This window comes from Arachis stenosperma, chromosome 6, assembly GCF_014773155.1.
Source record: "Arachis stenosperma cultivar V10309 chromosome 6, arast.V10309.gnm1.PFL2, whole genome shotgun sequence".
Taxonomy (NCBI): Eukaryota; Viridiplantae; Streptophyta; class Magnoliopsida; order Fabales; family Fabaceae; genus Arachis; species Arachis stenosperma.
Genome location: NC_080382.1, coordinates 145,654,122 through 145,797,719, shown reverse-complemented (window position 1 = coordinate 145,797,719; position 143,598 = coordinate 145,654,122). Strand labels below are relative to the sequence as shown.

General features: G+C 33.4%; 10 protein-coding genes, 2 long non-coding RNA genes and 1 pseudogene across 21 annotated transcripts in view; 7 read left to right on the top strand and 6 right to left on the bottom strand.

Annotated features, from left to right (window-relative positions):
• The window catches only part of LOC130935008 (protein DA1-like), a 6,793-nt gene extending 1,098 nt beyond the window's left edge, over window positions 1-5,695 (bottom strand). Inside the window, exons 1-10 of one of the 2 annotated variants that reach the window (XM_057864540.1) lie at window positions 4,979-5,695; window positions 4,233-4,394; window positions 4,014-4,104; window positions 3,339-3,495; window positions 2,608-2,743; window positions 2,405-2,488; window positions 688-807; window positions 393-605; window positions 221-283; window positions 9-127 (exon numbers count right to left, since the gene is read on the bottom strand). In XM_057864540.1, the coding sequence (XP_057720523.1) occupies window positions 9-127; window positions 221-283; window positions 393-605; window positions 688-807; window positions 2,405-2,488; window positions 2,608-2,743; window positions 3,339-3,495; window positions 4,014-4,104; window positions 4,233-4,352 (1,103 nt within the window). In that variant the 5' untranslated portion in view covers window positions 4,353-4,394; window positions 4,979-5,695. The remainder of the gene's footprint in view (window positions 1-8; window positions 128-220; window positions 284-392; window positions 606-687; window positions 808-2,404; window positions 2,489-2,607; window positions 2,744-3,338; window positions 3,496-4,013; window positions 4,105-4,232; window positions 4,395-4,978) is intronic. The other variant, XM_057864541.1, reaches the window with a different exon arrangement.
• A 17,232-nt stretch (window positions 5,696-22,927) lies between these two features.
• On the bottom strand, window positions 22,928-27,502 carry LOC130933227 (type IV inositol polyphosphate 5-phosphatase 11). 3 transcript variants are annotated; one of them, XM_057862776.1, is made up of 8 exons: window positions 27,310-27,502; window positions 27,030-27,195; window positions 26,668-26,801; window positions 25,466-25,545; window positions 25,161-25,286; window positions 24,438-24,511; window positions 24,091-24,228; window positions 22,928-23,292 (listed from the first exon to the last, which is right to left on the bottom strand). In XM_057862776.1, exons 1-8 carry the CDS (start codon window positions 27,330-27,332, stop codon window positions 23,050-23,052), a joined length of 984 nt encoding a protein of 327 aa, XP_057718759.1. In that variant the 5' UTR covers window positions 27,333-27,502; the 3' UTR covers window positions 22,928-23,049. The 3 variants fall into 3 exon arrangements, with proteins under 3 accessions (XP_057718759.1, XP_057718758.1, XP_057718760.1); XM_057862775.1 differs by having other exon boundaries at window positions 22,931-23,292; window positions 24,438-24,625; XM_057862777.1 differs by having other exon boundaries at window positions 22,931-23,292; window positions 24,438-24,625; window positions 27,002-27,195; window positions 27,310-27,328.
• Window positions 27,503-29,058: 1,556 nt separating this feature from the next.
• On the bottom strand, window positions 29,059-30,064 carry LOC130936844 (zinc finger BED domain-containing protein DAYSLEEPER-like). The gene is made up of 3 exons (XM_057867006.1): window positions 29,762-30,064; window positions 29,364-29,664; window positions 29,059-29,294 (listed from the first exon to the last, which is right to left on the bottom strand). Exons 1-3 carry the CDS (start codon window positions 30,062-30,064, stop codon window positions 29,218-29,220), a joined length of 681 nt encoding a protein of 226 aa, XP_057722989.1. The 3' UTR covers window positions 29,059-29,217.
• A 10,516-nt stretch (window positions 30,065-40,580) lies between these two features.
• LOC130934945 (uncharacterized) lies at window positions 40,581-41,963 on the top strand (annotated as a pseudogene).
• A 794-nt stretch (window positions 41,964-42,757) lies between these two features.
• Window positions 42,758-45,833, bottom strand: LOC130936311 (zinc finger BED domain-containing protein RICESLEEPER 2-like). Of its 2 annotated transcripts, none has more exons than XM_057866361.1 (4): window positions 45,650-45,833; window positions 43,531-45,209; window positions 43,118-43,433; window positions 42,758-43,048 (listed from the first exon to the last, which is right to left on the bottom strand). In XM_057866361.1, the coding sequence occupies exons 2-4, from the start codon at window positions 45,169-45,171 to the stop codon at window positions 42,924-42,926; spliced, it is 2,082 nt and encodes a 693-aa protein (XP_057722344.1). In that variant the 5' UTR covers window positions 45,172-45,209; window positions 45,650-45,833; the 3' UTR covers window positions 42,758-42,923. The 2 variants fall into 2 exon arrangements, with proteins under 2 accessions (XP_057722344.1, XP_057722345.1); XM_057866362.1 differs by having other exon boundaries at window positions 42,758-43,015.
• A 1,465-nt stretch (window positions 45,834-47,298) lies between these two features.
• Window positions 47,299-50,052, top strand: LOC130933033 (F-box/FBD/LRR-repeat protein At1g13570-like). 2 transcript variants are annotated; one of them, XM_057862531.1, is made up of 5 exons: window positions 47,299-47,413; window positions 47,558-47,612; window positions 48,089-48,931; window positions 49,142-49,297; window positions 49,570-50,052. In XM_057862531.1, the coding sequence occupies exons 2-5, from the start codon at window positions 47,610-47,612 to the stop codon at window positions 49,846-49,848; spliced, it is 1,281 nt and encodes a 426-aa protein (XP_057718514.1). In that variant the 5' UTR covers window positions 47,299-47,413; window positions 47,558-47,609; the 3' UTR covers window positions 49,849-50,052. The 2 variants fall into 2 exon arrangements, with proteins under 2 accessions (XP_057718514.1, XP_057718512.1); XM_057862529.1 differs by having other exon boundaries at window positions 47,299-47,452.
• Window positions 50,053-51,163: 1,111 nt separating this feature from the next.
• On the top strand, window positions 51,164-57,252 carry LOC130934944 (protein DETOXIFICATION 33). Its single transcript, XM_057864462.1, has 9 exons — window positions 51,164-51,367; window positions 52,289-52,484; window positions 53,346-53,691; window positions 54,454-54,540; window positions 54,677-54,733; window positions 55,231-55,469; window positions 56,236-56,354; window positions 56,661-56,747; window positions 57,193-57,252. Exons 1-9 carry the CDS (start codon window positions 51,365-51,367, stop codon window positions 57,250-57,252), a joined length of 1,194 nt encoding a protein of 397 aa, XP_057720445.1. The 5' UTR covers window positions 51,164-51,364.
• Window positions 57,253-61,674: 4,422 nt separating this feature from the next.
• On the bottom strand, window positions 61,675-65,715 carry LOC130936703 (60S ribosomal protein L7-2-like). 2 transcript variants are annotated; one of them, XM_057866837.1, is made up of 7 exons: window positions 65,387-65,715; window positions 63,444-63,622; window positions 63,233-63,330; window positions 63,062-63,119; window positions 62,454-62,533; window positions 62,260-62,362; window positions 61,675-62,059 (listed from the first exon to the last, which is right to left on the bottom strand). In XM_057866837.1, the coding sequence occupies exons 2-7, from the start codon at window positions 63,618-63,620 to the stop codon at window positions 61,844-61,846; spliced, it is 732 nt and encodes a 243-aa protein (XP_057722820.1). In that variant the 5' UTR covers window positions 63,621-63,622; window positions 65,387-65,715; the 3' UTR covers window positions 61,675-61,843. The 2 variants fall into 2 exon arrangements, with proteins under 2 accessions (XP_057722820.1, XP_057722819.1); XM_057866836.1 differs by lacking the exon at window positions 65,387-65,715 and having other exon boundaries at window positions 63,444-63,629.
• A 2,348-nt stretch (window positions 65,716-68,063) lies between these two features.
• LOC130936704 (uncharacterized) lies at window positions 68,064-87,071 on the bottom strand. 2 transcript variants are annotated; one of them, XR_009068155.1, is made up of 6 exons: window positions 86,809-87,071; window positions 86,652-86,741; window positions 86,112-86,267; window positions 84,734-84,889; window positions 69,166-71,536; window positions 68,064-68,594 (listed from the first exon to the last, which is right to left on the bottom strand). It is a non-coding gene; the product is annotated as an uncharacterized LOC130936704 (long non-coding RNA). The 2 variants fall into 2 exon arrangements; XR_009068156.1 differs by lacking the exon at window positions 68,064-68,594 and adding an exon at window positions 68,630-68,978.
• A 2,772-nt stretch (window positions 87,072-89,843) lies between these two features.
• LOC130933167 (30S ribosomal protein S9, chloroplastic) lies at window positions 89,844-91,646 on the top strand. Its single transcript, XM_057862714.1, has 2 exons — window positions 89,844-90,282; window positions 91,110-91,646. Exons 1-2 carry the CDS (start codon window positions 89,947-89,949, stop codon window positions 91,395-91,397), a joined length of 624 nt encoding a protein of 207 aa, XP_057718697.1. The 5' UTR covers window positions 89,844-89,946; the 3' UTR covers window positions 91,398-91,646.
• A 1,407-nt stretch (window positions 91,647-93,053) lies between these two features.
• Window positions 93,054-99,937, top strand: LOC130936438 (probable hexosyltransferase MUCI70). 3 transcript variants are annotated; one of them, XR_009068108.1, is made up of 8 exons: window positions 93,054-93,548; window positions 94,540-94,760; window positions 94,848-95,024; window positions 95,110-95,265; window positions 95,734-96,010; window positions 96,256-96,505; window positions 98,746-99,488; window positions 99,574-99,937. XR_009068108.1 is itself a non-coding variant. In XM_057866506.1 (6 exons), the coding sequence occupies exons 1-6, from the start codon at window positions 93,161-93,163 to the stop codon at window positions 96,486-96,488; spliced, it is 1,452 nt and encodes a 483-aa protein (XP_057722489.1). In that variant the 5' UTR covers window positions 93,054-93,160; the 3' UTR covers window positions 96,489-96,881. The 3 variants fall into 3 exon arrangements, 1 of the variants encoding a protein (XP_057722489.1); XR_009068107.1 differs by lacking the exons at window positions 98,746-99,488; window positions 99,574-99,937 and adding an exon at window positions 96,748-96,881 and having other exon boundaries at window positions 96,256-96,652; XM_057866506.1 differs by lacking the exons at window positions 98,746-99,488; window positions 99,574-99,937 and having other exon boundaries at window positions 96,256-96,881.
• Window positions 99,938-103,046: 3,109 nt separating this feature from the next.
• Window positions 103,047-119,391, top strand: LOC130935073 (uncharacterized). The gene is made up of 2 exons (XR_009067788.1): window positions 103,047-116,128; window positions 116,307-119,391. It is a non-coding gene; the product is annotated as an uncharacterized LOC130935073 (long non-coding RNA).
• Window positions 119,392-124,455: 5,064 nt separating this feature from the next.
• LOC130935430 (exocyst complex component SEC3A) lies at window positions 124,456-134,741 on the top strand. Its single transcript, XM_057865176.1, has 25 exons — window positions 124,456-124,733; window positions 125,398-125,468; window positions 126,242-126,322; window positions 126,441-126,508; window positions 126,614-126,716; window positions 126,902-127,050; window positions 127,231-127,348; window positions 127,776-127,880; window positions 128,339-128,440; window positions 128,520-128,657; window positions 129,240-129,368; window positions 129,456-129,536; window positions 129,633-129,707; window positions 130,208-130,381; window positions 130,465-130,606; window positions 130,728-130,792; window positions 130,987-131,157; window positions 131,257-131,336; window positions 132,156-132,237; window positions 132,725-132,822; window positions 132,955-133,063; window positions 133,163-133,231; window positions 133,817-133,882; window positions 133,966-134,055; window positions 134,439-134,741. The coding sequence occupies exons 1-25, from the start codon at window positions 124,559-124,561 to the stop codon at window positions 134,547-134,549; spliced, it is 2,652 nt and encodes an 883-aa protein (XP_057721159.1). The 5' UTR covers window positions 124,456-124,558; the 3' UTR covers window positions 134,550-134,741.
• Window positions 134,742-143,598: the final 8,857 nt, after the last annotated feature.

Genomic DNA, 143,598 nt, shown 5'->3' with positions numbered 1-143,598 from the left:
CTTATTACCTTGGAAGTCCAAATAAAATGAGAATTGCCGTCACATCGCAACGTCTGGTCAATTTGTATGATTGTGTTCTCATGTCGACCGCTCTATTTCCTGCCCCAAGTCTCGGTCGTCTCGAGATCTGATTAAAGTTCAAATGCAATGTATCATTTAATAGCACGGACAAGAGAGAAGGAAACGTCACTAAAGCCGAAAATATAAAAAGAAATCTTACGCTGCTGATCGTCTGCTCTTCCGAAAGGCAGAGTCCCCGAGTTTCCGGCATGTGATAGTGACCCTGGCCAAGATAACGAATAAGCAGGATGAAAACTAAAACATTTAAGATCAAATTTATCAGATATTATAATATAATTACTATGAATAGGTGAAAATGCATTTTCACTTACATGCTTCTCCCCCTCTCTTGCTTCATTCAAGGCTTGTCTTTCAACCAAGAGAAGTGGAATTTGCTGCTCCAATTTCATGTCTAAGCTTTCATAAAATCTTTGTATATCAGCATAAAGCGGTTGGCATTCGCTTGTATCCATGATAGCAGAGTCGAGGCACTCTAAGCAAAGCTTCCGGCCATCATTAAGACCGATATATCCAGTCTCTCGTGGCTGCGTACGAAGATAGAAAATTTTAATGACACTGTTCAAAATAAAAGTTCATTCATGATAAAAAAATTTCATTCATACTAACCTCCATTCGCTCACAGCTGCAACATCTTGGAGTGTTATCGTGTTCATGAGAAGGGCAATATTTTTGGACCCAGAATGGATGTGCCCTATATTCAATAAGACCAGCAGGGTTTGTTGGAATCTGTCAAAAGATATATATTACCGAAATTAACAGCTACCGCAATGAGGTATAAGGTGTAAATTACTAAATTCGGGTGAAAATTGAGTAACATATACTTAATTAATGCCAACACTTGAGAAGCTATAAAAACATCATGATCTCACAAACGACATCGGCTTTAGTCCTATACCATCAAGAACACGATGCACAAACTTTGATAACAAAACATCTTTCCACTCTTCTCATCCATTTTTTACATATTACATGGTAAATGGAAAAGAAACTTTATACTTTTTGGCCTTTTGGGTGTCAATTACAATGAAGGGGAGCTTTGGAGCAACGGTCAAGTTGTCTCCGTGTGACCTCAAGGTCACGGGTTCAAGCCGTGGGGTGAAGACAGAATCTTGTGGAAACATTTGAAGGAGGGAAATCTTGACATAGTGAGTACCTACAAGCTCTTATCTAATGAAAATTTAAATGAAGACCAAACTTGGAACATCATTTGGAAATGGAAGGGTCCTCAAGGAATCAAAGTGCTTCATGTGGATTATGGTGCATAAAAGGCTTGTGACTGCGTGTAGAAGAGCTAGATTTTTTGGAGCTAGCTCGGACTGCCACCGCTGTCTTGGACAGCAGGAAACGCTGCTACATGTGATGAGAGACTGCCAGGTAGCAGCCAGGATTTGGTCAAGCCTTATCCTCCCTCAACATCTAAACAATTTCTTTAGAGCTCCCTTTGATCTTTGGGTAAGATTGAACCTCATCACACATTGGTAGAAACAAAGAGGATTGAATTTCTTGTTCTCCCCACCTTATAAGATGCAAAGGATTTCATAATCCCCTACGTTCAAAATATCAAAGAGGCCTTCAAGAAGGAATCTCTCATTAGACACCCCCCAGATAGAATTGAGGCTCACATAAAATGGAAGCCTCCTTCCCCGGGGTGGGTTAAAGACGACTCGGATGGAGCTTCGGCGGGCAATCTTGGGTGCGGCGGGTTGCAGAGGGATGCTTAGAGATGAGCATGGAAGATGGATTGCTGGGTATGCGATGGGGAGTCACAACCGCTTATCAAGCGGAATTATGGGGCATTTTGAAAGGTCTTGAGGTGACTTGGGACTTGGGCTTTAGAAAGGCAATTATAGAAACAGATTTTAGAGCAGCCCTAGCGATTTTACAGAAGCCAGAGAAATGCTCACAACACCCTGATCCTATTATTAGATTACACCGGATGAGGAGTAGGGATTGGAGAATGAAATTTACTCTCCTTCAGGGAAGGAAACAGAGGAGCAGACCTCCTAGCAAGAAAGAGCTTAAGCTTGAGGTTGGGATTCAGTTTTTTGGATCAACCATGTGTTGAATTGAGGAATGTTCTGTCTGATGATGTTAGAAGGGTTCAGTTACCCCGCTTTATCTCTGTAGTGTAGTCTTTGGGCAAAAGACCCGTTCATTCACCAAAAAAAATATATATATCAGATTAAGCTGAGTACATTACATCCTTTGGATGCTGTCCTTACCCGGACCCTGCATTAACGTGGGATGCTTGTACACCAGGCTGTCCTTTTTTGGGTATCAATTACAAATTTACAATAAACAAGAACATAAAATTTGTACTCACGAAATGCTTGCAGACGTCACATTTTGGATGGTAGCTTTCCTTATAGCATGATTTATGGTAAGGGTAATTTCCCGACGTGGAGAACTACAAAAGCAAGAATGCATGTGTAAAAACAACAAATCCGTAGCCATGCAAGAAAAACCCATTAATGGAAAAATGAAATAAAGAACAGCATTTTGGGAGGTAAATGTAAATTCAGGCACCTCATAATCAGAGATCGGTAGGTTGCAAGCATGACAGCGGAAGCATTCAGGATGCCAGAAAGCATTCAAACAATTTAGATATCGTCCATAACCAATCTCAGTATGGCAGCCGGCACAAATCCTATTATGCAAAAAACTAAAAAACATTCAAATATTTCTGCATGATGCGAAGTTTTCAAACCAACAAATTATGATATATTTTGCAGGCGAAAAATTTAAGTCATTGGGATCTGTGTTATTTGTTTGCTAATTGAACTATACGTGCGGTTATCAATCAATTACAGTAACTTTATGGTATATATGGTACAATATATTTGAAGAGGATACTAAAGATGAAGATCACTATGCATATATATATAGATTATTTGATAAATGAGAATACCAATGTATTATGCTACATCCTAGTTCAGTTACATCCTCCTGTTCCTCCCAACAATATCCATAACGAGGAATATGAGTGCCAGTTAATAAGTAGTCTAATAAGGACCAACAAGAATAGATGGGGGAAAATATGTTAATGAATACAAAGGAGTAAAACATACGTCAAAATAGAGAATTCGAAATCATCAAGCATGACAGAATGGTAAATGGTAAATGGTAAATGGTGAACAGATAATTTTAGATGATAAATTGATAATCTTAGCATGCACATTTAAGTAGCCAAACAAAAAGTGTTGAAATGGTGATACCAAATTCGTACAATATTGTGTGACCTGTCCTCTAACTCATACCTTGATCCCATTGGGAAATACACTGGTACCGGAATTGGAACCGCCGGATGGGGTTGATACATGTTTTCGTTTCCATATTTGGGAGGAGACTCTAGATTTAGGCTTTCTTCTATAGCTCTGGCAAGTTGTTCATCTTCTTCTAATTGAGATCTGTAGTCTACATAATAGACAGAAAAACTCATGACGTAAATTCAATTGTAGTTGGTTTTTAAAAAAAAAAAACACAATTTACAAGGTTAAGGTAACATATATCATCTATAAAGGACAGAGCGCCGGATCCAAAAATATGTAAAAGTAACAGTTAATGTTCAACACAAGCAGAAATTTTCCAATGTAAACAAACTGCAAAAGCAAAACAATAGTAAATAGCTACGACTAAATAAGTTCTATTCAATTCTATAGCAACTGAATTTACCATTGTAATTGACAAAGACTACACTCAATAGACTATCACAGATTTGATATCAAATTTCTCATAATTACAAAATGAAAAATAGGGCAATTGAAATACAGGAACAATAACTAGAACAACAGCGATAGACATTATGTTAATTTAGAGCATTCCAATTTGCATTATTCTGTCTCTGAACAAAACAACTAAAAGGAACGCAATGGTGTAAATGCGTTATTTTTCTTTTAAAATATACAATAACAGTTTGGGGTTATATCACTCACCATTTACATGGTTTCCTCTATGATTTTGCTCTGCCAGAGATAATGCAATGGCACGATCTATATCTTCGTTCTCATTCTCAGGCCAAACATCCTGCATCCAAATTCCCATCAACATATGTTTGAAAAGTTGGATAAACAGTAAATAGAAACAATGGCATATTTCAACACTTTGCAAAAATTTTCCAATGCATTCAAAAGCAATTGTTAAGGAGTTCTCACATTTGTTACACCAGAAGTCGATGGCAAGTAAGAATCCGCATCCCCGTTATAATACGAATGGTAATGCCCTTCCGAAATCTTTTGGTCGGAGCCTTTAAAAAATTTGCTAAGCCAACCCATAATTCAAGTTGCTATATGTTCATAATAGGTACAAATTCCTTCCTGAAAATCAAACAGCCAACAATAGTTCAATTAACTCGAAAACTCCAATACTATTGGAATTTGGGAACACCACTACTATTGGAGACATGGGTTAAGTGAAATTCAAAGAAACTATTTCCATCTCATAATATGTATGCATTTCAATTTGCATACTCCAAAAAATAGTTTAAAGGGCACAAACTGACAAACTCGATTTCGATTCATTTCGACATCTTCAGCAAAAACAAATTGACTTTTTAGCCTCAAACAATGACTTGGGCAGAAATTGCAATGGATCAAAATCATAGTTTGCAAAACTATAAACAAACCAAACACACTTTCAACAAGTGAAGCTGCAGCTAAAGAGAAAAAAGGTACATCTAGAAAAAAACAGTTCAAAAGGAATCACTACCAAACATATTTGAGAACTGAGACTCAAATTGCAACTCTAAGTAAATAACTCCAAAATTAAAGAACCCAGAAGAACAAAATGTTTTTTTTTTTCCAAGCTCCATAGACCAATTAAATTGATTACATAAAATTAAAAATCCAAATCCTGGGGCAATAATTCAATAATAAAAAGAAAAAACAATAAATAAACTCACCTCTTTCTTCAGAAAAAGCAGAGAGAACAAGATCAAAGTAAGATTCTAGAGCATGTAAATTTGCTTCTCCTTTTCTCTCTTCAGCAACTGCAAACTTGATGATGATGATCTAAGAAACTTCAACTCAAGTTTTGGTATGTGTTAAGGGAAAGCAAATAGAAGGAACAAGGAAGGAGAAGGAACAAAGCAAAAAATATATGTTTTATTTTTTTTTTTCCCTTTAATTTCAGAAACGCGAAACAGGAACACGTATACTCCACAATATCATTGACAAAGAGGAAAAAAAAAATCAAATTTTTAAATTAAAAAAATAATCTTTTTACAATTGGAAACAGGGGAAAGTATAATAAATGCACGGGATTTTTCAGAAAAGGTCAAAAATTGATGAGATTGATGATAACACCAAAGGGGGGAAGGAAGAAGGTTTGACAAAAAAAGGGTTTTGGAAATTGATTAATTAATTAATTTATTAATAATAATAATAATTTATGGTGTTATGTTGTATGGGAAACAGTGGTTGTGACAAATTCAACTATTTGGGACAAAAGACTATGAAGAAATTCAACAAGAAACAAGGTTTATGTTGTTTAAGTGTGTTGTGTTGTGTGGGGTCCTCTTGGTTCTTTGTTCTTTCTCTTTCTTCAAAGGAATGAGATTGAAGAGAAAGAGAAGAATGAGAAGAGAAGACCCAAAAAACACAAAAGCAGAAAAAGAAAATAATCCCAAACCCAAACGCGGTAATCCCAGAAAGTTTCTTTTATGAAAGGAGGAACAAAGAAACAACAAAAAGAGGTTTTATTGAATTTTCTCTTTTTCTTTTTATTTGTTTTGGTCAATTAAAGGTTTTAATTAAAGTGAAAATTCAGGTATAGTTAGTTAAAAATTTTTAAATGAATTGATAAATTTGACTAAATTGTCATTTAACGTTATCACTTATTAATTTCATATAAAATTAATTGCACTTGAATTTTTATCGTTAACTAATTATATTTTGGATAAGAATCTATCATAATTTCAATTAAAAAATAATATATTATTAATATTTTTATAATTATTTTATTTAAATTAATATTAGTAATTTTTTAACTTAATTCATCTTAATTCATTGAATAAAATTCAATTATGTTATTGTTAGGTATAGGTGTATATTAAAAAATAAATATTAAATTAGTTATTTGTATGTTAAAATATAAATATATTATAATTATTTTTTGTGTATATGTAATCTTTTTTAATAAAATTTGAATAGATAATATGATAGCAAAAAAATTACATGATATTTTTTTTCTGAAAATTTTTTAAACAAAAGATAACTACCCCCACTCTTTTAGTTAAATCTGTTGTTGAGTTGTGTTGAGATGGTGATGGTGATGGTCATTGTGCAGATGAGTTATTGAGGATAAAATTAGTAAAATAAATTTGACAAATGCTGGTTGTCAAAAAAACAATATTAAAAGGTTAAATTAAAATTCATTTGAAATGTTATTATGTTAAGATTCAACAATAAAATAAAAGAGTCACAAAAAAAAACAATAAAATAAAAGGCATAGTCTTCCATTTTTTGTAAAAAAAAAAAAAAAAGTTTATAGATTCAAATCTCTTATCTTTGATAAAAATAAATAAAATTAAATAAACAAATTTAAAATTAAAATTTTAGAAAAAATTTCAAAAATTTCAAGATTAAAACATATATTTTGTCTACTTATTAATATCTCCTCTAGCTAGCTGATTTATTAATGGTACTATTATAAAGAGAATTTTTTTTTTAATTATTTTCTAGTCAACAAGAAGAGGTTTTAACTAATTACACGTTAGGTATGGGCTTATTCGGAATCATTCTGAATTGACTTATTTTAAAAATATCGCTTAATAATTTTATTAAGGAAAAATATATGAAACCAAAAAGTTATCAGCCAAAAACTAAACAAAATCACATTAATTTATATTAATAATTAATTTTAAATTTTTAAATTCAAAATTTAAAAAATTTAAAATTAATTAAGTAAACATAATTAAAACCTATAAAAGCCTTTCTCTTCTCTCTCACATTAACCTACCCACCCCCAACAATCACACACACCTCTCTCTCTCCAATGCTGCTGGAAGCGCGGGTGACTTCCATGCTCTCCGCGACGCCTTCAACAACTGCATCCAAGACAACTGCTTCAACACGAAGTCCACCTTCGATTCCAGGAGGAGAGATAGATGACGAGGTCAACGCTGGCAAGTTTAGCGGCGGCGAAGAGGTCAGTGAAGACGTCCTAAGTGTGTGGCGATTCTTAAAGTAGAAGAGGTGAAGAAGAAGGAGGAGAATAAATGTTGTGCCGTTTTGTGTCTCCCATCGCCTTCGCCGTCCTCGTGCACCAACTATTCGGGCAATTACAAATGTGTGGTTGTATGCTCATCAAAATGCGAGGGCAAATGTGACAGGTACGAGAAATGCGAAAGCCCTAAATGCAAATGCAGGTGTATGTTAGTATGTTCAAAGTGTCAAAGTACAAAGTGTGATGGGAATAGGTGCCTTGTTATATGCTTCAAGTGCAAAAGCCCTACGTGTGATGGCCAATGTTGTAAGCCTCTACCACAACAACCATGCTGTTAGGGGAAGAAGAGGGACATGTGGCTCAACTGCCATTGGATCTGGAAGGCGTTTGGGAGGGACAAAATGGGAAGTGGTGGAGCCACTGAATAACAACAACAACATAGGAGTAATAGTCTATCTTCAAAAAACATTCATTTAATATGAAAAAAACATCCTAATACTTAACGAAAGAAACATCCAATTATATTTTAGTAAAAATAATTAAATATTTATAAAATTTTAAAAAAATATGAAATTTTTAAAGAAATAGAGACATTCATATTTGCAATACAAAAAAATTCGAAAAATATATAAAAGAACATCCATTTAGTATGAAAAAGAAACATTCTAATACTTAGCAGAACAAACATCCATATATATTAACTTGTAGAAATTTTAGATTCACCCAAAAGTATTTGGCTGGTTTTTTGCTAATACCCTTTTGATTCCCTAGCATTGCTCTTTTATTAATCATAGATCGTTATATTACAATCAGCACATGCATGTTCTCTACGAAATAATATACAAAAATATATAGAATTTTTTAAAAATAAATAAAAATATGCATGATAATTTTTGTTATAAAATTTTGTAAAATTATTATTCTAAAGTAATTTATAATATTTTTTATATTTTAAAATAAATAATATAAATTTTACTAAGAGAAGATAGAATATAATTTATATTTATTTTTATTCATAAATACTATTGTATAACTACTCATGATCTTTAAAAAAGAGATAATTTCAAATGATGAAAAAAAAAACACAAAACAACTTTTATCGATGTTATTTTATTATATAATTTTTTAAATTAAAAATAAAATTTAACATCTAAAAAATATAAATTAAACATTAAGAAGATTCAATATGTGAATAGTTATAATAAATTAATTTATATGGAATAAAAAAAGAATAAAATTTATAATAAAATTTTATTAAAACTTAAATAAATAGAAATAAAAGACAAAAAATAGAAGAGATAAAGTATAATAACAAATAATAATATTTTATAATTTATAAAAAATAGAAATAATACATTATAGAAGAAAAACAAAAATTGTCAAATAAAAAAACAATTGGTAAAAAAAATAAAATTCTTTTATAATATATATTATTTTTTATAACAGATAAGTTATGAAATACAGAAATAAATAAAATAAAAAAAATAAAATTGTGTCTTTTTAATTAATTATTGATAAAATGTTCACAATTATATACTTGATAATGAATATATAATTATTAGACAATAAATTATAATAAAATAATTTAATATTTATCTTAATTAAATTAAATAAATAAATAATTTAAAAATATTTTAATAATATATAATAGATTGATTAGTTATAGATTATTAATTATTGGTGTACTTAAATTACAAGCGGATATTTATAAATCTTGTAGTTATTTATATAAAGGAGTATTAGAAATTTAATAGATTTTATAATTTGTAGTTATTAATTAATTATTATATTAATATTTTTAATGGTGTAAAGTTATTTATTTATTTTTATTGATTAAATACTAGTTAAATTTTAATAAAAATATGGACTTTTTAGATTTTTATATATATATAGAGAGAGATAAGATATATATGGACAACGGACACATGTCTTAGAAGGGAAAGAGGTCAATGCTTGTAAGATAAAAATAAAAAAAAAACTTTTAATTACTTAATATTTTCTCTATGGATATTAGGTTATATTTGATATGAATGCTAATGTGCTTTCAGAGAAAAATAAGGATTGCAGCACTTTTTGATTTTTTGATTTTTAATTTTTGAATTTTAAATATTAAATTCTAAATTTTAAGTTTTAAATTTGAATCATTAATATAAAATATAATAAATTAAAAGATAGAATTTATTTAACTGATAAAAACTATAGTCACAACAAAAAAACTGATAAAAAATACAACACGTTTATTTAGTAAAGAACGTTTAAAAATAATCCTAAATTTGGTTATAAAATTTTTAACTTGGAATCCTCCCCCGTTTTCTAACTTTCCATATCTTCCATTCGCAAATCATGTAGTTCATGCATGCATTTTTGGCACAATTTTTTTTAATCTTTGTTACTTATTCTTTTAAATCAGAAACAAACAGAGTATAGAAAGAAAAATATTGCAGACTTGAGAAATATATGGTGGAAACTCAAGTGCAGTCGACTTCACGTGAAATTAATAATTGAAAGCTGTTAGATGATTTGACTGATTTAACTAAATTTTTATCTAACGGCTCTCAACTATCAACTTTACGTGAAGTTGACTGATATATATATATATATATATTAAGAAGTGGAATTGACAAGATCCTATGTGTTAGCTTAGCCCATACATTATGTAAATTTATTATTATGTTTGTAATATCTTACAAGTCAAGTCATCCATGCAATGCTAAATTTATCAATAGAGATGCTTGTGCTAATAATTAATATCACCAAGGAAATTATATTAAATATGAAATAAGTAACTTGTAACAATTTGGGTCAATATAAAACATACATGACTTGTACAAAAAAAATTAATAAATAAAAAGACTTTTGAGTGGAAAAAAATCTATGCATTTGAGAAGATATGAAAGTTGGAGAGCTTTTGCTTTCGGGGTAACTGGAATGTTGAAATGCCACTCATCAATAGAACAAACCTTTGAAGCAATTGATTCTATATCAATCAATTTTATTTATGGAGAAATATTAAAGGCAGAGATTTATGTGTAGTTATCTTTAGATGAAATTGGTAATTAATAATCGTTACATAATTTTAATATGTTTGATTAAATTGTTGTCTAATAATTTTTAACTATTAAATGCATAACTCAACAGTATAATGAACTAATTAAATAATTTAATTTTGATAGTTTTATATGTGTATTTAATTATATACATAAAAAAATAAGTAAATATATAATTATTTTTTATTTTGATTATATAAATAATTATCTAAAAAAAGACTATAATTAAATGATTGTATAAAATATTTTACAACGTGAATGTATTAAAATTAAACTACTAATTAAATAGGACAGTGTTGGACTTGAAATATTGATTAACACTATGTTTGTTTGAAGAGAAAATGGAAGGAAAAAATAGGGAAGAAAGAAAAGAGAAAGTAAAATTATTATTTTTCATTGTTTGGTTATGAAGAGAAAATGGAGAGAAAAGAAAATAGGTGGAAAAAAAATTGGTGGGACCCACCAAATTTTTTTTTTCCAATGTTGGAAAGAAAAGGGAGGAAAAACTTATTTTCTCTTGCCACTTCTAATATTACCCCTTTACTTTTTTCAATATATTTTATAATACAAAGATAAAATTGTCTTTTTATAACATTTCTTTTCTTCTTATTTTTCTTTCATCCAAACACATCTAAGAAAAATAAAAATCTATTCAATTTCTTTCTTTTCTTTTCTTTCCTTTCAATTTCTTTTTTTTTTATTTCTTTCTTTCCAATCAAACATAGAAGAGTGCTCGTGGTGAAGACTAATGTGTAATATAATAAATGGACAAGTTGATATGTTTTATTTTACTTTTCAAAGTTATTATTAATGTATACTATCTGTCATTTTATTTTATTTATTTATTTATTTATATGTTATTCTCTAACATCTTATAGAGGTCTTGCAAAATTCTTACTTATACCCTATGCGTAATTCCAAGTATAGTAGTTGTTCATACCCTGACCCAATGCTAAGGGCCCAGGTCCAATCGAAAGGCCTGATCCAATAGATTAAACCTAGCAAAGCACCCACCTCCACTCAAGAGGTCGGTGTCAACTCCGACTTGGTACAAAGAAGTCGGTTGCGAGATTAGCTGGCAGATAAATACTCATTCAAATGAGTAACCGCCCCTAAAATCTCTCTAACCACTTCATAAAGCCGTATCTTAACCTCCCTAAGATAATGGGACGGTTACCATCCTAAAGATACGGCACTACTCCAACGGTGGTTATTGGCTCACCACTATAAATACACTGACACCCCTCAGGTATCACTAAGTCCTATACTCTATAAGACCTGCTTACACCCTTGCTAACTTAGGCATCGGAGTGTCTTTGCAGGTACCACCCCCCATTCACACGCGAGCACAAGTCGGACGGAGCCTCCCGAGTTGCGAACCTACCTGGAGTCCTCCTCCATCACTCACTTGGGCCGCCAAACGCCATCCATTGGACTAATCTCCGGTTACCTACCGTAACATTGGCGCCGTTGCCGGGGACCCGAGAGATCATCCCTCGATGGCAGAAAGATCTCATGAAGAAGGCCATGTCGAAACAGATTCTGAGCAAGAGAATCTAGACATGGGCAATGACAATGAAGACACAGCCCAACATCAAGACAATGATCAACACAGAGAGGGTACCTCCGGAGTAAAGAATCCGAAGGTAAATTCCTCAGATGGGCGTGAATCAGAAAAAGGCGGACCAGCTCACGTAGCTGAACTAATAGGATTAGTTCATAGCCGCCTGGAGCAATTGGAACAAGAGCGGGAGAGGCAAAAGGAAACCGAAAGGTACCTTAAGGAAGAGATGGAACGGCGAAAAGAGTTAGAAAGAAAACTCTTGCAGCTAGAATCCTCTCTCAAGAACTCCCGCAACGAAGGAGAAGATCAACCCCCAGGCGGAGAAGATCCTTTCAGCGAGGACATAATGAGGGCAAAAGTTCCAACGAACTTCAAAAGCCCTGATATGGACCTCTATGATGGAACTACGGATCCAAAGCATCATCTTAGCAACTTCAAAAGTCGGATGTATCTAGCTGACGCCTCCGACGCTACGAGATGCAAGGCTTTCCCGACCACTTTGTCGAAAGCAGCGATGAAGTGGTTCGATAGCCTTCCCCCAAGATCCATCACCAGTTTTGAAGACCTCTCAAGAAAATTCTTGATGAGGTTCTCAATCCAAAAAGATAAGGTAAAACATGCACCGAGCCTCCTGGGGATAAAACAGGAGGTCGGAGAATCTCTACGAGCCTATATGGAAAGGTTCAATAAAGCATGTTTAGAAATCCAAGACCTGCCCACGGAGGCAGTAATAATGGGGTTAGTCAATGGACTTAGAGAAGGTCCCTTCTCACAGTCCATATCTAAAAGACACCCCGTTTCTCTAAGTGATGTACAAGAAAGGGCCGAGAAGTACATCAACATGGAAGAGAATGCCAAATTAAGAGACCTAAGTTCACGTCCTGGACCTACTTCCTCCTCTAGGGAGAGGGAAAGGGAAGTCAGGAAGAAGGAAGAACCCGGTCTCGAAAGGCCCAGAAAGTATCACTCTTATACTCCTCTAAAGACTTCTATAGTGGATGTATACAGAGAGATCTGCAACACTGAAAGGCTGCCACCCCCAAGACCTATTAAAAACAAAAAAGGGGGAAGTCGCAGCGAGTATTGTGAGTACCATAAAATATATGGTCACTCCACCAACGACTGTTACGACCTCAAAAATGTGATAGAAAAGCTGGCTAGAGAAGGCCGGCTTGACAGATATCTCATGGAGAGGTCGGACATCCACGGAAAGAGAAAGCGGGATGACATGGACAGGAGAGATCCGCCACCACAAACCCCAGAGAGACATATCCACATGATCTCAGGAGGATTTGCGGGAGGAGGAATCACCAAATCTTCTCGCAAAAGACATCTCAAAAGAGTCTACCAAGTCGAGGAAGAAACCCCCGACTTCCCCACTATCTCATTTACAAAAGAAGATGGGCAAGGGATAATCCCCGGGCATGATGATCCCGTGGTGATAACTATGATCCTAGCTAACGCCCATCTCCACAGAACCCTAGTAGATCAAGGAAGCTCGGCGGACATCCTTTTCAAGCCCGCCTTCGACAAGCTAGGGTTAGATGAAAAAGAATTGAGAGCTTACCCCGACACTCTATACGGGTTAGGGGATACGCCAATAAAGCCACTGGGATTTTTACCCCTTCACACCACCTTTGGAAAAGGGGAAAAATCAAGGACTCTAAACATAGACTTTATAGTCATCGATGAAGGGTCAGCCTACAATGCCTTAATCGGCAGGACTACCCTTAATCGCCTTGGAGCAGTGGTATCAACTCCTCACCTCTGCATGAAATTCCCAACTCCAGGAGGAATAGCGACGGTGAGGGGAGATCAGAAATTGGCGAGGAAGTGCTATAACGAAAGCCTAAACCTGAGAGGAAAAGGCAAAGAAGTCCACACCATAGAGTTGGGTGGAGCAAGAACCAGAGAAGAACTACGACCCCAGCCGGGAGGAAAAACCGAGGAGATACAAGTCGGGGAGGAGGAAGGAAAAACGACTTACATAGGAGCCAACCTAGGGGAAACCCTGAAACAAAGGTTGGGTGAACTCCTAAGAGCTAATTCCGACCTCTTCGCCTGGAAGGCTTCCGACATGCCCGGGATTGATCCCGAGCTCATGTCCCACAGGCTCTCGGTTTACCCAGGGTCCCGACCTGTACAGCAAAGAAGACGCAAGCTCGGCCCAGAGAGGGCCTCCATAGTAGAAGAGCAAGTACAGGCGCTCCTGGAAGCCGGCTTTATCAGAGAGGTCAAATACCCAACATGGCTAGCCAATGTAGTGCTAGTCAAAAAACAAAACGGTAAATGGAGGATGTGCGTCGACTATACCGACCTAAATAAAGCCTGTCCCAAGGACCCTTATCCCCTACCAAGCATTGATACCCTGGTAGACTCCAGCTCAGGGTACCAATACCTATCATTCATGGACGCCTACTCGGGATATAACCAAATCCCGATGCATGAACCCGACTAAGAGAAAACATCGTTCATCACACCAAAAGCCAACTACTGCTACGTGGTCATGCCATTCGGATTAAAGAACGCAGGAGCTACGTACCAAAGGCTGATGAACAAAGTGTTTTCCCCCCATCTAGGGAGCCTAATGGAGGTATACGTCGACGACATGCTAGTAAAAACCAAGCAAGAAGTCGACCTCTTAACCGACCTCTCACAAGTCTTCGACACTATAAGGTTGCATGGGATGAGATTAAATCCCGCAAAATGCGCCTTCGCAGTAGAAGCAGGGAAATTTCTAGGCTTCATGCTAACACAAAGAGGGATTGAGGCCAATCCCGACAAGTGCAGAGCCATCTTAGAAATGAAGAGCCCGACTTGTTTAAGAGAGGTTCAACAGCTCAATGGCCGACTTGCAGCCCTCTCCAGATTTATGGCAGGATCGGCACTAAAATCCCTTCCGTTATTCTCCCTGTTAAGGAAGGGATGCCAGTTTGAATGGACTCCGGAATGTGAGGAGGCGTTCCAAGAGTTCAAAAATTTCTTAAGCCAACCTCCTATCTTGACCCGACCAATACCGGGAAAAGACCTCGTCCTATACCTATCCGTCGCAAACAGGGCTGTCTCATCAGCCCTGATCACAGAAGACGAGGTCGGTCAACACCCGGTCTACTTTACCAGTAAGGTTCTACAAGGCCCTGAGCTAAGGTACCACAAACTAGAGAAGTTTGCTTACTCCTTAGTGATAGCCTCACGAAGGCTACGACCTTACTTTCAGGCTCATACAATAAGAGTCCGTACAAACCAACCCATGAAGCAAATCCTCCAAAAGACGGATGTTGCAGGGAGAATGGTACAATGGGCGATAGAACTCTCCGAGTTCGATTTGAGATACGAAACTCGGACTGCAATTAAAGCCCAATGCCTCGCCGACTTCATCGCGGAATACGCAGGTGAACAAGAGGAAAAACCGACGACATGGGAACTCTATGTAGACGGATCCTCCAACAAGACAGGGAGCGGCGCAGGCATAATATTGGTAGATGGAAAAGGGACCCAGATAGAGGTCTCCTTAAAATTTGAATTTCCGGCTTCAAACAATCAGGCAGAATATGAAGCCTTAATTGCCGGATTAAAGTTAGCAGAAGAAGTTGGCGCTACAAAGGTGATGATCTACAGCGACTCACAAGTGGTGACTTCCCAAATAAGTGGAGAGTATCAGGCAAAAGACCCCAATATGAAGAAATACTTGGAGAAAACCTTGGAACACCTCGGGCGTTTTGCGAAAACCGAGGTTAAGCACATAACTCGGGATCTAAATAGCAGAGCTGACGCCCTATCCAAGTTAGCAAGTACCAAACCCGGAGGGAACAATAGAAGCCTGATCCAGGAAACCCTCCAAGAGCCCTCGGTATCAAAAACAGAGGATCAACAAAAGGTACTTGAGGTAGTCGGCCTAAATCTCGGATGGATGAATCCCCTAGTCGAATACCTAAAATTCGACATCCTCCCCAAAGAGGAGAAAGAGGCTAAAAAGATCCGAAGGGAAGCACAACATTATACTTTGGTGAGAAATGTCCTTTACAGAAGAGGGATATCAACGCCATTACTAAAGTGCGTACCGACCTCAAGAATCACCGAGGTGTTGGAGGAAATACATAGTGGGATCTGCGGAAACCATCTCGGAGCGAGGTCGCTGGCCAGAAAAGTGATCCGAGCAGGATTCTATTGGCCGACCTTGCAGAAAGATGCAACGGACTTTGTGAAAAAATGCCAGCCATGTCAGATGCATGCAAACTTCCACGTGGCTCCACCAGAAGAGCTCATCAGTATAACTTCCCCCTGGCCTTTCGCAAAATGGGGAATGGATTTGTTAGGTCCTTTTCCCCAAGCACCAGGGCAAGTCAAATACTTGATCGTGGGAATAGATTACTTCACAAAGTGGATAGAAGCAGAACCACTAGCTACTATCACCGCTCAAAGAAGTCGCAGGTTCCTCTACAAAAACATTATCACAAGGTATGGAATACCTTATTCCATCACCACAGATAATGGGACTCAGTTCACCGACGCCTCCTTCAGAAGTTTTGTAGCCAGTATGAAAATCAAACATCAATTCACCTCGGTAGAACACCCACAAGTCAATGGGCAAGCCGAGGCAGCTAACAAAGTCATACTGGCAGGACTGAAGAAGAGATTACAGGAAGCAAAGGGAGCTTGGGCGGAAGAGCTCCCCCAAGTGCTATGGGCTTATAGGACGACCCCCCAATCCGCCACAGGAGAAACACCCTTCCGGCTAGTCTACGGCGTAGAAGCCATGATTCCTATAGAAATCAGTGAGCAAAGCCCAAGGGTAATTCTCCATGATGAGGTCGGAAATGTACAGGGGCACAAAGAGGAGCTCGACTTGCTCCCCGAAGTCCGAGAGAACGCCCAGATAAGAGAAGCGGCATTAAAGCAAAGGATGACTACCAGATACAACAAGAAAGTCATTCGAAGAACATTCGCCGTAGATGACCTGGTCCTAATTAGAAACGACATTGGGGTCAACAAATCAGGAGATGGAAAGCTCGCCGCAAATTGGAAAGGGCCATACAAAATCAAGGAAGTATTAGGGAAAGGTTATTATAAAGTAACCGACCTGGATGGCACTGAGTTACCAAGGTCGTGGCATGCTTGTAATATGAAAAGGTACTACAGTTAGAAGCGAACCCTACTCCCTGATGTACTCTTTTCCCAGCTTCATGATTTTTTCCCAAAAAAGGTTTTTTCTGGAGAGGGGTTTTTAACGAGGCATCATAGTAGAGGCTAAGGGAAAATATACTGTCAAGACCCTTAGTAGCAAAAAGGTACCTTCCCGATTAATAAAGATCTTTTTTTCATTCATAATATCTCTTATAATATCCTCCTTTATTTTTCTAAGTCTTTCTACGAAACGCGCCGACTTAAGCTCGACAAAGCGTGAAAATCCCATGAACCGACCTAGATGGTCGTCAGGATAAAACGACGAGGTACAAGTCGGTGTAAAGAGGTTATACAAGTCGGTCGTAAAAGCTCGGAAACCAACCCGACTCATAAGTCGGAAAGAGATCCCGAGTAGGAAAACTTGGAAAACTTTGATCCACAGATCGGAGTATAACACCGAGTAGAAGAAAAACGCATCGCAAAAATAACCTAAGTCATAAAAACTCACTAAAGCAAAGTCGAGTATAAAGGATAACAAAAGAGATATGACAACCTGAAAAGTTTAAAGCTTGCATACAAGCCTTTCCACGAAAAAGGCTCGAAAAAATAATGCAAGCTAGCAGAAGGTTTTTCGAAAAGATCAAACATATTTCAAAATAGAAAAGCATGTGCACGCGCAAAGTAACTTAAACCCTTATCCAAAAAAGGGCACCTACTTCGATTGGAAAACCCTTATCCAAAGAGGGCATTTATTTTGTTTAAAACCCTTATCCAAAAAAGGGCAACAAACAGAATATTTTGTTTACGGCCTTGAAAGGCCAGAAGCAAATTGTTCACAACCACCAGCAAATAAATAGAAGTTTAAAAAAGAGGGGACCCACAGGCCGGGCCCCCATATAGCCACAAAAATAAAAAAGTCATTTCTTGGACGGAGTAGAGGAATCACCACCACCAGGAGGAACACCACCAGGACCGGGAGGAGGAGCCAAAGAGGAAGTCGGAGCCAGGGTTGAAGAACTCGGTGGATCTGCAGAATGAGGAGGAGACTCTATAATCCTCTGCCCCCGAGTCTTTAGGTCTGACTCGGAAAGGACCTCGGGAGCAGGAGGATCAACGATGGCGCCATCAATCACCACTTTGTCAGGATGCAATGGAGAAAGATCCAAGTCGGGGGCTATAACCCTGACCTGCTCCAGGAAAATTCTCCAAGACTCCTCGGCGGCATCGGCGATAGAGTCCTCCAAGTCAGCATAGGCATTCCGAGAGTTCAACAAATCCTTCTTCACCTCCACCATATCTTTAAATAGGCTTTGGTAACTCTCCTGGGCTGCCTTCCTTAGGTTTACCTCCATAGTGCATTGGGCTCGCAGCTGGCTCTCCTTCCCCCGGAGGTCATCTCTCTCCTTCCTCAACTTATCCATCTCCTCCTTCAACTCCTTTTGATGTTTTTCAAATAAAAGAAGCCTCTCCTCTAGCTCCTCAACCTTTGAGGAAGTCCCCAAGGAGCTGAGAGGAGTCTTCTCAAACATGTCCAAAAGTTTGCCACAAACTCCCGCCGTCCTAAAACTTTCTTCGGCCAGAGTGGCAAGGTGTTTCCGAACAGAAACATCATCCATGTTTATGAGAGGATAGATGTTCTTTCGGACGAATGCAAAAGCATCCGCCTTAACCCCACCTTCCCAAGAAGGGCCAGACTCTGAAGTCTTGCGCTTCTTCTTCTCTGGCTCGGAAAGTAGTGGGGCAGAAGGGAGTGGTCGAGTCAAACTTGAGGAGGAAGAGATGATAAGAGGTTGAGGGGGAGTACCCACATTTCTAGGAGGAGGAGGAGGAGGAGAGACGACCGCCTTGGAACTCCCGGACCTGGCCCGGGACTTTGCCTTGGCTTCCTGCACCCGCTGGTAGGACTCTTGAGCATTTTTCTTTGCCATATCTACAAAAGAAAACAAAGGTTACAAGTCGGTAAAATATAAGTCGGCGAAAACTACTCGGAAATAAAGAATGCATGCACTACCTATTTGAGATTGAACGAAAGTCGGAGTTCCCTGAAGAATTTTTCTGGTATCCAAATATGGAGACTTCCCCCACGCTTCTCGGAAAAACCCTACAATGGCCGCCTCCACCTCGTCTAGGTCATCTAGACCAATCTTTTCACAAGGGGTGGCCGGCAGCCAATAAAGGGGAAAGCGAGGGGAGGAATGCTCATCCAGAAAAAAGGGGTGGTGACCCTCTACGGCCTGAACCTTGAAGAAGAAATTTTTGAAGTCGTGGAAAGATTCGTCAAAAAGGGTGAAAATCCTCCGACCTTGAATGGCTCGGAAGGATACCCATTGTTGTTTGTTGTTTAGCCCACTAAAGGGCTTAGTCATATGGAAAAGATAAAAGAAGATTCTCAAGGAAGTCGGAAAGTCCAGAGCGTGGCTTATAAACTGGTAAATCTTCAAAAAACCCCATGAATTGGGGTGGAGTTGAGTAGGGGCAACCTTACAGTGGTGCAAAACGGATATCTCGAAATCAGAGAAAGGAAGAAAAACACCCAAACGGGTGATCATGCATTCATACATGAAGAAAAAATGAGGGGCCGCCTCATTAGCTCTCCCAAAACAGACCCGGTCTTCAGGACCCGGGATTATCAGTTCATATTGGGCTCGTCCTCGTCCGAAGTACAGAGCCTATGATGAGTACGAAGGTGGGTGATGAACTCAGCGTCAACCAACGGTTCCTCCCCAAGGACCGTATCGTCAACCCACTGAGAAAGAATGTCTACAGAAGCCATTTTTTATAAAGAAGAAGGTGGCAGAAAACCTACAAAAAGGAAAAAAGAAAAAAGAAAATCAAAAAATACGGCCACTAAAAAGGAGAGATTCGAAACTAGAATCTACAGGTCAACCTATCTACTCGCAAAACAAAACATGCAAACATAAAGCATGGCATGAAAAAAGCAAAACTAACCTTTATCCGAAAATGGAGGTTGGAGAAGAACAGAAATCTTTGAACGCAAGGATGCAACACGAACAGGATAAGAAGAAGTTTGAAAGATTGCAGAAACGGAAAATGGAAAGAGAGGGAAAGTATTTATAAAAAAGGCTAAGGGGCATAATGGTAAAAGCGAGGCAGCCATTAATGCGACTGCACCGTTACCAAAGCCCTCAATCCCTAAATGATCCCTCAACGGACACGACGCTTGAATTGACGTAACTGTCAGAAATCAAAGGTCGCGAAAATCACGTCGGTTTCCAAGATCCGTGTTCTCTCAAATAAGTCGACTACGAACCCGAGTTGAATACTTGAACCCAAACTTTAAAGAAAATTTGGGGTCAAGTAGGGGCACTGTTCATACCCTGGCCCAATGCTAAGGGCTCAGGTCCAATCGAAAGGCCTGATCCAATAGATTAAACCTAGCAAAGCACCCACCTCCACTCAAGAGGTCGGTGTCAACTCCGACTTGGTACAAAGAAGTCGGTTGCGAGATTAGCTGGCAGATAAATACTCATTCAAATGAGTAACCGCCCCTAAAATCTCTCTAACCACTTCATAAAGCCGTATCTTAACCTCCCTAAGATAATGGGACGGTTACCATCCTAAAGATACGGCACTATTCCAACGGTGGTTATTGGCTCACCACTATAAATACACTGACACCCCTCAGGTATCACTAAGTCCAATACTCTATAAGACCTGCTTACACCCTTGCTAACTTAGGCATCGGAGTGTCTTTGCAGGTACCACCCCCCATTCACACGCGAGCACAAGTCGGACGGAGCCTCCCGAGTTGCGAACCTACCTGGAGTCCTCCTCCATCACTCACTTGGGCCGCCAAACGCCATCCATTTGACTAATCTCCGGTTACCTACCGTAACAGTAGTCAATAAAAATATTAACACAATAAATTGATTTAAGTAATAATGTTTTGTACAAAACTGTGAAAAATGATGAAGATTCCTCACATCAGAATTGAAGATTCCTCACAAATATAATGTGCTTTCCCAAGAGTTGTGGCATCGAATCTGTGCTTTGCATCTTAACGGTTAAAGAATATGATGGACCAACAACAAATTAAAGGTGTGAAAAGCAAAAAAAAAAAAAAAAAAAAAAAAGATGGATTCATTTCATTTGTCAAAGATCAGAAGAAAAAAAAAAGAGTAAAGGTTCAAAAGCATGAAGAGCCAAAAGCTTAATCCAGTACAAGTGTGTGTTTGAGGCTTTATATGTAATTTTTTTAATATAAAAATAATTAAAAAGATTAATATTCATTCTGTGTGATTATTAGAGTGCTAGAATTTACATTTTAAATAATTAAGTATTTATAATTATCGTATATTGATTATATAAGTAAATATGATTAATAAGTCTAAACTTCCCAATAATTTGTTGTAACATATATAATGCATGGTGTATAAAGAAAGTATAAAAAGAAATTTTAATCATATAATCACATATATAAAGAAATAAATAAAAGTAACGTTTAATTAAAGGACAATGTATAATTAACATATTAAAGTTAAAAAAGAAGGGAGATTCTTTAGTTGGACGGCTAAGGCAAATGAAGATTCCATAATAATAATTTCAAATTAATTTTAAAACCAATCGATAAAAATAATCGCGCACGCATTATTGAAAATTAGTTTAGATTAGATTAGAGTTAAAGTATTATTTTACGATATATTAATATAATATAATTGTTAAAATGCTTTTCAACTTTTATTATATATATTATTATTTTGCATAGAATGTGTCATTAAAACAATGTGAAAGAAATGCATCTCATCAATTAAAATAATGGTATTGGGCTCTCTTAATTAATACTGCTGGCCAGGAATTTCTAACTTTTTGTTTAAAAAATTGAAAACGCGTAAAAAAAAAAAATCAAAATTTTGCTAATGAATATTGTAAAATATCTGCTATAGTTTTTTTTATCATGAAATATATTATAAATTTTTTGAAAAAAATAATGTTAAACCTTTAATATACTTGTCAATCATTGCATTAATACTCTTTCCAATAATTTTTAATAAAATATTTTATTTCATTAATACTCTTAAAATATATTTTCAAAAATAATATCATCGTTACTTTTTAAAATTAATGTCTTAATAAGATATATATACGAGAAAGAGTGAATTAATGAATCATCAATTGGTATTTGAAAAATCCAAAAGAAATGACAAAAACAAATAAATTCAAATAGTCGGCAAATAATTAAGTCAACTTCAACAATGGTGGCTTAAGTTGGAACAAATCCAAAGGGCAATAACCAACCAATCATAAAATCCCCAAAGACAAAAAACAAAGTCAATAGTTAATAAACCGACCAAATTAAATGACTTTATTAGCTTCCATGGTACTTGCCTAGGAATCTACTATACTACCAATAATAACTAACAAAAATTCACATTTCACAATTTTTGTCCTTTATTTAAAAAAAAATAGGTGACTATCTAATATATTTTTTTTATTTATTTTACATTTGAGTAAATAATAATTAACTCTTGATTTTGGTTAAAAAATTTAGATATAAAAGTAAATTATATGATATATTTTAGCATTATAATTTTGGGTGTTTTTTAAAACTGTGGGATGTACTATATTTAAAAAATTTAAAAAATTTAGAGTATGATTTGTGTACCAAAAAATCAGACGGTCCAATTTTTATACCTCTCACAAATCGAACGAACGGTCCAATATTAACTTCAATCATTTTTCTTTGTTAATTGCTCTCTTCCCAGGTGTATATTCATAAAATTTTAATCCCTTAATTTTTACCAATTACTACTTTATTTGTTAGTTAATTTTTACTCTTAACATTTAAGGGATTAAATTATTATTATTATTATTATTATTATTATTATTATTATTATTATTATTATTATAAAATAAATATTGATGAACAAAAATATCAACTGATTATTGATGAAAAAATTAATTTCCAAATGTTTCTATCTCTAGTACATTAATTAATTAATACAAAATTATTGACAAATGAGAGATTATATAAAAGAATCTGAAATAGTAATGAAGAAAGGAAAAATTACGACATTACATTATTAGAATACGACGTTTCAAGCGAAGCACTTGCTAACTAGAAAGTTGATTAATATTATTATTATTATTATTACTATTGATAATAGAATTAGAGTTTTCAATTATTGGTGGAAGACGACGTTGACGAATTAATCTTAAGCAGAGATGTGCCTTTACAGGTTTATGATCAGAACCATTAATTTCATCCATGGATTCATAAGAATGTAAAGTTGCTTCAATGTCACTTTCATCTTCTATTTTGAATAATATGCGATCGGTCCATGCTGGCACTCGAACCTGCTTTAATCACATTAATTATCTCATAATTAATTACGATGAATGTCAATAATAATAAGCTAAAACCACACACTAACACAAAGCTTTAATTAAGTAATTAAATACACACGTTGTTTGACTATAATGTAATAAATAAACCGGTTGTTCGTTCTTAATAACCAATAATAAGAATAAATGATAAATAAGTTCTTAATTTTTTATCTTACAAAAAAAAGTTTTTGATTAATTAATATAAAAATATTCATTATTTTTTAAAATGTGAAATTAACATTTAAATTTTTCAGAGAGATCTTATTTTTATATATTTTAGACGAAAGAAATTAAATATCTTTTATTTTAAAATAACATAACGCTTTTATATTTTTAATAAAGAATAAATTATTATTTGTACCCATAAAAAATACAGAAGCTGACAAATGTACCCATATAAGAATAAAACGATAATTGTAACCACAGAAAATGGCTTATGTGTGTCAAAAGTACCTAACAGACTAATTGTGTAACCAATGTCCGGTACTTTTGGCACACGAAAGCCATCTTCCGTGGTTACAATTGTCGTTTTATTTGTCGGCGTCTATATCTTTTATAAATACAAATGATAATTTATTCTTTCAATAAATTAAAAATTTATATATTTTTAAATTAAAAAATTAAAGGTTTATTTATATTTTTTTAATAAGAATAATAAACATATGATCATAAAAAAATCTAGCTAGCTAATTAACTCTATTAGTAGATGTCATAATAATGTTGTGATGGAATTTAATTATACTAGAATAAGATTAATAATGAGATGACCTTGTAACTTGTATCATAGTTGCTACTTCCTTTGTTGTATTTATAAGTAGGCTTAAATGTCAATGTTCCCTCACAAAAGCCATTGAATATTTGTCCACGCCCAGCCTCTTGTAAAAGCTGATCTTTTCCATGCAGCCTCTGAAATAAAAAATAATTAAAAGGGACTAATTATTTTATTTTATTTTATTTTAATTCATGGTAGCAATTTTGTTGTGTATTATATGGTGCATATCTATGTATGCATTATTTAGTTCTGCAAAAAAATGTATTAATTACAAGTTCTATATTTTTAAGGATATAGTCTATATTTTAAAAAAATTAAATGAGGATTATATATAATTCAATACCTGATGAAGGTCATTGTTGATAAGATTTCTGGCTGGATAAGTATCAATGCCTTGAAGCCTGTAGTTTAAATCTCCTAACCAAATAGTAATATGTGATGGTCTTGAATATGGATTCCAATTCTTAGAGAATAGAGAGTGTGATATGTGCCTGCATTCACAATTTCTTTCCTCTACCTTGCTTGCATGAGCTTATGCAAATTTAAATTAATTAACACATTAGTATGTAATAATCCAATATCTTTGAAGATATTTTTAAGAAAAGTTTATAATTAGAAATTAATATATGATGTATTGATGTTGTCTAAAATCACAACTTAAAAGCTTAATTATATCATTATTTAAGTTTTGTATACTCATTCTTTTTTATATTGTATCAAATTCATACATTATCTCTTTTTATAGTATAAATTTTACTATTTAATATTTTTTATATGATACCGTTTTTTTAAAGTTTAAGTAAATAAAAAAATACATGAATAATATTTTTAACATGCTCGCTTGAGCAAAAGTTTTTTTTGGATTTATTTATATATTTTTATATGTTTTTTTTTTTAATTTGTCTTATGTTAAATTCTTTTTGAGGTCAACAAAGATCGAATTCTAAAATTTTATATCAAAAAAGTTCTGATACTATATTCTAAATTACTTTTTTTTAAATTTAAATAAAACAAAATACATATCGATTTTAATTACGAATTACATATCTCTTAAATATATATTTACCGGAGAGATGGCAAGAGATGAAAACAATTCTAATGCCTTTGTAGTTAATTCGGATTGCAACAGCTCCTTTTTTTCTTCCAATTATTCCTCCAAATCCCCCAATTGACTGTTTGTCCATCTTCAATTCTGCATATAGTAAAAACTATTACATTTATTAGTAGTATGATTTTGAAAAAAAAAACACTAATAAAAAATGCTAAAAAAATATTTTTATTATCCTACTAATTAATTTCTTAAAAAAAAGTCACCCTTTAGTATATTTATTTTCTTTTCCTTATTATTGCATAAGGGTCAGAATATTGTACCTGTAATGGAAGATTTTTTTGCATTTGATGGCCCAAATAGGTAGAGCTGCAAAGATCCCATTATTACTTTACCTATCATGCTTCATTTAAAGAAAAAAAAAATATAATGATGGAAAAGAGAAGAACATTAATTATTAGTTAGTACACAAACAAAGAAAATCAAAGATGGTCCTAATTTTGATGATGACAGAATAATGCTGCCAATAACAATTGTTGTGCTTGTAAATTCATGTAATGAGGTGCAAGATATAATTAATTATACAAGATTTTATATACTTTTCTTTTTAAGTGAATTTCCAACAGTTGCATTTTGTGACATGACACTTATTAAGAGATAGATATAGATATAGATATAGATTCTTCTATACTATATATAAAACATAAATTAAAGCAATTAGTAGCAAGAGCCATGGCATAAGGTATGAACATATATAAGGTGCATCATCACTCATCAGAAGTTGACAACACATTACAATTGGATAAACTTTCACAACTTATTGCGCCACACTTCTAAGTTCTATTTCCCTCAATCTTAAAGCCGAACCAAAAGTTAAGGCTTTTGTACTTTAAACAAAAAAATCTACCAAATAATAATAATAGGTGGTCAATAATTTTTAGTTAAATACATAGTAAATAATTTCATATTAATTCTCAAAACTTCACAAAATAGAAAAAGAAAACATAATTTTCTTTTAGAAAGATTGTTACAACTAGGCCTACATAATTTTTTGGGGGGGGGGGGGGGGGGGGGGGGGGAATAGTACCTTATTGAGTTCTTGTTTTCAGTTGGTGAAACTTAATATCATAATTTCTTTGACTTTGTCATTAGGATAATTAATTGGTTTTATTGTTTTTCATTTTTATATTAATAACTCAATCTTGGCTAAGAAAATAATGTTGATGATGTAACATAATAAGTCTAAAAATAATCAGATAACTATTGAAATTAAGATGTCTTATATAAAAAAATTATATATAATTGACCATATTAAATAATTTGATTTATTTTGCCTAAATTGTTATATATAGTATGTGCCAATATTTTAATTATTATTTTAGGTATCTTAAATTATCATCTAAAAATAATAATTTATGTGTGTGACTAAAAAACTATAACTTAAATGATATAGTCTCTTATTTCTTATCTAGAGATCTCGAATTTGAGTCTCACTCCTAATTTTATAAAAAAAAAAATGACTTACGTGTGAGTTTCATGTAGAGCTTCTTTGAGGAGTGTTGCAACTTTTCTTTCTTTTGGAGCTTCTTGCAATCCAACTGCTAAAAGTTCAAATTCTCGGTTGCTACCAACCATATCTGCCAGCTCTTCAAACGAAACCTAATAATATTCACAATTTAATTAAATTAAAACATACATGAAAAAATCAACAAACGAAGTTCATAACATATATATTTGGTTTCTCGTTTGAAAATTTTCTAAAACCGATCATATAATAATACAATCCTTATTATATTCAAATTAAACTACTAGCAACAATATAATAAAAGTTTTTTTTTTTTTCAAACGAAAAACCTTACTTGTTTAAATTAGAATTGTGATCTGCACCTGGCCATTCATATTCCAAGTTGCTATGGAGATACATAGATCCGAATGAGTTGAAAAGTTGCAAACATTTTCAGCTTCCACCGTTCTTATTCCTATGTGAGTTGGAGAAGCTTGGTTATGAATGAAACTCATCATTGGCCTCCTCTTCCACCTTGAATAATTCTTCCTGAAAAATATTCAATAATAATTCAATAATGTCACAAAATATTAAGAAAATATATGTATGTGTGGTAATAATAATAAAAAATGTTGATCATAATTATTCCATAATTTCACTTACCCTTTGCAAAAGAGGTTCCCCATTGTGGTGTTAATTTCCCAAAAAGAAGAAGATTATTTTGAGTGAAAAGTCACTATTTTTATGAAGGATAATATAATAAAAAGAGAGATGAAATGAAGGGTTTTTAAATTCATTGACTTGGACCATACTTATATAGAGATCATGCACATGACAATTATTTATGTGATGCTTCTCTACCATTCTAGAGATCTTGAATATAATTGAATCAATTTAAAATTGAAACATTTGAATATGATATATTGTTTGTTTTTTTCTAACGAGTTAGGTTGAGTCTAGTTGACAATGAAGAGAAGTTAAAAACAAAGTTGAAAAGGACCATTGAGTTAAGATTATACCACACACCATGCAATTTACGTCAAGCAAACATACACTATCTTAAATCTAAATTATAAAAGTCTAATAAATGATACGTCTAAGATTATTGTCAATGGAAGGAGTAATTAGAGGCTGCTACAGCTATATATTTGGATCTATATAGCTCCAAATCTTTACTTTTTTCAGAGTCTATCTGAAAAGTTTCATTAATAATAATAACGAGTAATAAAAGAACTAAATTATTATAATAGCTTGTTTAATGCCAACATGAGTTTTTTTTTCCTTTAAAATTATTATTAGGTATATAAAATCCATTTGCAATTTGAGATTTATCTTTTTTTTTTGTAGATTTAATTGGTATTATGGTGTATATATTATGTATAAAATTTACATATGTGCACGTATTATTTGGTACAAAATTTACTTAAAAATCGTTTATAACTCATCATTCATGTGTTCTATATTAAAAATATAGAAATGATCGTAAGATCGATAGTTTTAGGGTCTTTATGTTTATCCTGCATAGCATAGTAGTATTTGAACTCTATTTTTACCTATTAATTCTTTTTAACTAACAATTCTTTCATGAAAGTTTGAATAAGAAAAATATAACTACCAAACGATTTAAATTATTTTCCCCATGTAATTAAGAGTCTTGTGAAATTTGTAAATATGTTATTACTAACTATATTTAAGGGTTAGTACATTTATAAAATGAAATACTACTACAAATGTATCGAAGAAAGATGACAAATCCCACTAAAGTGAGTAATAAAGCTTTGATTCATGACCATCTAGCATGCATAAATATTTAAACAAAAATTTGTATTTTTTTTCCTTGCATTAAAACAAATATTAACTCACTTTATTCTTTTTCACTAAAATTATTATCCCTTAACATTTCCTAATTGTATAACACATACTAAGGTTTATTAATTGGCGGCTAGATTAATCCAAATTGGGAAAGGTATAATTCAACCCAACACGTGGATATTAGTGTGCTATTGCTGAAGTAGTTTGGCTACCTATAAAACATTTCCACATGTTCATACGAATAGACTCAATAGAAAAATGCTAAAAGTATACGAAATCCTTTTGGCGCTGACCATATTAAAAACCGCTATTATTATCTCTATTATGCAAGCTATTGAGTTGAAAAGCTAATATTCTAAAAAAGTGTAAACTAAGAATAAAAAATACAAATTAAGATACTAAAAAAAAATTTACTCGCTAAACCTACTTCAAATAGATAGTTTGTTGGTAATTTTGCTAAATATTTTAAATAATTTTATTAGACTAATTCAATAGATATTGAAGTATTGAACTATTTTACATCTTTCATAATTAAAATAAACAAAATATTGTTAGAAAATAAAAATGATAATTTAATCTTCAGATATAACTATAATTGATTGTTACTAGGAAAAAAAAGAAAAATACTAATATTTCTTCTCAAAAATACTCTTCTAAAACAAAAAGTATCTTCATAATCAAAATTAAATTTGACTACCTGAAATTAAGTAGAAAGCATGACTCTAATAAATTGCAAGTGTAAATGGATGATCCAACTCTTCAACCATTAAGACCATCATCATCATCCCCATCTTCATTTTCATCTTCACCACAATTACAGTGATCTTCATCTTCATCTATTACCAAAATAGAAAATAAATAAAAACAAATGGATATATGATAACAGAATATCAGAAGGAAATTACCTTTACAGTAAAAACCACGCAACCAAGTTCGACCACACATGAAAGCTTCATCATCCTCTGAGTACCTTCTAAGAACTCGACCACCAATACTAAATTCAGACTTAGACGCCACATTCGTAATGGGAATACTCAGCAAGTCACATGCCATCTTTGATAATTCTGGAAAGCGTTTCTGAGTATACTTCCACCATTCCAATACATCCAAATCCTCATAATAATCAAAGTTCAAATTTGGTTCATCCAGATAGACATCAAGTTGACTCTTTCCAACTCTTAGTGCAAGTTCATGATGTTTCAACGCCTTCCATACATAACAGTCACCAAGTAAACAACATGAGTCAATTTATAAGAGAAAAAATAAGGTTAAATCATATATAAAATTGAACAAATTTACTTACACCAAACATTCTCTGCTTCATTTCGTTTAATCCAGCTGAACTTGATGGTGCAGGGTGGGAGCGAGTTGGAGTAGCACTCTGCACATTGGAAGTAGTAGAAGGAATGTTGTTGTTGCTTGTATATCCCTCAAAAAGCTTATACAACTTTCTTTTCACATGCTCTGTCTTCTCATGACTTGTAGAAGCATCAATTTTTGAAAAGAGAAACTCCAAAGAAGAAAGCTTAATCCGGGGATCAAGAACTGCTGCAAGTCCAAGCACAACACTATACTCCTCCCAATATGTCTTAAATTCTATTAGCATTTTTTCTCCCACACTCCTTATCACCTCATCTTCACTATTTAAACTTTCTTGCAGGGCCAGTTGAATTTGGTGAATTTGTAAAAAGTATAAGTTGGAAGTGGGATATGATGTGTCGGAAAACAATTTCGTAATGTCAAAGACGGGAAGTAAGAATTTATACATCCTTTCGGCTCTTTTCCATTCTTCAACAGAAGGACAGCACTTAAAATCATGATCTTTCGCTTGAAAGTTAACAAATGCACTCTGTTTTTTGAGAGCACATTCAAGCATCAAATAAGTTAAACTCGATCTAGCAGGATTATCTAGACGTAATTCAAGCTTGGTGCCTTTACCACCAAGCGTTGCAATGCAACAAAATGTGCACTCACAAATATATAATCCTCAAAAGTAACTGTTGACCATAAATAGGAAGTTAGACAAATCCTACTAGGAATACTTGCTAGTGTTTGTTTGAGCTTCTCCTTCTCTTTCGTATGAATCTTCGACACAGCGTCTCTAATAGCGTCACTAGAGATGGGTACTATCGTATGAATCTTCACAGCATCTCTAATAGTGTCACTAGAGATGGGCACTGTAATTGGATTCATAGTATCCAACAAATCTACAAAGTCCTCTTCATCGAACACATTTATTGGCATATCATGCAGAAGTACAGCGGCAACAGCCTTCTTAAGTAACACCAATAGGTATATCCCAGGATACTTTGATTGCCCTTGCATATCCTTAACCAGTTGACGAGCATCTTCAATCTCAATTTCATCACATTGTTCAATATGGTGGATTAATAATGATGTCCCATCTAAACAATCCTCAACTTTTAATTCCTTTCCACAAGCATTACACCTAGCCCTTTCTTTTCCATCCTCTCCATCAATTTTGGTAAAAAAATTCCAACAATCAGAGATTGTTGAGTTACACTTTTTACAGGTAGGTTCTTCAAATTCAGGTTCATGTGTGAAATCTTCCATTTCCAGACTTGGCTGACTAACAGATTGGTCAGACAGTTCCATTTTAATTGTCAAACAACAAAAATGGACTATTCAAGTTACTGCAGAAAACAACATAGCACAACACAACAATTATTTGAGTTCTGAAACATGTATCAGTATTTTTTTTTTTTTCATGAATGAGTTTGATCAAATTAAATTTAAAAAAAAAATACTGACAAGTAAGTAAGTCGCAACTTAAAATAAGCACAACTGAATCTTACAAAGTTAAAAGACAAAGGAGAGAGAAAAGAAAGGTGATATTGCATAACACAGGAAGCAGAGGACAAGGGTTCTTCCTGAATATTACTACACTACGAAAATCCGAAAATAATAAATATCCTAAACAATGTATAAAAGTTAACCATGATTAGAAAAAAAAAAGCATATGAGTGACACGTATTTCTTTCATCTATACGTACCACAAGAAGGTAAGATGCGATCGCCGTAGACGAAGAGCGGAAGAAGAAGCAGCTCGCCGCCGGGAGAGAGAGTAACCTTCGCCGGTGATGGAAGAGAAGAAACGGAGAAAAGAAGCAGAAGAGTGATCGAGTGAGAAATGGAAAGTTTCAGAAACCTAAAGTCATGATTGAGTGAGTAGTGACTGAGTGAGACTGAGAGTGGAATGTGGATAGTTTCTGATTTTCTGTGTATTCGCGCGCCAAATGTGTGTGAGAGAGAGAGAGAGAGAGAGAGAGAGAGAGAGAGAAAGAGAGAGACAGAGCTCTACCTGTATTGGGCTAAATGGGCCTACATTATTTTGTCCATGGCCCAACTTTTTAGATGTTAGAGTGACGGTACATTAACATATTCACAGGCTTATACCCAAAAAAAAAAATATACACAGACCTTACACTAGCTCGACCCATAGTTTGTGCTTTCTATTCATATCCTTTTTTTTTCTATTGATGATATCTCTAAAACTATTTTTAAGATATTTATTAACAAGACTTTAAAAGTTAATAAATTATATATATATTATAAAATCCACATCCATTGATAACAAAAAAAATGATAAGATATAATTAAAAAAAAAGTTACTATAATGAATATAAAGTATGAATTTTATACTTGATAGATAATGTTAAAATTAGTAAAAATGTTCGCAAATTATTAGATTTTATTAGTTATTAATTTTTTATTATTAAATTTATTTTTATTTTAATAGTATTTTCTTAGTTTATCAAACTAAAAATTGTGAATCTGAATTTTATTTAAAATTTATTAATCAATAAATTATTATATATATAAAATAAAATTTAATACTTCCGACATTAATTAAAATATAGGTGAGTTGACTATTAAAGTAAGTGTTTGATTAGATTAATTTTTTTGATGAAAAAAATATTATTTTAAAAAAATATTTTTATTAAATTTTAATTATATTTAAATATATCTTTTAAAAAAATTTATTAAAAAATAAATTATTTATTTTTTGTAAAATCTAATAATACCTTACTTTTAAAAAGAAAAAACAAAAGTTTTTAATTATTTTTTGTTTACCAAAAACATCATTTACCACATACCTATAAAACCTTTCCACTTGTTCACACATAGTGTGACAACTAAAAGTATACGAAATCCTTTTGGTGCTGACCACGTTAAAGACTGCTATTATGCAAACTATAAAGTTAAAAAATAATATTCTAAAATAGTGATTTAAACATGAATAATTAACATATAAATTAATTTGATATTCTTCAAAACATTGAAAAATAGATAAGTCGTCAACTAGTTTTACTTTTACCAAATGTTTTGAGTAATTTTGTCGAATAAACCCAATCTTTAATGAAGATCAAGTTATTTTACATCTTGTAAGAAATTAAGAATTTTCAAAGCTCAATTAAAAATGATAATTTAATATCCAAGATATATAACTGATAACTGTTTGTCAACTAAAAAAGAAAAAAAAACTAATAGCTCTTCTGAAAGATACTTCTGCTAAAATGAAAAGTAACTTCATAATCAAAATTAAAATAGACTACCTGAACCTAAAACCAAACAACCTCTTCACTTGTTCATACGGTACTCCTGAACAAAATTAGTTGAGTTTCTGAGAAATCATAACCAAAAACCAAAAACCAAAAATTAGGGACAAAATAACTAACTAGAAAGCATGATTGTAATAAATTGCAAGTGTAAACGGATGATCCAACTCTTCAACCATTTAGAGCATCATCATCATCATCTTCTTCTTCATCTTCATCTTCATCTTCATCTTCATCTTCATCACAATCACATAAATCTTCATCTGGGTAGTAGTAGAGGGAATGTTGTTGTTGCTTGTATATCCCTCAAAAAGCTTATACAACTTTCTTTTCACATGCTCTGTCTTCTCATGACTTGTAGAAGGATCAATTTTTGAAAAGAGAAACTCCAAAGAAGAAAGCTTAATCCGGGGATCAAAAACTGCTGAAAGTCCAAGCACAACACTATACTCCTCCCAACACTATACAACTTTCTTTTCCCCCTACTGCTTACGAAATTGTCAATAGGGGGACAATAATTCTCATGGATACTCCAAAAGAGATCGACACCAAAAAACTGATTTCACTATCATTTCCTTTCCATTTTCATATGGCATTTGGAGCATATGTATCTGCTAGAGGTTTGTTTTGTCCACCTTGAATTATATAAATCAAATCTTTATGAAAGAATACTTTAACGTACCTAACGCCCACTCTACTAATCTTGATATGTGCCATCAGATCAAACTTAATGAAACCAAAACAATTGGAGCTGAGAAAGCTGAATGCTATGTAGTTCAGACGTTAGCTACTTCAGTACTTTCCAATAAAACAACTCTTTCAGCAATTCAGCTCCTCATGCAACTAATCAACAATTTTAGGGACATATCCTTCCCTTTTGAGCTCCTTATATTATGCCATATATATCCGTAGCACTTACGTGCAGACCATCACCAGCATGAAACTCGTGCAATTGATTCTCAATTTCAATCCAGCTACAACCAGGATTTTTACTGACACCCTTTTGTCTCATCAACAATCTCATCCTTGCTGAATCTTCCAACATTTTCGAATTTGCATATATTTTTGATGAGATGATATAGTTCCCAGAATTTGAAGGATCCAACCCGTTCACCTATATCTACATTTTTCAGCCTTTGACACGCACCATGTAAAGCTCCTAATGTGACCTTATCTGGCTTTTCAGGCATTTTCTCAATGAGATCCCAAGCTTCATACAGATGACCAGCGCGCGCCAAAAGATCAACCATGCAAGAGTAGTGCTCAATTTTCGGCACTAATCCGAACAATGTGCTCATCATATCAAACAATCTATAGCCTTCATCAACCAGGCCTGCATGCACACAAGCAGAGAAATAGTGACAGCAGGGGCGGAGCTAGGCTAACTATTTAGGGGGGGCGATATTTAATAATTTACTACAAATATTTTATATTACTATTTCTATTGATAAAATTAAAAAAAAATAAATATATAATCTCAATCAAAATAAAACAATAGTATATAAAAATTACCACTTACAGTTTTGTATCATGAAAAAGTTATTCGACGTTTTTTTCTATTTTCAAAATCATCTATAATTGAATTTGTGTCGAAATAAGAGTCAAAGAAGTAAAAAATAAGAAGATTAAAGAGATAAAAAAGAAGAAGAATAGAAAAAGTTGTTACCTGAAATTTTGGAAAGTGAAGGAGGGAAAGAGAAGAGAGAGAAACTGGCGCTGGGAATTAGAATTTAGAAAATAAAAAAAGAGAATGACCCGATGAGAAGAAAATTGGTTATATACTGAAAAATTAAAAAAGGGGATGGAAAATGAGTTATTGGGCTATTTGTAGAAATTAAAATGGGCCAAGGGAATTGGGAAAATTATGAAATAAAAAGGGAGGGGAGGGCTGGGAAATAAAGAAAACGGGGAGTAGAGTTTTTTTTTTTTAAATAAAACTAAAATTTTGGGGGGGCCATTGCCCCCTCTTTGTATATGTACCTGCGCCCCTGAGTGACAGTGCTTCCTTTGCTTTGCCATGAGAAGCAAGCCCAGCGATCATTGCATTCCAAGAAACTTCATTTTTCGGTGGCATGTCATTGAAAACTCTCTGTGCACTGTCTAAATTCCCACTTTTAGCATACATGTCAACCAATGCAGTAGCCACAAAGATATCATGTTGAAATCCTCTTTGTGATGCATACTCTTCGTACTCTTTGTGATGCATACCTATCTTCCCAAACTATCTCTCTCTCTATATATATATATAACACAAATTTAGTGTGAATGAATTTATTAGCATGTTAATTGTGATTTATACATAAAGTGGAGTTGGGGCCCTTATAGAAGTTCTTGGCGGGCTAAAAAATTTTGATATGGTAGTAAAATGAGTGTTATACTTTAACGTGGTGATTTTTGGTATTTTTCAAAATTATGGGGTACACAAAATTTTAAAAATTTGGAGTACACAGATTGGACCTACCGTTTTGTGTTGAAAAAATTAAAAAAATTTGGAGTACACAAATCGGATGTACAAGATCAATAAGGAAAAGTTAAAATCTTCCCAAACTATATATCTCTCTCTCACTCTATATATATATATATATATATATATATATATACAGTTTCAGGAAATAGCAATCAAAGATTAATGTATTGAAGTTTTTAGTTTGCAATATGATTGATCACCTTGCTCCTCCTTTCCCTTCGTTCTCTTGGAGGAGGAGGAAGAGGAGAAGGTGGCGGTGGCGGGGTTGGAGTCCTTGTAGAAGTTTCTGGCGGGTTAAAAAATTTTGATATGGTAGTAAAATGAATGTTATACTTTAACGTGGTGATTTTTGGTATTTTTCAAAATTACGGGAGTACACAAATTGGACCCACCTTAAAAAAATTTAAAAAATTTGGAGTACACAAATCGGACCTACCGATTTGTGTTAAAAAATTTAGAGTACACAAATCGGATGTACTCCAAAAATTTTTTATTTTTTCAACACAAATCGGACGGTCCGAGTACAGAAATCGAACGATCTGATTTGTGTACCTAAAAATCGGAGGGTTCGATTTCTGTACCTCTTAAAAATCGGACAGTCCGATTTGTACTCCATACATTAAATCATCGCACATTTTAGAAAAATACCACAGTAGATCACAATTTAAAAAAATACCATTGTTAATCCAATATTAAAAATAAAAAAATAGTTCATCCAATATTAAAAATAAAAAATTAGTTCTTGGCGAAACCGCATCCTCATCAATATGATTCATCGTTGGAGATCTCGCAGTTTGTTTTGCAAGTTGTTGTATGAATGAAGAGCACCTGTCACTGGATGCTTATTCCATTGTAAGGCATTCCATTTGAGAGCCTTAACTGTGTATTTGAGTAATCTTCATGATCTAAGTCCCTTTCCAGAAAATTCAACACACCCGTCGGTGTAAACACCGAACTAAGCAGATCGTACGTGGCTTCTGAATTGGTGACTCTGGTCTAAAATGTCGGCGGTACTTGCATTCTCCTTCCCTGCATACCTTCCTATTTTTTCTACAATGTGCGCACTTCGGCATTTTGAGAAAGAATCGAAGCCGGTCAGAGAAACAAGAAAAACGGGAGAAAACAATGGACAGTGGCTCTAAGTCTAAGAATAAAACAAGAAAGAAGCAACCTCACAAAACCGGCTTGACTAAGAAGTTAGTTATTTATACTCGAAGAGTTAGTTAGCATTTTGCATTTTTGTTACTTTGCTCCTATAGAACCAAAAAAATAATAATTAATTTAAATTTTTGTTGATAAAATTCTAAATGTCGATTGTTCCGTCCATTAGCTATAATTCGGTAAAACTATAAATCGGAATATAATTAAAACTAAATATACACGTGATATTTTAGGAGTACGTGGAGAGTACGTACTTTGATTTCCTAACAGACTTATCCTATTAAATCAAACAACTACGTGCCAACTCAAATGGGCACAGGAATCTCTCCGCAAATCTCTCTGAAGAAGAGCACTAAAGAGCAGTTATCACCCACTCAATAACAGCTCCACAATATCAGACTCACTAAGTAATTCTATAAATACATCCACTCCCAATCTTAGGTACACAACACTATTCATTCTGAGTCATTTGATATTCATCTTATACTCTTACTAACTTGAGCGTTGGAGTCCCTTTTCAGGTACCCAAGAAGACGACGTTCCTCTCCCTCCACTCCAAGAAAAGCTAGTCTGTGTGTTGCCAGAACGCGCTATACCTCGGAGTCAACTCTCACGCAGGAACACCGATAATATCGTATTTTCATTTACTTAAAAAATATTTAATTCGGATATAGTTATAACTTAAATTAATTTGTAGATAATTGGTATATACTAATCAAGTAACTATGCATTACCCAAATGATAAACAAATTAAAAGTGTATAATTCAAAATAATTCTAATATTTCATGATCATTCTTATTATCTAAGTTATATATATATTATTTGTCATTGAATTACCAATTATACTATTAATCAATAAATTCATATCAACAAACAATATTTAATAAAATTTTCCGTTTAAATTTTATAAAATGTTTACTTAACAAATAAGATAAAAATAAAAATAAAAAATCTAATAAAGTTTTTAAAATAAAAATAAATATAATTTAGTTGAAAAGTACATTTACTTAGATAAAACACACTAATAAATTAGTTCAACCTCAAAATTACGTCAATATCTTATTTTAATTTTCGTTACAAGTATATTCTAAATGATTCTATGCATTTCGAATCAATTGGATCCGATTTAGCATGTATATGTTGTAATAGTAATAAATCTAATTGATTCGATTTATATATTAAAATAAAATATTGACGTAATTGAGGCTAAAATGATTTATTAGTGTGTTTTACTCTTGAATATACTCTTAAACACATGTAAATATTAATTTTGTTATTTATTTACAAAATACTTCATTCGTACATAGTTGTGACTTAAATAAATTAGAAGATAAATAGTACTTATAATGTATTACACAAATAATAAAAATATTAAAATAGTTTATAATTCAAAATAATTCTAAAATAAATATCATTGTAAAATAAATGAAACTATTTTTTATTTTATAATATGTAAAATTTATAATTATATAACATATAATATTAATAATATAAATATTTTGTTTTATAATAATAATATTTGAGTAAAATACTCTACATAGATTAAGACACCAATTTGTACTCAGTGACATAAAATTAAGATAAAATAATGTCTATTTTATTGTAATATAAATAATTAAGGAAGATATAATAAATATAAAATAAGAATATGTAAATAAAAAACTATAGTATTATTATTCACTATAATTACTATCACAATATAATTAATATATTAATATTGTAGTATAAGAAAGAGAGAATAGTATAAGAGAGAGAAGAGATTGTTGTTATTAATTTTGTGTGTAGTGTATAATCAACTGAGATTTAACCTCCTATTTATAGATGAACAGGGTCCACATTTTTAACCTTCATTAAATGGAAGTTCTCTTGGTAATATGAGTATTCTACCATGAAAATATTGAGCCATCCATGTTATTAATGGTCATCCACATCATTCATACTTATCACAACACTTCCCCTTGGATGACTATTTAGGATTATTGACTCATTAAAATCTTACTAAAGAAAACCAAATGGAAAAAACTTTAGTGAATGAAAAAGAGTACAATATCCTTTGTGATGGGGATTGTCTCATTAAAAACTTTGTCAAAAAAAACTCAATAGAAAAAACTTGACCAAGGAAAAAAGAGTACAGTCTCCCCATCTTGTCGACATCATTTAATGTTTCGAAATCGGCGCATCCCAATCTGATGTACCAATCTTTCAAAAGAAAATTTTGGGAGTGACTTTGTAAATAAATCTGTCAGATTGTCACTTGAGCGGATCTGTTGGACATCAATTGTCCATTGATTTTGAAGATCATGAGTGAAGAAGAATTTGGAAGAAATATGCTTTGTTCTATCACCTTTGATGTATCCACCCTTAAGTTGAATAATGCATGCTGTATTATCTTCAAATAGGACAGTTGGAGCTATCTTATGATCAATCAGTTCACATGTCAGGACAGTTGGAGCTATCTTATGATCAATCAGTTCACATGATGACAGAATATATTGGATCAAACTCCTTAGCCAAAAACACTCGCGACTAACTTCATGTATCACTAGTATTTCGGCATGATTAAAGGATGTTGTTTTGTGGACCTCCATGATATAGCTGTACCACCATATGTGAACAAGTATCCTGTTTGAGATCTCCCTTTGTGTGGATCAAACAAGTATCCAGCATCTGCATAGCCAACTAGTTGTGACTTGGATCCATAGGGATAAAACAATCCTATATCAACCGTTCCATGAAGATATCAAAAAGATTTGCTTGATTCCATTCCAATGTCTTCTGGTTGGAGAGGAATTATACCTTACTAGTAAATTCACTGCTAATGATATGTCAGGTCGCGTATTATTAGCAAGATACATTAGCGCTCCAATGACACTAAGATATGGTACTTCAGGACCAAGGATATCTTCATTCTCTTCTTTAGGACGGAATTGATCATTCTCCACATCCAAAGATCTTACGATCATTGGGGTACTCAAGGGATATGACTTATCCATATAAAATCTTTTCAAGATCTTTTCTGTGTATGTCGCTTGATGAATAAAAATCCTATTTTTTGTATGCTCGATCTGCAGGCCGAGACAAAATTTAGTATTTTCAAGATCTTTCATCTCAAACTCTTCTTTTAGAGTTTTTATAATTGTTGGAATCTCTTCAGGAGTTCCAATGATATTTAAATCATCAACGTACACAGCAACTATAATGAATCTAGATGCAGTTTTCTTTATGAAAACACATGGACAGATATCATCATTATTGAATTTATTTTTGGCCAAATACTCAGTAAGACGATTATACCACATTCGTCCAGATTGCTTTAGACCATATAAAGATCTTTGCAATTTGATTGAGTATAACCCTTGCGAATATTCATTGGATGATTTAGATATCTTTAGTCCTTCAGGGATTTTCATATAGATATTCCGGTCTAATGAGCCGTATAAATAAACTGTTACCACATCCATTAAATGCAATGCAATTTATGGTATGCAGATAAACTGACCAAATAACGCAATGTTATCGCATACTGATTGATTTATTAGAGGGAAATTATTCAATAGTTTCATGTTTCAGTTGATACCGGAGTTTTAGATGGGTGATGGATTAATAAATGTTGAGGGTTTATGATAGGACACAACAACTTCATCTGAAAGATATATTCAGCTCTACATCTCAAGAAAAGGCTTCATTTATTTGTATGTGAATCTTTTTATCCAACTACTGTGTATAAAATATCAGTCACACTGCCAAAAATTTTTTGTTAGAAAGTTTCCTCCTTTGTTGCTTCTGAAAGTGTTGGGGATATTTATCTTGAGAATGGAAAATTGAGCTCCCTTCTTATATGAGCAATAAGTCATTCTTTTTTCTGACACAAATTTTTATTTGGTTATGTAAATGCTAAATTGGTAGTATTTGAATGATATTTTATTGCAAAATTATCTTTAACATAAACTCATCCAATACAAAAGCAGTAGAAAACTGGCGCAAGGAAAGGTTGAATGAGATTAAGTTGGCCCTTGTTAGAGGGACTTCAAGCTCAAGCATCAATTTTAAAGAGGTAGGTATGGCCGTATGGGCAATTGATTTTCTGTGACATTTCCTACATTTATGAGACACGTTCTTGTCTTATGCACATTGGTAATGAATGCTCACACAAATCTTTGACACTTTAGTACTTTACAAAATATCTATTTGAACTTCGTAGGAATACTAGCAAGAGCTTTGGATTCTGGTTGGGATACGCTTTCTGAAGAAATTGGCCTTTGGATACCTGTTCAAGTCGCAAATGAGGAACATGATGACAAACCAAATGGTGCTGAGGAGTTTGGTAATATCATGTTCTTTAGACTATTTTTCTGAGTCAACCTCCAATATATTCTCTAACAAAACAATGAATAAAGTTGTTCCTTTGTTTTCTTAATAATGAACCTGTTTGGTAATGGAATGATGAGGGACAAATTTGCCATTTGTGGTTTACTCGATGTCATTTAAGTTGTCATTTGATTTCTCTGGGATCAATTAACAAATTAACATGCAAGGCGTCACAGAATCTTGAAATATGCATGTATCTTTTCTTTCTATGCTAAAACAAATTTTTGCATGTGACAATCCACAGATGAGGAAGTTCTTCCGGGTAGGCCCCTTCCACCCGTGTGCAATGCGGAACTTCACACAGATTATGGTGGCGATGCAGTTCGATGGGGTCTTACTCACCCCAAGATAGTGTAGCCGATTGCTGTCAAGCTTGCTTGGATCAGGCTAAAAACGCCAAAGAAGGCGAAAAGAAATGCAACATTTGGGTTTATTGTCCATCAGAGTTTGGGTGTCATTCTCCGGATATTTATCAGCACAAACATCAGGAGTGCTGGCTGAAATTTGTAAGTTAGCCTTTGATACTTACATTTTCTGGATTTGACAAATTGCTCTTGAACATGGTAATCAAACTCAGAGTTTGCCTAAATTTGTGGAGCTTAAGGGAAATTAAAACTTGTAAACTTGTTAACTTTATCTGAGGACCTAAACTTGTACCCAGAAAAGTTTGCTAGTTAACTTGAGAATTTGATAACCCTGCTGTTGAACTTTGAACCAATGTCTGTTCTGGTCTTAGAAGTTCTCATCTATTGCTGTAGTTTTTCTTCTCTGCTGACTAATTTATACCTTCATGGTATTCTAAATCCAGGCTGAGAAACTGAAGCTGAACTTTAAAGATAGGTATCCGGAATGGTATCGAAATTCGCATCCGTCTGCACCTGTGATTGTTCCGTGGGCCTCTGGAGTTGTTAGCGCATGCGTCAAATAGCTGACATTAGTTAAAATTAATAAATTATTACATATACAAAATATATTTAATACTCCCGACATTAGTTAAAATATAGGTGAGCTGACTACTAAAGTAAGTGTTTGATTAGATTAATTTTTTTGTTGAAAAAAATATTATTTTAAAAAAATAAAATATTTTTATTAAATTTTAAATATATTTAGATATATCTTTTAAAAAATATTTTTATTAGAAAAAAATTATTTTTTTGTAAAATCTAATAATACCTTATTCTTAAAAAAAAATAAAAGTTTTTAATTATTTTTTGTTTACCAAAAACATCATTTGCCACATACCTATAAAACGTTTCGACTTGTTCACACAAATGGTGACAAATAAAAGTATACGAAATCCTTTTGGTGCTGACCACGTTAAAGACTGCTATTATGCAAACTACAAAGTTAAAAAATCAATATTCAAAAATAGTGTAACTTACTATTTTTTATAGTGATTTAAACATTAATAATTAACATATAAATTAATTTGATATTCTTTAAAACATTGAAAAATAGATAAGTCGTCAACTAGTTTTACTTTTACCAAATGTTGAGTAATCTTGTCGAATAAACCCAATCTTTAATGAAGATCAAGTTATTTTACATCTTGTAAGAATTATCAAAGCTCAATTAAAAATGTTAATTTAATATCCAAGATATATAACTGATAACTGTTTGTCAACTAAAAAAGAAAAAACAACTAATATTTCTTCTGAAAGATACTTCTGCTAAAATGAAAAGTAACTTCATAATCAAAATTAAAATAGACTACCTGAAACTAAAACCAAACAACCTCTTCACTTGTTCATACGGTACTCCTGAACAAAATTAGTTGAGTTTCTGAGAAATCATAACCAAAAACCAAAACCCAAAAGTTAGGGACAAAATAACTATCTAGAAAGCATGATTGTAATAAATTGCAAATGTAAACGGATGATCCAACTCTTCAACCATTTAGAGCACCATCATCATCATCATCATCTTCATCTTCATCTTCCTCTTCATCTTCATCTTCATCACAATCCCATTCACATTGATCTTCATCACAATCACATAAATCTTCATCTTCATCTATTACAAAAATAGAAAATAAATAAAAACAAATTGATATATTATAACAGAATATCAGAAGGAAATTACCTTTACAGTAAAAACCACACAACCAAGTTCGACTACAAATGAAAGCTTGATGATTCTTTGACAGTGTTGAGCTTCTGTACTTTCTAAGAACTCGAGCACCAATACTAAAATCAAACTTAGACGCCACACTGGTAATGGGAATACTCAACAAGTCACAAGCCATCTTTGATAATTCTGGAAAGCGTTTCTGAGTATACTTCCACCATTCCAGTACATCCAAATCCTCATAATAATCAAAGTTTAAATTTGGTTCATCCAGATAGACATCAAGTTGACTCTTTCCAACTCTTAGTGCAAGTTCATGATGTTTCAATGCCTTCCATAGATGACAATTAGCAAGTAAACAACATGAGTCAATTTATAAGAGAAAAAAGAAGGTTAAATCATGTATAAAATTGAATAAATATACTTACACCAAACATTCTCTGCTTCATTTCATTTAATCCAGCTGAACTTGATGGTGCAGGATGGGAACGAGTTGGAGTAGCACTCTGCACATTGGAAGTAGTAGAGGGAATGTTGTTGTTGCTTGTGTATCCCTCAAAAAGCTTATACAACTTTCTTTTCACATGCTCTGTCTTCTCATGACTTGTAGAAGGATCAATTTTTGAAAAGAGAAACTCCAAAGAAGAAAGCTTAATCCGGGGATCAAGAACTGCTGCAAGTCCAAGCACAACACTATACTCCTCCCAATATGTCTTAAATTCTATCAGCATTTTTTCTCCCACACTCCTTATCGTCTCATCTTCACTATTTAAACTTTCTTGCAGGGTCAGTTGAATTTGGTGAATTTGTAAAAAGTATAAGTTGGAAGTGGGATATGATGTGTCGGAAAACAATTTCATAATGTCATAGACAGGAAGTAAGAATTTATACATCTTTTCGGCTCTTTTCCACTCTTCCACAGAAGGACAGCACTTAAAACCATGATCGTTCACTTGAAAGTTGACAAATGCACTCTGTTTTTTGACAGCACATTCAAGCATCAAATAGGTTGAATTCAATCTAGTAGGACTATCTCGACGTAATTCAAGCCTGGTGGCTTTACCACCGAGTGTTCCAGCACATTTTTTAAACTCTATCCTCCTACTCTTTGATGCCGTCACATATGCAACACTTTCCCTAATCTTGTCCAATACATCATTGCATGCTTCCAATCCTTCTTGCACAATAAGATCCAAAATATGGGCACAACATCTCACATTAAAAAACTCTCCATCACATAACAACCAGTTTTCCACAGACAAATTAGTTTTCAGATTTTCTTGCATGCCATCATTGTCTGGATCATTGTCATAAGTGAGAGAAAAAATCCTTTTCTCTATTCCCCACTCCCTCAAACATTCTTGAATTTCTGAAGGTATTTCAAATCCACTGTAAGGACAAGATATGTAGCAAAAATCAAGAATTTTGCTATTCAACTTCCAGTTTGAATCAACAAAATGTGCACTCAAACATATATAAAGCTCAGTAGTACAAGTTGTCCATAGATAGGAAGTTAGACAAATCCTATTAGGAATACTTGCTAGTGTTTGTTTAAGCTTCTCCTTCTCTCTCATATGAATCTTCAACACATCAGCTCTAATAGTATCACTAGAGATGGGCATTACATTTGGATTCAAATATTGAACCCACCTTAGAAAGGGCCCTCGATAAAATGCCCCTATTGGAAAATCACTCTCAAGTACCATGGCAACAGCCATCTTACGTAATACCAATTGGAATATCTCAGGATACTTTGATTGCCCTTCCGTATCATTAACTAGTTGACGAGCATCTTCAACTTCAATTTCATCACATTGTTCGATATGGTGGATTAATAACGCGGTCCCATCTAAACGATCCTCAACTTTAAATTCCTTTCGACAAGCATTACACCTAGCCCTTTCACTTCCATCCTTTCCAACACCAATTTTGGTGAAAAAATTCCAACAATCAGAGATTGTTAGTTTACACCTTTTACAGGTAGGTTCTTCGGATTCAGCTACATGTGTGAAATCTTCAGATTCCCTTTTTGCACTTGGTTGACTAACAGATTGGTCACACAATTCCATTTTAATTGTCAAACAACAAAAATGGACTATTCTAGTTACTGCAGAAAACAACATAGCACAACATAACACAATTATTTGAGTTCTGGCTTCTAAACTTAATAAACACTCACAAACAGAAAATGAAAAATAATAGGCAACTCAACCAATACAGAACACAGTCACAGTATCAATATCTAGCAGTATGTTCTTTTCATGAATGAGTTTGATCAATAATAATAATAATAATAAAAAGCACTGATCAAGTAAGTATCCCGCAACTTAAAAATGAGCTTATAAAGTAAAAAAAAAAAATGAAACAAGGATAGGAAAAAGAAAAGTGACATTGCAGAACACAAGAAGCGGAGGACAAGGGTTCGTAAACAATGTTACTACACTCTAAAAATTCTGAAAACAATAAATATCGTGAAGACGTGAACAATGTTTAAAAATTAATGATGATTAGAAAAAAACAAAACAAAAGCACATCCGTGACACGTACCGCAAAGAAGACGAGATGCGATCCCCGGAGACGAAGAGCGGAAGAAGAAGCAGGTCGCCGCCGGGAGAAAGAGTAACCTCCGCCAGAGATTGGAAGAGAAGAAACGAAGAAAAAGAAGCAGAAGAATGATCCAGTAAGAAATCGGAAGTTTCGAGAAACTAAGTCATGATTCAGTGACTGACTGAGTGAGAGTGTATAGTCAGCTTAACTTCTGTATTCGCGCGCCAAATGAGAGAGAGGGAGAGAGAGAGCCCGCGCGCAGCGCTGTGCGTATTGGGCTAACTTAGCTAACAAAAAAATATATACAGACCTATCTAATTTAGCCCGACAAAAAAAACATATACTCTAAATATAAAAGAGTTTAATTACTTTTTTCTTTGTTTTTCTTTCCTAAAAATTAAATACAATATATAAAAAACAACATAACATATTAAATACATAAAATTCGATGATACAAAATGAAAGTATGAAACATGTATTATTTGAATTTAAGGCATAAATTATATGTAAAATACATAATATTATTTAGTCTATCATACTCTAATTTATTTTTTTCTTTTATATGAATCTAATAAAAAATATGATGACCGAAGAGCGAAAGAAAACAAGTTGAACAACGGTAGAAGCATGACAAAATAGCGATAAAATTAGGACAAAACAAAGGTGAAATAACATAACCAAAAAATAACCAAGACAAAAAAAAAAAAGTTAAATATAATCAATTTGTGATTTGGTAGGCAATCATTAATCCACTTAAATAAGTATGAAAGTTTTACATTTTACTTTGTGCTTAGTCATTGGATTGCCAAGTAATCAACTTAGGTTGATTTAGTAGTTAGTTCACTAGTCTATTTAAGTAAGTATTAAAATTTGAATTCCGACTTGTATATGCAACAATTTTTTGACCAATGACAAATCTTTAAATAAAGAACTCATCTGCCGATGAATTAGACCTTTAAAAAAATATTGTAAACAAAAACAAATTAAAGAATTTGATATATACATCAAATTAATTAAATTTTAAATATATCACTTAAAATTAATCTAAATATATAAATTTAATTAGATATTATATAAAAAATTATTGTCAGTATATTAAAATTAAAATTTTTATTTATAATATTTTTAAAATAATTTATTAAACTACTTGTTTGTGAAAATTTAAAAAATATTTTTGATAAATTATTATATATGCAAAATAATATTTAAATTCTAATATTTATTTAAACAAATTAATGCATTAATTACTAAATTATTTTAAAAAAAAATTATATACATTATAGAATCTGCGTCAATTGATAACCACAACAAATTAAATAAGAGTGAGAAAATATAATAAAAATTACGAATATATTATATGTATATTAAAATTAGTCATTAATATAAAATATATATTAAAATATAAATATATATTAGTGGCTGATTTTAGTGTACGAATAATATTTTTGTAAAAAATAACTATAATAAAATGTGAATAAAAAAATAACTATAATAAAATGTGAAGTAAAAATTTTTATTCAGGAAAAATATCCACATGTAAGCAACTATTGTATTTTCTTAATTAGTAATTATTAATAAGCAAATTCATTAGGGGTTCTTAAGTTTTGAAACTCCACTTATTTTGTCATTTATACCCTTGTTCTCCAGCATATACAACACGAAACAAGCTCTATGCTCTTCCACATATCAGTTTATAACCACTACACTGCCACTACTCTCTGCTGTGTTTCTGATCTAAAACCCCTCTTTGATCCGATTCCTCTGGTATTCAGACAAGCTTGCTTCTTGGATTCTTCAATTTCGGTCCTTTCTCCATTACTCTCGTCATTCTCTTCATAATTGTTATATATTTTGTTAGTCTGATTGTTCAATACGTGTTTTCATTTTGGGGCTTTTTCTCTGTTGTAGGTACCTTTGAAGATTACGTGCGGTGCCTGGAAAATTTACTTGCTAGCTTAACATGGTAATTTCCCACGATTCTTCTGCATAATTAAATAATTAATAGTTATAATATGAAATTTGATGGATTTATTCATTAATTTTATTTATATATTTTGTTTGGGGAAATTTAGGGTTAAAAAATGATGAATTTAATCTTTCTATGGCACGTTGGTAAACCTCCTAACATGTATTTTGAGTTTATGATTGAAGAAAGTTTGGTTCTAGCTTTTGTTCTTGTGGATAAGCCAAATTGCTACAAGCAACAGCTTTGATGTGTTACTTTGTGGTTTTTGGTAAGGAAAAAAAAAAACAAAATTTGCTAGCTGGAAATTTAGACACCACTAAAATAATTTTTTAATTATGCCAAATTGTCAAACTATTTTGCTGTCCGAATTTCGGCATATATTTTTCGATTTTCTAAAGACCAAAGGCCACCATTTATCTAGTAACATAGTGTTTTTTTAACTGATTCTTTCATCCTTTGTTTGATATGTGAAGCGACGAGAACAAGTCCAGCCCGCTTGCCATTCAGATTTTGAGCCAGATAGATTGAGTTGCTTACCTGGTCATGTTATAGACCAAATTCTTTCGCATTTGCCCCTTCGGGAAGCAGTGAGAACAAGTGTGTTATCAAGCAAATGGAGGTACAAATGGGCAACGCTACCAAATCTTGTGTTTGATAACCAATGTCACTCGGTAGCTTCCCAAGATCATTCAGATATCAAGAACAAGCTTTTGAGAATCATCGATCACGTACTTTTACTTCATGCTGGGGCAATCAACAAGTTCAAGCTCTCCCATCGCGATCTCATTGGTGTGACTGATATTGATCGTTGGTCACTTCATCTAACCAGAAGGTCTGTCAAGGAGTTTGTGCTGGAAATCTGGAAAGGGCAGCGCTATAAGATACCATCGTGCTTATTTACTTGTCAAAGTTTAGTTCATTTAGAATTGTTTAATTGTTGGCTTAAGCCTCCATCGACATTTCAAGGCTTTAAGAACTTGAAGAGTCTTGATCTGCAGCATGTTACCTTGGCTCAAGATGTGTTTGAAAACTTAATATCTAGCTGCCCCATGCTGGAACGATTAACGTTGATGAACTTTGATGGTTTCGCTAATCTCAACATTGATGCACCTAATCTTCAATTTTTCGACATTGGAGGCAAATTTGAAGATATCAGCTTCGAGAACACTTTCCAGTTATCTGTAGTATCCATTGGTTTGTATTTAAACTTTGAAACCAATCAAAATAGATTGCGTGGCAGTTCAAGCAATTTGCTCAAGTTTTTTGTTCATCTCCCTCATGTTCGAAGGCTAGAGGTTCAAAGCTATTTCTTAAAGGTATTTTTTCATATCATAATTTAATTTCTTGATCATTTGAATATTGAATTAAGGTATTACCCTATTAGAACATTTGAATGGTGCAATGCTAGTTTTTGCTGACAAAATATAGTGTATTGATGCCTTGGTAACTTGGTTTTGGACCTTAAGATCAACCTTGAGCTGTAATATTCTGATTTAGAGCTAATATGTTTCTTCTTTCTGCCCCAGTATTTGGCAATAGGGGCTGTGCCGCTAAAGCTTCCAAGACCATGCATTGATCTTAGTTACCTCTCCATTCGTATGAACTTCAATGATTCAAAGGAAATTTCAACTGCTTTATGCCTGCTAAGAAGCTCTCCTAATCTGCAAGAACTAGAAGTATTGGTGAGTACTCACTTTAACTCGAGTGTTACTTGATTTTGGATAATAATTTTCGGTTGCACATTCATATTTAGTCATTTATTTTAAGTTATTATTCTCTAATTTTAGGAACTTTGGCATTATTTGATCCATGTTATTGACTCCATCTAGTGGTACAAGGCTTAGTAGTAGTTGTTGAATGCTCTCCAATTTTAAGATTAGTTTAGCTTTGCGCATTTGTCCTGTCCCTGGAAATTCCCTATATTTTAACACGTGCAAGTGATGATTGCGTGTAGGCTCGCCCTGACGAGCAGAATGTCCTGATACACCCTTATTGTGGGGAAGATGAATATTGTAGTTGTCCTATCATGCAATTGCGACATGTGAGGATAGATGGTGTCTCTGGTACCAAACCCGAATTAGATTTTATCAGTTTTCTGCTTCTGTATTCGCCGGTGCTAGAAAGGATGACTGTGAAGCCGGTTTCAAGTGGAGTGACCGAGTTGATGAAAGAGTTATTAAGGTTCAGGAGAGCTTCAGGGCGAGCTGAAATCATTTACCAAGAATCTCCTTGATGCTATCATTATATTCTTAAATGTAATTATCAATTTTTTATTTTACTTTGTGTTTCTTTTTGGTGTTGAATGTATGGCTTTTCATGTTTCTACACTTAGCAACTTGTAACTAATAAGCCATGGTGTGAACCTACCTATGCTTAAAATCCAAGACATCTATGCATTCTATGACTGGAAGAAGTTGCAATCATTACAATTGAAAATTTAAGTCATTTTATTATTTAAGAATTAAGATCTTAGTAACGAGTGTCTCAGTGATAATAATCTATATATTAGATTTATATACTTCAAACTTTAAATCAAATTTTGGGTTGGTTTATCTAGTCAGCTTTTTGACTCATGATTTCAGTTTAATTTTTGGATTTTTCTTATTAGTGGATTATTGATAAATACTTCAGTTTTTAGTAAGTTTTTGTTATGCTTGAAAGAATCAAAGATAAATTGAGCAAGTCCTCATCTTTTTTGTTTTATAATGTGAATTGTTGTTTGACAGAAGTTTAATGCAGAAATTATGGATCATACTATATGTTTATGTGGTGACAATAACAGAGAGAAATATGCAGGGGGAAATGAGCACGTGCTTTAATGCTTAGAAGCATTTGGGGCAATCAATTTTGGCCAATATTTTTTGGTGGGGCTAATTAACTTCAAACTTTATAGCTATCCTTCAAGTCAAAATATTCAGGTTGAAAGTTTGGGTAGCTGAAACACCCACTTGTATATAATTATTTTCTTATTTCCTTTTTTTCCTTTTGAAATGTGGAAATGAATTGAAAACTTTAGAGGGAAGCATCAATTTGACATAAGAAAAAATAAAAATACCAATAAATTATTCCGTAAAAAATATTTTATTGGTTTTTGATACATACTACAAGGATGAATTATGTTATTAATAATAAAATTTTACTGGTTTTAATCAAAGATACTTTTTTATATTAGTTTATTAGTAAAATGATTTTTGTGGAGTTTTTTTTTATTTTTAAAATAAGCGTGAATAACCCATTTTTGTGTCCCAACTTGATACAAAATTTGAATTACAAGTAGAAGCAGCTTATAAACTATTATTATTATTATTAAGGTAAAACGGTAAAAGACAGAGCCAAACCAATAGCAAGTAGCTACCATTCAAATACATAGCTACCTAAGATTTCCTCATCTCCAATATAAGTTATTGCAGTTACTCTCCAATATTCAATGACCCTTTGAAATAAATTTTTTGAAATTACCTAACTTAGTAACCATGCCTATGAACACCACCCCATTACTTGATAACAATAATGGAAACCATGGTATCATTAATGCTGAGAATGATGATGAAAGGCCATTTAATTTGGTTAAGAAATTTGGTTTTGAATCAAAGAAGTTATGGAAGTTAGCGGGGCCAGCAATAATCACAGCCTTGGCTCAGTTTTCACTTGGTGCACTCACTCAAACATTTGCTGGTTTGACCAGTGAGCTTGATCTTGCTGCTGTTTCTGTTGAAAACTCTGTTATTGCTGGTTTGGCTTTTGGAGTCATGGTAATAAGTAATAACTTTACTTTTTTAATTTAATTTCTTTTCTTGCTACTTGACTTCTTTTACATAATTTGATTCTCTGCACATTTATTTATGAGTTAGGAGACATAGACACATCAATAAGTATAATTAATTTTTCATTCAATCTTAGGCCTTTTCATTCAATGAAGTCAATATAGTATAAAACCTCAGGTGCAGTCGACTTCACATGAAGTGAATAACTGAGAGCCGTTAGATGGTTTGACTGATTTGACTAAATTTTCATCCAACAATTCTTAACTATCAACTTCACATAAAGTCGACTGCACCTGAGTTTTCACATATTTTATATAGATTCCGCTTTGCTGCTATTCACAAGTAGTAAAAATTTGCACCCTAATCCTATCTTGCGAATACTTGTTCTGCCCCTATTCGCTTTTATAACTTTTTAAATTAAATTTCTAGTGTAACTTATATGTATAAAATATACACATTAGATTGAAAGTTTGGGTAGCTGAAACACCCACTTATATGTATATATTGCCATCCCTACTTAATTACATAGAGGTATATACTATTTAAGGTGTGTTTGGAAACCCGTTTGAAAGGAAGAATCACGTTTACATTTTTTGAAAGCTTCTTAGTCTTTTTGTTAACAAGTTCCTTACATTTGCAGTTTTGGTGTTGCCATTTTCTATTTTTGTGAGCATTAAGGATTTGTATTTATTTTATCATTAACCAAAGTATGAAGTTTAATTTGCATGTGCTAGATTTACACCCAATTTGGCAATGTTAGTGATGAATGGGCAAATCTTAAAATAGTTTTTTTTTTGTGTCAATGTCATATTGCATTTTTTGTTTTTGTATATTTGTGTCTTTGTACATGTCTCCAAATACAATAATGTTATTTTACAAAAAAAAAAAAATTTGAATACAAATTAACAGTTGGGAATGGGGAGTGCATTGGAGACACTATGTGGGCAAGCATATGGTGCTGGTCAGATTAGAATGTTAGGAGTTTACATGCAAAGATCATGGATCATCTTGTTGACCACTGCCCTTATTTTGGTACCTATTTATGTTTGGTCTTCTCCCATCTTAAAGCTCATTGGAGAGACTGATGAAATCTCAGATGCTGCTGGTTAGTTCTCATTCAACTCTTCCAGCTTCATTGTAAAAATTATGTTATTGCATAATAATAATAATGCCTTACATCATTAAAAATAAAAAAAGATTAATTATAACGACAGCTATTTGCAATTTAAGTGTCCTTAAATAATTATGTAATTCAATAGTAGTATAAAAATATTCTAGTTGATTATTAGGAAAAAATTGGCTTATATTATATATACACACTTTCTCAATATTTTATATAATTAAAAATAATTATGCTAAGAACTAACTAGGAGTGAAGTCAACTCTAGCCAATTAGTTGAAAAACAGGTTCGTTACAAAAAATTAATTACCATAATTTTTTAAATTTCAAAATCAAAAATAAAAAAAAGGCGGACTTAGTTGGTTTATATTATAGTTGATCTCCTAAACTTTTTCAATTAAAAAATACTAAAAACACTTAAAAGTATTGGTTTGTATTTTAATATTAATAAAATATTAAAATATTATTACAATTTATCTAAAAAATAATATATATATATATATATATATATATATATATATATATATATATATATATATATATATATATATATCGTTTTCGTGTCTTACAAAAAATTAAAACTAAATGTTCGTATATTTGGTGTCATATCATGTCTAGTATTAGTACATGGTTCCTAGATTATTAGAAAGATATATATATACACACTAATTTTTTTTTCTTTAAATTTCTCACTTTTTTGTAGTTACAAACTGTTTTAAGTCAACTAAAATTATAATTTTGTTTTATAAATTACTAATTAAAATTGTCTATTATTATTATAGATAACTTTTAATTCCAATATATCATTTTCTGATGTTATATTACTTTTATTTTCTAATTGGGTAGGAAAATTTGCTTTGTGGATGTTACCTCAATTGTTTGCTTATGCATTGAACTTCCCAATCCAAAAGTTCTTACAATCACAGAGGAAAGTTGCAGTGATGTTATGGATATCAATAATAGTGTTGGTGCTACACATATTTTTCAGTTGGCTCCTAATATTTAAGTTGGACTGGGGCTTAACTGGAGCAGCTATTACCCTTAATTCATCATGGTGGCTAATTGTCATTTTGGAATTAATATACATTTTCGTCACAAAATCTGATGGTGCTTGGAGTGGATTCACATGGCTAGCATTTGCGGATTTGTATGGTTTTGTCAAACTTTCTTTGGCTTCTGCTGTCATGTTATGGTATTTTTCTCCACTATTTTCTCTAAGAACGTTTTCATTTTTTTTTTATTTTTACAACTATGTTATGTGTACGCTAAAATTAAGGTTAAATTACACAGTTAGTCCTTACACTTTCAGTAAAATTACAAATTAATCCCTTCACTTTAAAAATTTGTAATTAGGTTCCTAAAAAAATTAAAATTTGTAATTTAGTCCCCGCCGTTCAAAAAGTGTTTTATTTAACAGAATATTCTCAGCATATTTTCTATTTTAACAGACTATTCTCAGCATAATATATGCTGAGAATATTCTGTTAAATCAACACTTTTTGAACGGTAATGACTAAATTGTAAATTTTAATTCTCTTTAGGAACCAATTATAAACTTTTAAAGTATAGAGACCAATTTGTAATTTTACTAAAAGTGTAGGGACCAACTGTATAATTTAACTTAAAATTAACTACAAAAATCAGCTACTAGTATAATACATGTTAAAAATGAGTTAAACAATATACATATTTATATACAAATACACCGTAACTAATTTTGATAGCAGATTTTAGTATACAAATAATATTTTTATTATTTTTTATATTGATATTTTTAAAATTTTATAAAAAAATAACTAAAATAATAAATTTTTTTTTTTTACTTCACATTAGAATATAGGGAAAATTAGGATGAAAACATTTTTTATTAATTATTATTTTGTGATTTTGCTCTATTAAGAGCTTTTACAAATAAATCACACAAACTTAAGAAAAATTACTTTTCTAATGGCAGCTTGGAGCTTTGGTACTTGATGATATTGATGGTGATAACAGGGCGTTTGAAAAATCCTCTAATACCTGTTGATGCCATATCTATCTGGTAAAATTTTCTTTACTCTCTCTATCCAACGTCTCATTATTTCCTTATAGAAAAAGTTAACAAAAGTTTCAATTTAATCACCATTATTGTGTTTATGTTCCTTGTAATCTCACTTATTATTATTCACATGTTTCAGTATGAACATAAATGGTTGGGATGCCATGATTGCAATTGGGTTCAATGCTGCAATAAGGTGACTTGGCTACATCATATAATAACATTTCAAGTTCTATATAATATAGGAAGAGTTTTAAGTGTACTAGAAACATTGGTGTTTTAGTTGTTTTAACTGTGGATTTGAATTATAAAAAATATATATAATATATATTAATTAAAATCAACGGTTAAAATAACTGGAACATCAGTGTTTTCAATACACTTAAAAAAAATTTTATAATATAATATATATACATTTTGGCTTACTTAAAGAAAAAGGGTTTGTAGACATATTGAATGTAATTTAGAGAAATATTAGGGCTAGTAAATTTTATTAATATAACTTTAATTTAGATAACAATATATTTTTTGAATATTACGTATAAAAATGATTTATTAGTCAAATATTTGTCTAGAATAATAAATTTTATTAATTATATAGTATTATTATTTAATTAATTTTAATTTTCTATTTCATTATTAGATACAATAATTTTAAAGAACTTAAAAGTTTGAGTTTATTTTTCTGAACAGTGTGAGGGTATCAAATGAACTTGGAGGTGGTGATTTCAATGCAGCAAGATTTGCAGTGTGGGTGGTTTCCATAACATCAGTTTCCATAGGAGTTATAATTATGATTATAGTACTCACAACAAGGGACTATTTTCCATACTTGTTCACAACAAGTGTTGCTGTTGCAAAAGAAACAACTAAGCTTGCTTCCTTATTAGGTGTTACAGTGCTTCTAAACAGCCTTCAACCTGTCCTATCCGGTTAGTTATTTCCAACATATTATATTTATAAAAAAAAAAAAAGTAGAAACTCAAATATAATCTTTATATAAAGTTGATATTTGAGAACTGTTAGATCATAATTTAATCAAATTATCTAACGATTTTTAACTATTAATTTCATATGAAAATATTTGCATGAGTCTCCACCTTTAAAAGATTTGATTTGAACAAAATAGTTTTTGTTTTGTACATGTGTTCTTGATTTTTTTTTATTTAACTAGCTCTATACTTAAATTTTTTTTTTTTGGTTTAGGGTTAAGGCTTAAATATATTTTGAGTCCTTGTAAAATATGTGAATTTTGATTTGGATCTCTATTGTTAATTTATTCTTTATTACATATCATCAATCATAAATACTTGTGCATATATAAATCAGTTTTTACATCAGTTTTTATATATTTGTGCATAAATTTTTGTATTATTTTACACGTTTTTAATGTATATATATATTTTATTTTTATATTTTAACATATATTTTATATAAATAAGTGATTTAGGGACGAATTTCTATATATATATATATAACATGATTGATTAAATTAAATATTGACGTAATAAGTTAAAAAATGATGTATTTTATGTTATATCATTGTTTATTTAACTGAATAAACTAATATTAGAGATTAAAACAGAAAGTTTTAAATTTTATAAAAACAAAATTATATGGAAAAAAGTGTGTATTTTATTGACACAACACATTCAAAATGAAATGCACAATACCTATTATGTTGTACCTATATATTAGGTGTTGCTGTTGGAGCTGGGTGGCAAGCTCTTGTAGCATACATCAACATTGGATGTTACTATATTGTTGGTTTACCAGCTGGGATTCTTTTGGGATTCACATTTGGTTTTGGAGCAGAGGTAATTAATTAGGATTTATATTATTTCTATTTACTAATTACTATTCTATTTTATTTACCAATGTGATGCCATATCATTTTTTGTTTAACTTCCATTCAATAAAGACTTAGTATAAGAAAAATACGGTAGCAATGACTTAATATTATAACATGTGACATATATCATAGTCTAATTGATTCTCATTCTTTTCAAATGCAGAATTTAGAAAGAAAAATACAATAATTAAAAAATGTTGATTGTGGACCCTTTATTAAACATTGTTTATAATATTATGAAAAACATATAATTGTATTCCACTATTTTCAGGGTATTTGGTCAGGGATGATTGGAGGCATAGCTTTGCAAACCATAATCCTTATCATCGTCACATCAGTAACCAACTGGAGAAAAGAGGTTTTTTTTTTCTTTTTTTTCTCTTATTATCATAATACAAGTGTAGATTAAGATTTAAGCAAGACATTGAATCAGTTAATAATTTTTTTTTCCATAGATAAGTTCCCTAAACACTAAGAAAAAGATGAAATAGTTTTCCAAGGACTTGTAAATTTAATATTGTAATTTTTTCAGGATATACTTAATTTTTTTCTAAGAATTTATAAGTTCATCACAAAAATTTCTTAAAATTTAAGTTGATACATATCTTATAAATTCGTCACAAAATTCTACAAGAAGACCCCTTTTTTTTTTCTTTTGTTACTCAAGTAGTAATTTACTAATTTAATGTCTAAAAACATTTGGATTTTTGAACACTAAATGTGAATATTTACTCTTTTAAGAATTAAGTAATAATATGCTATTTAATATGTTTCATATTTTGGCAATGGAAACTTGTTCACAGGCTGATGTAGCTGAAAGTCGCGTGAAGAAGTGGGGAGGATCAACTGCTTATGAACAATGATTTTTGTTTTGATTTTTACCTTTCATGATTATTTGATTAAATTAAAAGCATGATGAATTGTAAAACTATTAGTTCGCTCAATAATAAGTTAAGGTAGAAACTCAGGTACAGTCGATTTCACGTGAAGTTGATAGTTGAGAGCCGTTAAATGAAAATTTAGTCAAATCAGTCAAATTATCTAACAGCTTTCAGTTATCAACTTTACGTGAAGTCGATTACACCTGAATTTTCACCATAAGTTATAGTAGAGTTGGGAATTCAAAATCTAAGAAGTTTTCTTAGACAAAAGTTGTATCAGTATTTGCTATTTTATATTTGAGAGGGTTAACACTTTTTTTTGTTCCACTTCACTTCTATTATTATCTTTTACTATTTTATAATAATAATAATAATAACAATAATAATTAGAAAGGCTCGAGATATTTTGAAAATCTATAAGTAAATTTTTAGAAATATGTATATATTTTGAATCAAATTATTCTCAAATATAATACATACACAGAATATATTTAAAGTTTAAACACTTAGTTAATCATACTTAAGACTTTAAATGACATCTTAATGAATAAGGAAAAAAAGTTCAACAGAATAATGGACAAAAAAATTAGTTTGACTCGTACAAAAATGTTCATGATTAAAAAAGAGTAATTTATTGTTTTTTATTTAAAAAAAATTTTCTCTCATAAATTACTCTGAGGACAAAAAATACATTAATTCCTTAAAGATTATACTAAACAAAAACTTTTTACAAATGAAAATGATTCATAAATTTAATTTACTATCTTGTGAGAATATTTAAATATTATTCAAAAAGTGTATATAATAAAACTGTTACTTTTAAATTCTATTTTGTAAAAACTAAAAAATAAATATCTTATTAGTAGATAATTTACTCAAAAAATAAATGTTTAATTATTCTCTTGTTCCTTATAATTTTACCAAACTTTTTATTTATTGCTTGTATTTCCTTGAGTTAATGAATTCATTTTTAGCATTGGTGGTGGTGGTGGTGGTGGTGGTGGTGGTGGTGGTGGTGGTGGTGGTGGTGGTGGTGGGGTTGAAAAGGGGCACAGTGGCAGCTGAATAACCTTTCAAGTATAGGAAACAAGCCCATTTGCGTTAATGAGGAATCCACACTGAAACGAAAAGAAGAAAAACTGATGATTCCATTGGAGCCGAAGAAATTAACCAAAAAAATTAAACATTAAATTTTGAATATTTAATTAATTTCAGAAATTCTCACAAATTTCAGTTTAAGCATTTTTAATTATTAACAAATTATCATTTAAATACATATCAAAAGTTAAATTTAGTAAAATTGAAGATTTTAATTTTAAAATTCAAAAATAAGGGTTTTAATTATTAATTCACATATCTAAAACCCTTAAAAGAGATCATATTTTAAACTAATATGTTAGATATATTTTTATTGAATAAGATCTAAAAAATTTAGCTTAATTATTTATTTTAATAATTTTAAAATATTAATAAAAAATAAAAAATATTAAATGCGTTTTCTGTAATGGAGCCCGATGGTGGAGAATCTTTTTCGTCGGGATGGGGATGGAGAGCAAAATTTCCCCGAGACATGCGCGGGGACGGGACTCGAACGGAAATCTCCGCCCCATCCCCGATAATTCCCCGAATGTTTGAAATTTTTTAAATAGCTTTACTTTATTTTTAACATAGGGGTTTTTAGTAATTTCACCAATTAAAAAACACTAACCCTATTATTCAGCTCCCACAGCCCCCTAGCCTAGACCACCGCTAGTACGATATTGTCTGCTTTGGCACACAATGCCTCACGATTTTGCCTTTGACGATAGGGATGATGGCCGAAGCCCCACACTCACTTGTCAAAACGCGTCATGTTAGGGAGATGTATCCACACCCTTATAAGGCATGCTTCGTTCCCCTCCCCAACCGATGTGGGACCTTACATTTTCATCGAATAAGATATATAAAAATTTATTTTTATTTTTAACGTTTACATTTATTTATAATTTTAGGTATGTTTCAAACATATTTTGTATATAAATCAATAATTTTAGATGTGTAATAATAAAAAAAAACCAATTTTTACAAATATATATTTTAATAATTTTAAAAGTGTTAATGTTCAAATAAGTAATGATAAAATCCAACAAATAATAAAGAAATAAAAAATATTAGATGAATTTTTATCGAATAAGATATAAAAAAATTAATTTTATATTTAGCGTTTAAATTTAAATTTTTGATTTATGATTTTGAATGTGTTACAATTAAAAAAAAAAACGAATTTTTACAAACATACATTTTAATAATTTTAAAAGCGTTAATATTCAAATAAGTAACGAAAACTCTAACTATTAAAAAAATATTAGATGAGTTTTTACCGAATAAGATATAAAAAATTAATTTTATTTTTAATGTTTAAATTTAAATTTTAGATTTTTTATTTTGGATGTGTTTTAAAAATATTTTCGGTATAACTTAATAATTTTAAATGTGTTACAATTAAAAAAAATAATTTTTACGAACATACATTTTAATAATTTTAAAAGTGTTAATATTCAAATAAGTAATAAAAAAATTCAACTAATAAAAAATTTTGTTGAAAACTATAAACTTTTATTAAATTTTTATTTGTTATCTTTTTTTTTTGAATATCTATAATTGCTCCTTTATTTATCTTTAATTTGGTCTAATTATTTTATGTTGGTGGTCTTCTCTAATCATTATGAAGATAAAGATTAAATAAAAAAAAAGAAAATAAAGAAGAAGAAAAAAATATTGATGCATAGACTCATAATTTATTTATTGTTTAATTCAAATGTTGATATAATCTTATTAAAATTTCATTCGACAGTGATAATAAATGAGTTTTAAATTAGCATGTAAATCACTCAAAATAGAAATAAAATAGCACGACTCATTTAATAATGATAGTAAAAAAAATAAATATAAAATAGTAAATTTATTTGTAGATAAATAATAAAAATTTTAGTATTTAAAATTTTAATTAATTTTAATTACTAACCTATTTAACTATAAATTAAAAATATATTTTAATTAAAATTTAATTAAATAATATTATTTGAATTAAAATATTGATTGAAAACTGAATTTCAAAAGACACAACATTTTTCATTGTGGCATAACATTACAATGACTTATTGTAATTGTGGCCTCTGATTCACATTTTCAAGATATTACATTTTCCAATTTCATCCTCGTCGTTTCTATTTCATGGCTCGGAAACGTAATTCAAATAAAATAAAATAAAAAAAATTATTATTACTCTTAACATTTTCTCATGCATGTTCAAGATAAAAAAGATTTTTTTATATATAAGACCTTTTGCACACCTTTTTTTATCGTTATCGTTATCACTCATGTTCAAAATTATTAATACCCTTTTGCACACTTATGTAACACCGTTTCCCATCGCTAAATGCGTACTTACCGACATCATTCATTTTTTACTGCTTACTACTTCATGCTTTTCCTGCCCGAAAACTAGAGTTGTGGTGGGCGAAGGTATCAACTCATTTGAGATAGTTTCCAATCCTGCAGTAAGTTTGAAGATGCTCGACTGGAAAGAAGAGAAATTTATAACTGACTTGATAGAGTTAGGTTTGAGCTCTATCCATTCTTCTCATTTATTGTTTCTTTCTTGTAATTGGGTCGTTTTTCATGTCTGCGGTTTTGAATCTTTTGTGGCGGCCTCACTTAGAGCTCTTGGGGGGATTGTGTATAAATATATATACTAATAGTAAATCGAATCTTCCTAATTCGATTTATCTTAGCCTCCTTTTTCTATAAATCGAATTAACAAATTTGTCTCGATTTACTATGGACAAATCAAAATCAAAAATCAAAGCATTTTCCTACTAAATCGAAGCTAGTTAGTTTGATTTACCACTATCCATGCTAATTCGAATCCATCGATTTATATAGATATGAAAACAAGACATCCATGTAACCTGTTTAGATTTAGGACGTTGGTGTAATATTGGAATCTATGACATTTGTTTATGTGAATTACTCTACAAAATACACATCTTTTGTAGTTCAAAATATATATTTTCTATCAGTATATTTCTATAATACATCTTATATAATTTATTTGCATAAATCTTATTTTAAAATTATATTATTAGCCCCATAATAATATTCTGAATCCGTACATGTGTTTTTTTCATTCTACATGGTAGAATTGGCCAAATGTTAATATAGCTCGATTCTTAAATAAGGGCATCAAAACTTAGTATTTTCCTTTGCTTCCTCATGATCCCAAACAAGGTGCATGAACAGAATAATATAGTTTACTTCTTTCTTGTCAAAATGGTGAAATGCAATTGAGATATAGTTTAGAGGGAGTAAATTGTACTTAACCACAACAAAATTCAGAAAAGGAATCAAAAGAGAAAGCAAGAATGATCAAAAATCAGAATTGAACAATAAAGTAAAAATCATAACATCCTCATCGGTTCAAGCATTAGTCAAAATAACAAAGATTCTTTCCAAACCAAAACTAAAAGAACGAAAAAAACATCTTATCCTTAATGATTTTATAATACTAATGACCATATAACAAAAAAGTAAATTAATTCATCCTTCTAATAAGCTCATTTATGTAAGCTTCCCTGTTACCTGCGTCACCTCCTTCAACAAAATGATTTTTTTTCTTCTTCAAACCACTCAATGGAGCCTTCAATTTGAAGGGCCATAGGAAGTTGTTGGATTCTCTGAAGTGAGGACCAACTGTCATTATCTCGTGGATCAGATCTTCAACGCATATAATTCCGTGCTTCCCCAATGTCTAACATTGAATATTTTAATCATATAAGGGCAATTGAACATATCATTACAACAACAATCACTTAATTTGTTTCCTTTTTCAGTCACCATCATGGTTTAACACCATTGGATCAATGTACGAGTATATGAAGAGATTGAAAGAAAAGTGACAATTACATATAAAAGAGATTGAAGGGAACATAAATCATACACCAAACTCACCTGTTCAATGATGGCGTTGTCTGTCAAAGCAATTCTCTGCTTATCAACTTTTCCATAGCCTCTCTTGTAAATTAATTCTCTAACACTCTTCAGATTGGGATACCTGAAATATCAATTTTGAATGCTTTAAGAAGGCATTATGCAGGTAAGCGACTCAAGATGATGTGGTCTCTGAATATGTGAAATTCGCATACCCGTATGTAACATACGGCTCTACCCTGTGCAGCATATTCATGGTTGCTTTGTTAACCTTGAGGAATACACCATTAAAGATCTGAAGCCAAAAGAACTTGAAATAAGGCTATACCCTAATACCACAAGGACATAGTGTATAAATATAAGATACACCACAATTAAGAGCATAATTTGGGGGAGAATAAGTTGTGAAAGAAAATTAACATAACTTTGAATTTTATGTTGTGACTAATATTGGTGGCCTTGAGACATTGTGCATATTACTGAATACACAAGACAAACAATTTGTGCACAATCAAAAGAATAATGTTTTCTAATCATTAAAGTGAGGTTTTTCTACCAAGTAGATCAGAATACATGAAATTTGCCAAAAACAAATGCTTCTCGAGAATGACAAAAAATGACCAGACAAATATAACCTATTCCAATTTAAATACACATTAAACAGGGACTTGAATTCAAATTGAAGCACATCAATGATCATCACATTAAACATGGTTATAAAACAACAGTCATGAACTGTACCACTAGCACCAAGTAAACCATAATAACGCCCACATAAGAAATAACACAATAAAGCTCAACATTCAATGATTATAAGCAGTACCTGTCTCAACCTCAACAACTGCAAGATCTTTCTTGACTTGGGGTCCATGGCATTGATACTGAAAAAACACAGCTCAAACAAGTAAGAATACCCAGATTACAGAATTGGTTAAAACTTGGGAAACAGTATAAATAGCATAAATATGGAGTAACAAAGGAAACAAACACATACCCACGGATGCGGATGATAAACAGGAGTTTAGCCTCTGGATCAACATAGAATCCACCTTTCAGCTTTGCTTCCCGCTTCAATTGGATCAGCTCCTTTTCCTGTAATATAAAAGCGGGTCAATGTGGCGGAGAAAAATGCAAAGCGCAATAAAGGAAACAGAAACAAACGTTAAAACAGAGAAAAAGGGAAATAGATTAAGGTGAAATGCAACCTGCTCCTGGTATTCCTTTGCATATTGCTTTGCCCTGCTGTAAATGAGCTTGCGGCTCTCAGCTCTCTTCTTCTTTCCAGCATTCAGCTCCTCCTTTTTCTTCAAGGCCCATTCCTCCTCCCTTTTCTGCTTCTTAAGCACAGACTCGGGAACAATTGCTTTCACCTCCTCACCCATCTCTGCCATTCATTCAAAATAAAAATCTCAGTTATGATTAACATCCAACAAAGAATTCATTAGTTTCAATTATTATACTGACACATTTCAGCTCCAACTCAAGCTAAATGTTCAGTGTTTCAAATAAAAAACCTACATGCTCTCTTAAACAATAAAAAATAGGACCTTCCAATGTTTTTTAACAATGAAAATCCATTTACATCAAATTCATACCAAGAACAGAGAACTTCCAATGTTTTTTTAACAATGATAATCCAATTTTCCACACAACATGCTGAATACAAGCTAATCAGATCACGAGATATAATAGGAATAATACGGACAAATCAAACGAGCGACAGAAAAGAAATGAAGCCGAAGCAAGGAACGAAATCAACACAATTGAATGAGACAAATAATGAACAAGACATAATCATAAAAATAATACACAGAATTAAATTAAAAAAAAATGGGAGTTTGATCAGGAAAGCATTGAAGGAATCTTATCAAACACTTGGTATGCACTTCATTCGCTAATACAAGAAATACCTAATACAACTTAATCAATCACTCCGTCCCCACCCCGACCTCTAAAAGGAGATTGTGCAATACCCGAGAAGGAGACGACCAACGAGGGGAGCAACGACAAGCCGACGCACGGACTAATAAAATTATTAAAATTTATTATACATAAAGATATTATAAAAACTAAAGCAGTAACTAGGTAAAAATATTTGTACATTTCAGTGTAAAAGAGTCATGCATATCATAATAAAATCAATTTTCTTTTTTATTCTCAAATTCTCTTTCACTCTTATGACTTATTGGCTCTTGCACAACAATAAACTGGTGCTGGTGCTGCATAATTCTTCTATCCAATCTATCATCTCTGAGCAATTCCTTTACCTCTAATGACATTCTTGGCAACAATATACAGTTCTTGCTTTTGGAGGCTTTCCAAGAAGATCAAATTCAGTACTCACAAAAAAATCGAAAATAACAAACTTACATAAAAATTCAAATCACTAACAACAAAGAATTCAGAATCAAAAAAATTATAACAAAGACTTATAATCAAGTATTCAACAATAAAAACTCAGCATTCAAAAACAGAAAACTCGGCATCCAAAGTCAGAAAATCCAAAAACAGAAAAACTAAAAGAATCCATACTCAAAACAAAGAATTCATACTCAGCATCCAAGGTAAATTCAGAATCACATCACCAACAACCCCCAACTCAGAACACACAATTAACAAAATTAACAACCACAGTTAAAATCAATCATCAACTCCAACTCAGAATCTCATCCAGAAAATTAACTCAGCAAGAAAAATTCAACAAAATTATTGAAATTAACCATCAACCATTATTTCAAAAAATTAGCAACATCATAAATTGAAGCAACAGCGCTTAACGACAACAAGGGAGGAAGGGAAGTGTCGGTGAGAGAGGAAGGAAACTCAGATCGGACAGAGGGAGGAAACAGAGAGGGCTCGAAGGAGACTAGCTTGACGACATCACAAAAATAACATAAATCACAGAACAATTCGTAAAATACAAAAATTAACTCACAGACGTCTCAAAATCATATAAATTACATAAATCACAGAAATCAAATCACAGATTCCACAAAGAATCACATAAATAATAGAAATCAGAATTAGAAACAGAAATATAAATTATAATTAACCTGTCTCACAGAAATCATAACACTGCTACTGTAATTAACAAATGCTTCAAAATCAAAGTAAATGAAAATTTCAGAGTTCACAGAAGGTGACTTACCGGAGAGCAGAGCAGCTGTTGGCGAAAACGAAGAAGAGGCGCAGACGCGAAGACCGGCGAAGATGGCGAACACTGGAAGACGGCGACGACTCACTGCTGTAGTGAGCGGTGACGTCGAGAGTGAGAGGGGAGGATCTTAGCGTTGGCGGTGAGGGGCTGAGGGGGTAGGATGTGGCGGTCGGCGGTGGTGAATGATGAGACCGTGAGAGGAGAGGGTTTGAGAGTGACGGCTAGGGTTAGGAGGATCTTACATGACGTATATATAATAAGAAAAAGTGTGGAAACCAACTAAAGTATAGGACAAGCCATTGCTTTATTTTTAGGGTTGGATCCATTTCTAGTTGGTTTTCTAGCAAAACGATATTAGTATCTTCACATCCTGCGAGTAAAAACAGTTTCTATATTTATTAATAATAATAATAATAATAATAATAATAATGGGATGAGGTTGAAAAGGCATAGTGGCAGCTGATAACCTTTCAACTATAGGAAACAAGCCCATGTGCATTAATGAGGAATCCACACTGAAAGGAAAAGAAGAAAACTGATTATTGCATTGGAGCCGAAGAAATTAAACAAAGAAATTAAACATTAAATTTTGAATATTTAATTAATTTCTGAAATTCTCACAAAGGTCTAGAAATGTAGTGTACCATCCCATTGTAAATGGTTTTACTTACCCCAAACAAACTTAAAAGAATGTTGACCACTAACTTTGATATTTTTAAATTTATAGTAAATAAACTTATATTTTTATACTTTTATTCCATCTACATCACCAAAAATGTGAGAAAATATTAGATGAAAAATAATTAAAATAATATTTTTTTTCATAATACCTTTCGATTTGACAAATACTAGTCCACGACAAATGATAATTTTACTGCTAATGAAATTGTTGTATACGCAAGTGAGATTGAAGACCATACTTTGAATTGTGAACAAAGTGTTGTGAGGTACTCTTTGTGGGGGCCTTAAAGGAGGTAATGGAAAATGACAAATAGGTTCTTGACTTTTTGTCTCAAAGACATTTTCGTCCCTGACCATTAAAAAATACTTTTAAGTCCCTGACCTTCACAAAACTTAGACGGATCAGTCCCTGACGGAAGCATTTGGACGGATCAGTCCCTGACGGAGACGGAGGGACTGACCTGTCCAAATTTTGTGAATGTCAGGAACTTAAAAGTATTTTTTTAATGGTCAGGGACAAAAATATCCGCAGGACAAAAGGTCAGGGACCTATTTGTTCTTTTCTCGCTTTTTAATTACTGTAACGTTTTTGCATCCTACTCATTCCATAATTTGTTTGTTTTTCCATTCAAATATTATTATCCAAATTTAGATCAAAATGCTCTAATTATTGTGATAATTAATTTTCTCTTCAACTGTTATCACAATTACAGTGTTTCTTAAAGACTTAATCATATGGTCTGCATATATATTGCGAAGGTCCTCCAATAGTTTAATATTTCTCCAAATGTAGATGTAGGTTTTTTTTTATTTTATTTTACATCTTTAATTTCTGTTGTGTTTCTGATTTTATTTGAGAGCTCTGTAATTTTTCTTGAATTATAAGTAGTTCTTGCATCTTCTTCATCAATTTCATATTTTTGACTTGTTGATTTGTGAAAATGAAAGTGATTTGTTGATGAATTTCTTATTGAATCTAAATTTGCATCGACTTCTACCTCTTTTTTTCTTGAATTTCTGTTGATGATGCATCGATTTATGGCTGTTGTTGTAGTGGTAATGTAGCCTTAATCTCTTCTCACTCAATCTCCCAGCCTTCTACTTCGTTCCAGCGAATTTCTTGCAAAATTGGGCACATATCCAGTTGGAATTGATAGAGGAAAGCCAGATCAAATGTATCCCAATCGGCATGTAGATTCCAGTGATTCCATATTTGAAACCATGTCGAAGAACGACCCGAAAAAGCACTTGAAATTTCTAACAATCACTGCACTTCCAGAATGACGCTAACATCCCAGAATCTGCACTTCTATCGAACATAGGGAGGATATACCCGAGAAACATCACATACTCTTTCATAACCATGTCAATTTGAGTTTCTTGAACTTGTCCAGTTCCGTCATGAGTTGAACAATAGCTTATCCCATATCTTCTTTGCAGTTTTGCATCTTAAGACCTTTTTGAATTCTTCAAAGCTAATTGCATAATGCATCAAAGTGATAGCTTTAACCTTTAGCTCCATTTTCTTTTTGTCTTTGTCATTCCATTCAATATCCTCTTTTGGAACATTTCCTTTCTCATTGATTTTAGTAGAAATATCTAGTCCATTGAAAATGATCTTCTAAATGTTGTAATCAATAAATTATACAAAGATCCTCATTCTTTCTTTCTAATAGATATAGTTTGTACCATTAAAGTATAGTGGTCTATTGTTAGATTATTCTTCTGTTAGTGTACGCAACAACATTGTTTGTCATAGATCTAAAACTCCAAGCTATGAGGCTTGGCCCCCTTAAGCCTAAATTTTGATGCCAATTAAAAGTTCACAAGTGAGTTGCGAAAAAGGGGTTAAATTAAAAAACTATTTTTAATACTTAATAAAAGAGGTGGTGCAGTACACATAGTTCAGGAAATTATTTATGATTTTATCTTGCCCCGGAGTGCAAAACAGAATAGAAGTGAAAGTTGCAAAGGAGGATAGAGAAAAGAAACACAACATATATCCTGATTTGACTACATTGCAATATGACCTACATCCAATTACTACTGGTAGAATTTTCACTATAATCATTCTTGTAATCACTACTGGTAGAATTTTCACTATAATCATTCTTGTAACTTACCGTAAATTATCCCAAGTACTAACCCAACTTAAATAAAGAGAACCAAGTGCACTCTAATCCCAACACATTTTCAAATTCAAATACTCAAACAAAAAATTAAATAACTTTTTGTGTACACTTCTCTCTTTTACCTTTTGTATCTTTTATAAGACTTGATATCTCTCCTTCAATGTTGGAATACTTTTTCTTTTGATCAAACTAGCCATTGCACACATCAATATTTTGGCCGATGGCATTGAAAAGAGAATCTTTTCCTCTTTGTTCTTCAATATTAAGTGCAGCAGTTATCCAAATATATTTTATTTGAATCTCAGTGTGTATTACTCATATATATGCTGATTTGCTTGAATTATGGATCGCTTGATTGTGATCTTTAATTGCGAATCCATTAATACCTACAATATTCAAAAAGAAAATAGGTATAATAGAAAATTATTAATTATGTTTGTCATCACAAAGTGAATATTCAATTCTTAGACTAAAAAAAGGGAATATTCAATTCTTGACTCAAAATAGTAGTACCAGAGTATATACTAAAACAACATACATATAGAAAAGAAATACTAGACAAAACATGGTATATGTGACTATTAGATATCAAAGCAACAAAGGAGTTAAGTCAGCACTTAAAAGTTTGTACCAGATAAAGCAAAGTAAGAGAGATACCAAATACAAAAACTTAGTTTATGCATAATTCCATAAAGCATAAAACTAGGGAATTGTTTAATCTCCTTAATCTTTTCTCCTACTGTCATCGAGGAGGAAAATCAAAAAGATACCTGCAACAAAAGATAAGACCTAGCAGTTTATAAGAAAAGACAGTGTAAGAGTTATTACAGTCATCCATAAAGTAGAGAAAAAAGCAAAAACAGGAGAAAAAACTTTAAAAAATCTCGTAAAACAGCAGTATCCTTCTTAGAGAAATGAAAAAGTTACTGAGCTCCTTGAAGTATTGCTCAACTATACCTATCTTTGCTTGGATTTCGTAATCTCCAATTCAAGGTCAGGTACGTCTCTCTCTTTTGCATTTTGGTACGCATTATCAACAAATCAGTAAGTTTGTTGACTTCATGGATCACATTTTTGACTATGCATGAAAGAACCTTGATCTTGGACCCCCTATTTTTTCTTCTTCGAGTCTGTAGGAGAGTCGTCCAGCATTCTGAAATCTTTAGGAAGTTCAGTGGGTTGCTCTACAAGATTTCTTCTCACTGCACCACTTCCTTTCAAGAACGAGTTATGCTCCTTGGCAATTTCAGTAGAGAGATCAATATTATAAAACAAAAAAACTTTGTAAAAAAGAGTTCATAGGGCAAGGCAGCATTTTGTCACTTCTAACATACTCATACACATGCCTCATCATTAAGTATGCAAAAGAGATTGGAATTCCTTGAATGAGAGCACACAACATTAGTGTGTCAAACTGTTACCGTTGGAGGAACCATTTTAAAGGGAAGATAAAATGAGTGATAATGCCATGTAGTTTGATATTGACTGGGCCGTGGGTTTTGCGTGGATGTGAGACTAGTGCAAAGAGAGACTTGTTCACAAATAATGCGAAGGGCAGTGTTTAGGCTAACAATAAAATCAAGGTCCCACTTCCCAGAAGTAAAAACATTGGTTCCAGAATCTTAATATCTCAATGCTTCACCAATTTTGTTTTTCAAGGATAATAACCTTGCTTTTCACATAGGAAACAATCCTAACATCTTGATGGGTCATATCAGCATAAAATGGCCTAACCAAATCAGGATATACTTTGCCGCGAACAACAAACAAAGATAGCCATTCTTGGCAGCTAAAAATTTCAACAAAATCCAATTCTTTCTCAGCCAAAACTTCAAGTGAAACCAACTTTGGAGCAACAAATGGGGTATATCAATAATATCATTTTAAAAGAAATGACAACTTATATTAAGTCCAAAAGATAAATGGCCTAACCAAATCAGAATATACTTTTCCGCGAACAACAAACAAAGATAGCCATTCTAATTTGAACAAAATCCAATTCTTTCTCGGCCAGAAATTCAAGTGAAACCAACTTTGGAGCAACAAATGGGGTATATCGATAATATCATTTTAAAAGAAATGACAATTTATTAAGTTCAAAAATCTTTTGGAAGCTTAGCAAACTTAGATTTATAGTCACTAGGGCCATGCATTCTTGGCTCAACAACGGAGTGAAGAGAGAAACAAGAGTTCATACTATGGGGAGGAAGAGAAGGAGGAGCTTCATGTGTTCTTCCTCCTCTGTGATTGGCCTCTTTCCCCTCAAAGAACTAGGGCAAGAAGAACTCTGTTTAGAAGAGGCAGCAGCAAAGCAACTTGTGGAGATCTTGGTTCACGCCATGGATGCAGCAGGAGGTTGAGAGGTGTGGTGTAGTGGTGATGCAGGTGTGGTGTCAATGAAGATGGTAGAGGGTTTAGAACGGCGAGTTTGAAGGTATGGGTGATATCCTCCTCTCCTAATGATTATCTTCCTTTTTGGCATTATAACACAACACTAGAAAAGTTAAATAGAAAGTGGGTGAGAGGTGGTAAGAGCGGTAGTGATCAATGCTGAGTAAAAAGCAGTTATGGGAAAGTTTTGAAACTGCAAAGGTTTTGTATCTGATGCATGAATAAAATAAAATCTTTTTATCATTGGAAAGATTTTGGAATTGATTTGGAAAAGAATTTTGGAAAAATTTTCTCAAAATAAATAAAATAATTAATGCAAAAAATAATCGAATAAAATCAGTTAAATACAGTAAAAAACAATTTTAAAATATTTCTTTACGTCCTGTGAGACAAAAACTTAGAAAATCTTGTCAATTCAGTTAAATAGATTAGCAGCACTTACAATTCCCAAAGCAGTTCTTAATTTACAAAAGAAAAAGTCTAAAGAGCCAACAACTTTCTTAAATTCTGGTCAGCATGTAACCAGCAAAAGAAAGTGAGTAATCTCACACTATTGGATGTAATCTCACACTATTAAAATTATCATTGATGGCTACAAATCACAAAAGTTGCTGGCTCCCTAGCACTCCTCAATTTATCTTCAGCTAATTAATCGTCTAATTTAACAAACTGGACATCAATATTTTCCTTTTGTACATGTTCACATAATTTCCTTTTAGAAATATTAATGGCACTCATATCACACATATGGAAAATATTTTCAACCTTAATCTTATAATCAATTAGTTGAATTTTCAACCATAGAACCTGGGAGCAACAGAGGGATGCTGCTATATACTATGCCTCAGCCGTTGAAAGACCAACTGTAGCTTGCTTCTTGCTACATCAAGCATTGATAAATTTGCCTAAGCAGCAGCAAATTCCACTTGTGCTTCACCTATCCATTAGATCACCTGAAAATTAGCATCCCTAAAAGCAATAGGATTAAAAGAATCAGTTTTAAGATACCATAGACTACAGTTGGTTGTCCTATAAACGTATCGGATGATTTTTCTACTGCAACAAGGTGTGATTCCTTTGGTTGAGACTGAAATATTGAACATAAGTCCACACTTTGAATGTTATTGAGCTTTGATGAGATTAAATACATTAAAGACCCAATCATCCCTCTATAACGTGTCTTAAACACTACCTTGCCATATTCATCCTTCTCCATCTTCAAGTTTGGATGCATAGGAGTGTTCATTGGCTTTCAGTTTTCTATTCCAGACTTCTTGACCAGCTCCATTACATATTTTTCTTAGTGTACGATTATGGGTGCTAAATACCAGTTTAGAAATTTAAGTTTAAAAGTTCAAAATTCGTTGTAGATATAATTCTAAACCGGAATTCAACATTATCAAAGTTTAGAATTTTAATGTAGTGCATGATCATTGGCTATGGAAAAAAAGTAGGAGTTTGATTGCAATAAACAGAAATTTAAATTGACTAGAAATTAAAAGAGCAAATAAGGATTAAATGGCAAAGCAATAAGATTAGGAATAATTTAAAGTAATAAACTAGAACTCTAAAAAAAATCTTGGCAAAAATTGAATGTTAAAGATCACTATCCTTGTCACTAACCACAATACCATAATTATAAAGAGTAAACCAAATTCGTCAACCTCTCTACAAATTAAAGAAAGTCAATTAGGCTTAATTAACTCTAATCCACAAGTCTTAACCAACTTACTAATTAAAATTAGTAAAAGCGTTAACGGAAACAAGATTAATTAACATCTCTTAATTATCAATCAACTTGGACATTTAACTCAAATTTTCAACCCAAGCCAAGAATGAAAATCTACTCTATAACCGAGACATTTCATCAAATACTTGAAGACATAAACATAAAATACCATAAATTACAATAATAATAAAATCTACAACTACTCAATTTAAGAAAGCAATAATATCTCAAATAAACAATAATAAAATATAAAACATCAAATTCATTAATAAAAATTGAGAGTTCAATAAAAGTTCAAGAACTTAAAATAAAAAATAAAGAAAATAACAAAATTTTAAAAAATTAGAGTAGCAAAACAGAAAACTATAAACTGGAAAAGTCATCAATGTCTAGATCGTATATAAGTCAATTCTATTATGAATAGATGAATGAAAAAACGTCCGATGGAACAAGAGTGGTAGACATTGAATTTTTAGATCAACATGAAATCATGAATATCTGCCCCTTTCACATAGAGTAAAAGTTTTTAACTTTCGAAAAGTTGTTGACTTCAATACTATAAAGAGATGGTACGAAAGACAACTGTTCGCAGCAACTACAGTGAAAATTGTTGAGGATGTATTTCCTCTATCTCTATGAGAGAAAAGTAATCACGAACCACTACGAATCCAATTTAAAAATTTGGATGGATGAAAAATATAAAAAACAATAGACATTTTATTGCGTAATAGATAACAATTAGCTTTGAAGAAGATGATATAATAAGAGAATATCATGGACACATTTGAATATAGATTCCAATATTAAGGTTAAATTATTCATACTTAAACAATTTTTTAGTATCGTCACGGATATGTAAAGCCAAGATGTTCTTTTAAATGAAATCCAATCAAAACAAAACCTTGACGCTAAAATCCATAATCTTGAGGGTTAGGGACAATCCATTTAAAGAGGGTAACAAGCCTGCGAATATTGAGATTAAGAACCTCTTCTTCTGTTAGCTTGATTTCTTTGTTGAGAAATTTAAATATTTTTCTTTTGCCTTTATGATTTTTTTTTCCCTTAAAGTGAAATTATTTCAATTCATAACTAAAATAACTAATTTAATAATAAGATAAAAGTTGGATCCGGTACTATTTTGGATTAGTAAAAGAATCAAAATTTTGGATATTGTGTGCTGACTCATTTAAAAGAATAGAGGTATCCTAAAGTTAATTAAAAGGTATCTCACCTATGCATTTAGACCATAAAAATGTCTAATGCTTACATTATCATCAAAAAACGAAAAATCCTAAACAGCATGATAAAAGCATAATAAGATTTTAACAGAATTGCATGGCAGTAAATACTGAGAGTAGTAATTGAAATTTTATATTATTTAATTTTTTATTTTTATGTATATAAGCTATTCGTACAACACAATAAAATTTTATTACCATGTATAAAAGCTTACGAACTATGGACAGGTACATGATATTATTTTTTTATAATAATCATCTAATTTTGTGCAAAATAATTTATAATTTTTTTAAACTTATTTTATTCTTCTTTTTTCAATATTAAATTCTTAATTGAATTATATATGGAAGAAATAAACATTTAAAATATTAAAAAATATTTATATTTATCTCTGTCTATCCATCTATTTATTTATTCTATTTAATACCTCAATTGAATCATTTCGTAATCATATTTATCTTCCGTCTTATGTGCAGCATATTTCGTCCACCTTAGGAGAAAGAAAAACATAATTACGAAATAATTCCGTTAAAACATTAGATAGAATAGATAATAAATAGATAGATAAAAAGAGATATATATAAATTAATATTTTCTAATATTATAAATGTTTATTTCTTCCACATAACAATTTAATACTACCAAAAAAAAGTTTTAAAAAAATTATAAATTAATTAACTCAAACTTAGATAATTACAATAAAATAATAATATTGTGTCTATCTATAAATCTTATTCGTAAACTTTATGAATGATAATCAAATTCCATAGTGTTGTACGAATAACTCAAAAAATATATATAAATATAATTAATCAATTAATTATAAAAACAAAAAAAAACTAAATAATATAAAATTTCAATTACCACTTGCATCCTACAGTTCCAATCTTATTATACTTTTATCTAGAGCATATTGTCTAGGATTTTCGTTTTTTCATTAGTGGTATACACATCAAACATCGATATATGGTGGGCAGAGTGTGATATCCTTCAATCAACTTTGGTACACCGCAATCCTTATAAATAAACCAATACACAGTATTCAAAAATTTGATTCTTTTATTAATACTCCTGACGTGTTCCCCGATATCTCGGCCTTAGAATTAGCGCCAGCTAAGCAACATATGCTCGCCCCAAGAGATCAGCCCGGAATAACCGAATTAACACTCCCCTGCTAAGTCATCAGCTTGATTAGCGATATCTTCGGCCACACCCATTATCCTCGGCCCCTTATCCATAACAACAGAACCCACTCCTTAAGCAAGAGCACGCCTCTGGTCAAAGATACTAACAACGGCCTTTACCAGATACATCGGAACAGACCACATCTCTACACAGGCCGCACTTATAAAAACCAACGAACGCAACCCACAAAGACAGGTCACAAAAACTTCACTCCAGTTTTAATCGCTCTTTATCTCTTAATTCACACACTTACTTGAGCGTCGGAGTCCTTTTTGCAGGTGCTCCCGCCGCCGTGTTTCAAGGTACCGAGGTCATCCGCAACGCTGTTCCTTGACGACTCATAGCTCAGACCAGGGATCCAGCAATCACTCTGGACTACGCATACCTCGGTCTATCTCGGACGGAACATTTGGCGCCCACCGTGGGGCCCGAACAATTAACCCCACTTTATTCTTTTTATTGTTACTTCTTTGATCTCCCTTTTTCAGATCACACGATCCCCGACCATGGCAGACAACGGGGCCCGCCAACTCACACAAGCCGAGCTTATGACCCAGATGGCCGAGCTCCAGGCAGAGGTCAAAAGGCTAGCCGAACTATCACAACAGAACCAAGCCAACAAGCGGGATGAAAGCAACCCCAAAAGCTCGCCAACGGCCGGGACTGACCTTTTGGTCACCAACCCCCCGAAGGAGAGACTAACCTTGGACAACCCATTTTCCGAGGAGATTACCAACTACCAAATGCCAAAACATTTTACACTACCTTCCTCACTCGAGCCATATAAGGGGATTGGTGACCCCCAGGCTCACATTAAGAAATTCCAGTCCATGATGTTCTTTAACGGACCTAAAAACGAACCTATTCTCTGCAGGGCTTTTCCGACCTACCTTGACAGCGCGGCACTCCTCTGGTTCTCAAAGCTGCCTGAAGGATCGATCTCCTCTTTTGAAGAATTGGCGAGATCCTTCATAGATTATTTTGCTGCCGCCCGCATTTACGTGCACGGATCAGATTACCTCGGCACCATCCGCCAGGGTCCACAAGAAAGCCTGAAGGACTACCTAACCAGATTCGCAGACGCGACGATGGAAATACCTGACCTGGATCCTGCTGTCCATCTCCACGCTATAAAGGCCGGCCTCAAGCCAGGGAAGTTCAGAGAAACAATTGCTGTTACGAAGCCGAAAACCTTGGAGAAATTCCGAGAAATGGCCGCGGGGCAGATGGAAATTGAAGAACTCCGGGAGGCTGAGAACAAAGATAGAAGGCAGCCACGAAAGGAAGAAAACCGAGCTATCAGATCAGGGGATGACAGAGGCGTCAGAAAGACGTTTAAACTCACACCGAAGTTTGACAACTACACTAGATTCAACACTAAGAGAGAAAGGATCATAAAGGAGATACTCAACGCCAAAATCATCAAACCCCCTGTCAGAGCCGGAAGTTACCAAGACCAACGGTTCATGGACAGAACCAAACACTGCGCCTTCCACCAGAAATACGGCCATACCACCGATGAGTGCATCATAGCCAAGGACTTGCTGGAAAGACTAGCCCGGCAAGGACTCTTGGACAAATACATCGAGGGTTCAAGACATAGGGGAGCAAAAACGAACTCGGATGAGCAACAAACCCCAAGAAACAAAGAAAGTCACAAATGGCCAAATAACAACCCCCCAAAAGGAGTCATCAACTGCATATCAGGAGGATTCGCATGTGGCGGAGAAACAGCGTTGGCACGGAAAAGAAGCTACCGCACCATGCTGGCAATCGAACAAACAACCCCACACAACCATACAGAAGTCGACAACCTCGAAATCACCTTCAATCAATCAGACGTGTACTCGGCCGCACCAAATGCAGACGACCCCGTGGTAATTTCCATCCAAACAGGAGATCTATTGGTAAGAAAAGTCCTTCTGAACCCAGGGAGTAGTGCAGACGTCCTTTTCTATTCTACCTTTTTAAAAATGAACTTGTCTGAAAAACTAATACAACCTTCATCCGGAGAACTCGTGGGATTCTCCGGAGAAAGGGTACCAATAAAAGGATACATATGGTTAAAAACGACGATGGGTCAGCACCCACTATCCAGAACATTCGATATACAGTATCTGATAGTGGACTGCAGCAGCCCTTACAATATTATTCTCGGGAGACCAGCTCTGAACATGTTCAGAGCGGTAATATCAACCTTTCATCTGTGTGTTAAGTTTCAGGCACAGGACGGCAGAATAGCAACGATTCATTCAGATCGCCAACAAGCTCGGCAATGCTACAACTCCAGCCTAAAAAGGTCGGACACGAAACAAAAGCAACACGAAGTCAAAACAGTACAAACTCGGGAGGAGATCCTGTCCCACGCCGAGCTTAACCCCCGAGAACACACACAAGAAAGACCTCAACCGACGGACGAGCTTCAGAAAATCCAACTGACATCAAAGTCAGAACAGGTAACATACATTGGTCAAGCGCTACAGGAACAAGAAAGATCGGATCTCATAAAACTGCTACGAAACAACTCTGACCTATTCGCCTGGACTCCAGCAGACATGCCAGGAATAAGTCCCGATGTCATTTGCCACAAACTCGCCACTAACCCAACAAGCCGACCTATAGCCCAGAAGAAAAGAAAGCTAGGAGCAGAGAAATCCAAGGCAGCCTTGGAAGAAACAGATAAGCTCCTTCAGGCCAATTTCATCAGAGAAATCTGCTTCACCACATGGCTCTCAAACGTGGTAATGGTAAGAAAAAGCTCAGGTAAATGGCGCATGTGCGTCGACTTTACAGATTTAAACAAAGCATGTCCTAAAGATGCCTACCCCTTACCTTGCATTGACAAGCTCGTAGACAACGCCTCAGGCTTCAAAAGCCTGAGCTTTATGGACGCATACTCTGGGTATAATCAAATACTCATGCATCCTGAGGACCAAAGCAAGACAGCATTCATCACAGAACATGGAAATTTTTGCTATCGAGTAATGCCTTTTGGCTTAAAGAATGCGGGTGCAACCTATCAGCGCTTGATGGACAAGGTCTTCCACCACCAAATAGGGCGCAACATGGAAATCTATGTGGACGATATGGTCGCCAAAACCACAGAGGAAATGTCACACTGTGAAGACCTCGACGAGATATTCAGACAAATCCGAGCATACAACATGAGACTGAACCCGGAGAAGTGCGCTTTTGGAGTAAAAGGAGGAAAATTCCTCGGATTCATGCTTACCTCGCGAGGTATCGAGGCAAATCCCGAGAAGTGCTCGGCGGTACTCAATATGTCAAGCCCTACAACAATAAAACAAGCGCAGCAATTAGCAGGAAGAATAGCAGCATTATCTCGGTTCATACCCGCAGCATCAAACAGAGCATATCACCTTTTCCAAACGATATCGAAGAACAAAAAATTCCAATGGACGGAAGAAGGCGAAAAAGCTTTTTCCGAACTCAAGACAATCCTATCATCACCTCCAGTATTACAAAAGCCAGAAATCGGTAAACCTTTATATTTATATTTATCTGTTTCAAATTTTTCTATAAGTTCGGCTCTTGTGATCGAAGCAGGAAAGATACAACGACCAGTATACTTCGTAAGTAGAGTCATGCAGCCAACGGAGCAACGATACCCGAAGATAGAACAACTCGCCCTGGCATTGATAACCACGGCAAGAAGATTAAGACACTATTTCCAGAGCCATACAATCATAATAAGGACAAACCAACCATTAAGGCAGATATTGACAAAGCCAGAACTAGCCGGACGCCTCACCAGATGGTCCATCGAGCTTTCAGAATTCGACGTCCAGTTCCAACCAAGGTCGGCACTAAAATCACAAGTGCTGGCCGACTTTATCTCGGAAATGACAACCGAAAAGCGAGACAAGTCTTGGGAACTACATGTTGACGGAGCATCAAGCCGAGAAGGGAGTGGGGCAGGAATAATCCTCAAAGAGGGAGATGAAGTAATAGCCGAACAAGCACTCCAATTCCACTTTCCAGCGAGCAACAATCAGGCCGAATATGAAGCCCTCATCGCAGGACTCAAGCTCGCACTCAACTCCCAAGTACAGAGCATGACCACATATTGCGACTCCCTCCTCGTAGTCCAACAAATCCGAGGAGAATTCCAGGTAAAAGATCCGCTGCTCGAGCAATACTGGCTCTTAGCAAAGGATCTCATTTCAAAATTTAATTCATTAAACATACTGCATGTTAAAAGAGAAAGAAATGTAAGAGCAGATATACTATCCAAACTCGCAGCTACTAGAGCAAACACACAAACATCTGCATTAACACAGCTCTCACTCGAAAAACCGAGTACCGAGCTATTACATGTGATAAATGTTAACCACCTCCATGATTGGAGAGCTCCTTTTCTTGAATATATTAGTACAGGTGCCATACCAAGACATGAGCTCAAGCCACAACACTTCAGGCGAAGAGCCAGTCTTTACACGAACATAGGAGGAAAACTCTATAGACGAGGATTCTCACAACCACTGCTAAGATGTCTAAGCGACGATGAAGCAATAGAAGTAATGGACGAGGTCCACGAGGGAGTCTGCGGAAACCACATCGGAGGACGAGCACTTGCAGCCAAGATCATCCGAACAGGGTATTACTGGCCGACCTTAAAGAGGGACTGTATCGCGAAAGTCAAAGCGTGTGAGATTTGTCAGAAACATGCAGCCATATCTACTAGGCCGACCGAGCTATTACACACTATGGAGGTTAGCTGGCCATTCTATAGATGGGGGCTCGACATACTCGGCCCATTTCCTACAGCACCAGGACAGGTAAAATTTCCAGAGTGATCCAGAGTGATCCTTGACGACTCATAGCTCAGACCAGGGATCCAGCAATCACTCTGGACTACGCAGGGGAGTGTTAATTCGGTTATTCCGGGCTGATCTCTTGGGGCGAGCATATGCTGCTTATCTGGCGATAACTCTAAGGCCGAGATATCGGTGAACACGTCATAGCCCCCAAGCTCGGCTGGTGTTGTGTTAGGAACATTAGCTGAGCTTTTGAGAATTTGGAATTTTTTGTATGCTGTACTTTTTGAAAAATGCATAGTGGGCTTGGATGGTATTTTGGTAACCGGTCCTGTTTAGTAACCTGTGTCAATTTTTATTGCACATTAATTCCTGTTTCGGTTTCCCACGTTTCTTGCGGTTATGTTTTTAATGTTGCCCACTAAACTAGTGGGCTTTGCAATAACCACATCTTTTGGAACTTACGCTTTTGCTGCCCTATCTTCTCATCGTTTTTTGTCGCTGCCATGTCTTCGAAAGGTCAGTTCTCTTTCTTTGTTTTTTACTGTTACTGCTTTTTTTGTGGATTCATGGCGGGGAAAAATTGAAAGAGAAGCTTCAAGCTGTTGAGGTTAGGGAGGGCGATCCTTACCATTGGGTTAATGAAGATGTTAGGACTCGTTCATCTTCTTTCGTTAGTGTCGAATCCCTTTCTGACCTGAAACGATTGAACTTCGCAAAAAGTGGTTCTGGAGTTACTGTTGAGCTTCTTCCGTGTTCTAGTGACGATAGGGTTTATGAGAGGAGGGGAGATTGGTTGTATTTTTACATGTACACCCCTTGTCTGGTTGAGCTTGGTTTGAGATTTCCATTTTCGTTTTTCGAGTGTGTTGTTTTTACCCAACTGAACTGTGCTCCGTCTCAACTACACCCTAACTCGTGGGCATTCCTTCGTGCTTTCGAAGTTTTAATGGATTATCTTTCCTTCCCCTGTTCTCTGAATTTGCTTTTCTCACTTTTTCAAGCGAAAGCTATTCGAAAGGGGTTGTGGGTCTGCCTTAGTAGCTTTCCTGGTCGTTCTGTCTTCCTCCTCTATAAATCTTCTTTTAAGAACTTCAATTCTCTGTTCGTCAAAGTCCGGTCTGTTGAGTCAGAGTAGCCATTTTATCTAGATGATGAGCTTTGTGAAAGATTCCCTCTTTTTTGGTGTGCCGAGCCAAATCAGATTCTTGAGGCGTGTGAGAGGAGTGAGGAGGAGGATTTTGTGTTGGATTTTTTAGTTGAGAGCGTCACTGCTGGGGAGTGTATGTCTATTTCTGATCTGTTGCGTTTATATGATTCGGGTGATATCGAGGGTTTGAGGGCTTATATATGTAACGTTTTTATCTGTTCTTTGTCCATGTTGCTACTTGTTTTACTCTTCTGACGTTTGTTGACTTCTTCGTAGGCGGGCGAGTACCTCTCTTAGATCCGTCGAAGTTGCAATCTTTTTTGAATAAGAAAAAGGAGAAAGGTGTTGGGCCTGCTGAGCCTAAGGGAGGAGGTGATCAGGCTTTTTCCTCCGTTAGTCGGCCGGCCTTATCGTTTAAAAGGAAAAGGGATGATGTTTCCTTGGAAGTCATTTCTGAGGCTGATCAAGAAGTTCATGGTGGTGATTCTGCTTTTGATCGGCAGAAAAAGCTTCACGGCTTTATTGCGGGGTCGAGTTCTCATTCCTTGTGGAGTGAGAACTACAACTTTGCTGAGCTATCTGACCGAGCTTCTCAATATCCGGGAGACATGCTCATGACTCGTCGGATTGGTATGAAGGGACTTTGCAAGTTTATTCAGGTTTGTGTTGTGCTTATTTGGCTCCTTCTTGGTTCTCTCAACAAAAATTTGACTTAGTTTGTGATGCTTACAGATCGTCGGTTCTCGCTTGATGTGTGTTGGTCGTACCGGCGAATTGATTGGTGCCGAACAGCAAAAGGATGCGGATAAGGCCGAGACTATGGAGAAGTCGTACAAGTCAAAAATAGAAGCTTTAGAGAAGTCACTGAAGGAGAAAAATGATGCCCTTGCTAAAGTGAAAGAGTCGGAAGTGGAGGCAGCTCGACTGAGGGATCAGATTCGGCAATTGCAAGATGAAGTGAAAGATAGTGATGTTGCGAAAGGGAGACTCACAGCTCGTGTCCTCGAGTTGGAGGAGAATGGTATGGAGATGTTCTCCTATGGCTTCGAACGGGCTGTGAGTCAGATCTCTTTGCTGGCTCCTGAATTTGATACCGATCAGTTAGATATGACGAAGGTGGTTATGAATGGGAAATTGGTTATGGATGGGTCGGCGGAGGAGCATGGTGAGACTGTTCCTCCCCCTCCGTAGTTATATTTGTAAGTGAATGAACGTGTTTTGTAGATGAAATGTTTAGTTAGTTTGAACTGTATTTGTTGGTTCCGACCGTGTTTTAGGTCGGCTTTTGTTTTGGAACTTGCATGGTTATGATAACGAGTATATTTTATAATTCATAGTTGTGTATTGTGGAATCTAGAATATTTGGATAGACTTTGAACACTTGTTGGAATATATTGTGCGTCAGGCCTCGTTAAAACCCTCCTTAGGCAAAAACCCTTTTCTGGGAAAAAAGCTCTAAGGGGAAAAAAGAGTACCTTCATCCGCCGTTTGTACAGATCAAGATTGGTACATTTTCAAGGAGGAGATATTCCAGGTCCCGGCTATTGGGTTGCCTTGTAGTGTTTGTAATTGATAAGCCCCCATGCCGAGTACCTTTATTACTCGAAACGAACCTTCCCAGTTGGCGGCGAGCTTCCCATGTGCTGGGGGACGTCTGGCCTCTTCTGTTTTTCTGAGCACCAAATCTCCTTCTGTGAATGTTCTAGGCGATACTCCTTTGTTATGTTTCTTTTCTGCTATTCGCTTCGCTGCTATTTGCCTTATGGCTGCTAGCTCCCTGGATTCCTCGGCTAGGTCAAGTTCGACATTGCGTGCCTACAGGTTGTGTTGCTCGTTGTATAGGTCGGCGCTTAAGGTGGGGATGCCGACCTCAATAGGAATCAGTGCCTCGGACCCATAGACTAGTTTAAAGGGTGTTTCGCCCGTGGTGGTTTGAATTGTTGTGTTGTAGCCCCATAACACTTCCGGGATCAGTTCCGCCCATTCTCCCTTAGCATCGTTTAGCTTTTTCTTTAATGCCTGCAATATAACTCGGTTAGCGGCCTCAGCCTTCCCATTAGTTTGTGGGTGTTCGACCGAGCTAAAGTGATGTTTTATATTAAAATTTTTTAAAAATGAGCGGAGCTTATTGTCTGTGAATTGTCTACCATTGTCAGATATGATTTCTCTAGAGATTCCAAATCGGCAAATAATGTTTTTCCATATGAATGATCGTACCTTTTCGGCAGTTATCCTGGCTAATGGTTGTGCCTCTATCCATTTCGAGAAATAGTCTACTGCTACTAAAAGAAATTTTACCTGTCCTGGTGCTGTAGGAAATAAAACAGGATCCAACGTCCATCTTATTCCTAAATTGGTTATTTTAGTCTTGAATTGAAATAATTTCGCTTTTAGGAGAAAAAAATTTAAATCATAGAAGGTAAAAAAATTATACCATTTTCTAACAAAGGAATCAAATTGACGAAGAAAAGGGTTCTCAACCTCTACATTCCAAAGCTCCTTATATCTCTTTCAACATACCGTTATAATCTTTAAGAATATATACTTTAGCTTTATGAAATCAAGTTTTTATTTTGGTTCAATTTCATTTGAAGCGGCATATTAACTTTGCATATCCATAAGAATACCACAAAATTGTACAGAGACCGATTAATTCAACCTTAATGCTAGAATATATATTCAAATGTCGATGATATTTCATGTTATATACATCTTCGAAGCTGTAAAAATAAGTCTGAACTTATCACCCAATAAGATACTTATAGCTCCTTGTATTTCTCATCCATCCAAATCCTTAAACTATGTTCATGATAGGGTATGATGACTTTTCTTTGGTACCATCTCATAATAGAATTGACCTACACACGATTTATAGATATAGATGGGTTTTCTTCATAAGTCAAAGAACATGTGACATTCAAAAAAAATTTATGGTGTTAAAATCAGACCGGACCTGTCGATTAAACTAAAAACTAGTGAATCAAACATTAAACCGGTTCGAATTAGCATTCTAACCATTTAAGGAAACAAATTGGTCAAAATCGGCATTAACCAAACCTGATAAAATAGTCAACACTCACAATCAACAACCTACCCGCGACTGATGACGTCAGCATGCAGGGTTGAGACGTTTTTACAAACAATGCAAGAGGTGGGAGTCGAACTTGGCTCTTCCAATATGGAAGCCAAGAAAACAACCGCTGCACCAATCTGTTTTATGCAAAGTTCTAAAAACTGGTTTGAATTGACCGATCAAACCGGTTGAATCGTGAATCGATGAGAAAGACGGATTGGTCAGAAGGCATAATCGCTGGATTCAAAAACTCATGATTGTACCAATTACCATTGGACCGGCCAGGAACAGGCTAGTCAAATCGAACTGGAACTCGGCCGGTTTCCAAAATTTGCGCCCAAACGACGTTTCATTCATAGAAACCCTAACCTAAGCTGAGCAGCAATCTCTCAGTCACTCCTCCTTCCTCTCACCTCTGCCTCTCATCTCGAGCTCCTCCCTCACTCCGACACTTGCTCCGTCCAGCCACCGCCCTGTAATCACCGCCATTGCAACAGTTGGAAGCTGCCTTCCCCACTATGGTCGTCTACGAAGACACTGTCGCCACTGCAACTGGTCTTGCCCTGTTCATTCATCACGCAGCCACTGTCTCGCCGCCCCAGCTCTCTATAGAAGGTATCTTTAACTTTAATTGTTGTTTTAATTGGTTAGTTAATTTGTAATTTTTCATTTTTTTGATTGGCTGATATGTTGTGGTTCTATTAGTTGGCTGATTTGATTATGATATTCTTGATTCAAACCTTCTTGATTTTTTTTATTGTGTATCACTGTATCTAATCATCTATGTTGAGATTATTGGGTTGGTGTAACCATGTAAACAATAATCATATTATGTGTATTAAAAAAATCAGTTATTAATATAAAATACATGTTAAAATACAAAACACATGTTAAATGGTAGCATTTTTGAAAGATTAAAGCATGCCTATTTGGATTAACCTTTTTGAAGAAAATGCATTTTGGAAAGAAAAATGACATACCTGAGTGACCAAGACAACTTGTGGAACCAAGAAGACTGCAATGTATTGAGAAGGCTTACGTAGAAAATAAGCATATCCAGAGTCTTGCCTGAACCAGTTTCTAAGAACACTATAGAGTTCTCACGAAGAGCCCTTTCCAAAGCTTCAACTTGATAACTTAAAAAAACAGAATGAATGAAAATAAATGAAATGTAATTCAAAAATAAAATGTCAAACAGAAAAAAAAAAAAAAAGCTAACCTTCTAGTAAATGTAAAATTATGAGGAATCTAATATCAACATTTATTGCTATAGATTCCATGTTTTCTATCTAAAATATAACCCAAAAAATGGTCAAGGCAAAAATTTTTTCCTCCTTATATTTTTCATGGCTACTTACAAGAGTTAAAACTTCGTGATAGAAATTAAATAAAAAATGGAAGAGAAACAAAATGAAACAAAGGATTTGAAAAAGTTGCAATCTTTGCACTCAAACAATAATGCAGAGACTCAATCCTTTACTTCATTTAATTTATCTTCCATGTTTCTATTTACTTTTATTACTTTTAAGTTTTTCTTCTTGCAAGTAGAAAAAATAAGACAGAAATTAAAGAATTATTTTTGCCTTAATCATCTTTTCCTTTTTGTCATATTTTAGATAGAAAACATGGAATCTATCCTCCAACAAAAAATATGAAGCAAAGGGTGAGGTTGGAAATAAAAAAGTGCAATATTTATAATGCAAAACTCAACCCAAAAAAAGAAAAAGAAAATGCAAAGCTCTTTATTATAGTAGCGGTGCTTCTAGTAAAGGATAACATGAAGAGAAGGCTAAAGAGGAAATCCATCCTACTGTTACTTGAAGCCATTGATTATAGTATAATGTGGAATTTTAAGATTTCAGTGTTTGGGAGGAAACTAAATGCATGAAGAGAGAATATATATATTTGGTGATCACGTTCTAATGAAAATCATTAATTCTTTACAACTAGTTAAGTATATGAAAATATGTACACAAATAATACTTGTTAATACAAAATTTTCAATTATTTAGAATTTAGCAAGTTTTTTCTGAAAATATTCATCCAGTTTTGCCCTCAGGCAATTATTATAGGTCTAATATAGTAGGACAGAACCATGTACGTGCTTATTTGGTTTCTAACAAATATAGGTAAGGAATCTTTCCCTAAGTTATTGCATGCACTGCACCTTTTTAGACTTTCTACACGTTGATTAGTTGATATTTTTCGTACTAATATATTTTGGTAGTGAGTTTCTTATGTTCATACTTTCATGAATAGCTTGCTGATAGCTGCAGAAAGAAACGCAACAAGCAAACACCACCAAAATCAACACTAGGATGCTCAACTTCTGAACATAAATCAACACTAAAAACTCACCACCTAGCAAATGGAAAAGGAACAGCTGAAGCTTGGAGCTGGCTTCCACCATCAATTTCCATCGGGATTGGTTCCATGATTTCAACCTTAAGTTACCAATCAGTGCAAATGAGTCAAAGACTCTAGTTTGAGAAACACAAAAACCAGAGTTTTACCCTGCAAATGCAAGAGCAGGAAGGTTTAAAAACACAATTCTCAACCAGATCAACTTGCATAGCATCAGAACTATTTCACCTCTCTTAATAGTCATATACGAGGCCACAATTGAGACTCCATTCACCAAAGAATTAATTACTTCAATTAACTCAGACATGGTATTTCTTAGGCTACACTAATTCCTAATATGTAATTAATATCTATAATCCTATCATACCAGAACTGAATTGAAACTCAAACTCCAGAAATTCGGTAAATCACCATATTCGGTAACAAACATAAACACACGCAGATGCAATTATGAAACAGCATTACCAATCAGGGCAAACCAAAATAGATTAATAACAGATCAGAGCATGCGAGCTGAGACATAAGGGCACATACCTGACCGGTGCGAGCACAACCAACCAAATCAGAGCCATCGAGGATGAGGCAGCGAGGGAGGAACGGCTTGACAGAGTGATAAAACTGCTACTGTAAGTAACAAATGCTTCAAAATCAAAGTAAATGAAAACTTCAGAGTTCACAGAAGGTGACTTACCGGAGAGCAGAGCAGCTGTTGGCGAAAACGAAGAAGAGGCGCAGACGCGAAGACCGGCGAAGATGGCGAACACTGGAAGACGGCGACGACTCAAGGGCGCGACGACTCACTGCTGTAGTGAGCGGTGACGTCGAGAGTGAGAGGGGAGGATCTTAGCGTTGGCGGTGAGGGGCTGAGGGGGTAGGATGTGGCGATCGCCGGTGGTGAATGATGAGACCGTGAAAGGAGAGGGTTTGAGAGTGATTTTTGAGAGGACTGAGGAGTAAGAGTGACGGCTAGGGTTAGGAGGTTCTTACATGACATATATATAATAAGAAAAAGTGTGGATACTTGTAAAATAACTAAATAAATAAATAAGGAAAATAAGGAAGAGGTAACAAATATAAAAGTATAAATAAAAATATTATTATTAATATTTATCAATATTATTATACTACTATAAATATAATATATTAATATTAGTAGTTTATAAAGAAAGAAAGTAAAAAAAATGCTTTATAAGAAAGAAAGAGAGAAAAAGTATTTGTTTTATTGCTCGATATTTTTCTCTGAGGCAAAAGCCTCTATTTATAAGCGTATCTGCGTATGTGATATTAGTTTGTCAAACTACATTAAATAAGATTCTTCTTTAAAATTTGAATCTTGTAAAAAAAATGGTCATCCACCAAGACTTTCTTATTGTAACAAATACCAACTAAAGTATAGGACAACTAGGCCATTTTTTTTATTTATTTTAAAATTCGAAAAATTAAGATAGTAAAAGATTATTTTTTATTTTATTTTGTAATATATTTATTTTTAGGGTTGGATCCATTTCTAGTTGGTTTTCTAGCAAAACGATATAATAATTAACAAAGGGTATTTTATTTTAGTCTCTTCACATATGCAGATATTACACGAGTTTTACCGAACGAGCTTCGCATCCTGCGGGTAAAAACAGTTCCTATGCGTGCGTTTGATTAGTGGGTGTGTCTACCCAAAACATAGACACGGAAGCACACGTTTTTCGTTTGGTTAGTTAGACACAAAATTTTGATAGACACGGCAAGACACAAAGGCACACAAAGACACAAAATTTGTGTATAGGAGGAAGGGGTGGAACACTAAACTTGAGACATAGACACACTACTTTTAACATTTAATTTTCATAATTACCCTTCAAATTCTTCTCCTTCCTCAGTTCCTTTCATCCATTTTCTCTTCCACTTCCAAAATACAGACCACCACCATCTTTTCTTCTTGTCACTCCGACCACCACTACCTCTTCTCTCGTCGTACCACTAGGTTGCTGCCGCGTCTCTTCCTCCTTTCCTTCCATCCAAATCACTGCCGCCTCTCTTCCTCCTCTCCTTCCACGGCCTCTCTTCCACCCAAACCACCGCCTTTCCTCCCTTTCTTCCACCCAGACCACCGCTATCACCCTATCCCTTCCTCCCTTTTCTCCTCCCTCACTTTTTTTTTCTTCACGGTTGTCTCTTTGCCGCCGTCACCTTTTGCGATTGTTGCCTCTGCTTCACTTCTCGTCGACGATCAGATCTGCGCACTGTTCTCTCGTCTTTCACCATCTTTTCAGATCGTTCTCCGTTCTTCCGCGCACTGTGTTTCTAGATCCATACTTTGTTAACATGTTCTAGATCTGTTCTCCTTCTCCTTTCTGGCACTATTTTTTTTTGTATAATTTAATTTTTTATTTATTTGAATTTTTGTTAAATTTTGTTAAAATAATTTTGTATTAATTTTGTTAGATTGATTTTTTTGTTGATATTTGTTGTATTAAATTTGTTATTTAGTTTTAGATTGTTATTGGTAATTATTTTTTGTTGAGATGGTGGCTGATTGTTAATGGTTTGGTTGAGATAGTGGTTGTATAGTGATGGTACTGGTAACAGTTTGCAATAAGGGTAATATTGAAATTTAACAAGATTGTGATTTGTGTCTTCTGTTTTGTATTTATATACCAAACAAGTTTAAAAAATTTGTGTCATATTATGTCCGTGTCTTCAATGTTTATGTCTCTGTGTCTATGTATTATAGGATACACTAAACAAACGCAGCCTATATGAACGGTTTGACCACCGTTGACCAATTCGAATACATGTCCGCTCCAATTAACAAACCGAATCGGTCAGACCACCAATTTTTCAGTCGAACCGGCCGGTCCGGTCCAATTCTGATAACTATGTTATTATCAACCCCACGTTTAACATTTTTGGGGGAATAGTTGAGGAAGCTCATACAATGGTTCGGCGGCCCGCGGGTACACCGTAGACCCGCGGCGAGTCTAGTGCTACCTGAGGTGCGAACCGGCCAATTTTGAACATATTTGACCACTGTTAATCGGTTCAAATGCATGTCTGGTCCAATTAACCAACTGAACCGGTCAGATCACCGGTTCATCAATTTTTCGGTCAAATCGATCGGTCCGGTTCGGTTTTGATAACTATGCTACTATCACACCACTCACTCTAGGTTGGTATATATAGTAGAACTTGGTACGTGTAAACCATGGAACCCCTCCAGTGGTTTACGTCTATTTCAAATCCGTGGGACCCCTTCAACGATTTATATAAATTTATAAAAAGTTGCATTTTCGTATCCAAACTACCAAAGTTGTATTTTCGTAATTTTAAAAGTCAAATAATTTATTTTCTTAAATTGCCCTTATTTATATATCTATTCAAATTTCAAAGTGTTATTATGTAAATGACAATGACAATATTATATTAAATTCAAAAAATTTATTATACAAAGCCGAAGAAAGTGTTATATTAAACTCAAAAATTTAGAATTATAAAATATTATTTTTTATTTATAATGTCAAATTAAAAGATAAACCCTTTAACACTAGTATATATAGAAATTTAATTTAAAAATAGATGAAATTATAAGGACATAATTAAACAAAAAAAAAAATTCAACGAATGATAGTTCAAAGACATAATTTTTTTATTCTTATTTAGAGGTTTTAAATTTGAGTTATTTCTAACTTTAAAAAATAAAAAAAAAATAATAATTCATTGTTACCAAAAAAAAAAAGGCAACTTCGTTATCCTGCTCTATAGCTCTATCTTCAACATACAAATCCCTTCATATCCAACCAAAGCTTCCATTTTGGCGAAGGTAGTTACAGTTGCAGACATGGCAGCTTCACTCTCATTCCTCACTTCCTCCTTCTCTTCACTCTCCTTCTCTTCTCACGTTTCCCAAAGATCCCACGCGCTCACGCTCCCTCCCTCGCGCGTCTCTAAATCAACTACATTCCCCTCCCTCGCTGTCTCTGCCTCTTCCGCTGCCGCTGCCGTTTCTCCGGCGGAGCCAGAAACTGTTGACCTCAGGCGCCTCGTCAAGTCCAGGCTTCCCGGTGGATTCGCCGCTCAAACCATCATTGGTACCGGTCGCCGGAAGTCTGCCATAGCTCGTGTTGTTCTTCAAGAAGGAACCGGGAAATTCATCATCAATTACCGTGATGCTAAGGTTAATTTCGCATTCCAAGTTCAATTTCACTTTGTTATTAAGTAAAAAATTTGATCTTGTGTGTGCTTGTTCATAAAGCTAAGGTTAATCTAGTTTTTAATTCTAAGTTTAATTGATTTTGTCATTAAGCAAAAATTTGAGCTTTGGTTTTAATTTTAGTAGTAGCATTCTTGTCTTAGGTATGTGTGTGTTTTCATCAATGTGTGTAAGGATAATTTCATTGTAAGTTCAATTGATTTTGTTATTAACTGAGATCTGCAGATGCTTATATGGCTGAAATATTCAAATACCTTAGCAGTGGTTCTTTGTCTATTGATACTTGAGAATGTAATTAAGTCATATGAGATGTGTTTTTTCATTCTAAGTTCAATTAGTTTCTCTATTAAGTAAAGATTTTAGCTGAAGTATGCAATTGGATCTGTATATATGGATGACATAGGAATGGTATGTATGTGTATTCTTGTTTTTAATATTGGTGGTAGTAGTTGTAGTTGTATTGTACTTGTAGTTAAAGATGAAGAATAGCTGCTTATGTTGTTCATCAAATAAAATATGTTGTTATAGTATGCATTCACTTTCGAGTGTGATTGGTTTAGGTGGAAATAGGAGTATAGGACAGTGGTAGTTCATGGTTGATTACGAATGAAAATTACTTGATGCTTGCTTGATAGTTGATACAGCTAAAATTGATTCTGATTTTCACTTCGCATAGCATTTTTTGATCTCTTGCCGTCTTCTAATATCTATTCATTTTGTTATTAAGCATAATTTAGCCAAGGTTTGATGTTGGATCTATGTATATGTAATATGTCATATATGTTGCACAGGAATATCTTCAGGGAAACCCATTGTGGCTTCAATACATTAGGGTTCCCTTAATAACTCTTGGATATGAAAATAGTTACGATGTTTTCGTCAAAGCCGAGGGTGGTGGCCTCTCCGGTCAAGCGCAAGCAATTTCCCTCGGTATTGCCCGCGCCCTGCTGAAGGTGAGTGAAGATCACAGACAACCTTTGAGACAAGAAGGGCTTCTGACTAGAGATTCTAGAGTGGTTGAAAGGAAGAAACCTGGTCTGAAGAAAGCTCGTAAAGCACCTCAGTATTCCAAACGTTGAGGTCGAAATCATACATGTATGGTTTTTGTCTTTTTCTTTCCTTTGTGCCTCTGTAATTGATTACATCTGAAACAATATCAATTGTTTTCATTTTAGTTGTAGATTTCCTTTTAGAAATGTTAAGGAAAAATTAAATAGTTCCCATGGCTTCTGTATACATAATCTACTTATTTTTCCTTTTTCTGTATCAACCTACATTGAATTCGGAATTGTAGGCATGCTATGAGTATGATTTTACTGTGTTGTATCCTTTATCCCCTCTAGTCTCAACAAAAATCATTATGGTAAATTATACTAACCTTTCTTGAGGTAAGTGATGTTACACACGGCACATGTTCATATAAAATGTTGTATGTCATATAACTTAAATCTCATGAGAACCTGAGAGGTGAATGTATACTTTTATAAATACAAGAGTGTGCTTAACCTCAGAAAAGATTAGTGTAATTTATCCAAATAATATGGCAGTTTTAATTTGCAAGACCTTATCTTTGTGGTCTTTACCCGTCATTTCTTATTTGTATCGTAATTACCCCTGTTTTTCAGTGAACTGAGATGGTTTCAACATAGGCATGTAAATGATCTGAATATCTTAAATTTTTGCGTTTATGTAGGCCAAGCTTATGCCTGTTATAAAGGAAGGGTATTAATAACCTTGGCTCTCATTTATATGAACCACCATGGGACTTTTGTCAAATATTTGCAATTTTGCAGAAGTTTGTTATTATATATATAAAGGTAGTAAAGTACCCTGCTTGTGGTGAGAATATGAAATGCATTCACTCACATAAACATTCTTTACTTACCAGCTTTATAAGGCATATAGCCATATACTACACGGTCCTCGATTAAAGGATTTGATTTGATAAATGGCAGGGATCCTCAATCTCAATCCAAAAGTCTTTAGTAAATCTTTTTGTTTTTTGGTTATACTTAATACTTTTATTATTTAATATTTTGAAGTTGACATGAGTTTAGTTTATGACTTTCGCTTTGAATTTTGATATGGATTAGTGTTAAATTTTTGATATGGATTAGTATTAAATTCGTGTGATGTACGAGTTTATATTTAAATTTGATATATTAAATTAAAAATAATATTTTATAATTATAATTTTTTAAGTTTAGTATAACACAATCATCATTATTATATAATAAATATATTGAATATATTATTTTATCTTTATTCATCATTAGTAGTTTCTTGTTCTTTGAAAATTTAAGACGACAAAATTTATTTCAACAACAATTAAACGAATATCTATATATAAGTTTAGAGAGTGATTTTTATTGTATTTAAAGACATTGTTCAATAAAAAGAGAAAATTTATATCATCTAATAATTTTTTAAAATATTTTTATGTGAATAATCACTCTTAAACATAAAAAATGAATTATAATGTTTAAATCTCCCAAAAGTTTTCTATTAATTAAAAAAATAATTATATATTAAAATTAATTATTAATATAAAATATATATTAAAATATAAAATATATATATAATAACTGATTTTGACAGTTAATTACTTAATTTTGATATATAAATAATATTTTTGCAAAAAAATATATATTCCAATTTCCAAGTTCCCAAATTTCTTAATTACTATTTAGTGCTCTTCTTTTGTGCATTTTATATACAAACTTCGATAAATCTCGTTCCCATTTGGTCATTTCCCCCTCTTTCTTCAATGGAAAAGTTCTTCAATTAATCCACCCTTCACACCAAAAATCACCATCCCCTCCTTCTTCTGCTTCTTCTATCTATGATGTTTGCCAACAACCACACCAACGTATCGATCACCGTTTCCGACGAAGAACCCGACGAACTCGGTCGTATGCGCGTCCGTGCTCGCCGGAAACGGAAGAAACTCAGCAACAGAAGGCTACTCCGGCGGCTCTTTGTGAGGTACTGGACACTTCTCGTCATTATCCCCGCCGCGTGCTTGCTCTTCTTCGAAGCTTCTAGAATCGCCCGCTACAATTCTTCCAGCTCCAATAACGTGGATTCGGAAACACTTACAGAAACTACGCGTGATAATCGCGTTGTCAATGAATCGAAACCCGCGGTGGGAAAGGGAATGGGAGTGGAGCAACATAAGAACTTGAATCGCCTTGATCCAACTACTCATGTTGTTGGTGGTGTTAGAGAACGTAAGTTTTTTTTTTTTATTTGCTCCTGGATCAGCTTATTTTTCTCACTAAATTAAGTCTTTATATTATATTTGGTATGTTTGGTGTATATACAAGACTGAGTTGTCTTAGTATCTTATTTGATTCAAGATAAATATGGATATGAAATAAGAATGTTATTAAAGAAAATGTTGTTAGTGTAATTATGTGTATAGTTTATTCGCTTTTCAATTTTGTGTTTTTACAATGTGATATGGAATTTCTTTGTTCAATGAATTATGAGTTTAATTTATTTTCGTGTATGTCCCTTCTAAACAGCTGCAATGTAGAAAAATAAATGGTTTCTGGTTAAGATAGTGACTGTGGAAGTAAGCCGTTAGTTATATTGTTGGATTTCTTAATTTTGGTGAATGTAGCTCAATCGACAAGTAAAAGTAACAGTGTGAGTGTTTATATTAATGTGATTAACTTATTGTTGTTGTTGTTTTTGTTGTTGCTACTTATCGTTTAATTATGTGGCATTAGCATTCATTTGCTGCTGAAGCAAGGTTTCTAGATATATTTTTGGGGTTCTTGAAGGAGGCCTCTTTGAGAGTTAAGAATTATGATGATGTGTGGAGTAATATGGATTGTTCACTGAGCGAATGAGTTAGATAGTGTATGCATCACGTTCGACAAGAGTTGTCTGGTAGAATAATATGGTTAGTAACTGAAAGTAATAACCCCTAGCTAAACCAATTGGGAACTATTTATAGTTAATGCTTAATAACTCTGTCTAAGTTGCATTTCGTAGCAAAGTTTTACATAATACACAAAAGAAGATTGTGTTAGTAAGTAGTCAACAGATAACACAAAACTTTGTCTATCCTTTGTAGGCAGTTGTGTTGTAATCACTCATAAACTACGCTATATATAGCTGGCATCAACTGATCTATGCAGTCAACTCTATTTGTGGGACTGAGCTTGACTGTTGCTGATGTTGAATGACATGTGACTTTTCTAATGGTATCAGGTTGCTTGAAGATCCTACCACCTGAAAAGCTTGAGACCCTGGATTTTCCTGAGGAGAAAGAATCAGGTGGCCCTATCGATGAAGTTTTATATATGTTGTCAGAGAGTGATGCATCTTTTGTAGGAGGAAATACTACACTGTCTCAGTTACGTACAGAAGACATAAGATTTAATTACTTTACTGGGAATCAAACTTTTGAGGAGAGAGATAGAAGTTTTGAGGTTATAAGCTGATTGGTAGTTTTTATTTTATTTGATACTTGGGTTTCTATTTGGCATGCTTGCCTTATACCCTGTTTCTTTATATAGATGAAGAAAACTGTGAAAGTACATTGTGGGTTCTACAGTGTTAATGGAGGATTTAAAATATCTGATGAAGATAAGAGTTACATGCAAGCTTGCAAAGCTGTGGTATCAACTTGTGCATTTGGTGGTGGTGATGATCTATATCAACCGATTGGAATGGCTAAGGCTTCGATTCAGAAGGTTATTTAAGTAGTATAAGAATTCATTATTAATGTAGCTTGGAAGCCACCAATCTTATTTGCCAAACCAATTTAGTGATGTGCAGGTTTGCTATGTAGCATTCTGGGATGAAATTACTGTAAAAGCACAGGAATTAGTAGGATGTAGAATTGGACAAAATGGATTTATTGGGAAATGGCGTGTTGTTGTCGTTCAGGATCTTCCTTTTTCTGATCAAAGGTTGAATGGTAAAATTCCCAAGGTATTAAACCTTAGAGCTCTTTTCTGCATATGGTAAATGATGTAGCTAAACTTGATTCCTTGTTGCACATAGTTGTTCTGCTATGATTCTTTTTCTGTTTCGCCCATTGTTATGTAAACACGCATACAGATGGGTTGTTTTCTTCACCAACTCCCTTTTAATATTTCAGTAACTCCATCAATTGTCCATATTGACATATGCTAGCTTATCAAACTCTAGATTTTGCCTAAACTCGCGAAGCTTAGTTAAACGTGAATTCGAAAATTCAACTTGCAAACTTGATTTGCAGATCTTAATTAGTAAACTTGAACAAGTTTATGTGTTAACTCAAGATTTCGATAACCTTAGACATATCTTTCATTTGTGAAGGATAATATATGTCCATCGTTCTCTACTATTTTCCGCTCCCCTTTTTTATTTGTTATTTTTCCTGATTCTCTCCAATCTTCTTCAATTGGACATTTTCAGATGTTAAGCCATCGCCTTTTTCCTCAAGCTAAGTATTCTATTTGGGTAGACGCCAAGTCCCAATTTAGGAGGGATCCACTAGGTGTTTTGGAAGCCCTACTTTGGCGCTCGAATTCGATACTTGCCATATCTGAACATGGAGCTCGAAGTAGTGTCTATGATGAGGCTAAGGCTGTTGTCAAGAAGAACAAAGCCAAGCCAGAGGAAGTTGAAGTGCAATTGAATCAATACAAAAAAGATGGCTTGCCTGAAGACAAGAGATTTAATGGAAAGAAAGGTTTCCTTAAATTATATTATAATTACTAACAATATTCTTAAAATTGTTCTAATTTTAGTGACAACGAAAGATTGCTGTTGTAATTCATCCAAGGTTTTCCTGTCATTTTTTTACCACTACTAACGTCTATAGCTGCATGTATGTGAATAATGAATTGTATGCTAATGCTTTCATGATTATATTATCAAACCTGGACTTCCATTGGATTGTTTTTTCAACCTTTGCACCATTCTTGTGCTTTGCAGCTCTATGTGAAGCCTCTGTTATCGTGAAGAAGCACACACCGCTAACTAATCTGTTGATGTGTGTCTGGTTTAATGAGGTTGTGCGCTTCACTTCTCGGGATCAGCTCAGCTTCCCATATGTTCTGTGGCGGCTGAAAGCATTCAAAAACATCCATATGTTCCCTGTCTGTACCCGGAAGGATCTTGTCAATAGCATGGGACACATCCGCAAGGCAAAACCATTGCAAGGCTGACCTGATTTAGTTAAATGGTTAGAACCAATGGCTATATTTGCAATTGTCTAACACATTCCTTTTTTGATAGATTCATTGGTCCCTGTAAGTATGATCGTTACTTGTACCACAGTGTGAGCTCTCTGATTAGATTATCTCAGAAAAGATATAGCTTCTATGAAAAGGTAATTCAAACAAACAAAAAAGATTTTTGCTGTGTAGCTGGTTCCTAACACACATGAACTTGTATGGTAACGTCAATCTTTTCATAATTTTTCAGATTGATGTTCCAATAAATCATGTGAGTTGGAAGTTGGAACAATGTTAGACATACCAATGAACCAGTTGCGCATAGCATAATATTATCCGTGCGGGTAGTACGTGCATTGTCAGCTTGGGGATTCATATTTGTTACTTTCTTTGTTCTCTTTCATCTATTATTGTTACTTTTTGATACATCTTTAGATCAATTTATAGTTTTATACACAATTAGTTGTTGAAGGATGGGTTGTTGTCAAAAAGCTTAGCTTAGGATATAGTTGTGCCTAGATGTGTTGCTTTTATGGATATTTGGTTTTAGTGTAAGTTTAGCAATTAGTTATATGTTTGTGGTCTGTCCCTTTCTATTACCAAAATGTGGAGTTTTAACACCTGATAAAAAGATACCTTTCGTGTTTTAAGTTTCTAAAACGGGTAAATTGGTTTAAAAGTTAGAACTCATGATCCAAATGATGCATCAATAGCTTTTAGGGGGGAACTTCTGTGGCTTTAACATCAAGATACATTTGACTAATTCGTCACAATCACAAATTCTATATGTAAGTTTTTTATTTTATTTGTTGGACGGTATAGCTGATTGATTGATAGGCTTATATGTCCATAAAAATAATTAACGGGCTTGGTCTTATTGTGGTCTTCGAGTATGTTTGGAAATCGTTGGATAAAGAATTTTTTTTTTTAAAAAACGGCCATAAAAAAATAATTATGTTTGGATAGTAAGTTTAAAATGGGATATAATCCAAGGGGATCATTTTAGGCTAAAAAATAGCTTATAAGTAAGTAAAATAATACTTCGAATTTTATGATTACAGACAAAAGATTTTTTATCCCCTTATTTTGAATTGTAAAGATTTTATTAATTTAAACTCAACTATCAAATAATAAATGACAATATTTACATAACAGTATAAAGAATTATCTTGTACTATTTTACAATTATACTACTTAAATTTTTGTTTTCTCGCATATTCCAAAGATAATAAATTATTTTAAAATTATTTTTTAACTAAAGTAACCAAATATAAGTTGATTGTCACATAATTAATTATTTTAAAATGCCATTATAAAAATACAAGTTATTAAAATAAATTTAATTTTTAGGACAATTTACATATTTAAATAAAATCATTGAATCCTTTACCCAAATACACAAAACAGATAGTTGTTACGTATTTGTGCAAATTACATTATTATGTAAACTGTGGGAGTCACGGTTTTTAAATTGTACATAAACCGTGGCTGGTAGGAGCGTTTTATGGAAGGAAAAATATGGCTGTAAACCGTGGCCACCAACTACGGATTAGGAAGGAGTAGTTTTAGGCATAAACCGTGGGTGGCTACCACGGTTTATGAGGAATTTGGCATTAAACGTAAAACCTCCTAGGCTCCTACGGTTTATGTTTATATTAGTATATATACATAATCCATTTATGCTCAACACGGATTATTTAGAAGGAAACAAAGATTTTGCAACCTTCATAGTTGAGAGAGTTTGAGAGAGATAGTGGGAGGATTTGGTGAGGTTTGGGTGGTGGAGTCATGGAGGATGAAGCTCGCTTGTACCGACTAAATGACATTGCTCATGTGGCTGGATCCATCGATAATGAAGTTAGTTGTTATTAATAATATTATTCTCATTATTTAAATAATTAATATTATTTTATAATTACTAATATAGTCAGTTTATTTTATTAGCATTATTTATATAATTAATTTATTATTTACATTATTATTTTTGTTACTATTATGATAGTCCTAGTTATCAGTATTACCTTTATTTTTATTAGTACCTGTAGCTGTTAGTATCATAAATGTTGTTATTCTTACTAGAGGTATTGTTGTTGGTATTGTTATCATTATTTTTCCCTTGGTGATGTTTCTTAATCTAAAAGAAAATAGAAAACATATGTATATATGTAATTAAATTTTTTTATAAATTTAATATGATTTGTTTAGTATTGGTCGTACGTTGAGGGGTTTCTTTATCTACATTGTGCAGCCCACTAGGGTTATTAGTGGCGTGAGGAAGCAACAGAATATGCCTTTACACGAGCGGATCATACCGTACCTGGAGACCGCGGGGTTGTATCATTTGGTTAGGTTGAACAGTCACTGGTTCTGGGTTGACGATCCTCTACTTAGCGCATTTATTGAGCGGTGGCATCCTGAGACCCACACCTTCCACATGCCCTTTGGTGAGTGCACTATCACGTTGCAAGATGTGGCATATCAGCTTGGTTTGCCGATCGATGGGCAGCCTGTCAGTGGGTGCCTGACTGAGTTTGAGAATCTGATGGAACACGGTAGACCGGCATGGGTCTGGTTTCGCGAGTTGTTTGGGGAGTTACATCCGCAGAATAAGGTAAAGCAGATGACAGTGTGCTACACATGGTTCCATGAGAGGTTCCGAGTTCTTCCAGCAGATGCTAGTGAGGAGACCGTGCGTATATACGCGCGTACTTATATTCTGATGCTGTTGTCCTCTCAGCTGTTCGCGGACAAGAACGCGAACCGGGTCCATCTTTGCTGGTTGCCTTATTTGGCATCGTTGGACGAGTTGGGGAGATATAGCTGGGGTTCGGCGGCACTAGCCTAGTTATATAGATGTCTCTGTCGTGGGACAAACAGAAATGTCGTTAACTTGGCCGGGCCGCTACAGCTTCTACAGTCTTGGATTTTCTGGAGGTTTTCCACTTTGAGGCCTGCTGGGTTTCATGGATTTGGGTTTTTGCTTGCATCCAGGTACCGTTTAATATTTTTGGTTTTATAACTTGTTCAAGAAGCTATTTACTTCTTTGTTAGGACATCATTTCAATTATTATTGTAGGTGGGCTACATATCTACCTAGAAACGATGCAGTGGGTCAAAGAGTCCTGTCTGCACGCCTTAGTTGACCTCAACGAGCCTGCAGCATCTCCTTCTGACCCATGGATCCCGTTAGGTGGCACACCAGCTTTAGCATTCAGCGCCATTCCCCAAGAGACAGCAGCACCAGAGGCGGACCAGAGACCTAGGAAGGTGAGGCGTCCTCCTTTGTGTGGCACTGGGGGTCATCTTCTTGGTCACTTCGACGATGATGACAGTGATACCATTAAGAATTCTGATTAGTTATGTTTTATATACCCGTGTTATTTTATTTACTTAGTATGATGTTTAGGGTGATATGTTTCGAAATTCTGTGAAATATTATATGCCAGTTATTTGATATTTATATACGTATGATATTGTATCGTTACGACCTAATTTGTCACAATTATTTATGTTTTTCAGTTAATCATGTAAAAAAACCCAGGTCGAGACAACTGCGATGGGAATCTTGTAGAATAACTTCTTCACCCACTTGCTACCAGAAACCCCAACCTTCTGCAAGATGCTGTTCTTTAGATCAGTGCTTGATGAACTGATGAAAACACTCACCGGTTCTCTGTCAGTGAATTTCACACCATATCTTTTGCTTTTTTGAATTTTCCTAGAGCAATGCACTAGGACAAGAACACTTTCTTCCTCACTTGCCATTATGATAATGATCTCTCTCATGCAGCTTGAATCTCACCCACATATATATAGATCTTCACTCCTCATAAACCGTTGAAGGCTACAAGGGTTTATGCCAATTACCATTCGTTCATAAACCGTTGCTGGTAGCAAGGTTTTATGAAGATTTTCTTGCATTTATAAATTGTGGTAGCCAGCCACGGTTTATGGTCATTTCGTTCCAACACGTAAACCCTTCCTGCCAGCCACGGTTTATGTCAATTCAGAAACCGTGGTTGGCTCCCACGGTTTACATAATAATGTAATTTGTACATGCACGTAACAACTTTTTATTTTGTGTATTTGGGTAAAGAATTTAGTGGTTTTATTTAAATATGTAAATTGCCCAAATTTTTAAGTATTTTCAACTGAGATTTGTCTACGTGATCTTGCCTTGCCTAAAAATCATAGCCTGCTGCTACCAAAGGTGTCTTTCATCGCTCAAAAAGTTTAAAAACAAAATCTCACGATAATTTATATTATAAAAATAATTTAATTGAGTAAAGTATTATTTTTGTCTCCAACGTTTGGGGCAAATTCTATTTGTGTTCTTAACGTTTAAATCGTCCTATTTGTATCCCTAAAATCGATTCAATGTTATTCTGCTATTAATTACACATCATGAACGCTTTAGTTTGAGTTTTAAAAATCTCTTCTTGAATTTAAAATACAAATGTCTAAGATAGAATTGATGATCTGTTTCGAAAAATAGCTCATCGAAAGTTGAAACTAATTCCTACAGTATTTACATAATTCACTTTTCTATGAACATAATTGAATCTAAACATAAATAGTGGGTATAATATTAAAATCGAACACATTCAAGTGAGACCTAATTGAGAATGAATACATCCAAATGAGACTAATTGAAAAATATAATATGATTTGTTAGTATAATTGATAGTAGGATAATATTGAATTACTTTCATAAACGTTAGGGATACAAATAGGACGATTTAAACATTAGGGACATAAATAGAATTTACGCCAAACGTTGGGGACAAAAACGATACTTTACTCTAATTTAATTTCTTTATCTCATACTATCATCTCATGTATCATCATCACATAAGTTAAAAGCAGTGGTGGAGCGTGAAACAAAATTTGGGGAGTCAGATAGAAGATAGGGGATACCAAATAGAAGATAATTGTTAAGATGTTTTTTATATAAACTCCATTTAAGATAAATTTGTCTAACCTCATTTCTCTGATTTGGGTGATATTGCCAAATTTAATGCCATTTTCCAGGGCCTTGTTCCAAATAATTAAGGTCAAACTCATCAGATGCGACTCTTTGAACTTTTGAAGGTTGTATCTCACTTTTTTCATGATTCATTGAGGCAGAAGAATTATCTATAGGTGTTGATATTGTAAAAGTTATATGTTCTTTTTGAATATTAGCCTTCCTCATAAAAAATGCATCAATTTTTTTATTTTTCATGATTATTTTATATAAAAATTTAAATATATATCCTGTAAAATATATAAAAAAGAAGTTAGAAATACAAATATTAAAATTTATAATATTTATTAATTTTTTTTATCAATTTATACAAATACAATAATATCAATACTTATTGAATATTCTAATATCTTTTATCATATGAAAAATTAAATTAAATAAACAGTAAAATATAAAATAATATTAAATTACATAAATAAAAAATATTTAATTTTTTATATTTGAACTCAAAGGTAGAGGGAGTGTTATTTATTGAATAGAGAGATGTGAAATGCGAATACACTCAATTCAGTCAAAATTCAACATGTTTTGAATATTTAAAACTAAAAACTATTGTGCAATCAAAGTAAGAGATGAAGATTGAACGTTAGTATTTTAAATCATAGTAAAGTATTTGAGTCAAATAAACTATTTTTTATTTTTTAAAAAGTATAACTAATTCTTTTAACAAAAATTTGGAGACCATGGCCCCTTTCTTAACTAAGCTCCGGTTAAAAGATAATTAACTCTTATACTAATGATCTGAAAAAATAAAAAATAAAAATAAAAATAAAAATCACGAATTTATCTATTATTTCTTTGATGACTTTTTTTGGTGACTCTGTATTATTAGTGTATGGAAAAAAAAATTGTATAATTAAATATTAAACTTTTAAAAAGTTGATATGATATAATTCATATCGCATCTCGGTTAATCTCCGGTATCTCAGCCAGTAGAAATCCAATATACCATGGGACACGCGCTTGGGTCGCCGCCCCATGATTTGTAATTTTTTTATTGTATTTGCCAACGGGTATTACAGCTGGAACTTTATAGAAAGCGCTAGATAATAATTATATTTTCTTTTAATTTTAAATTTATTTAAATTATATTTAAATCAACATTCTTTTCAGGTGATGCTTATCTAGAAAGCAACAAACTCTTCAACAGCTTCCCACCGCCTTAATAGGATAACCGCGTCAAATCAACGCCACTATTTTCTTAAACGCATCATAACCGTCCATTCTCTCACCCACCGACTTAATCATAGCCGTCCATCCTCACCCATCCCTTCCTATATAAACACCTGCGTTCTCTTGATTCTCTTCATACTGCCTTGTAGGTTATTTTGGACGCGTTGTTGCAATGGTTTCGGTTCGAGACTCCTTATCTTTTAGCTAATTCTACTCTTCTTCGCTTCTGTGAATATTTTCTTTAATCTTCTTCCCTTCGTGTGGTTCTCTATGGTTTCTGATTTCAAGATATCATTCTCCATGGTTTCTGATTTCAAGATATCATTCATGATCTAGAAGATTCGGTATCTTTTTGCTGTGAATTACTATCTGATTCTTTTTATAGAACTGTATTCGGATATGTGGATTGTAGATTTGCTTAGCTGTGATTGAGATGCTTTCTTCTGGATTTCAAGAAAACGCGGAGTTTGTTCTTCTTATGACGATGATCTTTGAAGCTAATATAATTTTGAACCGCTCGTGATCCTTTCTTTCAAATCAATAACTTTAAAAATTGTTATTAGGTTGCTCAGGGAAAAGAACGAACATATGAACGGAGTGTTATTCATTGTTTGCTGGATTGGAATTATGATTTTCTCTGCTTAAGTATGGCGAGTTTTCTTGGATGGTCTGTTAGCTGGATTGAAGATCCTTTTTGTTCTGGAAGTTTGGTTGAGCTTTTCTAATTTGATGATCTGTTCTGTTACGGTTCTGTGTTTCTGTTACGGTTGTGTGTTGTTGAACATGGCCTTTTTTTTCACGGAACTGTTTTCTTGATTGTTCAGGCGAGATCTTGATTGTGAACGCTAGCTTTTTGTCGGTGATTGGAGGATGAATTCTGCTTCTTCCTAAATCCGAAAAAACTGAGAACTCTCTTTACACCCTGCTTTTCCTGAAACTACTATTCTTGAAATATTGTTCTTATGTATAGAGATTTAGCTACGGTTTTGCTTGTTGAATATGGCTTTTCTTTCACGGGACTGTTTTCCTGATTATTCAGGCGAGATGTAGAATCTGAACGCATGCTTTCTGTTGGGGATTGGAGGATGGATTCTGCTTTTGCCTGGATCAGAAGAAACCGAGAACCCTTTTACCCTTGCTTTTTTATTCCTGAACCTTCTTTTCTTCGACTGTTCTTATCATCATTATGTGGAGGGATTCAGCTTCGGTTTTGCTTGCTTTGCAGTGCATTTAGGAGGTTGGAGAGTTGTAGATAGGAGATATTGGAAGAATTTACTGCTATAATCGACACGGACGACAAGATATCTAATTCCTTAAAACAGAACAGATTCTTTACTTTTATCCGTTTTTTAAGATTCAATTATAAATTATAAATCATGCATGTGAAGTAAAATGTGAATTATATTCTATGCAGCGTTGGTACACCTTGAAGCGTGGTTGAGTGCGACACATGCGGAGGATAGAGAACAAGAACAGTTTTTCTAAATTTTCTTTCCCTGCATTTTCTTTTCCAACCTACTGTGTTAGCATTGTGAATTAAATGTGGATGTGTTTCCTATGCAGTGTTATCTGATATTGTTACCCGCTGGTGTTGAGTGCATCCTGGTCGATATGTTTCTTGCACTTGCCTGGTTCATTTGTTTAAGTTTTGCTGCTTTTTTTTTAATATTATTTAAATAATTGGCTGCTTTGGTTCTTTGTTGTTTTCTTCATAATTCTGTCTTTCTTGGAAATCGGTTTATGTTTCTCTTTTTCTCTTTAGGAGCCAATTGAAGGATATGGGATTGCACTTAGGCGATGTGTCCAAGATTCCGAAATTGATAATTCCCTCCTAACATATGCATCAATTTTTTTAGTAATAAATAGTAGTTTGATTACGGAGTTATCTTGTTTGTGTCCTGTAATGCTTTAAATTGGTTGCAGAAGTCTGGAATAATGGATAGAAGATATATGGCGGGAAGGCTCAAAATAATACAAGCATCATAATCTGATCAACTTCTTTTTTAACTATCTTGTGTTAATGGTCGTGCAAAATTCAATTTGAACTTGGTTCTCTTGCAGTGTTTTCGTTTTGGTCGAGTAACATTGTCTAGCTGGTGACGTCTGTACCTGGAGTTTGGACGCACTGGATTTCTTGTCTCTCGTCTCTTGTTTTTTTTTTTTTTAATTTTTTTTCGCTAGTTCATATGCATAAGTATGCAGATATCAATTGAATTTCATCTGTTCATTTGCAGTGTTGTCTTCCAATCATACTTTTGGCAACGGCATTCATGTATAATGGTGACTTCTAACTGGCTTTAGTGTTCTCTGTGTTTAACGGCTTGTTCCTGTGCATTACATTTCTTCGATGTTCTTCCATATTGCTTGGGCAGGAGTGTTTTTTGATCTGTTTTTCCTGTGAATTTATATCTAGTCGTTTATAGAACTGTTCTTGGATTTGTGGATTTTGGATTGCTTAGCTGCTGATCAAAATGCTTCTTTCTGGATTCGATAATTTTAGGAATAGTTACAGTTTCACAGGGAAAAGAACTGGCTATGAACATATGGACAGGGTGCCATTCTTGTTTGTCGGATTGGAACTATGATTTTCTCTCGTCAGGTGTAGCGAATTATGTGGATGATGTGTTAGCTTCATTTAAGATCTTTCCTGGAATTTTGGTTGAGCTTTTCTAATTTGATGATCTGGTTCAGTGATAGTGTTGTTTGAACATGGATTTTCTTTCACGCAGCTGTTCTGTTGATTGTTAATTCGACATTATCTGGATTATGAATGCTCGCTTTTTTGTTGGTGTTTGGAGGATGAATTCTACTTTTGCCCAGATCTGAAGAAACTAAGAACTCTCTGAATCCTTGCTTTTCCTGAAAATTTTCCTATTCTGTACTATTTATTCCTGGAGATTTAGGTTTGCTTGTTTTTGCTTGGTTTGCAGTGTATTTGGGAGATTGGGGATTGTAGATCAGAAGAATATTATGCAAGACAGGAGGACCATATATCTAATTCTATAAAAGCAATCTGATTCTCTATACATTTTATTTCCTTGATCATTTAACTACGTATTTATGAAGCATGCATTGTGAATTAAAATGTAGTTTATATTCTTTGCAGCATTGTAGCCGGGTTGTTGAGCACAATGCATACAGTGGATGGAATCTAGTTTCCTAAAACAGTTTCTCCAAACTCTTCTTTCCTTTTTGTTCATTCCCGCCTACTGTGGTAGCAGCATTTGAAATAAATGTCTTTATGGTTTCCCGTGCAGTTCTTTGTCCGATCATGGGTGTTGAGTGCATCCTGGTGATAAGCTTTTGCACTTGCCTGGTTCATTTGTTTAATTTGTGTTTTTTTTTTGTTTTTAATTTAAAATTTGCTACTTTGTGTTGTTTCCTTCGTTATTCTCTCCTGCTTGGAAATCGGTTTTTGTTTCTCTATTCATTAGGAACCAATTGAAGGGTATGGGATTGCACCGAGACTGTATTCAAGATTCCGAGATTGATATGTCCTTGTTCTATTATTCTTTTTTCTTTCTGCCCCCTAAATATTATAAAAATAACTTTATATAGTCATTTCACGTTGTTTATGACCTCCAATGCTTTTCATTGGTTGCAGCGATTTAAAATTTTGGATTAGAAGATATAATTTGAAAAAGAAGCTCTGCAACAATAATACAGGCTCAGGATCATGGATTAAACTTGTCTTGTTTATTGAATTTTTCTGCCATATTTATTTTCTAGCATTAATGGTTTATTCCAAGTTCAATTTGAACCTGTTTTCTTGCAGTGTTATGTTCGTTGAGTTGGTCGAGTAACATTGTCCGTGTAATCGTTAGTTGTGGAGTTGGTGACTTCTACCTGGAGTTTGAATGCCCTAGATCTTTTCTTTTCTCTCTCCTGTTACAATTCCTGTTCCTTTGCAGTGTTGTCTTCCGGTCGATACTTTTGTCTACGATATTCATATGGTGACTTCTAACTCGGTATAGCAGTTTGTGTTTTGTTCTTCATGATTTTGACTGTTAGCTTTGAGAATGATGATAGGCCGTTCCCTCATCCTAGTTGTGGACACTCAAGATAGGAGAGTAAGCGTTTAATGAGCTGTTTAATGAGCTCTTATTGGTCGTCATATACCATATAGACTGTATCATATATAGTCAATTTATTCAATCACACGAATCGTATGGTTGTTTATGCTTCCAGTTATCTCCGAGCAGGATCACATGGTGCATCAGTTGTGGGGGGTTATTAGTTCTCAGTCTCACTAATAAGGATAAGAGGATTTGATTTTAGTTCAAACATTTTTGGTTGGTGTTTTCTCTCTAGATGAGGTATTGGAATTGAATCGTGAACATGCTTTTTGTGCAGTTAAACCACGGAGTGTATTGGAGATTAACTTCGGGGATTCAGGAGCAAGATTTTGTCTGCACAATTTTCTCACCTTATGTTTTGGTTTGATCTGGTCTTCATCAGTTTGGCAAGTTGTTTCTTTTGTTTATTTTCAGCTTTCTGCATACGTGTTTGCCATAATTTGGCACGTTACCCTAATTGGAGAATTTTGCTTGAACGCTGTGAGGGGTCTGAATTATGTTAGAACTTTTGGATTGTTGTGCTGGCCTTACATCTGTTCTTGCATGTGAAATATTGAAGGATTTTGTTTAGGTTTTAACTTGATTTTACTTTACTTCTAAGGGAAAACTGTAACCATGATGGCTTGATTTCACTTTCTGTTGGGGAAATTGCAACTATGATTTTGTTTTGTGCGCACATAACTATAAACTTCTTTTTGGTTCATCTCTGTCACTCTTCATGTTGAGTAGTGTTTGGCAGCATCTGGAATTTGCAAGTCGACTTTGAAATATTGAAGGACTTCTTCTTGGATGGTTTAACTAGGATTTTGTACTTAAATGAGCGACTTCTGAATGGTTTTCAAATTTTCTTCGAATAGTTTTTAAAGCTTCATGTGTGGGATTTCAACTTAATATTGTCTTTTGTTCTACGTTTGGCTCTTCTATATTCCACAGGATCAGTGATTTGTATTTGGACTTGGGTATTGAAGGACCTAAGCATAACTGGTGGGTGGTGGCTGGTGGCTGGTTTTTCCTGGATCTTCACCTTAATCTCTTTCCTTTTTCCTACCGTTCAGTGTCTTATGTTTGTGAGGAGCTGGGATTGCAATTGGACTTTCCACGGGTTTTGCAAACCTTCAACCTAAACATCACTTTGGAGTAATGAAAGATTTAAGTATAATTGGGACAGGTTTTTAACATCTGCTGCTGCTTTGTTTGGATTTTCAAAATTTTTCTCTTTCGTCTGGCAGGATAAGGGATTTGTAATTCGGCTTTTGGGTGTTGAGGACGCAAGTATAACTGATGACTTTTAACTGGTTATTAAATTTTTTTGTTTGTGGATTTTCACCATGATCTCTTACATTCTTCTACGGTTCAGCGTCTTATGTTTGGCAGGATCTGGGGTTCAATCTTGAGTATGTTGGATTTAAAGTAACTGGGACTGGTTTTTAAAGCTTCATTGTTTGGGTCTTCAACTTAATTTTTCTCTTCCATTTTTCTCTGTTTGACTTTCACATTCAGCAGGTTTAGGGATTCATAATTGAATTGGAATTTCCCTCTTCCGTTCTTATACGTTTGGCCAATATATTCAGCAGGTTTAGGTGTTGAAGGATCCAAGTGTAACTGGTTACTTCTAATTGGTTATTAAAAACATTTTCTTTTGAGTTTTCACCTCTCTCTTCCGTTCTTCTGTGGGCTCAGTGTGTCTTATGTTTGGCAGGGATTTGCAATTGCAATTTAAATGGTTCAACTTGACATCACTTTCGAGTATTGAAGGAGTTGAATATAACTGCCGGGTTTTTAAAGCTTCTGTTTGGATCTTTTTTAAGGCTTTTTCTTTCTTTGGATTTTTCAACTTTAAGACTTTTCTCTTTTGCTCTTCTACATTTGGATCATATATTAAGCAGGATCTGGGTTCGGTAATTGGACTTTGTTCTTGAAGGACCCAAGTATAACTGGTGACTTCTAACTGGTTATTACATTTTCTCTGTATTTTCACCTTAATCTTGTCCCTTCTTCTAGTTATATTTGGCAGGATCTGGGATTTGCTTTTGGATTTTAAAGTTCAACTTGACATCTCTTTCTACTTTTTATGGGTTTTAAATATCAGCTTACCATTTCACTTTAACTTGGCATCTCTCTCACTTTCTATGGGTTTTAAATATTCCGTTTACCATCACTTCGGAGTAGTGAAAGATTTACAGTACAACTGGTGACTTCTATCCAACAAACACCACACACAACAAACAAAAGAACACACTAGAACCACTCACGTCTATTCTACTCTTCTACATCTGTGAAGCGCCGCTTTTCTGCTTATTGATTGCATGTCTGTTTTGTCTGGGTTACTTTTGCATTTATTTTGAATGCAGGATCTTAAGGTGGTCAGATACACCCGGTTAGACATGGTTATTTGTTAGGTGTTATGATTATATGCTTCTTTGTTTGAAGATCTCTACTATTCAATTCTTTATGTGATTTGTCAAGTTAGTAGAATTCTTTGTGAAAATACCTCTCAAATTTCATAATGTAGGTTAGCACAGCAAGTATGAAGTTTGAAATGTAAATGATGCCTTATTCATCTATATTACTTTTCCTCCTCAGGGGACTTGATTGCCTCTTAACTTTGCATGGAATTTTGTTGTAGCCTCAGGTGAATCTCGGTGAGGGAATGTTCTTGTTGCTAGGGATTTGGATATTACTGTGGTAGCAAAGGGTTCAGGAATTTTATTTATTTAATTCATGGTGAATTACGAAGTTTGTTTTTTTATTGAGGTTTACCATCATTTTGCGAACTTGCTTTTCCGCAGTTCGCGAACCCCATTTTTGGCTGATTTCAATCTTGGGGGAACGGAAGATCACAGGTGTTCAGGAGTTGGTAGCTGTTTCTGAAATCTGAGCTCTTCTGATGCATTCTGTAATTTTTCTCGTTCGGGAGAACTGTGGTCTAACTTCTGTGCAGTTCGAGCGAGTACTCTGGCATGCGGAGAAAAGGGGTGTTCAGGGAATGGCTGGGGTGATTGGTGGTTCTACAGCAGTTATGGTGTTTTCTTTGTTCTGGAAGCAGGATAATTGGTTTTAATTCTTGTCTGTTGTCGCGCATCTATATTATTTGATATCTGCAGTCTGGTGAAGATATTTTCCCTGTGCAAATGTAGTGGTTTCTGTAGTATGCCATGGTTCAAGAACATCCCTCATCTTCTCTAGCAAAAGAAGTAAAAGCAGAACGATGTTTTGAGGTCTGCATTTTCTGCTCTTTCACTTTCGTCTTTGAAAGCTGTTTCATTTTCGTGGGTTTGTTTATAAAATTTGTTTCTGTGGCCCTTGTAAGTAGCTCTTCTGTTTGTTTATTCTCAACTTCTGACACACTACAGAATGGTTGGTGCTATTGGGTGGTTGTTACAACTTACAAGTTAAGTTCTATGTCTTTGAAGCAGCATTCTTGTGCAGTTTTCTCTCGCAGCTTTGCAGTAAACTTTATGTGCATCTGCTATTCCAGTGATTTTTTGTGATTTGGATTTTTATTTGGATCTGGATGGGTGGTAGTGTCGCCATGCAGTTTGTTATGTGATCTTTAGGCCAATTTTATACGTTCCTGATGGTTTCTTTTGTGGGGTATGCGCTGATGTGCATTGTTTAATTTTGAATGGGTATTAGGAAGGTATTTCGGAGGCTATGATCAGTGCTAAAATAAAGGCCATGTACGTGTTGTGTTGGTTCCAACAATATATGACTGGTAGAATGGTGGTGTTGATGTTTATGCTTTGTTCAACTATTGTTCAGTAACTTTGGTTTTAGTTCGTTGCTTTTTGGGATGCTTGGTGAGCTTTTGATTTTTGAAGGTCGGTTTTTCGTAACCAACATTATCGAAGACTATTGATGGTTCAGTTCTGTTGCTTAGCTGCTTTGGTGTATTAACATAACTCCGTTATTTTGTCGTCCTTGTGTATATGCATGCTGATCTATTCAAATGGTATATATTCTTGCACGCCGAACTTGAAAGAGTTGCTATTTCGATTATGTTCTTACCTAATAAAATGCGTCCGGGTTATTGCTTTACATTGCTTCTTATTCCAATGTTTTTAAGTAGAGTGGGATATATGTTGTGTTCGTGTGTATAGGATATGTTTCAGGTATTTAATCGGAGCGGCATCATGGAGAGGAAGATTTGCCTAATAGCCAAGAAAAATGGTTTAGTCTTTATGATTGTATTCTCTTTACTGTTTTCTCTTTTCTGATTTCACTGTGTATTGCAAAGATTGTACTGTGGATTCTTATAGTGGAATGCCTTTATTATTGTTCCCGTGGATGTAGGTCATTTGGCCGAACCACGTAAATTCCTTGGTCTCCTTTCCCTACTATTTCCCTACTACTGGACTAATTATTTTATGCGTTTCGGTGGCTCTGAGCTTTAGTCAAATAGGAATCAAAATCGAACAATGATCGTAAATTCGTAGTTGATTCCAGAAATGCACAATGCATTACCGAATTAATACTGGTCTAAACTAAGAGAGAATCTTTATGGCATTAAAAGTGTGGCTAAAATACCACATAAGAAGTAAGCCAGTCAAACTAATTAATTTCTATGAGCTCATGTTCTTCGCTTCTATGAATATTTGCTTTAATCTTTTTCCCTTCGTGTGGTTTTCTATGGTTTCTGATTTCAAGATATCATTCAGGATCGAGAAGATTCGATATCTTTTTGCTGTGAATTACTATCTGATTCCTTTTATAGAACTGTATTCGGATATGTGGATTGTGGATTTGCTTAGCTGCTGATTGAGATGCTTTCTTCTGGATTTCAATAAAACGAGGAGTTTGTTCTTCATGATGATCTTTGAGAACCACTTGTGATCCTTTCTTTCAAATCAATAACCTTGAAAATTGTTATTAGGTTGCTCAGGGAAAAGAACGAACATATGAATGGAGTGTTATTCATTATTTGCTGGATTGGAATTATGATTTTCTCTGCTTAAGTATGGCGAGTTTTCTTGGATGGTCTGTTAGCTGGATTGAAGATCCTGGAAGTTTGGTTGAGCTTTTGTAATTTGATGATCTGTTCTGTTACAGTTCTGTGTTGATTGAGCTTTTCTAATTTGATGATCTGGAACTGTTTTCTTGATTGTTCAGGCGAGATCTTGATTGTGAACGCTAGCTTTTTGTGGGTTATTGGAGGATGAATTCTGCTTCTTCCTAAATCCGAAAAAACTGAGAACTCTCTTTACACCCTGCTTTTTCTGAAACTTCTATTCTTGAACTATTATTCTTTATGTATAGAGATTTAGCTACGGTTTTGGTTGTTGAACATGGCTTTTCTTTCACCGGACTGTTTTCCTGATTATTCAGGCGAGATGTAGAATGTGAACGTTTGCTTGTTGGGTGATTGGAGGATGGATTCTGCTTTTGCCCGGATCAGAAGAAACCGAGAACTTTTTACCCTTGCTTTTTTTTTCCCCTGAAACTTCTTTTCTTCGACTGTTCTTATCATCATTATGTAGAGGGATTCAGCTTCGGTTTTGCTTGCTTTGCAGTGCATTTGGGAGGTTGAGATTTGTAGACCGGAGGTATTGGAAGAATTTACTGCTATAATCGACAGGGACGACTAGATATCTAATTCCTTAAAACAGAACAGATTCTTTACTTTTATCCGTTTTTTAAGATTCAATTATAAATTATAAATCATGCATGTGAATTAAAATGTGTATTATATTCTATGCAGCATTGTCCACCTTGAAGCGTGGTTTTGAGTGCGACACATACGGAGGATAGAGAACAAGAACAGTTTTTTTAACTTTCTTTCCCTGCATTTTCTTTCCCAACCTACTGTGCCAGCATTGTGAATTAAATGTGGATGTGTTCCTATGCAGTGTTGTCTGATATTGTTACCCGCGGGTGTTTAGTGCTTCCTGGTCGATATGTTTCTTGCACTTGCCTGGTTCATTTGTTTAAGTTTTGTTTTTTTTTTTTTTTTTTTTTTTATTTAAATAATTGATTGCTTTGGTTCCTTGTTCTTTTCATAATTCTGTCTTTCCTGGAAATCGGTTTATGTTTCTCTTTTTTGCCTTAGGAGCCAATTGAAGGACATGGGATTGCACTTTGGCGATGTGTCCAAGATTCCGAAATTGATAATTCCCTCGTAACATATGCATGAACTCTTTTAGTATTAAATAATAGTTTGATTACGTTGTTCTCTTGTTTATGTCATGCAATGCTTTAAATTGGTTGCAGAAATCTGGAATAATGGATAGAAGATATATGGCAGGAGGGCTCAAAATAATACAAGCATCATAATCTGATTAACTTCTCTTTTTCAACTATCTTGTGTTAATGGTCGTGCATCAATTTGAACTTGGTTCTCTTGCAGTGTTATCGTTTTGGTCGGGTAACATTGTGTAGCTGGTGACTTCTGTACCTGGAGTTTGGACGCACTGGATTTCTTGTCTCTCGTCTCTTGTTTTTTTTTTTTAATTTTTTTTCGCTAGTTCATATGCATAAGTATGCAGATATCAATTGAATTTCATCTGTTCATTTGCAGTGTTGTCTTCCAATCATACTTTTGGCAACGGCATTCATGTATAATGGTGACTTCTAACTGGCTTTAGTGTTCTCTGTGTCTAACGTCTTGTTTCTGTGCATTTCATTTCTTCGATGTTCTTCCATATTGCTTGGGCAGGAGTGTTCTTTGATCTGTTTTTCCTGTGAATTTCTATCTAGTCGTTTATAGAACTGTTCTCGGATTTGTGGATTTCGGATTTGGTTAGCTGCTGATCAAGATCTTTCTGAATTTGATAATTGTGGGAATATTTACAGTTTCACAGGGAAAAGAACTAGGCTATGAACATATGGACAGGGTGCTATTCTTGTTTGTTGGCTTGGAACTATGATTTTCTCTCTTCAGGTGTAGCGAATTATGTGGATGATGTGTTGGCTTCATTTAAGATCTTTTCTGGAAGTTTGGTTGAGCTTTTCTAATTTGATGATCTGGTTCAGTGATAGTTGTGTTGTTTGAACATGGCTTTTCTTTCACGCAGCTGTTCTGTTGATTGTTAGTGCGACATTATCTGGATTATGAATGCCCGCTTTTTTGTTGGTGTTTGGAGGATGAATTCTACTTTTGCCCAGATCTGAAGAAACTAAGAACTCTCTGAATCCTTGCTTTTCCTGAAAATTCTCCTATTCTGTACTATTGTTATTCCTGGAGAAATTTAGGTTTGCTTGTTTTTGCTTGGCTTGCAGTGTATTTGGGAGATTGGGGAATTATAGATCAGAAGAATATTCTGCAAGACGGGAGGATCATATATCTAATTCCATAAAAGCAATCTGATTCTCTTTACATTTTATTTCCTTGATCATTTAACTAAATATTATAAAGCATGCATTATGAATTAAAACGTAGTTTATATTCTATGCAGCATTGTAGCCGGGTTGTTGAGCACGATGCATACAGTGGATGGAATCTAGTTTCCTAAAACAGTTTTAAATATTATAAAGCATGCATTATGAATTAAAACGTAGTTTATATTCTATGCAGCATTGTAGCCGGGTTGTTGAGCACGATGCATACAGTGGATGGAATCTAGTTTCCTAAAACAGTTTTTCCAAACTCCTTTCCTTTTTGTTCATTCCAACCTACTGTGCTAGCAGCATTTGAAAGTCTTCGGTTTCCTGTGCAGTATTGTCCGCTCATGGGTGTTGAGTGCATCCTGGTGATATGCTTTTGCACTTGTCTGGTTCATTTGTTTAATTTTGTTTTTTTTTTTTTAATTTCAAATTTGCTACTTTGTGTTGTTTTCTTTGTTATTCTCTCCTGCTTGGAAATCGGTTTTTGTTTCTCTTTTCCTTAGGAACCAATTGAACGGTATGGGATTGCACCAAGACTGTGTTCAATATTCTGAGATTGATATGTCCTTGTATTATTCTTTTTTCTTTCTGCCCCCTAAATATTATATAAATAACTTGATTATATAGTCATTTCACGTTGTTTATGACCTCCAATGCTTTTCATTGGTTGCAGCAATTTAAAGTTTTGGATTAGAAGATATGATTTGGAAAAGAAGCTTTGCAACAATAATAGAGGCTCATGATCTTGGATTAAACCTGTCTTCTCTATTGAATTTTTCTGCCATATTTATTTTCTAGCATTAATGGTTCATTCCAAGTTCAATTTGAACCTGTTTTCTTGCAGTGTTATGTTCGTTGAGTTGGTTGAGTAACATTGTCCGTCTAATCCGAGTTAGATGTGGAGTTGGTGACTTCTACTTGGAGTTTGGATGCCCTAGATCTTTTCTCTTGTCTCTTCTAATTTCTTCCCATGTATTTAGTATGAACATGACAATTCCTGTTCCTTTGCAGTGTTTGTCTTCCAGTCAATACTTTTGACTACCATATTCTTATGGTGACTTCTAGCTCGGTATAGTAGTTTGTGTTTTGTTTTTCATGATTTTGACCGTTTGCTTTGAGAAACCTGTTGTTCCCTCATCCTACTTGTGGACACACTTTCAAGATTGGAGAGTAAGCGTTTAATGAGCTCTTATTGGTCATGGTTTATCATATATGCTGACTGTATATTATATATACTCGATTTTGCTTTTTATCTCAGCAATATATTTGGCCGAGCACATAAAAGATTGGATTCGATAACGTGAATTGTATAGTTGTTTGTGCTTCCAGCCATCTCTGAGCTGAATCACACTGTGCATTGGTTGTGGGCGTTATTAGTTCTCAGTCTCACTAATAACAATAAGAGGATTTGATTTTAGTTCAACATTTTTGGTGGTGTTTTCTCTTTGGACGAGGTATTGGAATTGAATCGTGAACATGCTTTGTGCAGTTAAATGACCGAGTGTATTGGAGATTAATTTGGGGGGTTCAGGAGCAAGATTTTGTCTACTATAGTTTTCCCACCTCAACTTTGCCATTTGTTCTCACGACGTGTTTTGGTTTGTGGTTTGATCTGGTCTTCCATCAGTTTGACAAGCTATTTCTTTTGTTTATCTTCAGCTTTACGTGTGGTTTGATCTGGTCTTCCATCAGTTTGACAAGCTATTTCTTTTGTTTATCTTCAGCTTTACGTGTTTGCCGTAATTTGGCACACTACCCATAATTGGAGAATTTTGCTTGAACGCTGCGAGGGGTCTGAATTATGTTGAAACTGTGTTGGATTGTTGTGCTGGCCTTAAAACTCTTCTTCATTCTGTTATTAGGTTTTAACTTGTCTTGATTTTACCTTACTACTAAGGAAAACTTCTTGATTTCACTTTCTATTAGGGAAATCGCAACTATGATTTTGCTTTGTGTGCGCAAAACTGGAAACTTCTTTTCGGTTCATCTTTGTCACTCCATGTTGAGTACCATGTGTTTGGCAGCATCTGGAATTTGTAAGTCGACTTTGAAATATTGAAGGACCTCTTCTTGGATGTAACTAGGATTTTGTACTTAAATGAGTGACTTCTGAATGGTTTTCAAATTTTTGTTGTATAGTTTTTTAAAGCGTTGTTTGGATTTTCAACTTATTATTGTCTTTTGTTCTATGTTTGGCTCCTCTATATCCCACAGGATCAGGGATTTGTGTTTGGACTCGAGTTTTGAAGGACCTAAGCATAACTGGTGACTGGTTTTTTCTGGATCTTCACCTTAATCTCTTCCCTTTTTATACGATTCAGTGTCTTATGTTTGGCAGGAGCTGTGATTTGCAATTGGACTTTCTATGGGTTTTAACCTTCAACCTAAACATCACTTTGGAGTACTGAAAGATTTAAGTATAATTGGGACTGGTTTTTAAAGCTGCTGCTGCTTTGTTTGGATTCAAGTATAATTGGGACAAAAGCTGCTGCTGCTTTGTTTGGATTTTCAAAATTTTTCTCTTTTGTCTGGCAAGATAAGGAATTTGTAATTGGACTTGGGTGTTAAGGACGCAAGTATAACTGATGACTTATAGCTGGTTATTAAATTTATTTGTTTGTGGACTTTCACCATGATGATCTCTTCCATTCTTCTATGATTCAGTGTCTTATGTTTGGCAGGATCTGGGGTTCAATCTGGAGTATTTCTTCTACGGTTCAGTGTCTTATGTTTGGCAGGATCTGGGGTTCAATCTGGAGTATCGTAGGATTTAAAGTATAACCGGGACTGGTTTTTAAAGCTTCTACTTAATTTTTCTCTTCCGTATTTCTATGCTTGGCTTTCACATTCAGCAGGTTTAGGGATTCATAATTCAATTGGAATTTTCTTCTTCCGTTCTTATGCGTTTGGCTAATATATTCAGCAGGTTTAGGTGTTGAAGGATCTAAGTGTAACTGGTTACTTCTAATTGGTTAAAAACATTTAAAAGTTTTCACCTCTCTCTTTCGTTCTTCTATGGGTTCAGTGTGTCTTATGTTTATCTGGGATTTGCAGGAGTTGAATATAACTGGGCCGGGTTTTTAAAGCTTCTGTTTGGATCTATTTTAAAAGCTTTTTCTTTCTTTGGATTTTGGATGACTTTTCTCTTTCGCTCTTCTACATTTGGCTCTCATATATTCAGCAGGGTTCGGTAATTGGACTTTGGTCTTGAAGGACCTAAGTATAACTGGTGACTTCTAACTTGTCATTATATTTTTTCTGTATTTTCACCCTAACCTAGTAATCTTCTCCATTCTTCTAGTTATATCTGGCAGGAGCCGGGATTTGCATTTGGATTTTAAATGTTGAACTCAACATCTCTTTCGACTTTCTATGGATAAATAATCAGCTTTCCATCTCGCTTCAGTACCACACACACCAAAAAAAAGAACACACTACAACCACTCACGTCTATTCTACTGTTCTACATCTGTGGTTCCCTTTTCTGCTTATTGTGGAGCGCCCCTCTTCGTCTGGATTACTGTTGCATTTATTTTGAATGTAGGATCTTAAGGTGGTCGGAGTATCCGGTTAGACATGGTTATTTGTTACGTGCTAATTATATGCTTATTTGTTACATGGTTATTTTGAATGCACTATTCAATTCTTTATGTGATTAAATTAATTGAATTCTTTGTGAAAACACCTCTCAAATTTCATAATGTAGGTTAGCACAGTAAGTAACTGAAGCTTGAGATGGAAATGATGCTTTTATTTATCTATATTAATTTTCTTCCTTGGGGGACTCTATTGCCTCTTAACTCTGCATGGAATTTTGTTGTAGCCTCCTCGGGTGAATTTTGGTGAGGGAATGTTCTTGTTGCTAAGGATTTGGATATTACCGTGGTAGCAAAGGGTTCAGGAATTTTGTTATTTGTTTACTTCATGATGAATTATGAAGTTTTCTTTATTGAGGTTTACTATCATTTTGCGAACTTGCTATCGTGCAGTTTGCGAACCCGATTTTTGGCTGATTTCTATCCTGGGGCAGCAGAAGATCAGGCTCGCATTTCAGGAGTTGGTAGCTGTTTCTGAAATCTGAACTTATCTGATGCCTTCTGTATTTTTCTCTTGCTTGGGAGCATTGTGGACTAATTTCTATGCAGTTTGAGTTAGTACTCTGGCATGCGGAGAAAAGAGATGTTGAGGGAATGGTTGGGTTGATTGGTGATTCTACAACAGTTATGGTGGTTTTTTTTTTCTCTGGAAGCAGGATAATCGGTTTTTTTTTTCAGTGGTCTGGTGAAGATACTTTCCATGTGCAAATGTAGTGGTTTTCTGGAATCAATGGTTGGGTTGATTGGTGATTCTACAACAGTTATGGTGGTTTTTTTTTCTCTGGAAGCAGGATAATCGGTTTTTTTTTTCCAGTGGTCTGGTGAAGATACTTTCCATGTGCAAATGTAGTGGTTGCTGTAATAAGCTATGATTCAAGTGCATCCCTCATCTTCTCTAGCAGAAGTAAAAGCAGAACGATGTTTTTTATGGTCTGCATTTTCTGTCGCCCGTGCTTTCACTTTTGACTTGGAAAGCCGTTTCATTTTGGATTTGTTTATAAAATGTGTTTTAGTGTCCCTTGTAAGTAGCCCTTCTCTTTGTTTATTCTTAACTTCTGACACACTACAGAACGGTTGGTGCTATTGGTGGTTGTTACAAGTCAACTTGTATGTCTTTGAAGTAGCATGCTTGTGCAGTTATCTCTCGCAGCTTTGCAGTAAATTCTATGTGTATCTACTTTTCCAGTGATTTTTTGGGATTTGAAATTTTATTTGGATTCTGGATGGGTGGTAAAGTCGACATGCAGTTTCTTATGTGATCTTTAGGCCATTTTTATATGTTCTGGATGGTTTCTTTTGCGGGGTGTGTGCTGGTCGATGTGCATTGTTTGAATTTGAATGGGGGTATTAGGAAGGTATTTCGGAGGCTCTGATCATGTGCTTAAAATAGAAGGCCGCAATGTACGTGTTGTGTTGGTTCCAACAGTATACGAGTGGTAGAATGGTTGTGTTGATGTTTATGCATTGTTGTTCAACTATTGTTTATAGAAGATTATTGATGGTTCAGTTATGTTGCTTAGCTGCTTTGGTGTGTGTATTAACATAACTCCATTATTTTGTCGTCCTTGTGTATATGCATGCTGATCTATTCAAATGGTACATATCCTTGCACGCCGAACTTGAAATCTGCTGTTTTGACCCAAGTTGCTATTTGGATTATGTTCTTACCTAATAAAATGCGCCCGGGGGGTTAGCTTTTACATTGCTTCTGATTCCAATGTTTTCGGGTGGGATATATGTCGTGTTCGTGTGTGTAGGATATGTTTCAGGTGTTTAATTGGAGCGGCATCATGGAGGAACATTTGCCTACCGCCAAGAAAAATGGTTTAGCCGTTTTTTTCTTTACTGTTTCTTCTTTCCTGATTTCACTGTGTATTTCAAGATTGTACTGTGGATTCTTATAGTGGAATGCCTTTATTATTGTTCCCGTGGATGTAGGTCATTTGACCGAACCACGTAAATTCCTTGGTCTCCTTTCCCTACTGGGTTAACTATTTTATGCGTTTCGTGGCTGAGAGCATCAAGTCAAATAGGAATAAAATTAAACAGGCGATGATCGTAAATTCGTAATTGATTCCAGAAGTGCACGGAGCACTACCAAAATAAGAATAATAATCCACTCGATTGCGTTCGCCAAATTCTGAAGAACTGGTATTATCAAATCAAAACAAATATAAATTTTTTAAGTTTCCACTTTAAATGATCCACTAATTTATTGCAAATTTTCTGTTATATGTTTAACACAAAAAAAAAAAGAAGTTCCACATTTTGGGTTAATTTAGGTACCATCAAAATTTAAAATAAAGCACCAACATAAAATAAAAGATAAACCTTGTGGCATTAAAAGTGTGGATAAAATATCGCATAGAAAGTAAGCCAGTTAAAGTAACTAATTTCTATAAGTTGCATCATGTTATATTTATTGGATTTTGTTGTGCTGTTGTCCTTTTCCAAGCATCTCAATAAGTAAAATCTGAAATATTAAAAGCTCAATCCTTACAAAAATAATTTCTAACTCCTAGCTGCTTTTCAAAAATAAATTCTCACTGATTCCATGTCAGGAACAGTTGCACCCGCATTACATCTTAATGGAAATTCATTAGGTTTTTTTTTCTATCAAGATCCTTATTTTCAGCCAAAACGTTATAGCAATTATTTACTTTATTATTCTTATTGTAAAATATTGTTTTTCTATGTGCACTATTTCTATTCTTAGAATGGAAACAAATTAGAATTCTTAATTTTTTACGGCGCAAAAAAAGAATTCAGGAACAAGTAAATCATAATGATTTTTTTCTTTATTTTCTGTTCTTTTTTGATCTCTTGTTCTTGGAATGGATTTTGCAAAGTTTGTCTTATCAACATTGGTTTTTTTCTATAAATTCACAAAAAAAAGTGAAAATTCATGTGCAGTTGTTTTCGAAGTTAGTACACTAAGTTTATCTATGTTCAAAAGATAACCAACCATTGCAGTCACATGTTTATGAATATACTCTACATAACTATCAACTCTTTTTTTCCTTTATGGTGGTGCTTCTTATAGTCTATTTCTTCACTCTTTTTATTGATTGGTCTCAACTTCTCATAAGAGGTCCAAGCATAAATATAAAACTCAGCATAAAATTCTTTATTTTCAGAGTTTTAAGATTTTTAATTTTTCATAGAGAAAGAGTATGAGAACTAATAAATTTAGTGTACAATGTGTACGATAGAAATAAAATTGAAATTAACATTAAATAATAAATAAATATTTTTTTATTTTCAAAGAGCTTAAGATTTTTAATTCTTCATAGAGAAAAAGCATGGGAAGCTAATAAATTTAATGTACGACAGGAATAAAATTGAAATTAACATCAAATAATAAATAGTTTCAATATCAAATAAAAATAATTTCAATATCAAATAATAAATAAATAATTAATTTTTAATAATTACTAATTTAAAATTCAAAATAAATAAGGATTTAAAACAGATACGGAAACTAGCCTATCTCTTTCTCTCTTGCTGGTGCTGCACCACGAACATCAGCCGCCGACGTGTGCACCACGAACGCCCAACAGCACCGTTGCGCAGCTAGTCCCGCATCGCACCAGTCGTGTAGCCCCTCCTCCGTGACGGCGGTTTTTCCCTCCCAGCGTCTTTCTCACACTTCTTCTCGCCTTGCAAACCGTGTCGTCACAGTCTCCATCTCCTAGGACGAGATGAGCTGCCTCTGCACCGATCCGGCTCTCTCATGCGCCGCATTCTCCGCTGGTACGACCTCGTCGCCCTCGTGTTGGCGGCATGGTTGGCGTCGCGTCTTCGTCACCACCGATCGCGCCGCTCACCTCTCAAGTACAAAAGTGAAAGCCCTTTTTATGCAGATATTCATTACATTAGGTTAGGGATGGTTATTTTTGTGCCTAATGCGGATGGTTATTTACGATCTGAATATTTAATGTAGTAGATATGCAGATGGTTATTTTAATGAGTATTAGAATGATTAGTTTATTAGACTTGTTTGAAGTATACATATTTAACATTTTTAGGGGTGATCAATTTTATTTATAACTGAATGGTTGTTTTAATTGGATGAGTCATGGCGATGTTGGAGCTAGAGGGGTGGTTACAGTGCTGTTGGGGTTGCTGAGGGGTCAGGCGCTACTAGGAATTGGTAACGGATAGAAAATGATTTGAATTTGAAATTGGAGGTTAATTTGTTGCTATTCATGTATGCTTTCTTTAACTCGCAGCAATCATGATTGCTAAGGGAAAATAATTATCTTACTTGTCTACGATTTTGCTGTTGTTTTAAGCTTTGAAAATAGGAGTTCATGTCCGAAATTGAGTTCAAAATTTAGGAGTAAACTCCTGCGAGTTTGTGAGTTGTGCCTTAAAAATACTCGAATTCTCGAATTCTGACATGTTAATTGAGTGAATTAAGCGTTAAACTAGTTGAATAAATCTTAGAGTTGATTGAACATTGACTATTTATGATCACATTTTGTAACTTGAGTTTAGTGTTTGTTTGGATTCCATTATCTTGATTAAAAAAAAAAAATTAAAAAATAAAAAATATCTTTTTTTAAAAAGCTGTCATTTATATTTTTTTAAAAGATTTTTTTCTTTAAAAAGATATTTATATTATATCTAAATATAATTGATAAATAAAATTTTTTTTTGTATGAGATATTTAAATATAAAATTATTTTTATTTTTCAATAAGATCTTAAAAAAAATAACTCGAAAAACAAATTCTTTATTATGTAAAGAATGAAGAGAATTAAGGATTTTATTGGAGAAAAATGCCAAGAGATAAATATATCAAATAATAGTGAAACTCAGAGTGGGAAAAAATAAAATAAAAAAGATTTTTCAAGAATTTATACAAGATACTATGTCAAATATTAAAATACAAGAAGGTATTTTTAACAAAATCACTACAGAACAAGCTGTTGATTTAAAGAAATCTCACTACTAGAAGAGATCAAAGAGATAGCGCAGAGTTGTGGTTCTTGCATATTGAGGTTTTTTTGCAATTTTTTTTGCCAAAATCTAACTTCCTCCAACCTAACTTACATGAGTTTGAAGATAAAAATTGAATATTTTGAATTATGTTTATGTTATTTTGGAGACAATATTTATAATTATGTTTTAGATTATGTTTATTTTGCTTTGGAAAGAATATTTATACTTATATTTTGAATGAAAATTTGGTTTATAATTATGAATATTTGGTTTATAATTATATTTAATAGATATTTATAATTACAAAGATTTTAATGTTTATGAATATAAAAAATATAATTTTTTATGTCATTAGAAATTATAAATTTATTAATATGGTTATAACATTATATATATTATTTAGTAGTTAATTGTAAAAAAAAAAAAAAAAGGAGCTTTGGCGGGCTAAGCCTGCCAGCCCGCAGTTAGACGGGACAGACTAGAATTCTAGGACTGCTTCACTAGGCGGGGCGGGGCGGGGCGGACTTCCCGCTTGCCACTCCTACCCTTGTCTCAAAACCATCTAGTATGGTGGTAGTATTTACAAAATTATCTTAAGGATTCTTGTGAACAGGATGAGAAAGTGATGAGTGGATTGATCCGAGAGGTGCAATCGGCGTTTATTCCAGGATAGGCAAATTTTAGATGGGGGCGTTAATAAGTTGCGGAACTGTAGCATGGTTGAGGAAAGCTAAAATAAAAAGGAAGGTATAATTGTGAAGTTTGATTTCAATCACCGTTTTCTTTTCATTTTTGTGGCAGAGGTGTTAAATAAAATGTTGAATAAGGCTAGAGATTTAAATTTGATCATAGGTCTGAAAGTGGAAAAAGATAGTATTAGGCTGATTCGTTTACAATTCACAGATGATGGTATCCTGTTCTGTCCTCTTAATTGAGAAATTTATCGAAAAATCCTGACGTGCTTTGGTAGAATGCATGGGCTTGTTCGTTTACAATATTATATAAACAACTATCAGATATTCAAATGAGCAATATTATTACACTAGCGGCTTATGGAAAGTAATATGAATTTAAGTTCAAACATATAATAATTCAAATTTTTTAACAATACAAACTCTAATAATATTGATACGGTTCAAAATTGGTTAGCATGTCGGTATTAGAGTAGTGATTTATTTTTGGAACGTAACCGTGGTAAGAAATAACCGAATAAGAATTCAACAAGTTTAAACCAGTAAACAGCAGTTAAAAATATTAGGTGATCACCGTTCAAGACATCATGCGTAAAAATGGTTAGATTATTTAACATTTTTAATTTATTTTTATCTTTTGTGTCAATTTAATTATATGTAAATAGCTATTTTTTTTAGTAGTGCTAAGGAACAATGACCTAAGTCTACAATGTGTATAATGGACTAAATCTTTGGTCCATGAATAAAATGAACATCACTAATACTATCCAGAATAATCAATCCAGATACCAGGGATAATAAACATCTCATGTCATAAAACCACTCATCCCAAAAGGTTAAGGTGATTTTGGGATTCATTTCGAATCTAGAACTCTAATAGCATGTCATGAACTCACTCATCCCAAAAGCAAAACCTGACAGAATAATGTAACACTAATAATCATATCTCTAATACTGCATAAACCTTAATTGTACATATTATACGCTTAAACCATTAGCTCCCTATACTTTCTCTTTTTTTTTTTCCCTTTTAATAAGAAGAGAAGAAGTCTTCCAAAGTCCAAACATTAAAAAGATCCAAAACGACCAACCGTTTTTACTTTTCTAAAACTTTTTTTTTTCTTTCTCTTTTCACTGTGTCTGAACATTAAACAAAACAACACGCGCTTAGTTCTCTTTCTCTCTCTAGCACTTTACTATCTCCTCGTCGTAGTAGCTTCGAGATCGGAAAATGGCCAAACCGAGTGCCGACGATGGCGAGCTCCGGCGGGCATGCACGGCGGCGATTGAGGATCCTCACCAGAAGATCGTGATGGCGATCAGAGTAGCAAAATCCCACGGGATCTTGGGAAAATCTTCCAAGCTTGGTCGCCAGATGGCGAAGCCAAGGGTTCTTGCTCTCTCCAGTAATTACTTCTTCACTTCACTGCTTTCCTTTTCCTCTTAGATTTAACTATACAAACCTTGATGCAAAACACTTTGCTCTTTTTCTTTTCCCTTCAAAATTATTCATGTATGCTTTCTTCAACTTGCAGCAATCATGCTTGCTGCTCTGACTTTAGGGGAAAAAATAATTATCTTACTTGTCTAAGATTTCGCTGTTGTTTTAAGCTTTTAAAATAGGAGTTCAGGTCCGAAATCGAGTTCAAAATTTAGGAGTAAACTCCTGCGAGTTTGCGAGTTGTGCCTTACTATTCATGTGTCGTTAGGCTCCACGGGCTTAGGTGAAATCTCGATTCAATTACATTCAGAATGTGTTGGAGTTTGGCTATTCTGGCTTGAGCTTCTTTGACCGTTAAAAAGATTCGAATTCTCAAATTCTGACATGTTACTTGAGTGGACTAAGCGTTGAACTAGTTGAATAAAACTTAGAGTTGATTGAACATTGACTATTTATGACCACATTTTGTGGCTTGGATTTAGTTCTGTAAGAATTAAGAGGATTGAGGATTTTATGTTGCGTTAGCTTAGTTTGTAAGTTTGCAAAATGGTTTTGATGAAATGACAGGATAGAACAAGTGATTGTGTATGTAGATTTAGTTGTTTGTGACAGCATGCTATTTCCTGCAGTGCAATCAAAAGGTCAGAGGACAACAGCATTTCTTCATGTTTTGAAGTATTCTACGGGAGGAGTTCTTGAGGTATTTGTTCTTCTGAAGCTGTTACAAATACATATATTCTCATGTTTCGCTACCTATATTCCCGTATTAGGTTAGGTATAGCCGTGTAGGTTATTTATTGTAGGTTATGAGATCATGATCACTACTTCAAGATGAAACTTTAGGGAACAAAAATGTTGTAATTTTATCGCTTTTAGTATTAGTTTAGTATTAGATTAGTATTAGTTAGTGTAGTATTAGTTTAGTATTAGATTAGTATTAGTTAGTGATTTCGGCTCAGTGAAAAAGTGCTTTCGTTGTTGTGGAATAAGAAGCCTTCGTATCTTAATGCATGTATTTAATTTATTCGGAGCTATTAGAGCGGGATCCACTTTTTGGGGAATATGAGTCGAAGCAATAACAAGAATACTCATGGGTGGGGCAAGCTCTTCTATTCTGGTTCATGGTTTCTCTTGGCTCTATGGTTCATCCGGGGGAGAGATCGAGCTTCAAGAAATAGTGAATGGTCTTATCAATACACAAATGTATAACTCCCCAGGATTTATTTCTAACACTATGGAGGAGTGATTATTCAACAATGTAAACAAGTGTAAAAACCATTGAACCTAAAAATAAGTTGTTGGGGCACAAGGCACAATTATCTTATCTGTAAGAGTAAGAACTGCAAAGTTCACTTTCGCAAAACATCTGTCTGACTCATTTATGTGCAGAATATGTTCCCCGTAATGCTACAAGCCTGTTATGGAGGTTTTATTATATTTTACTATTGTCAATAAAAGTTTATGTACTTGCAGCCTGCAAAACTATACAAGCTGAAGTACCTCTCAAAAGTGGAAGTTTTGACAAATGACCCGAGTGGATGTACATTTACGCTGGTAAAATTTAAAATTTCCAAAATGGACCAGATCTTTATGTTCTAATTAGAAACATTGTTCTTAGTTATAAGCATAAAAGCAACATCAGAGCAACCGTAACGAATGTATGCTTTTGTAGGGATTTGATAACCTCAGAAGCCAGAGCGTGGCTCCTCCTCAGTGGACAATGCGCAATATTGATGACAGGTACTACCTTTGAGAGAAATGAGGACTTAGACATGGATTATTTAGTGCTTGGGATCTGTTTTAGGAAATGGAAGTTTTCTCATTGGTTCTCTACTTTTCTTGTAGGAATCGCCTCCTTCTTTGCATCCTGAACACATGCAAAGATGTTTTGGGTCGCCTCCCTAAGGTTGTTGGTATAGATGTTGTTGAGATGGCTCTTTGGGCTAAGGTACATCTGATGATGATCTACTATCTAAATCAAAGTGCTTTCTTCACTCTATTCCATGAGTACTTTTTGCTTCATTGGCTTGGTTACTGTATATTCTGTTTTACAATTCGTGTAGTGATTAATTGCAGTTAATTGTTGTAGAAATCTGTTTTTCTATTTTTTCAATTTTGCAAAATGTGAAATAGGAAAATACACCCACGGCTCCTGCTCAGAGTAAAGTTCGAGATGGTGTTCCTGTTGCTTTTGCTGTTTCCGAGACGGAATTGAAAGTCAATGTCGAAAAGGAACTTGTCTCCCAGGCAGAGGAAGAGGACATGGAGGCTCTTTTGGGAACGTAGGTGCTATTCTTCTTTGTCTTAAATGTTCAATTGAAGTTAAATATGATGTGTAAGATTATCGAAAAAGTGTTGGCCTCTGTTTTTGTGTATTCTGACAAAAAATGTATGTTGTTGGACTTGGATCCATGTAATTCAGTTTTATTAATTAAATTACATCTTTCACAATGGCAATGCAGTTATGTCATAGGTGTTGGTGAAGCTGAGGCATTTTCTGAAAGGTTGAAGAGAGAGCTTCAAGCTCTAGAAGCAGCAAACGTGCATGCCATTTTAGAAAGTGAACCTTTGATGGATGGGGTAATAATGTCATTTCAATGTTTTATAGTAGCTCACTTCTCTGATCTATGAGTTCAAATGGCCAAACCTAGGTTGTCTAAACTATCACTTCAACTAGCAGTCTAGCAGTTTGACAGGCATCAAAGTGTACTTTTTTGTTATTAATAACACTTTGGATTCTTGACTTCTGTACAAAGTTTAGCCAGCTTCTCTGATTCCATGCCTGATTAAAAGATTCAAATTGTGCTGACATTCTAAGTTGTAACAAGATCTAATTATTGTCGCTTAATCTGTTAGAGCTGCTGTGATATGATAATTGATAAGTGATAACACTGATCAGAAAATGCAATTGATTGTCACAAATCTCCATGTTTCTGATTCATCATTTCCAATAATTATATCATGTTATATGAAGGGGTTCTACTTCATACTAATTTTTGCCTTGCAGGTGATGCAAGGACTTGAGTCAGCAACAAATTGTGTGGATGACATGGATGAATGGTTAAACATATTTAACGTGAAACTCCGGCACATGAGAGAGGACATTGAATCAGTAAGGGCTTGTACCCTTCAAGTTTCAAATAGTTTTCCTAACCTCAAGTTATTTTGTGATTTTAAAGTAGTGCTTGCTGAAGTCGTGGTTCATTTGTTTAGTTTTCTTTGCCCCTTTGTTAATGCAAGGCGGCTTACGGTAAAAGTGATTCTACAACAAAAATCTTCTGTATAATTGGAAAAGCTGAAATTTAACTCTTCTGGAAGGTTACTCTCTTCAGCTTCTACAAAATTAAAAAATATAAATATTTTTTTTCCCTGCTTACAATAAAGTAAACATGCTAATGATTTTAGTTATTTTACCTTTAGTGTTGTATGAGTAGCTCATATTTATTTCTATCTTAAAAATCAGTTCCAAGGGTATTTACTAGATTATGTAGTGCCAATAAATTCCATTTCAGAAGTTCTTAAAAAGTACTGATATCTTTATTTTCTCTTAATAACTTATCTGATGTCCAGATAGAATCCCGCAATAACAAATTGGTAATGCAATCGGTAAACAACAAATCTCTCATTGAGGAGCTCGATAAGCTTCTTGAAGGATTGAATGTCCCTCCAGAGGTATGTCTTAAATAGATGAACTATATTATATGTTAAGTCTGATGAACTTCGTTATCATGTGTTTATTTGTTGGATGCAGTATGCATCAAGTTTGACAGGAGGTTCATTTGATGAAGCAAGAATGCTTCAGAATGTAGAAGCATGTGAATGGTTGACTGGTGCTTTACGTGGTCTTGAAGCGCCTAATCTAGACCCTGCATATGCAAATATGAGAGCTGTAAGTCCTCTCTCTTACTTTTCTTTTGTCAAAATAAGTCTGTCATTGTTTAACCTTTTGGGAAACAGAATTATTGTGGGATATGAATGCTTGTTTGTTATTTTTCAGCAAGGTATTATGTGCAAAACTTAGGCTTAGGTATACTTTTAGCACCTGTAAATATATGCCATTTTGATTTTTGTTTTTTAAACCCCGGTCCATCTAGATTTTGGTTCTTATAAATATTTTAAAACTATGTTAAACATTAAAAATATGAAACTTTGTTTTGTTTTTATTATAAATATTTTCTAAATCTTCTTTGACTTAACATTATCATTCAACACAATATCCAAGTGATAAGGGCCGAAAATCTAATATTGAAAAAAGAGACCAAAACCAAAGTAACTCATTTATAGGGATCAAAAACATATTTAAGGCGACAAACTTATGAAGGTAACAAATGTATGATTTTTGTTCATTGCTGACTACCATTTTGTTTGGAGAGAATCTCTATGAGAGCACTATGAATTTGGTATCCCAAAGCTTGTTTTGTACACACCTAAAAATCATCTACTTTGTGGTGGTTCATGCTACCTAACACAGGTTAAAGAGAAGCGTGCAGAACTTGAAAAATTAAAAACTACTTTTGTTAGGAGAGCATCAGAATTCTTGAGGAATTACTTTGCTAGTTTGGTGGATTTCATGATAAGTGATAAAAGCTACTTCTCTCAGGTATTTTTGTAAACTCCTTATAGAACTAAACTTTCGGCTTCTTCGGCAACTTTTGTTTTTAAATCTCTGTCTGCTTTCTCAAAACAGCGAGGACAGTTGAAGAGGCCTGATCATGCGGATTTGCGGTACAAATGCAGGACATATGCACGTCTCTTGCAACACTTAAAGGTTAAATTGTGGACGACTTGTGATATTTTGTCAAATCGTATTTGCGGAGTCTTTTTTAATGCTTTCTCCCTGAAATATCTTTTTATGAACTTGCAGAGTCTTGACAAGAATTGCTTGGGTCCATTGAGAAAAGCTTATTGCAGTTCTCTAAATTTGCTTCTTCGCCGAGAGGTCTGTTATAAACCACATTGCTTTATGTTTCTTAATTGCCTGGCATTAACATTCTTGATATGGCTTGCTCTTTTATCGTTGTTTAACAAGTTAGCACTATGTATTATCGAAGGTACTACATTCCGTAAAAAGTAATTGTCCTATTATTAATATGCACATGGGTTAAGTAAAACATCAATACTAGAGTTTGTTGGAAAAAAAATCAGTCATTGTTGTTTAGAGTTTATCAATAGATGGTTTTTTGTGGAAAAAATAAATCTAATTAACGTGACCACTTAGATTTAATATAATAATAAAGATGGAAAGGGAAACAAAAAGAAAAAAAAAAAGGTAGGAAGGAAAAGAAAAAAAGAAAAGAAAAGGAAATGCCAAAGTTGGACCATTTTATGAGATCCCCTTAAGAGATTAAGTTTATCCATTTAAATATGAATTTGTATTTAAACTGTTTTTTTATGCTTTGATATGCATATAGAGTCTGAGGTTCATGCATTCTTTTGCAGGCTCGTGAATTTGCAAATGAACTTCGTGCTAGTACTAAAGCATCTAGGAACCCCACGGTTTGGCTTGAAGGTTCTACAGGTTCTGGTCAGAATGTCAATGCCACTGACACTTCAACAGTCTCTGATGCTTACGCAAAGATGCTAACAATTTTTATCCCACTTCTGGTGGATGAGGTAATTGATATTCTTTCATTTTCAACAAATATTTTGTTTATGATCTTTCGAATCTATAGTTCTTCATTGGTCTTAAACTGCAGAGTTCATTTTTTGCACACTTCATGTGCTTTGAAGTTCCTACGCTTGTTCCTCCAGGAGGTGTTGTTAATGGTAATAAACCTGAATATGATGACGATGATGATTTGGGAATTATGGACATTGATGACAATGACAGTAAATCTGGTATGCGTTCTGGACTTTCTTAGCATAGCCTTCCTGTACTTTGTAGTTATATTTCATAAATTTTAGTTTGATTTTCCTCTTTCATTTTCCCCCAAAATTTGACAATTTCTCTGTTTTGTAGGTAAAAATTCTGCCGAGCTTGCAGCTTTAAACGAATCACTTCAGGATTTGCTTGATGGAATTCAAGTATGTGTCAAACATATTCTATATCACTTAGCATGTTTACTGTGCTTCTGATATTTGTGAGGCTTAAGGGATCTAGAATCACTCAATATTACATTATAATCATGTCGAAAGAAACACAAATAGTATTTTTCCCTTGTGATAATCATGATATATATTGATCTCTCAGTCTCTTAACAGTATTTTTATGATTTTAGGAAGACTTCTACGCGGTTGTAGATTGGGCATACAAGATTGATCCCTTGCGCTGCATATCAATGCATGGAATAACGGAACGATATCTTTCCGGTCAGAAAGCTGATGCAGCAGGATTTGTACGCCTTTTGCTTGGTGACCTAGAGGCTCGTATATCTATGCAGTTTGGCCGTGTATGTGACAAAATTCATGAAGACCAATTTTACTACATACATTTAGAATATTGATGTTCTGAAAAATAAAATCATTTTTTTGGAAATGTATTTTTGCAGTTTGTTGATGAAGCTTGCCATCAAATTGAAAGGAATGAACGCAATGTTCGCCAAGTTGGTGTCCTATCCTACATTCCCAGGTAAAATGGATTCTTGTATTTATCTTTATATGTATACGGATTAGGATTTTGTTGACTTTGGTGTGAGGATTTAGATTGTAAATATTTTTGGTGATCCTAAATTCTAGTTAGCATCTTTAATATTTTTTAAATATTGCATCTTATAATATTTAAACAAGTGTGAGCCAGGGGTGCATGTTTCCACTTGCATGAAAATCACGCATTAATATCAATATTAGTTGGTGACTAGTAAAACATACTTACCATAGTGTTGTACTCCATCAACCTAAGTTAAAACTAGTAGATTGACATGCACGAAATGGAAGTGTTGATCAATCCACATTTTTTTACTTTTAGGTATAATCTAAAATTATTACTTATCTTCATTAAAAGAGTTGGAATTTAATTGAGTAAGCTTATTTTTCTTTTCGTCCACTTAATATCTCCCTTCATATTTTTTTTTCTTTCTATTTTATCTCTTGACTTTCTCTAACTTGTGGATTAAAAGAAAAGGAAGAGAGAGAATTCGCTTAATATCTCCCTTCATATTTTTTTTTTCTTTCTATTTTATCTCTTGACTTTCTCTAACTTGTGGATTAAAAGAAAAGGAAGAGAGAGAATTCGGACATCAAAAGGTTGGTATAATTCGATTGTGAGATTGGTTGAGATGTTTCTACTTTATCCTCAGTACATGATATAATAGTTTTTGTCTAGGCAGCAGTCAGAAGTTTTAGCTGTCATTCTTAAGCTATTTACTATAGTAGTGCATTTTCTATATATCTTAACTCCAAAATCTTTAATTATGATTGATATTAAGTGGTTTTTCATTGTGTTGTATAGATTTGCAACCCTGGCAACTCGGATGGAGCAGTATATTCAGGGACAGTCTAGGGATTTGGTAGACCAGGCATACACAAAATTTGTAAGTGATTTGCTAAAAACTTTGTATAGTTTTATGATGTCCGATTCAATTTTCTGCGAAAGTTCTAGTTAAGGATTACTTTCAAGCACCTGCTCTTCACAGATGATTAGGTTAATTGCCCAGTTTTAAATGTTAACTTGGATTAAGAAAATAATTAAAAGTGTATTGAAGTTACAAGAAGTTAAAATTATCTGACTAAATTACCCATAATTATTTTTTCTACTTATTATCTCCCTTGCATTATATCCTTGTTTCACTTGATTGATTAGTGGTATACTTAGAGGAAAAAATATTTAGTTATCTAAATTTTCTAATTTCAGTTTTTGTCGGAACAATATTTAAAAAGTGGTTAATTATTTCCAATTGGAGGGAGTACCCCAAATAAAATTTATGGAAACCATACAATGAGTAACCTGTCTTGAAAATCCAGTGTAGCACATGTCCTAACCTTTGTTTGCATACAATGGTGGAAATGTTACTTTGACAGGTTAGCATAATGTTTGCGACTTTGGAAAAAATAGCACAAACAGATCCAAAGTATGCTGATATTTTTCTCTTAGAGAACTATGCCGCCTTTCAAAATAGGCAAGTTTTTCATTTCCCTGTGCCAAGAAGCAGCTTTGATACTTTGTTTTATTTTCAACTTGTTGATGATGTTGATTTTATTAAAGAAATCCAAATGCCACATTTCAAACATTGTTTGTTCATTTTATACAGTTTGTATGACCTTGCCAACATTGTGCCTACTTTGGCCAAGTTTTATCACCAGGCTAGTGAAGCCTATGAGCAAGCTTGTACGCGCCATATTAGCATGATAATCTATTATGTGAGTAACTTGTTATCTATTTTCTATCATTTTCTATACCATTGCTTGAGTTGATGATCCAACTCATTATTTCTCCTTTCTTCTTTTCCTTTGAATTAGCAATTCGAGCGCCTTTTTCAATTTCATCGGAGGATTGAGGACTTGATGTTCACAGTTGCACCTGAGGAGGTTAGTGTTTATAGTTCTTTTTTGTTAATCTTTCATAAACTACTGTAGTAAAGCAACTTCATCTGTCTTGAATTCTTGCATGTATTTTGCTCATCATGGAGTTTGCTCATATAACTGTAGAGTCACTAATCACTTTTTAAGTTTTCATTGAGCTTGCCCAAGTACATCTTGGTTACACACTCCATCCATGAATGTGCCCTTTAAGGTTGTAACTCGAGTTGATAAATTATTAAATTGGTTCAAATGCTGAAAAATTTTAGTTTATGTTGACTATATTTTTCCTTGCCTCTTTCCGTTATATTAGTTTTACTACAGTATACTTAACTGGGGTTATAGCTATAAGGATAAAACTGGAAAAAAATGTACTCTTCATAGATATTCACAACTGACAAATGATCTTAAGAGAAATTATTTTTTGCTGAAAAGACACTTATTCAAAGCATTATATTTGTGTATATTTGTCCTTACATCTTGGTTATATGGATTTAATAGTTAGCAGACTTTACACCGAAATCATGAACATTTGCCTTTTAAAATTCATAAAAATCTTATGTTCTTCTGTTAAAAAAATGGCAACAATTTCAGATTCCTTTCCAACTCGGGCTATCAAAGATGGATCTTCGAAAGATGCTAAAATCCAGTTTATCGGGGGTAAGGTGATTCTTATCTTCCATTTAAGCACCTCTCGGCTCGCATATACTTAACCTGTGAATCGTCTTTCCTGTTCTATTCAGGTTGACAAGTCCATTGCTGCAATGTACAAGAAATTGCAGAAGAACTTGACTTCAGAAGAACTATTACCCTCCTTATGGGATAAATGCAAGGTAATGGAGCAAATACTTATAGTAAGAAAAGACCTATTATATGTAGGAAACAGCCCAAATTATAATTGGCCAACAATGCCCAAATTAATGGAGTAAATATTTCAATACCAAATTTGAAACTGCTTTAGTTTGGATGGCACAATGTATAGCAAATTAGCAAGATCAGATAGAGTTAACTTTTTATGTTGTGTGTGTATTTTTTTTACAATAACTTGTAATCAAATTCTCTCACAGAAACAAAATTAGTTAACTTTCACAACAGAAAAAGGAAATACCTTTATATACATGATAGTTCATAGAAAGCCTCAGGAAAGATTTTAGTACTAAGAACATCATGTATGCAAGTGAACAATTTTCTTACTACTTCCTCAAAATTATTGCAGAAGGAATTTGTTGACAAGTACGAAAGTTTTGCACAACTTGTGGCTAAGATTTACCCTAATGAGAATATCCCTTCGGTAACAGAGATGAGAGAACTTTTAGCCTCCATGTAAAGGTGTGTGTATGTATATATAACGCTATGTTGCCATCTTATGTTGAGTTGCAATGTGTCAGTTCAACTATTTTATTTAATTTTATTTATTCAATAAGTCATTATTTTTTGTAGTTCTAATTTATATTGAAGCAAGCATTTTAATGCATCATCAAGAGAATGGTATGAATGAATATCTTTGTTAAGTGGCCAACGTAATTACCATTCCTTAGCATCTAATGCTTCTTTAAACTAGCTTATTTTATGATATATGTTATTATGCTAAGAAAAATTTATTTCGTGCAATGCATCAGTTCAAGAAGCTAGTTAGAATTACTTATCATCTCTTAATATAATAAGTTTTTTCATATATGGTGAGCAAGCTATATATTAATCCGAACATGGTAGATATCAGTTGTTGAGTTCTAGACATAATATGGCTTAATGCAACTTGCTTAATATAATAAGTTTTTTCATATATGGTGAGCAAGCTATATATTAATCCGAACATGGTAGATATCAGTTGTTGAGTTCTAGACATAATATGGCTTAATGCAACTTATTAAGTGAGAGTATGGATGAATATGAAATTATCCTAGTTTGTGTAATTCAACTCCTGCTAAATATCGAATCTTTATGTTTCTCCAAGATATGATGGATTAAATTCCTTGTCTATCTGTTTATAATTTTATATATATAACAACATTACCAATAATAATTCTAGTTTGACTTTTTCCTAGTTGCCCCGTTCCCACGTGAAGTCGCCACCGTTGTTAGATAATTTATTTTTATCAATATAATTCAAACATATATAGCGACGACTATAATAAATTTAATGTTGTTAACTAACTAAAAATATGCAAGCAAAAGTTGTTTTAGCAGACTCCAATACTCCTATAAGCTAAACTCGTTTTATTATTGTTATTTTCGTATAAATTAAATTATGTAGTTGATTACGTTGTTGGTACATGATTAATCATGTGATTATGTGACAAGTGGTGATTGACAGCACACATTTGCGTACATGATTAGATTTATGCTACTCAAAGATTATATTCTTCCAAAGATTTGGTAGGTAAAAGCAATCCATTAGACTATGCACCCCCAAGAGAACTTTATTAAAAAAGTGTTAATTTTAAATATTTAAGTACTACGATCACTGTTAAACACCTTTATATTAGACTTCAATCATATTAGATCTATATTAAAATCAACACTACTATAAAATATATATTAAAAATAAATTAAATTATATATTTATTTATACATAAATACATTATAATTGATTTTAGTGATTGATTTTAGTATGTCAATAATTTTAATTTGACAAAAGATTAAAAATAAAATAACTAGGCAACAGGTACTTTTTAAATTTTTTTTTGGTGATCTTGTTTGTTTTATTAATAGACTTTTTAATCCTAAAAATTTTGATATTATACCATAAAATTACTTCTCTTAAGTTTAAACTTATAACAGAAGGAATATATTAATGTATACAAGAGTGGATTGGGAAAAAATATGGAAAATATTATGCCAATTTATGTTCCAAAAATTAACGTTAATTTTTATATCTTGCTATAGTCCATAATATATCTGATACAGATACGAGGTGGTTGGTCTTAAAAATCAATCAGATTACTAGCTCCGTTGGCTTACATTATTAAAATTTTTAGTATTATTTCGTTTGTTATGTAATTTATGATATTATATGTTGATAGATAATATATATATTCAAAAATTAATAATTAGGATATGAAAATTGAAACTGTCTGCGTCTCGATAGAGGAAATGGTATTGGAAACATAAAACTGTTGATGGAAGACATAATTTATTAGTGGGAGGCAATAATTGAAGGATAATTTGGGCACATTTGTTTCATGCCAAATAGGAATAGTATCAAATTAGCAATAACGAACGAAATATATTCATTTCCATACTTTGAAACTTTTTTAAATAAACTTCAGCATCATTATTTTATACATTTTGAGTGGTGGGAGTAAAATAGCACTGTTGTTAGTGGATGAATTTCTTCGGAGAAATCATTCATGCAACTTTCTCTCTCAAGGTACACTTCATTCTAATGCAACATCAAATTTAAAGATATAAACTGTAGGTAATTGAGGTGCCTTTTATACCATTTTTATTAATCCATTGTATCAAAATATATAATGCATGATTCACCTTGATTCCAAATTATTATATTATAGCACTTGCCACATATATAATTCAAACAAAGTGATGATCGATATTATTTTTATTTTCTCTATTCCTCTCTTTTTGTTTTGTTTTCCCCATATCACATCCATCGTTCTCAACAATTTGTTTCTGTATAAAAAAATGTATGAGATAGATAGTGGCGGGTATTTTTGGCCGGCAGTGAGAACTGAGTTTTATATTAGACCTTTTAAAGTTGAATGAAACTTGGAACGTAGCGAGAAAGTATGAGAACTAATTAAGAATGAGAATGTGTTGTTGTGTGTGCCTCATTTTGACTTTGACCTCTGAAAAAGCATCTGAGAATGGACGGAAAAGCAATCTTTGAGGCTAATTTTTTTAGATATTACAGTTGAAAGAGTGTAATACATTACATTAATTTGATGTAATGTACTGATATGGGAGTTTTTAATGTCATAAGAAATAGTGACTTACAATTTTAGAAAGAGACAAAAAAAATTGTGAAAATGAGATTAACGATTTTAAGTAAGACAAAATTTTTTTTAGAATTTCTACAATCATGAAATCGTTACTCTCATTTTTTAAGTTGATTCTAGCCATTGATTGTTGATCCAAAGCTTTCTAATTATTGTTCCTCTTCACTCAAATCGTTGGTAACGATTTTAAACAAATCGACACTAACGATTTTTTTAAAACCAATTATGAGTCCCATAGTTATGCATTACACACCCAAAATTTCATTAATATGTATTACACAACTGTAATGAGCATATAAAAAATAATTAGCGTGAATTTATATATATTTATAAAGTTAGGAGTGAAGCTTAAATCCAAAATCTTTAAATAAAGATGGAGAAATTATATCATTTAAGTCATAACTTGTTGGCACCTCAATCATATTCTTTTAATTTAATTTGTAATTTCATTAGGTATGCCTAATAAGGGTCTAATAACTCATTCACCATTTATAATTTCTACAAAATTAATTTAAACATAAACTTTGTAGTTATCATTTCGTGTACCCTTTTGCAATTGAAGTTTGATAATAAGTTAAGAATTAATCCAAATTGGAGAGTGGAATTAATTCAACTATACCAACGAAGAGCATGAGGTTCAAAGTTCAAACCTAATTGGAGAGCTTCCACCTTCTTTCCTGTAGAGTCAAATAATATTGAGTTTCCCATGTTTCATGTTATTGTTTGAGAGAATCTTTAGTTAAGGCTTTTACGTATTCTACATACTAGTACTATATTTTCAATAATTGTAAGGTTGTAATGTAATTACTAATTACTAACTAGGAATTAAACTAGACAAAAATACATAATGTGGATGATTATAAATAAAAAAAATAACGATTATACTATGTGTATATTAAAATCAGTTATTAAAATTAGCTATCAGTATTTATAAAATATATGTTATAAATATATATTAAAAATAAATTAAATTGCACGTATATTTATACATAAATATATTAGTGACTGATTTAAATGGTTGATTTTAGTATATAAATAACATTTTTAAAAAAATAATAATAAAGACTATTAGCCAATATGTGTAGGGCCGTCAAAATGGGCTAAACCCATCGGGCCAGCCCGTTTACCCGTTTAAATGGGCGGGCTTTTCTCCTAAAATTAAGCCCGTTTAAATTTCGGGCTAAACGGGCTGAGCCCGATTAACCCGAAAAAAATGACGGGTTAAACGGGCTAGCCCGCGGGCTAAACGGGTGGCCCGTTTAATTTTTTTTTCATTTTTTTTAAAAAAGTAACACTTTTAGCTAATATTTTTTCCGATCCGACCCGAAAATCCGACCCATCAACTAAAAAAAAAAATTTTTAAATGGTTTTTGACCTAAAAGTGGTATTTTTTGTCAAAATATTTTTTAAAAAATAAAATAAAACGATAAACGGGCTGGCCCGTTTAACCCATCGGGCTGACTATAAATGGGCCGGGCTAAAAATTTTGGCCCGCGAATAAAGCGGGCTTAAATGGGCCAGCCCGTTTAACCCATGGGCTTAATGGGCTGGGCCTAAATGGGCCGGGCTAGCCCGTTTGACAGCCCTAAATATGTGGGATTAAAAGCCCCACTGGCCAAATTGGTGGACCCAGCAAACCCGGTTGATGTCAAGGAAGTGATAGTTCTTTTAATTCTTCGATCTTTTGGTTCTTCTCCAAAGAAACTTGACAAAAATGTAGGTACATTCAAAGATTCAGAATTAGGTTGTGGCTTGAGATTTTCGACTTGATTAGTCCATTATCCATATATATATATAGTATTCTCTAATCTCTGGTCTAACCACCATGCATGCATGAAGAATAATTAATGGAGATAAAGATGAGATAATTGATCCCCTGTACTACTTGTAATTAATAAGGCTATTAATTAGTTTGTCTTAATAAACACATATTTTCCATTAATATATGGGTAATGCTAGGTAGCCAAAAAATAATTACAATATAGAAATATTATGTAAAAAATTTCATTCTCTTGATAAGCAAGTGACATACACTTCCTTATCACTTATCTTCTTTATCACCTATCATTTTGCTGCATATTTAGAGTCATTAATGTTCTTTCCAAAATCAATTTCAGTTTCTCTCAAATCAAATCTCTAACATCTCTCAATCACATTATTATCCATTAAATGCAATAATTCTCTGCAAAAATTATGAAAGTTAAATAATTAAAAAATTTTAACAACTTTTACTATACAACTTATATTTTACATATAGACTATTAAAAAATAAAAAATAAAAAATAAAATATAAAATATAAACAAAAATTTAAAAATAATTTTTTAAAAATAATTATTAACTCGTCATATTAAAATCAATAAATAAGCATACATATGAATATTAAAAAAATATTAAAATAATTAAAATCACGATCTACTAGTGCACATATGAGATAATTTGAAGAATACAATAAGACGTATAGTTTAAAATTTGATAATATTAATTATAAAAATTTATTAATTATAGACATCATGGGTATAAAATTATGAATATTATGAGTATAAATTATGGATGTTATTAATATGAAATTATATATGTTATGTGGATAAATTTATAGATGTTATGAGTAAATTTATCAATTGAATAAATTAATTTAAGAATTTGACATTTTTTTAAATTCAATTATGATAAAATTTAAAAATATCTGTGTTAACTTAATAGTTACTTATGCAATAACTAAAAAATGATACGTGTATGATTGTAATATCTAATAAACATGAATTTAATTTTTAGATGTTAGTTGTATGTAATTATGGATGTTATGTATATAAACGTATGAATGTTATGTGTATGAACATAGTAGTACAATATAATTATAAATACACATAAAAACACAAAAAAATCGGTTTATTACCATACCTCATCAAAACTAGTTAAAAATAATTTCTTGTAAAATTTTTTGGTTTATACACTATTGTGCTTGCAATGGTGTTATTCTTGTGATTTTTGAATGAATATGATTGAATTAACATAAAGTATATATTAGGATAGCTTTCATGTTTCAAATCTCCAATAATTGATGATAAATACCATAACGAACAAAGAATTAATTACAATTATTTAATGTAATTGATATTATAATTACCGTTTTTAAATATAATTATTATTAATCTTTATTGTATTTTTATATATATAAATCAAATTATAAAAAGGAATATTAAGTATTGATTACAATAATACCTAATAAAAAGGGATATGATTTTATAATTAATATCATTAATAAGTAGATTTGATAAGAACGGTGATAAGTAGAATGATAAGAGAGTGGGATAAAAAATAAAACTGATATTAAATGATATAAATAAAGTGAATTATGGAAAATTTTGGCTAATTATGGCTGAAAAAAATTTTGGTTACCAAAATTTTTCCTAATACATATACTAATTATTAGGTTACTAGCACACGCTTAACACTCGTGTTATGGATATTTGCTAAAACGAGTTTAATTTACTTATAAAGCATTCAAGTGTGAACATGAGATTAGGATGGTTTCGTCTCTATTCATATTCTGGGGAAAAAATGGAAAAAAATAATTAATTACTTTATTCGGAATTTGGATTAAATGTGGAATGCCTTAATAATAGAGGCTTAGATTTAATTATTTAACAATCATATGATATAGATTTCTATTTGATAAACATATATAATGTGAATATGTAACATTGATCTTTATTAGAGATAATGTATTGATGTTTTTTTTTTAATACTCTCAATACATGATAGTACTAGATTTATAGGTTCTTAAGAGTGATTCGGATATATATTTTTTTAGTCAATTTTATATACTAATCTGAATATATTTATGATATTATGTAATTATTAGTTATATAAGTATAATTATATGCTACATATACACAAAAAATCAGTTATTAAATAGTTATTGATATAAATTATATTGTAAAAGACGAAATATATATTAAAAATAAGTTAAACAACATATGTATTTAATTATTTATACATAAATATATAATTATTAATTTAATAATTAATTTTTTGTGTATAGATAATATTTTTTATATACATATGCCGGTAAAAAAATAGTATGCAACAAGATTACGATGTGAACATGTAAAAATAATTTGTTTTGGCTTAATTAAGCTTTAAATATTATGTTAAGGCTCGACTATGGAAACAAAAAAAAATTATAGAAAGGGAGAAAAGAATTAATAATATACTGAGCTGATGATATCATATTCATATATGATAACAAAATAAAAGAGTCAATCACTCAGAGCTAGCATTTGTTGAGAAGATATATATTTTGAGAGAAAAATAAAAAATTCTAAATCAGTTTAAAATTATTTTATTTTATATTTTTTAATTATTACTTTAAAAATTAAGTAATTTTAGATATTATAAATATTAAGTTAAATAAAATAATTTTAAATTCTTATATCTTTAATATTACTAATATATAATATACTTCTAAATTATTTATAATACGGGAGTAAAAAAAAGCCTATTGGCTGCTTTTCTTTTTAACTTTAATTTAATTTATAATATTACTAATATATAATATACTTCTAAATTATTTATAATACGGGAGTAAAAAAAAGCCTATTGGCTGCTTTTCTTTTTAACTTTAATTTAATTTATAACTAAAAAAAATGTACGTAGTATAAAGAATATTCTAATTTCTAACTAACTACACATTATATATTATCATCATTCTACTAAAAAATTAATTAAGAATAAAATCAACTCCAGCTAATTAGTTAAAAAATAAGTTCGCTACAAAAAAAAAAAAAAAAAACTTTCATTGTCTTATTTTTTTAATTTAAAATTTAAAATTAAAAAAATTAACTTAATTCACTTATATTGTAGTTAGTGCCTAAACTTTTTCTTATTAATAATAGCATTAGCAAAATAATCTATTATATTCCATCGGTCTTCAAGGCACTATAATTTATTTTTGTTGAGTGCATTATTATCTTATTTATCTATATGCTATGTGACCAAACTATATTTATAACAAGTGGCACTACTAGTATAACCCTTTTCCAATATTTTGAACATAAAAATGCAAGTGACTCAAATGTGAAATAGTTTGAAGAGATGGAACCATTCTTATTTATCCTGTAACTACTAAATAGAGTAAAAACCAAATTAAACCAAACATTGGATAAATAGATATATATATCTTCCATATTTTCAGACACATATGTAACACGGCATTGCCTATCTTGAAAGAATGAATGCCACATTCCAAAGATACAAAGGTTCTATCCCAATATGATAGAGACAATAGGCAACATCACCAAAAGTTTTTAGAGCACTACTTTCATTCCAAAAATAACCTTTCATAATGCGACTTGCACTAATACCATTATATTTTTATATATGACACGTTTCTTTTTTATATATTTTTAATAGAATAATTAATTATCAAAATAAATAAACTTTTTTATAATAGAATAATCAAATATATTCCTATCAAAATAATCAAACTTTTTATGAATATCAAATATTGTCCACTTATAAATCACTACTTTATCTTTGTTTGTATTTTTATTATAAATGTGAATACAAAATTATTGTAAATTTTTATACTGATAACTAGTCTTTGGTATTTATGTAAATTGCAACATGATTCAAATTACACCAATTTCATCAATCCAATAATGATTAGCATTAGAGGATAAAATCGACCTAGGAAATAATCTAATTATAATATGTCAAAATAACCTAATATCTAAATAAATAAAATAAAATAAATTGATAACAAGATACGTTTAGTTATTTTATTATCCTGACATCATTAATCCAATATGATTACTAGAGGATAAGATCGAGTTTCATAATAAATGTAGGACAATAATTTCTTATCCATAAACAGTACAGTTTTATATTGAAGGATACTTTATCATCAGAAACAAATTTACTTAAAATAAATAAAATTATTTAAACAGTAAAACTCTCTCTTTTTAGTTTTAACATATTTGTATACCTAAATATTATAGTATACCCTAAACCAACTAAACTACTAGTTTGTTAGTGCAAAAAAATTATCATAACTCCTAGTGCTACATAATGTTCAATAGTCTCCCACTAACAAACTAGTAGTTTAGTTGGTTTAGGGTATACTATAATATTTAGGTATACAAATATGTTAAAACTAAAAACATGTGTCCATTTAGAATTTCTCTAATAAAAAATAAGAATATACATCCAACCAAATAAGAGCACTTTTTAATTTAGATGTGGGAGGAGAAATGGTGTAAAACAAAGATATAAAATATATAGATGCTTTATACAACTGTGGTGTCAGGAGTAAAAATTAGATCGTCCGATTTTTTAGTACATAAATCGAACCTTTCAATTTGTGTTTAAAAAATTAAAAATCGATTTGTGTACTTCAAATTTTTTAATTTTTTAAATAT

Bases quoted from the DNA above. Each gene is read 5' to 3' on its own strand.
- LOC130935430 (XM_057865176.1), top strand. From the start codon at position 124,559: ATGGCCAAACCGAGTGCCGACGATGGCGAGCTCCGGCGGGCATGCACG. The intron at 127,881-128,338 runs GTAAGGGCTTGT...TCTGATGTCCAG, and splicing joins TGAGAGAGGACATTGAATCA to ATAGAATCCCGCAATAACAA. The intron at 130,793-130,986 runs GTATGTGTCAAA...TTATGATTTTAG, and splicing joins ATTTGCTTGATGGAATTCAA to GAAGACTTCTACGCGGTTGT.
- LOC130936703 (XM_057866836.1), bottom strand. From the start codon at position 63,629: ATGGCAGAGATGGGTGAGGAGGTGAAAGCAATTGTTCCCGAGTCTGTG. The intron at 63,331-63,443 runs GTTGCATTTCAC...TTTATATTACAG, and splicing joins CAAAGGAATACCAGGAGCAG to GAAAAGGAGCTGATCCAATT. The intron at 62,060-62,259 runs GTGAGTTTGGTG...ATTCAATGTTAG, and splicing joins ACAACGCCATCATTGAACAG to ACATTGGGGAAGCACGGAAT.
- LOC130933227 (XM_057862775.1), bottom strand. From the start codon at position 27,332: ATGGGGAACCTCTTTTGCAAAGG. The intron at 24,626-25,160 runs GTAAATATATAT...AATTTGCATAAG, and splicing joins CATCTCTTGCCATCTCTCCG to CTCATGCAAGCAAGGTAGAG. The intron at 23,293-24,090 runs GTCATCTCATTA...TGATTAAAGCAG, and splicing joins ACTATGATACAAGTTACAAG to GTTCGAGTGCCAGCATGGAC.
- LOC130933167 (XM_057862714.1), top strand. From the start codon at position 89,947: ATGGCAGCTTCACTCTCATTCCTCACTTCCTCCTTCTCTTCACTCTCC. The intron at 90,283-91,109 runs GTTAATTTCGCA...TATGTTGCACAG, and splicing joins TCAATTACCGTGATGCTAAG to GAATATCTTCAGGGAAACCC.
- LOC130936844 (XM_057867006.1), bottom strand. From the start codon at position 30,064: ATGCTAATAGAATTTAAGACATATTGGGAGGAGTATAGTGTTGTGCTT. The intron at 29,665-29,761 runs GTAAGTAAATTT...TATGTATGGAAG, and splicing joins TGAAGCAGAGAATGTTTGGT to GCGTTGAAACATCATGAACT. The intron at 29,295-29,363 runs GTAATTTCCTTC...TTTTGGTAATAG, and splicing joins GCGTGGTTTTTACTGTAAAG to ATGAAGATGAAGATCACTGT.
- LOC130936438 (XM_057866506.1), top strand. From the start codon at position 93,161: ATGATGTTTGCCAACAACCACACCAACGTATCGATCACCGTTTCCGAC. The intron at 94,761-94,847 runs GTTATAAGCTGA...TTCTTTATATAG, and splicing joins AGAGAGATAGAAGTTTTGAG to ATGAAGAAAACTGTGAAAGT. The intron at 95,025-95,109 runs GTTATTTAAGTA...AGTGATGTGCAG, and splicing joins CTAAGGCTTCGATTCAGAAG to GTTTGCTATGTAGCATTCTG.
- LOC130936311 (XM_057866361.1), bottom strand. From the start codon at position 45,171: ATGGAATTGTGTGACCAATCTGTTAGTCAACCAAGTGCAAAAAGGGAA. The intron at 43,434-43,530 runs GTAAGTATATTT...CATCTATGGAAG, and splicing joins TGAAGCAGAGAATGTTTGGT to GCATTGAAACATCATGAACT. The intron at 43,049-43,117 runs GTAATTTCCTTC...TTTTTGTAATAG, and splicing joins GTGTGGTTTTTACTGTAAAG to ATGAAGATGAAGATTTATGT.
- LOC130933033 (XM_057862531.1), top strand. The intron at 48,932-49,141 runs GTATTTTTTCAT...TTTCTGCCCCAG, and splicing joins TTCAAAGCTATTTCTTAAAG to TATTTGGCAATAGGGGCTGT. The intron at 49,298-49,569 runs GTGAGTACTCAC...GATTGCGTGTAG, and splicing joins TGCAAGAACTAGAAGTATTG to GCTCGCCCTGACGAGCAGAA.
- LOC130934944 (XM_057864462.1), top strand. The intron at 54,541-54,676 runs GTAAAATTTTCT...CACATGTTTCAG, and splicing joins GTTGATGCCATATCTATCTG to TATGAACATAAATGGTTGGG. The intron at 56,355-56,660 runs GTAATTAATTAG...CACTATTTTCAG, and splicing joins CATTTGGTTTTGGAGCAGAG to GGTATTTGGTCAGGGATGAT.